The following is a 143,285-nucleotide window of genomic DNA, read 5'->3' as shown; positions in this document are numbered from 1 at the left end:
CAGGCTTGGTACCAGGCCCTGGAGACGCGGTAGAAGACAAAAGCCACAATCTCCCAGCGTAGGTTGTAGTCTAGTGGAGCAGACAGACCCCAGACTAACTGCAGTTACATGATGACACGCGTGCGTGCCTGCCGAGTCACTTCAGTCGTGTCCGATTCTTTGTGACCCCGCGGACTATAGCCCACCAGGCTCCTGGTGATTCTGGAGATTCTCCAGGCAAGAACACTGGAGTGGGTTGCCTTGCCCTCCTCCAAGGGATCTTCCCAACCCAGGGATCGAAACAGCATCTTTTATGTCTCCTGCATTGGCAGGCGGATTCTTTACCACTAGTGCCACCTGGGAAGCCCTTCCATAATGACAGATCAGGTTAAATGCTGCAAAGGAAAGGAGCGTCATACAAGAGAGAATGTTAGCAATAGGAGCCGCCTTTGTCTGTGTGTTAAAGAAATCTCTCAAGTGAGGATATTGCGACCAAGACCGTCCTGTGAGGAGCCGACCAAGAGCAAGAGTGTGTGTGGTGGGGGGAGAGGGGATGCAGGGTCCAGGAGGAGGGAGCGGCCCCAGCACAGGCCGCAAAGCCACACCTAAACGGGCACAGCTGTACAAAACGGGCCAAAACAAGGCCCCCTAAGGAGGGCCAGGCCTGAATGGCGGGAGCAAGGGGGCCTCCGGGGTAAGATGGGCCAAGCAGGCAGGAGCCTGCAGGGCACCCTCCAAAGAGCATGGATTTTATTCTAAGGACTGTGGGAGAGTCGTGAGTGAGCGGTGTCCATCCACACGCATCACGCCCTTGAGTCAGGGGCTGGGACTCAGTGAAGATGTCAGCATAGAAGTAAGAGGGTTGGGACATCCCTGGTGGTCCACTGGCTAAGACTCCATGCTCCCAATGCAGGGGGCCCAGGTTCGATCCCTGGTCCAGGAACTAGATCCCACATGTGGCAACTAAGAGTTCACACGCTGCTGCTAAAGATCCCGAACACTGCCACCAAGGTCAAAGATCCTGTGTGCCTCACCTGAGACCTGGCATGGCCAATTAAACAAATGAAAATAAAAGGACCTTTACAAAAAAGAGAGAAGAAGTAAGAGGATTGTGGAGCAGAGGAAACCAACACATCTGATCTGGTCACTCCTTTTCTTAACTCCCTTCAGCGGCCCCTCCCTCCACACTCAGAGAAAGGTGCAGACCCCTTAGCAGGGCCGGCTCAGCCTTCCCACCCTGTCCCCCTCTTCCTCCCCCGTCTCCTCCCCTCTGGCCATTCCTCTGCCGCAGGCGTCATGCTCAACGCTGTGACCTCCCCCTGGAACACCCTCCCTGCTGCAGTCTCCCGCCACCTGCCAATCCTAGCCAGGCCTCAAGACTCAGCTCCCATCTCCTTCCCCTGCGTGAAGCTCTTGCTGAGCCTGGCTCCGTCCTACCTGAAACTACACAGACTGCTCCCCCCCACCCCACCGTGGGCCTCAAGCACCATGTGCCCAGGTACCCCCGGCTGCCCTCAGCTGCCCCTGTGCCCATCTCCTGGAAGGAGTCCTCGAGAGCAGGGCTGAGCAGGTCAGAATTCCCAGGTGAGTGACCCACCCATGGTTATGGATCAGATTAGACACCAAGCTCTTGGTCCAGAGGAGCTGTCCCAACTCCTCCCGCACAATGCCGTATCAGGGTAATCAGAGCTAAATCTCGGTTAGTAGGGAGAAGAGACTGGAAACCAGAGTCTAGGAGGTTAGTCTGAGAAATCTTTCCAGCCTTTTGCTTCATAAATGGAAACCCACTCCAGTATTCTTGCCTGGAAAAATCCCATGGACAGAGAAACCTGGCAGGCTACAGTTCACGGGGTCTCGAAGAGTCAGACACAGCTGAGCTACTGAGCACATCCCTGAAAACAAGCAGAGCTGCCAGCAGCTTTAGTAAAGAAAGTTAGGCTAGAGCTCTCACTCTTGCCAGAGTTGCTCAGACTGGCACAGTCTGATCTGGAAATATAGCTTCCGCGTGTGCCAAGGTTTCTGGCAGTGCACAGAGGATACAGGCACCATTAAGCTGGATGGAGCAATCCTCCTCGAATGGCTCATGCGATGCTAGCTCTTCATACATAAAATTTTTTAAACGTTAACAACTTTTTTTTTGGACTTCCCTGGTGGTCCAGTGGTTGAGAGTCCGCCTGCCAGGACTGGCGACGCTGGTTCAATCCCCTGGTCTGGGAAGATTCCACATGCCGCGGGGCAGCTAAGCCCATGGGCCACAACTCCTGAGCCCATGAGCCCTAGAGCCCATGCTCTGCAACAAGAGAAGGCCCCAAAAGGAGAAGCCCCTGCATCGCAGCTAGAGAGTAGCCCCTGCTCACCGCAACCGGAGAAAAGTCACACTCAACTACAAAGACCCAGCACAGCCAAAAATAAGCACGTAAATACAAAAAAGCCACACTTTTTTTTTTTTTTGAGAAAATGAATACAGATCAGAAATCATAAGAAAGGGCAGGTCATGGTTTGGCAAATAGGGATCAGGGGCTCCCAGCTGGGAGGGGGGTGCCAGGGGGTAGAGGCGTGCTGAGGGCTCTGGGTCACTGAGGCAGGAGCCTGGTGAGAACAAGGACGACACTGCCCACTAGCCATCAGGTCCCGGTAATTCAGGGCAGCCTCCGGGGTGGGCTAGCGTGAAAGTCTGCCTAATCCTAGGAAAGTGAATCTGCCACAGGCAAATTTTTATCCAATTTGCCGCTGTCTCCTCCAGGGACTGCATGTGTTGCCAGGGTAAAGGCCAGGAAAAAGCCTGTCCCCCAGGAAGTGACCTTTCCGAGACTCTTGCTGTGCTTCTGTTTCAAGGAGGACATGGACATCAGTGCCAGAGAATCCCCTTGGGAGGACCTTGGGGGTGGACAGTGGGAAACAGAGACGAAAAGTCAGGCAGAGGTGGGGAGAGGTCAGGAGAAGCAAAGCAGGGGCCAGCTGAGTCTGGGAAGAAGGAAGTATCACAGGAAACGGTGAAAATTCATGAGGCCCCAGCCCACAATCGCCGGGAGGGAGCAGGAGGAGCCCATGGAAGGTCTGCCCCTGGAAGGTGGAAAGCTGGGTGGGAGAGGATTTGGAGGCCAAGGCTAACCACCCCCATGGCTGCTGGCTCCCCTCTCCCTGAGTAACAGGAGGGAAAACGGGGGTTTCTGAAGTCCAGCGTGGTTTGGGTGTCCATAAACCAGTTCCCAGAGGACCACACAGCCAAGCAAGAGCCCTAGATGGCCAGACCATCCTATCAGCATCCGCTGAGGCTAGGACCACACTTTGTACCTGAAGAGAAGGTCCCACTCTGCCCTGAGCCTGCCAGTCAAGACACCTGCCTTCAGCCCCACATTGAACGGCAGGATAAGCAGGCCTGAAGTGGGCAGAAAGAGGGTTAGAGGGCCTGCATGGAACTAGCTGGCCTAGGGGGATGTGGCGTCCTCACTTTCAGGCAGAAGGACGAACAGGAATAGAGAGAAGGGCCAGGAGGAAATAGAACAGAGAAAATAAGATGAGGCAATGGAAGCTGCTGTAACAGGCAGATCCTCACAGCTCAGTGGCCTGACCTATAAAAGTTCACGTCTCCCGAGTCACAGTCAACTGCAAGTGTCGCTCTTGGGGTGGCCTGCGGTGTGACCACGAGGGCCTGGCTCCCTCCCTCTTGTGGCTCTGCCCTCCTTTAAGCTCTCTGACTCCTCCCTGTTCAGCCAGCAGACAGGAGAGACACTGAGGAAGGTGCTCCCAACTCTGGATCTCTCTGCCGGGAAGGGGCCCTGCACGCCTTCTGCTGGTAAGAGCTGCAAGTGTGGCCCCACCAGACGCAAAGGGGGTCTGAAAACTGGGGCCACTGGCTGAGCAGATGCTCCTCAGACAAAAACTCCACACCACGGAAAGGGGGCCCTGGACAGGGCTGGATTGGGCCAACCCTGCCGCAGTCACTGGTACTGCTTGGACCAGTATTCTGGGCCAGGTGTTTTATAAAATGTGGTTTATTCTATTCTTTATAATAACCCTTGAAAAGTAAAGACTATTAAACCTGTTTTATACAAGGAGCGGGCTTCCCAGGTGGCGCTAGTGGTAAAGAACCTGCCTGCCAATGCAGGAGATATAAGAGATTCAGGTTCCATCCCTGGCTCGGTAAAATCCCCTGGAAAAGGACATGGCAACCCACTCCAGTAATATTACCTGGAGAATCCCATGGATGGAGGAGCCTGGTGGGTACAGTCCACAGGGTCACAAAGAGTCAGACACGACTGAAGTGTCTTAGCACAGCACGCACATACCAGAAGTGGAAGCTCAAGAGAGGCTGAGAGGCTTAGCCCGGGGGGGTGAGGTCTGGATTTGAACCCAGGTACTTACGTTTTAGGGCCCATGACATCTCCTCTCCCCGGCTCACCAGGCCGGTTCTCTAGAAAATGACAGAGATGGAGACAGAGAGGCAGGGTCGGGGCTGGGGTGGGTGGTGGTGAGACCCAAAGGAGAGGGACCAGGGAGGGAGGACAAGCAAGAGGGAGGGACAAACACAAGGGTTCAGCTGAGGCTCCCGCTAAGAGGGAGGAAGCAGTGAAGCCAAAGAAGAGAAAGCACTGGACAGGGATCCAGGAGGGCCAGGCTTCCCCGCTCTTCACACCTCGTCTGGTTTCCCAGGGGGACTCAAGACTGCCTGTTCCGTGGGCTTTCTCTGCCTGGCCTCAGCCTTCGGGGGAAGGGTCTGCTGTCTCCCACAGGCCTGCGTTTGAATCCTCCGTGTTCTAGCCCCAGATCCTGAATGGGTGAGCGCTCCCTGAAGACGCAGCAGGTACAGATGCTTTGTCAACAGTGACAGAAATGGTCCAGGGGTGTTTGCTAGAAAGAGCCACAGGATGGGGAGTGCCCTGGGCCTTGGGCAGCGGCACGAAGCCCGGCTGGAAGGAGAGGAGGGTGGAAACAAAGCCTCTGAAGGCAGCAGTGTCCCCTAGCCGCTCTATCAGGAGCAGCTCTTCCTGACAGGGAAGGTTACTCGTGAAATGAAAAGTGCATGGGCTGCTAAAATGCTTTACTTCCCTGATGGCATCCCGGCATTTGGCATGAGGCTCCAATGAGGGAGAGTGCATCACTTGACCCTCTGGCTCCGGCAGCTTATAGAGGGTGGCTGCCCCTCCTGCCCGGCCTTGCAGTCCCCAGAACAACCTCCATGGCCTGGCTTGTAAATTGTTATGGCCCATTGAAGAGCTTGCCCTTAAATGTCACTTCCCTGGGAATTAAGGTGAAAGGCAGAGGGACCTGCCTCTGGCACAGCCCGAGGTGGGGGCTGACGGGTGGGGGTCAGCCTTTGTGGGAAGCGCAGTTGGACACTAGGTCTGGAGTTAATTTTTTTAAATGCCCTTGTCACCCAGGGGATCGTTATGTCCAACAATTATTCCTGCTCCTGGGGCAGGAGGCAGGGACAGGCTTGGAAAGCTATCATATGAGTGGACTAAGAGCATAGACCTGCACCTCGATCTGGGGGTCCCCTCTCCACCCGCCTCCTCTATCACTCCCCCACCTTTTCCCCATCCCTCCATCTCCCCAACCTCCTGCTTCCAATTTTCTCTCTCACCCCAGGTGTCCACACACTTCCTGGGTTTCTGTTTGCCCCACTGGACCCTGAGGGCCGAATGGAGGAGGATTTTAATGAATCTGACCCAGGCCAGAGGGCCCTGGTCGGGGGCATCACTCAAGAGGGATGAACCAGCTTCCCGTTCCAGCTCCACTTTTCTACCTTTGGGGGCAAAAAGAGGTCAGCTTCCCGCGACTCCCTGGAGGCCCTTCTCTGCAAGAAGGTAGACCATGAGACTCGAGACCGTAGTTCCTCCCAACAACCACCCTTCACGCCTTGCCTCTACCCTGTGATCTCTTTTTCGTTAAGAAACAAATCTCACATTCAGAAAAGGGCATGAGACAAATGTTCCATTTAACAAATTATTTTAAAGCAAACTCAGAGCAGTCACCCCCTCATAGCCGAAGACCAGGATGCGGGCAGCATCCTCCAACCCACAGGCCCTTTCCTCCCCATCTCCGTCTTCCCCCAGGTCCCGAGCAATCGCTTCTTGCTTCTCATTATAGTGCGTGAGCTCCCTCAATAGTAGGGTATGGTTTTTCTGTTTCTGAACTGGACATAAATAGGATCATGTGTTACGGATTCGTTCATGCCTGGCTTCTCCCTGGTGACCTGATGGTGTGTGTGAGTCTCACCTGTGTGGTTGGCTCAATCAGAGTTCTTTCTCGTTGTCCGGGAGAGGTTGTCACTGCCCATGTGCCCCAACCCCACCACCCATCTCCCCAGCCCAGGTCTCCCCAGCTGTAGTCCCTTATTGCTTTGTTTTTTTTAACTTTTTATTTTGTATTAGGGTGTAGCCAATCGACAACGTTGTGATGGTTTTGGGTGAATAGTGAAGGGACTCAGCCACATACATACATGTATCCATTCTCCCTCAAAGCCCCCTCCCATCCAGGCTGCCACATAGCATTGAGCAGAGTTCCCTGTGCTATACAGTAGGACCTTGTTGGTTATCCATTTTAAATACAGCAGTGTGTACATGTCCGTCCCAAACTCCCTAACTATCCCTTCCACCGGGCAATCTAAGTTCCTTTTCTAAGTCTGTGCATCTCTTTCTGCTCACCTATCGCTCTGGGGAGAAGGCATTGACAATCCTCACAGCAGATCTAGGGTCCTCTGCAGACAGATCACACAGTGAGGAATACTAGGGTTGGACTGACCCCAGCCTCTGGGCCATTGGGGCCAAGCTGTCACATCCTGCTGGGGGTGCTGGATATTAGCAGGGAGCGTAAGGAGAGTTTGGTACCCACAGCTGCTGCTGCTGCTAAGTCACTTCAGTCATGTCCGACCCTGTGCAACCCTATAGATGGCAGCCCACCAGGCTCCCCCGTCCCTGGGATTCTCCAGGCAAGAACACTGGAGTAGGTTGCCATTTCCTTCTCCAATGCATGAAAGGAAAAGTGAAAGTGAAGTCGATCAGTCGACCCCACAGACTGCACCCTACCAGGCTCCTTCGTCCATGGGATTTTCCAGGTAAGAGTATTGGAGTGGGTTGCCATTGCCTTCTGCTGGTACCCACAGAGAGAGGTTCTAATGGCATCTCAGGCACCAGAAGCTGGGGAGAGAACTTGAAATAGCATGTGGTGCCTAATTGTTGCCTGGTAGATGTTTGCCGAGTGAGTGAATGACTACCCCCCTGGGAGCCTTCAAACCAGGCTACTAGGTGGCCAGCCCTTCTTGCCTTCCTCCCAGCTGCCGCACAATCAGTCCTTGGCACTTGCATCTCTTTCTGAGGCTCTGCAGGCCGGCAGGCCCCTCCCAGACTCCTAACCCCCCTCCTACCTTCCCTCTGGGTGAGGTTAACTACACTACACTCGTTCATTGCCTGCTCCCGGGCCCAGGACAGAACTCTGTGGATGCCACCTGTCACCTGTTACTGCCTCCCACCCCCTCCTCTTAGTTTTGATCTCCAGCCCCTATCCAACTTCACTGCTTTGCTGGCTCTGGTGAACTTTAGGGAGAGGGGAGGTACGGCAAAAATAACACATCAATTGAGTTTGCAAGGCAGTTCTTAAGGTAAAAAGCACTTCCTAATACACTAATTGAGTGTGGATGGTTATTATCATCCTGTTCTAAGTATTTTACATTTTTAACTCATTTAACCCTCAGAACCACCCCTGCAGTAGGTACTATTATTATCCCTGCATTATAGAGAAAGGAACCGAGAAGTTAAGGAGCTTGTCCAAGGTAGAGACACCAGAGAAAATACAGAATGAGCAGTTAAATTTGAATTTCAGATAAACAAGGAATGTATAAAAGTATAAATATGTCCCAAAAGTTGCATATTAAATTCAAATAGGCACCTTGTATTTGGGATTCGCTAAATCTGGTGACCCTAGTCCAAGGTCACTGAGCTGGTGGTGGGCAAGTCAGCTTCGGACCCCAGCTTGCCATGCCGTCAGCTCCAATGGGATCTGCACTATGGCCCCGATAGCTGGCAAGAGAGGCAGATGGATTTGAGACAATTTAGTAAATCAAGCCAGCAGGGCTAGGAAACAGATTCGATATGGAGGCTTAGAAAAGCCCAATTTCTGGCTCCTGTAGAGTCAGAGAGGAAGCTTCTTGTTGAGGATCTCTCCCGTAACAGGAGGCAGAGCCTCCAGAGGCCAGGGCCAGGGTTTCTGGAGGGTCCAGATCACCTGGGAAATGAATGGCCACACCCTCTAATCCTGTTCTCCACTTTGTCACCAAGGGGGATGGCCCAGCCCTGCCCGGCACAAATCCAAGCACTTCAGTCCTTCCAGCTCCCCTGCAGCCCCCGTTGTTGTTTTTCAGTCCCTAAGTTGTGTCCAACTCTTTGTGACCCCCCAGGCTCCCCTGTCCTCCATTATCTCCTGGAGTTTGCTCAGACTCATGTCCGTTGAGTTGGTGATGCCATCCAGCCATTTCATTCTCTATCGTCCCCTTCTCCTGCCCTCAGTCTTTCCCAGCATCAGAGTCTTTTCCAATGAGTCAGCTCTTTGTGACCCCCATTTCCAGCCTTAAAACCCACAAACAAACCATCTCATCCAACTACCAGGATGTCACCAGGGCCTGCCCTCTGCCTTCCATCCTGCCTCCCACTCCCCCAGGGCTAATCACCTCACTTGGAAGTGATGTAGCCCCAAGACTCCCCAACTGTAAAAATTGGAAAAATGAATGTGACAGTGTCTGAGGCTGCAGATGCAGATATATGCTGTTATTTTGCACTAAATAACGCATTTAATTACTTCTTGGTGGGGAAGCCTGTTTGGCAGATAGTGAAGGCAATGCTAATAATAGCACTTTGCACTGAGGGCCTCCAACACAGAGGAAGAACCATGAAAGGGTCCCGCTTCTGTTCCAGACAACTTGAAAGCTCCGCGAACACTCATGCCTCCTTCCTCAAGAGCAGAGGGAATTGTGGAGAAAATGCTGTGGGTTTTTGCTTTTAACTCACTGTTTTGATCCTTTCCAGCCATCAGAATGTAGGACCCCTCGAGAGACTGGGGCAGGGGCCGTTGTCTGGTGGAAAGAGAGTGTGGAGGTGGGGATGTGCCCACTCTTCTCTGTCTTTCTACCCTATCTCAAAAGGCAGGGTCGAAGGGAGCCCCCCCAAGACAGTACCTACCATGGCTAGGACAGAGTTTTGTGCCAAGAGCACAGAACAGTGAATCAGGAGAAACTGTTTTGCCAGTTTGGGCAAACTGCACTCCACATCCAGGTTCAGTCCTACTGTGAGATGTTGGGCCTCATGTTCCTCACCTATAACATGGGGCTTATGATGTCTACAGCACAGGGATGCTCTGAAGGTTAGGTCTAGGGTCCCTTCTACCATTAAAAATCTCCATGATTGGGACTTCTCTGGTGGTCCAGTGGTTACGAATCTGCCTGCCAACGCAGGGGACACAGGTTCGATTCCTGATCCGGGAAGTTTCCACATGCCATGGGACAACTAAGCCCCTGCTCCACACTTACTGAGCCAGAGAGCGGCAACTACTGAGCCCACATACCCTACAGCCTGGGCTCTGCAACAAGAGAAGTTACAGCAACGAGAAGCCAGAGCGTTGCAACTAGAGAATAGCTCCCACTCGCCACAACTAAAAAAAGCCCATGCACAGCAATGAAGACCCAATGCAGCCAAAAATAAACAAATAATAAGAAGATATTAAAAAATAAGATATTAAGAAAATCTCCATGGTTTAGGTGGCAGAATGCTCCCCTGAGCACCTGGGGCACCACTATCCGCAGACCGTGTTCCTGGTATGCCCAGCGTCTTATCTTCTCTGGGCTGTTCCATGGGCAGGCCGCAGTCGGCCCTGGCCTGTCTGCGGGGTGCTGGGCAGCTGTATCTGCGGGCCTTGCTATAGCACACAGCCAACAGGCCCAAGTGGGGTTGCCTCCCTCCCTGGCAAGGGGGTCAGCTGGAGTTTGAGATGTTGGTCCCCAGGAAGATGTCTGTCAGCCTTCTGGAGAGCGGCCCACAATCTGCTCCCTCCTGCCCAGACTGGGGCAGGGCCAGGGGCCCCAGGGCCTGTGTTTCCAGCCCAATTCTACAAGTATTTGCCTAACTGGTGGGGGAAGGGGCTGAGCAACGGGGCAAGAGGGTCCCCAGATTCAGTGCAAAACCTTACTAGGCATCCACTGGGAGAATCATCACATACACACACAATCTCTATGATTTATCCAGCCTCTACCATCCAAACATAGAACTAGAAGTTGCCTTAGAACCCATCAGGTCCATCTAAATCCCTAACCCATTTTACAGATGAGAAAACTGAGACCCAAAGAAGGGGCATTCCCGTGAGCTGTATCAGTGCTGGGAACCAAACCAAGCTGTCTGTCACCCACGCAGGGTGCTTCCTCACATGTATCCTGGCCTGCTGCTATGTGTTCTTGGGGAAGTCGCTGGACCTCTCCAGGCCCCATTTTTCCTTCCCTGTAGAAGGAAAGTGTTGGATTAGATGCCAAAATACTGAAGGGGATTGAGACTGAGGGGCCTGGACATAAATCCTGGCTGTGTGACCTGGGAGCCTCAAGTACTGTCACCTTCACCAACACTGTCCCCCCATAGGGCTTGCTGTGTGGAGACCTTATGTATTCTAAGTTGCTTTTCTTGGACAAACTCATTTGTTCCTGACATCAGTCTTGGGAAGTGAGTCCTATTGTTGTCGTCGTTCAGTCTCTAAGTCATGTTTGACTCTTTGTGATCCCAGCCTCCTCCATCCTCCACTATCTCCTGGAGTTTGCTCAAATTCATGTCCATTGAGTTGGTGATGCTAGCTAACCATCCTCTGCTGCCCCTTTCTCCTCTTGCCTTCAATCTTTCCCAGCATCAGAATCTTTTCCAATGAGTCAGCTCTTCAAATCAGTGGCCAAAATATTGGAGCTTCAGCATCAGTTCTTCCAACGAATATTCAGGGTTGATCTCTTTTCAGGTTGACTGTTTTGATCTCCTTGCTGTTCAAGGGATTCTCAAGAGTCTTCTCCAGCACCACAATTTGAAAGCATTAATTCTTCAGTGCTCAGCCTTCTTTATGGTCCAATTCTCACATCCATACGGGACTGAGGAAAAAACAATAGCTTAGACTATGCAGACCTTGTTGGCAAAGTGATGTCTCTGCTTTTTAATACGCTGCCTAGGTTTGTCATAGCTTTCCTTCCAAGAAGCAAGCATCTTTTAATTTCATGGCTGCAGTCACCGTCCGCAGTGATTTTGAAGCCTAAGAAAATAAAATCTGTCACTGTTTCCACTTTTCCCCATCTATTTGCCATGAAGTTATGGGACTGGATGCCATGATCTTAGTTTTTTAAATACTGAGTTTCAGGCCAACATTTTCACTCTCCTCTTTTACCCTCATTAAGAGGCTCTGTAATTCCTTTCCACTTTCTGCCCTTAGACTAGTATCATCTGCATATCTGAGGCTGTTGATATTTCTCGTGGCAATCTTAATTCCAGCTTGTGCTTCATCCAGCCTGGCATTTCGGATAATGTACTCTGCGTATAATTTAAATAAGGAGGGTGACAATATACAGACTTGTCATATTTCTTTCCCAATTTTGAACCAGTCAGTTGTTCCATCTCTGGTTCTAACTGTTGCTTCTTGACCCTCATACAAGCTTCTCAGGCGATAGGTAAGGTGGTGTGGTATTTTCCAGTTTGTTGTCATCCACACAGTCAAAGACTTTAGCAATGAAGCTAATAGCTTCATTTGAAGCAGAAGTAGATGCTTTTCTGGAATGCCCTTGCTTTCTCTTTGATCCAGTGAATGTTGGCAATTTGATCTCTGTCTTTTCTAAACCCAGCTTGTACATCTCAATTCATGTACTGCGGAAGCCTAGCTTGAAGGATTTTGAGCATAACCTTGCTAACATGTGAAATGAGCGCAACTGCATAGTAGTTTGAACATTCTTTGGCATTTCCCTTCTTTGGGATTGGAATGAAAACTGACCTTTTCCAGTTCTGTGGCCATTGCTGGATTTTCCAAATTTGCTAACATATTGAGTGCAACACTTTAACAGCATCATCTTTTAGGATTTTAAATAGCTCAGCTGGAATTCCATCACCTCCACTAGCTTTGTTCATAGTAATGCTTCCCAAGACTCACTTGACTTCACACTCCAGGATACCCGGCTCCAGGTGAGTGACCACACCATCAGGGTTATCTGGGTCATTAAGATCTTTTTTGTGTAGTTCTTCTGTGTATTCTTACCACTACTTAATCTCTTCTGCTTCTGTTAGGTCTTTACTGTTTCTGTCCCTTATTGTGCCCATCCTTGCATGAAATGTTCCCTTGATATCTCCAATTTTCTTGAAGAGATCTAGTCTCCCATTCTGTTGTTTTCCTCTATTTCTTTCCATTGTTCATTTTAGAAGTCCTCCTTATCTCTCCTCACTATTCTCTGGAACTCTGTATTCAATTGAGTATATCTTTCCTTTTCTCCCTTTGCCTTTCACTTTTCTTTTTTCCTCAGCTATTTGTAAAGCCTCCTTAGACAGCCACTTTGCCTTCTTGCATTTCTTTTTCTTTGAGATGGTTTTGGTCACTGCCACCTGTACAACATTACAAATCTCTGTCCGTAGTTCTTCATGCTTTCTGTCTACCAGATCTAATCCCTTGAATCTATTCATCACCTCCACTGTATAATCATAAGGGATTTGATTTAGGTCATACCTGAATGGCCTAGTGGTATTCCCTCTTTCTTAATTTAAGTCTGAATTTTGCAATAAGGGGCTCATGATCTGAGCCAGAGTCAGCTCTGGGTCTTGTTTTTACTAACTGTACAGAGCTTCTCCATCTTCAGTTAAAAAGAACATAATCAATTTGATTTTGGTATTAACCGTCTGGTGATGTCCATGTGCAAAGTTATCTCTTGGGTTGTTGGAAAAGGGTATTTAAGTGTTTTCTTGACAAAACTCTGTTAGCCTTTGACCTGTTTCATTTTGCACTCCAAGGCCAAACTTGCCTATTATTCTGAGTATCTCTTGACTTCCTACTTTTGCATTCCAATCTCCTTTGATGAAAAGGACATCTTTTTTTGGTTTTAGTTCTAGAAGATGTTGGGCTTCCCAAGTGGCACTAGTTGTAAAGAAGCCACCTGCCAACGCAAAAGAGTAAGAGACGTGGGAAGTGGGTTCGATCCCTGGGTCAGGTAGATCCTCTGGGGAAGGAAATGGCAACCCACTCCAGTATTCTTGCCTGGGGAATCTCATGGACAGAGGAGCCTGGTGGGCTACAGTCCATAGGGTTGCATGTGTCCATAGGACACGACTGAAGTGACTCAGCAGCAGCTAGAAGGTGTTGCAAGTCTTCATAGAGTCCTATTATTATCCCCAATATATAGGTGAGACAACTAAGGCCCACGGGGATCAAGGAACTTGCTCAAGGTCATGCACCTCTTAGGGATGTCACTCGGAAGGATTCTATGTCCATTGCGTATCCCAGTGGCCAGCATGTAGTAGGCCAGGCTCCACTTCCACCTCCAGTCTAGTCGTTACTTCCAGGAGTTCGTCATCACAGTCAAGACTCACAGGGGTCTGGAGACCTTGTACACACCATATGGCTATAGATTAATAAAGTGTTGTAACCAAAGATTGGAAAAGAGATTAGGGGACTCAGCTCCTGGAGCAGAACTATTAAAAAAGAAAGAAGCTCTCAGCTCTGCAGTAGAGGAGTGGGAATGGGACCCAGGCCTCCTCTTACATGCTGGGCAAACACCAGGCAAGGGAGCATCCCTAACCAGCTCAATGTGACTGTTGTCGGCCGTAAAGATGCAGCTTATTGGCACTATGGTGATGGGAGAACCGAGGAGTAACAAAAGAATCTCTTTGAAGCAGATAAGGAGGCAGGTTTATTACCCTCAGCAAAGAGGGATACTTGGGGCTGGAACACCCACCCTGATGACAGAAGACAGCCCACCTCACCAGGCCTCGGGGCTGCGACCCTCCACCAAATTTGGCCCCAGGTGGGAAGATGATTCGGATTCAGCAGGGCCTTTGCTCTTCATCCTGGTCCTTCTGGGGACATGTCTACCCCTCATCACAATCGCAGAGACCAGAATGAGCTTCCTGACCTTTGCTGTCATCCATCCTCACTTATCTAGGCAGAACTGTTCTACCTTCCTCTGTCCTTCCTTATGCAAGAGTTGACTGCCTGGGTTCAAATCCCAGTTCTCCCTCTTGCTGCTTGTGTGAGCTTGGACAAGTTACTTCACCTCTCTGGACTTCAGTGTCTTCATCTGTGAAATGGGTATAATGACAGAAATCACCTCATGGGATTGGTGTGAGGATTAAATGAGGCTTGTAAAATGTTTACTTAGCCCAGCCTGTGACACTGAGTAAGACCTCATTAAATGCTGCTATTATTATTATTATTATTAAGGCCAGTATGGCTCTTAAAAAAAAAATGTGTATTAGTCGCTCTGTCCTGTCCAACTCTTTGCGACCCCATGGACCTGTAACCCGTCAGGCTTCTATGTCCATGGAATTTTCCAGACTGGAAAGAAGAACACTGGAGTGGATAGCCATTCCCTTCTCCAGGGGATCTTCCCAACCCAGGGATCAAACTCAGGTCTCCCACATTGTAGGCAGATTCTTTACCATCTGAGCCTCCAGTTTGGCTCTTACCATATTATAATCTGATCATGAATCTGTCTCTCCAACTAGACCTTGGGCTGTTGACCTTTTACATGCTCCTAACAACCTCATAACATAGTTATTATTGTCCCCATTGTAAAGGTGATGACCCTGAAGCTCAGAGCTATTAGCCAGCCACACAGTCAGTGGACAGATCTCAAAGTGGACTTTATGGCCCTTACACTTCTCTCCCAGGGACTCAGCCTGGGTGACCTCCAGAGTCTCTCAGTTCTGCTGCCTCAGCCTGTGGCTCTGTGCTGGCCTGTTAGGCAGTTAATAATGGAAGATGCTACCCTGGACTTCAGGCAAGAAATAGTTAAAGAACAGCAGTCTCAGCTCCAGAGGGCACAGAGGCCAGAAGCCGAGTCTTCAGGCCCCTGGGGAGTGAGGTGCCAGGAAACTGAGCTGATCTGAGCTCTGAAGGGCAGCTGCCACCACTCAGACAGAAAACACCAGCCCACGGCCTTTCATAACAAGAAAGATGCTGCTTCTGAGAGCGTGTGTATACATGTATCCAGAGACATACGCAGACACACAGACACACACACACACCGAGTGATACACACACAGACACGTAGGAGCACACACCCACACTCTCACACATGCCCACTGACTCCCCTAAAGCCCTGTCAGAGGGAACCATTTAATTTGCTTTCTAAGGAGAGAGACTCAGCATTGCGATGGAGATCCCTGAGGCTCCTTGTCATGCAGGAGGACTTGGGTGATTATGGGAAGTATAACTCAAAGACTGGCACTGCAGTGAGGAGAGTCAGGGTCACTAGAGCTGTCCTCAGCAGGATTTCAGGGTGAAAGGGTGAGAGGTCAGAGAATCACAGGGTTAACAGATCTGATCTGCTGTGACTGAGATCCATCCAAACAATTTATGCGCCCAGCCTTCCCCTCTCCCTGCAGAGGCGTCAGGTTTTACTGGATATCAGATCCACCTGGAGAGTTAAACATTCAGATTCCTAGGCCACCCAACCAGAGATTTTCACCCCCACTTAGCAAGTGTGGCAACTGAGACCCAGCAAAGCTAGATAACGTGTCTAGGACCACGCAGCAGCACTGAAATGGTCCAGGATCCATGCTCTGAACCACCATGCTGAGTTCCGTCTCAGGCATCTGGAGGTTCAGGGGCGAGCATAATTTAATCCCTGCAGTGGATCCTTTGGGGGACCAAGAAGGGGAGCAAGGGGCCCAGCTGGGTGAAAAGGGTCAGGATCCCAGGCTCAGAGGCCAGAGTTCCAGGTAGGGCTCTGTTTCCCCTGGGGGCTGGAGAGCAGAGAAGAAACAGAGTCTCAGGCACAGCTGTGTGGGCTGGCTCAACTAGGCCGCAAGATACATACCTGGTGGTTAAGGACACTGGTTCTGCAGTTTGCAGAGGCTGTGTGACATTGGGCATGTGACTCAGCCTCTCTGAACCTATAGAGAAACTGGGATAACAGCGATCCCCACTACACAGGGCTGATGTGAGGACTAAATGAGCTAAGGCACACATCCCAGCCCCAGGGAGGGCCTGAGTCGGTGGCAATTTAAACTCCTACAGACTTAACCATGGGTGACTCCTCTGGCAAGGGCAGCGTACACAGCCTAGAGGCTGCCTGATCCTCTCCCCCCGGCCCAGTCTGGGCCACCTGGAAGCCCACCCTTGACTCACCTTCCTCTCCAGCAGGAGAGCAGAAAGGAAGCCGACCCTGGCCCCAGATACTGCCAATCCGGAGCTCCTTGTAGAGTTTCTTGCATCTGCCCTGGGCTGCCATCTGTGCAGGGCTGGGTGGACCTGCCAGTCTCGGAGGGCGGTTAATTTATGACCCTCCCCGCTCCTCATCTATATCAGGCCAGCGGGGCCTCAAGCCCCAAACCTCAGCCTCTCAGAGGGAGGAGGGAAAACAGAATCTGAATGAGTTCCAGCTTAAAATCAATCCTTCCCAGCAACAGACAGCCAAAGGGGCACAGAGGAGAGGCCTGCTTCCTTTTATTTTTTTTATCTTTATTTTTACACTTTTATTTTTTTCAACACCAAAAACATTTTGTATTGGGGTAGAGCCAAATAACAATGGTGTGGTGGTTTCAGGCGAACAGCGAAGGGACTCAGCCATACATACACATGCATTCATTCTCCCCCAAACCCTGCTCCCATCCAGGTCGATGCATAACACTGGGCAGAGTTCCATGTGCTACACAATAGGTCCTTGTTGGTTATCCATTTTAAATACAGCGATGTGTACATGACCTTCCCAAAGTCCCTAACTATCCCTTCCCCCCACCCCACCCCCAGCAACCCCAGCACGTTTTCTAAGTGTGTGAGTCTCTTTCTGTTTTGTAGGTTCATTTGTATCATGTTTGTTTGTTTTTTAGATTCCACATATAAAGGATGCTGTATTTCTCCTTCTCTGTCTGACTTGCTTCATTCAATATGCCACTCTCTAGGTCCATCCATGTTGCTACAAATGGAGGCCTGCTTCCTTTAACTCCATCTACCAAAGCTTTTGTCTCACATCTACCCCTCGTTAACCCACACACTTTACCAGGAGGCAGAAGGGTGAGCCAGCAAGAGCAGAGGCTGCCAGGGTCCCACCTCGAGTGCTTACAGGCTACGCAGCCTTGGACAAAGGGCTTACCCTCTCTGTGCGTCTGCTTCCTCATCTATAAACCAGAGATAATAACAGAAACCAGCTTCTAATGCTGTTGTGAGCTTTAAATAATAATAGAGACAGTGATTTCAAACAGTCCCAGGCAAATGGTAAATGTCAGTTGTCATTATGAGCTGCTGGTCCTTCTGGTGTCATTGTGGGCCCTTGAGGGGGTAGGGGGCGGGCGGTGTAGATAACAAAAATGAGGCAGAAGGACTACATGGTGGTGAAGGGGAGGGGCAGAGGGTGTCTGGAAGGAGCAGCAGCAGAAGTCTTGGGGGACGGGGAGCTTTCTGGAAGAGGAAGTCTGGGCTGAGGCTGCCCAGCTAGACCCCACCTTCGTTTGTGCTCGGTCGCTCAGTCACGTCCGACTCTCTGCGACCCCATGGACTGTCGCCTGCCAGGCTCCTCTGTCCATGGGAATTCTCCAGACAAGAATCCTGGAGTGGGTTGCCATTTCCTCCCTCAGGGGATCTTCCCCACCCAGGGATCAAACTCATGTCTCCTAAGGCTCCTGTATTGGCAGGCAGATTCTTTACCGCTGAGTCACCTGGGAATCCCGGCTCCCACATTATCCTCCTTCACTCTTCACCTTCTTCCCATTCTGCTGCCCTCCTGAGAGAGAAACAGGCACAGAGAGACGTCACCTGCTGTTGGGCGTCTTCCCCTCCTGAGGCTGGCCTCAGGCCACCACTGTTCCTTTAGGGTCTCTGCCTCCTGGATGGGTTGGCCTAGCCTTCATCAGGATGGGGTGGTCACTGCTGCTGGGGACAGTGGAGTGTTGAGTGGAAACCAGAAGTCTCTGTTCACTTCAGGAGGATCCCAGCAGGGCTCCTGATCAGAGAGCATCTGGTCCTAACCATACATGGGGGTGAGTCTCACTCCTTATGGGTATTTCCCCACTCAGACTTCCGGCTCTGAAGAAATGGTGACTCTTCTCTCCCCTCAGACTAGGGCTCCTGGGGGACAGGGCTGTGTCTCCGCTCAGACTGGGGCTCCCTGAGGACAGGGCTGTGTCTCCCCTCAGACTGGGGCTCCCTGAGGGCGAGGCTGTGTCTCCCCTCAGACTGGGGCTCCCTGAGGGTGGGGCTATGTCTCCCCTCAGACTGGGGCTCCCTGAGGCAGGACTGTGTCTCCCCTCAGACTGGGGCTCCCTGAGGGCGAGGCTGTGTCTCCCCTCAGACTGGGGCTCCCTGAGGGTGGGGCTATGTCTCCCCTCAGACTGGGGCTCCCTGAGGGCAGGGCTGTGTCTCTCCTCAGACTGGGGCTCCCTGAGGGCAGGGCTGTGTCTCCCCTCAGACTGGGGCTCCCTGAGGGCGAGGCTGTGTCTCCCCTCAGACTGGGGCTCCCTGAGGGTGGGGCTATGTCTCCCCTCAGACTGGGGCTCCCTGAGGGCAGGGCTGTGTCTCTCCTCAGACTGGGGCTCCCTGAGGGCAGGGCTGTGTCTCCCCTCAGACTGGGGCTCCCTGAGGGTGGGGATATGTCTCCCCTCAGACTGGAGCTCCCTGAGGGCAGGGCTGTGTCTCCCCTCAGACTGGGGCTCCCTGAGGGCAGGGCTGTGTCTCCCCTCTCAGTCTCCTTCCTGGGTGTCACCTCACTTCTCTCCTGGAACAAGACTTAGGCCTCGTGGCTGCTCTAGGGAGGGAGTGCTAGCTGTTTCATTTCAAAACTTCCCTTCATCCTGTCTGGGTGGGTGGACAGCAAGATAGAGAATTAAAGTCCTGGCAAGCAGTGGAAAGACCCGTTGAGATCCAGAGTCGGTGTTTGGGTGGTGGAGGCTGAAAGAGGTTCTGTCCAGGCCACAGCCTCTTTCCAGGTCTGGCCTCCAGCTCAGGCAGCAGCTTTCACAGGCCTATCTCTGGCTTCAAGAGCACGGAGGAGAGTGGATGGCTCCCCACTGCCCAGCCTTATCCCAAACCCCAGAGGGAAGCCCCAAAGCTGTGGGAGCTGTAAGGTCCATCTCTACATATGAACTACACTGATCGCTTGAAATTGAGTTTCAACTAGTGCTTATTGAATGAATAATCACCAATACGCCAGCCAGTTATTCCCCAGCCTAGAAGGTTCACATCTACCAGCTTCCATCTTTCCAAATTCTCCACATTCCCAACCAGCTCAGCTGCAAATTCTCTCAACCTGCTCTGACCCCCTGTGGCACTCAACTGTGCCCTTGGGTCTGGTCCACTAGTAGACTCACTAGTGAGTTTTCTAAAACACTAATGCCTGGGCTCCACCACCGAGGAATTCTGACTTAATTGGCTGTGGGTAGGGCAGCAGGGTATTGATTCCATTTAATTCCCCAGGTGGTGCTGACATGCTGCCGTGGTTGAGAACCAAGGGAGCAGGCTGTGGTCTCCTCCATAGAAAAGATGAGCTGGGCACTAAATCCCAGTGCCCAGCACTGGGCCTGGCACATAGCAGGTACTTCATATTGTTGTTCAGTCGCTAAGTCATGTCTGACTCTTTGCGACGCCATGGACTGCAACACACCAGGCTTTCCTGTCCTTTACCATCTCCCAGAGTTTGCTTAAACTCGTGTCCATTGAGTCGATGATGCCATCCAACCATCTCATCCTCTGTCATCCCCTTCTCCTTCTGCCCTCAATCTTTCCCAGCATCAGGGTCTTTTCCACTGAGTCGGCTCTTCACATCAGGTGGCCAAAGTATTGGAGCTTCAACTTCAGCATCAGTCCTTCCAGTGGATATTCGGGGTTGATTTCCTTTAGGATGGACTGGTTTGATCTCCTTACAGTCCAAGAGAGTCTCAAGAGTCTTCTCCAACACCACAGTTTGAAAGCGTCAATTCTTCGGTGCTCAGGGCTCAGGTGCTCCATAAATGTTTATAAATAAAAGATTTCATGACAGGTGGGCCAGTCCCCTTCCTGGAGGTGCCCAAAGGTACACAGGACTGGAGTCAGTCTTCCTCTGCAGCAGGTGAGGTGATGATTAAGAGTTTATCTCTGTTAATGGGTAGTTTGAATTCAAATTCTGCCAGCTTTTTTTGGCCTTGGGCAAGTTGAACCACAGTTTCCTCATCTGTGAATGGGACTAATCACAGCCTCTACCTCACAGAGCTGTTCTGAGGAGGATGGAGTGTGTATCTGTAAAGGCTTAATTTAGGCAGTTTGTGTTCATCTGGGTCTTGGCAGGAAACAGATGGTTTATTCAAACCACTGAGGGGAGTTTACCAAAGGGGGTGTTTGCAGAGAGGTGGGTAGAGTTGAGGAAGGCAGTAAAAAGGGAGTGTAGAGAACCCCAGAGCTAGCAACACTGGGACACTGTTAGCACCCATAGGCCTCGAGGGGCACAGAGAGGAAGCCAGAGCCCAGAGGGAGAACTATGCTATAGGAGAGGGGCTGAGACAGTGGCCACGGGTACTGAGGAGGCAGCCCCTGCACCCCGAAATACCTACCTCAACCCCACTCCCTTCCCCATCTCCTAGTGGTGCCTTGCATTGGGCAATGCCAACCAGAGTTCACTTCTCAAGGAGCCCTGTGATGCAGTCCGCAGAGGGAGGCTCCAGGGCACAGGGCAGAGGGTGGATTAGGAGGTGAAGACAGAAGATCTCCAGCCCCCTGACATTTGGCAAACGCTGATGAAATATGATTACTATTGTTACTGTTCGTGTGGCTTGTGTGGACTGTCTTGTGACTTCATACCTTGCTATTGAACAGTATTGTTGGCACCTGGCCGGTCTCCTGAGCATAGCAGACAGCCCAGGACCCCAGCTCAGCTTCTCTGCCGCCCCATCCCAGGCGCCGCAGACACACTGGAGGGAGGAAGGACGGAAGGAAGGAGTGAAAGCACAACCCCATGTTCAGCCGAAGGCTTCAGCTTGTTTGACAAGCCATCAAAATGGCTTTGCGAGAGCAAGCTTCATTAAAATGGAAGCACGGCGCTCTAGTATGCAGATGGGGCCACTTTATTACTTTTTAATTTGTTTACAGAAAGCCCATATTTGGTGTACACCATCTTTGCAAATAGTAACAAATGGGCATGTTTGCTGCCTCCAAAGCCGTGTTTCCCTGGATAAATAGACTGAAACTGTGTTTGAACACTGCACTCGGTTACTCTTAATAGAATCTGACATGCTCCTCAGATTGTGTGGGAGGCTGGAGGGAGGACCCGAAGTGTGCGGGGGGTGTGTGTTGTGTATGTGCAGTGTGTGATGTGTATGTGTCATAATCTCCCCAGACTCGCTTTCTTGGTCTACATGATAAGTGACCTGGGCCAGATGGTCTCCGCAGCCTTTGAAGCTTTCCTACGCCACAGCTTCATGATTTCTCTGCCACTCTAGAAACTACAAACCTCTCTGAACCACCAGCCTTCCAATTAATTCCCAAGAGAAGCCCTCTTCACTAAAATGAAATAAAACCTACAAATTACCAAATGCATTTCGAAAATGGGTCAAATTGAATGAAGAATACTTAATGGAGTGTAACTATTCCAGTGACAGTTCAAATGCTTATACTGTAGCCCCCCCAAGAGCAACAATATTCATAAATCCATTAGGACTCTCAAATGCTGGTTTCACTCATTCTTAGCTGTGTGACATTGGGAAAGTTACTTAACCTCTCTGTGCCTCAATTGCCTCATCCATAAAGAGAGAATAACAATACCCTCCTCAAGGGGCTGTTGGAAGGATTAGATGATTCTTGCAGCTCATTCAGAAGAGGTGTGGTACCAGCAAGAGCTTAGCCATTGTTAAGCACCCTGGTTCTTATGCATGGTCATGTGTTTCTATTAAAGAGAAAGAATTTAGGACAATCTCTGTTACATAACTTGCCCATTCAGAATCTGTCCTGACCTGAGGAAGTGACCTAGCCCCCAAGTCACTCCCCATCACATCCGCATGACTTACCTACCTACCTCACAGCACTCTTCACAACCTAAACTCCTCCTTCTAATATCTCTCTGTGTATTATCAGTCTCTCCTCATCTGGGTGTTTGGTCCACAAGGGCACAGACCTTGTCAGTCTTATTCATGGCTATCTCCCCAGCACCTAGAACATCATCGACTGGTTCTCCACAAATTCTTGTCCAATGAATGAACAACTACATCGGTAAAGCATGTAATGTTGGCCAGACATAAGGATGAACCCTGGAAACCTTAGTCAAGGTTGGGCCCAGAGGGAATGCCACATACATGCATTTCATGTTTTAACACATACATCCAACCTGTAAAGTCTCTGTTCACAAGATTGTTCATTAACTGAATTTTTATTTTAACTTAGGATAAAGCAAGATTGGGCTTCCCCAGTGGCTCGGTGATAAAGAACCCTCCTTCAAGGTAGGAGGCACAGGAGACACAGGTTTGATCCCTGGGTTGGGAAGATCCCTTGGAGGAGGGCATGGCAACACACTCCAGTATTCTTGTCTGGAGAATCCCATGGACAGAGGAGCCTGGTGGGCTACAGTTCATAGGGTCACAAAGAGACATGACTGAAGGGACCAAGCACAAAGCAAGATCGGAAAAGAACACAAAAAAGGAGCAAAACAAACAAAAAATAAAGGAGCAAAACAACATCCTGTTTCTTGGGGTGAAGTCCCCGGCCCAGCACCCTTAGGCCATCTTCTGGGCCTCCACTGCAGAGGCCTTCCAAGGGGTGACTTCTTGTCTTAGAAATGGGTTCCCAGGGAGCAGAGTCTGCCTGGAGAAAATGAGACATACTTTTGGGTACCCAGAGCTTTAGAGTTTACAAAGTCCTCTGGGTACCCCATCCCGCTTGATACCTCCTTGTGAGAAGGGAAAGCCCAGACTCCCTCCAGGCCTCATCCCCTGCCCCCCAGTTTTACAGATGCAGAAACCAGGGGTGAAGGCAGAACAGACTTGCCAGCCTTCCCCCAGCCTAGCCAGGACTCTTTTCAATAACACCTCGAGGCCTCCACAGAACGGATTATTAATTACCCTGCTGACTAAAAAACGAAAGAGGTTTGTGCATTTCAGATAAATTTTTCAACTACAAAGGGAATGAAACTAAAAGGAATAGCTCCTCTTAGTTAACCAGAATATTCTATTAACCGGGAACACCCCCCTCCCTCCCCCCCAACACTCTAGCTGGAAGCATACCTTAAAGATCCGTTCTTCTCGGGATTTTAGAAGTTGTGTTTCTAAGGGATCACTGTAGCAAAGATTCAGAACCCAGCATGGTGAGAACAAAGAGCACACCATTCCTGAGAAGTGTTTAAAGGCATTCTGCATTGCAATTATAATCCCCAATACTTATTGAATATGCCTTTATTAGGCTCCAGACACTGTTCTAGGCCCTTCAGGTCACACACTTACAATATATCGTGTTCTCCTCTTTACAGATGAGGAAACTGAAGCACAGAGTGGTTAGGAATATGCTGAAAGTCACATAGCTGGTAAGTGACAGAGCCAAGATTCATAGTCAAGTAAGTAGTCAGTGTCCTGAGCTATACTCTTCACCATTACATCTGGCTGTATCTCCAAGGGGGGGGGGGGGAAATCTTAGTAAATGTTGAAGTAAAAAGATACAACAATATTGATAGGAATCAAATTTTATTGACAAGGTTTTAAATCACAAAGATAGCAGTTAGTAGTGAAAAATCATGACTGTCCCATTGGATGTAAAATTCTCCTTTTACAGGATCAGTGTGAAGCTTCAGCAGACAGCGCTCTGGCTGGTAGGCCCAGCACAAAGAATGTTTGAGTCTCAGTGTGATCCACCGTGATTACTTCTGTATCCCAGGAATGCCACGCTCATCTTACCAATGTTCTTCTTTTATATATGAAAAAAGAGAAGCCCAGAGAGATCAGGTGACTCGTCAGAGGTCACACAGCAAATTAGCAGGCGAACCTAACCTGCTCAGTGCCATGAACATTTCCATAACATCTGCCACATGACTGAGTCCTGTTCTTTGCACCACAAGCCAGAGAGGAAGGCAGAGCCCAGATCACGGTGGGCCAGCTGGTTAGCCAGCCGAGGGCTAGAACCAGCTCCCTCCATCATTCCAGCCACAGTTGGGGTCTATTTTCTGCCTAAGTGAAGCTGCCACTGCGGGGTAGTCACTTATGGGTTTTAGCCTTTGGTTCTACTCGGGAGAGGAAAAAGGAAAGGCCAGACGCCTACTGATCCTTTTATTTGGGGGCCAATGAATCCCTTTCACTTCTCAGAAACTTCCAAATAACCCTCTACCTTCCAGTAATTCTAGGAGAATGAAAATTGACTTCCACCTGCTTCTCCTACCACCATTCAAGCTAATCGCTCAGGGAGAGGCCAGGGACCGTTTTCTTTGTGTGCCCGTGGCCTTGCCTCCCTCTCCCCACAGGCCCCGGGGACATTGATAATCCTCATCAGTGATGTCACGGGACTGGGTTGGAGGGAGCCTGCTGTCCTGCAGGGGGAACCTGAAGACGGAGGTCTCCAGATAGGTGGCTGGGAAGTGAAGGGAACAGAGGAAGGGGGCCAGGAGCCCCTCTGAGGGTCTGCGGTGGCGGCTTTCGAGTGAGGCGGCAGCGGCTTATTACAGCTAATTTCCTTCCCCTTGCTAGAACCACAAATCCACAGGGTTTTCACAGCATATTTGTGTATCTGGTGCTCTCAGCTCGCCTCCCCTCAGGGACTATAAGAGATGCCAAGGAAAGAAACATGGTCCCCCATAATTTCAAAGTCAGTTCCAGAGTTAATAATAAATTAAGAGCTGCAAGTGGGTGGAGGAGGAGCTGACCTGGAGGGCCCACTCCATGCTGGGGCCGACCGGCCCCTCCAGGAACATCTTCTAGGAATCAGGAGAAAGAGTGGAACACTGGCATCTCAGATGCTGAGGAGGTTTCTCCAAGGTCCCAGGCCCACTGACCCCAGATCTTTGTGGCACCAAAGCCAGTGGGGTCCCCATCCCCCCATGATGGCTGTATGAGGGAGGGGAGAATTGAAGAGCATTCTCTCCCCCAGTTCCTTTATCCCTCCCAGGGGACAGTGGGAGCACTTGGAGAAAGGCAGAACAGTTTTTTAGAGAGAATTAGAAAATTCTTCTCCCTGGCCAATGACTAAACCCATTCACCTCTGAGGAAGTTTCTAGATGAACAGCCACACCTGTTGTAAATCCAATAGTCCCAAATATCTGTGCAAATGTGTTATTCATTGTTGGGGTTGTAGGAAGACTATCTCCCAGACTGGAAGCTCCCTGAAGACCAGGGGCCCTGCCACCAGGCTGGAAGTGTCATCAACTCTAGTCAGAGCTAAGATTGTGAAGGGACTTGGAAGTGGCAGTGTGAGGAGGCCGGGCGGGTTTAACCCTGAGAATACAGGGTGTGGTGTGGACAAGATAGCCGCCCTGAACTATCAGAGGGGCTGTCCTGTGAATCCTGTAGAATCCACTCCTGTGTGCTATTCCCAAGAAGAAGAGCTAGAATTAAGGGGACGTGACCCAGGGGACTGGACTTTGGTTCCAAAAAAGGATGACCTTTCTAAGAGTGAATCAGCGAGAAAAAGTAAGCCTCCTACTACAAGAGGCGAAGCTTCTGAGGAGGGGCCAGGAGCACCAGGTGGCTGCTGGGCCAGGGGGCCTTTACGATTCTTTCCAAGCCCAAGAGGCAGTCAGTGACGGTGGAGGTTCTAGTCCCACCACCCCCAACCCCACAGCAGGGCTCCTCCTGATAAGCTCAGGGAGGGGCCAGAGGCAAATGAGCAGGAGGACACAGGGAAGTGAAGCGAAGTCAAGTTGCTCAGTCATGTCTGATTCTTTGCGACCCCATAGACTGTAGCCCACCAGGTTCCTCCGTCCATGGGATTTTCCAAGCAAGAATACTGGAGTGGGTTTCCATTGCCTTCTCCAGGGGATCTTCCCAACCCAGGGATCAAACCCAGGTCTCCTGCATTGCAGGTGGACACTTCACAGTCTGAGCCACCAGCAAAGCTGGAGAACCAGCTCCAACCAAAGAAGCCACTCAATAAATTAATCAGGCAATCAAATGCAACAGAGAAGGATGAACACGGTGGTGGCTGTCGTAGGCTTCCAAGACTGCCCGGCACAGACCGGCTGAACAGATAAATAAGTAGAAAAATAAGTCTTCCTTGCTAACCAGGGTAGTGTTCTGTCCTCACCTGCAGGGGGCACCGAGGCCTCGACTCACCCAGCGCTGCCCGGGACCCAATCACTCTTCACCAGGGAACCAGCGTCAGGGCAGGGAGTGACTTGCCCACAGTCACAAAGCTAGTGAGGGGCAGGGCCCCGGCAAAGCCCTAGAGCTCGAAAGCCAGTGCCCTTTCTCCTGCTTTCGGCTGCCCCCACAGCACCACCTGCTCCTGCAGTAGCTGGGATTCCTTTTAAAAATAGGTTCATCTCAGACAGGTCCCAAAGTGGACAGAGACAGTGTGTATTATACATTCTCTGCTGGCCCGGGAAGAGCAGGCAGAATGAGCTCCTGACATTTCTGGGATCTACTCCGGTAGAGTAGTACTACACTCTACTGCTACTCGTCACATTTCCTCCCACAGCCACGGTCTCTCCCAAGCAACTGTGGAGTACGGGCACCTGTCGCCCTTCACCTGCCCGAGCCCGCGGGCTTCCTCCCAGGAGCCCCTCCACACCCAGTTCCTCCAGCTGCTCCTGAAGGGCTGGTGAGCTCCTCCACTGGAAGGCAGTGGAGATTCAAAGTATATTCCCCCACCCAGGAGAATCTGCATTTTAAGTCAGGCTCTGTAAGAGGAAGAGGTTTAACCTAGTCCTTAATGGACATTAAGGACTTTCTGGATGCTGGGGAGAGATGTGGGGCATCAGAGACGCTGTCCCAGGGCTCCCTGATGGGAAAGGAAGGCCAGGGTGGAAGTGGGGGTCACCATCCAGGAGGGGAAGCAGATAACAAGGACCCCGGGCACGCTTTGCAGGGCAAGGGGCAGCTCCCCATCCTCCACCAGGTACCTGCTAAACAGGGCATGTCCTACAGGTAACAATTAACTCTCCTATATCCTAGACAGCAGGAACTAGGATGTTAACACTGATCCACAGCTGGACAGATCAACCACCAGGACACACTGCAGACTATCCTCCTTCACCCCACAGAACAGTCACCTCCAGCTCACCGACTCTGGTCCCCTCCACGGGTTCATTAACCAAACACTGGGTGCCAGAGACCGGATGCACTGACCTCTGGGGGTTCCCACGGAAGACTTCCGGCTCCATCAATCCCAAGGAGCTGGAAAGGCAGCGCAGATTCTCTGTAGGGGACTTGCACAGATACCAACCAACCGGAGCTTGTTCACAGGCTCCAGAGCAGGGCTGTGAGCAGGGCTCCCGGCTCCTGTCTCCTCCCCGCCAACAAGCACACCCCCGACCCAGGGCAATTTCCCCAGAAGAGCGCCCACGCTGCGCCCGGCCAGCCTCGGCGCCAATTGACTGGATTTCAATCAGAAATCCATCTCCCTTAAGGACCGCTTTGGATACAAGCAGAAGAAACCTGCAATCTAGATGCTGATGCCTAGCCATAATGAGGGGAGCCGGAAGGAGGCCGCCTGCCCAACCCGGTCCCTCCCCACCCCAACCGCGGCGCTCAGCGAAGATGAAAACGGCCTGGGCTGCAGCCGACTCAGCTTCCAGGGACCTAGGAAGGGGCGAAGACTGCTGTCCTTGAGTCCCCGACACTGGCGGGCACAGCCGGATCGCTGAGTCTGGCCGAGGACGGTTAATGGGGCGGCTGCAGTTAGCCAGCCTCGGGGAGCCAGCTGCGCGCTCTAGACGAGCCCTCCGCGGGGGTTCCCTGGACGCTCGGGCGAAGGGCTCTCCTAGGACGGCTAAGAGGGACCAAAGGTTTCTTTCGGAGCTCGAGAAGCTGCAGGCTCGGCACTTCTTCCCACCCACCCGCCCCCAACCTCCTCGCCAGCTGCCTCTGGTCCCTCTCCCGACCTGTATGCGGTCAGGAAAGGGTCACGCGGAGCCAGGGTGGCTGCTCCGCTCCGCTCCCCACCCCGGACCCCGCACCGGGTGGGCGGGGGCGGGGCTGCGGGGACGGGAAAGACCCCGCGGAGCGCTGGCGGCTCTGGTGCGCGGCGCGGGCAGCCTCCCTGGTAAATAATGCACGCCTCCCAGCGCCGGCTGCAGCAAGTAGTGTATCAAAGTAATATCGCGCCGCGAATTGCAGTGTAATCGCCGTAATTTAGGGCCCCGTGGGTGAGCCCGTTTCGGCAAGGCTGCGCGCCCGGACGGCCAAGGTGACTGGAGCGTCTGCTCCGGCTTTGACCTCTGGATTTCCTCCAAGCTAAGTGAGGCCATAAAAAATTCAGAACCCCAGGCTGTCTCCTAGCAAATGGGGTGTGGGCAGAGAGATTGTATTATCTATCTAGACCCAGTGAGACGGATGCACCCGCCAGGAATAAAGCGATGTCGCCGATGGCGCTTAGGAGGGCCGGCTGGGTGTCCGTGCCCTGAGCAAGGCCCGGGCAGTGTGTTGAGCGTGTCCAGACCAAAACAAGGAGATGGTTTTTCATTAGACTCGGGGTGCCCCTGCCGCGAGCCATCGGATCTGTCCCTCCCGTGGGCTGCGCAGCAACCAGACCCTCCCAGGACTGGCGGGGCCGCCGTCGGCCTCCCGGCTGCGTTAGGGAGTCGTTCCGGCATTAATATTCCTGCCCAGGTCCTACCGAGGGGCCTGCCTCCCGCCTGCCCTCCCCCAGCCCCTTCAGGGAAAGTCTTTCTGAGCTAGAGAGATGATAACAGGAAATGCATTTGCAGGCTCCCTTCTAACTTCTTGATGGGAGCCAGTTGGAAGCGCGCGGAGCTGTGCTGTCCCTCTGAGCTCAGCTCCCAGTGACCTCGAAGGTGATAATCATGAGCTTCTCTCAGGAAAGACAAAGAAATGGAAAAACTTATCGGGCCCTGCAGCTCTGTCACATTGCATTAGCCGAGAGCCTTGTGTCTGTGGCCCCAAGTCCCTGTCGGAGGGGCTGTTTTCTGTTTTCAGGAGCTCTCCACCCCCACGCTTTACTCTTGCACCCAGGAGTTCTGTCTCCTCCTCACCCCTCTCCGAATCATTTTCATCTCCCAGTGAGGAGATGTGACAGATGGCAAGCTTTCTGGAACTGACACTCTACTGATTGTCCCCAACCCCATCCCGCCCCCCTGGTTGTTTCTCTTGCCTGGGCTGTGAACTTGGGAGCCAGGATGGCCCTAGAAACCAGCGGTTCTGATTAAACAAGCCATGGGGCATTCTGACAGCAGAACGTTCTACAGCCCAGCAAGAAAGAAGGAGATTTGTGTGTGAGGAAAGATGCCCAGGATATATTGTTCAATAGAAAAAGCAAGTTGCAGAATAGCATATAGTGAAATATCTCATTTGTGTTACATTTTAAATAAAGGCTATATATACTCACAGGCTTGCCTATGCAGGGAAAATGTCTGAGAAGAAAAAGAGACTGTTAATGGCTGTCCCATGGGATAAGGAGGAGAAAAGGACTTTAACCTCTCACTTTGAAATTTTTGTTCTGTTCGATTTTTTTCAAAAATGATTGCATTACTTTCACAATTTCAATATAAATCTTTTTCAAAAAAAAAAAAAAAGAAAGAAAGAAAGAAAGAAAATAAAAATAAAAAGAGACCTTCAGTCTAGCTTCTTCATTTGAAACGGAACCCAGGGAGGGAAAGGCACTTGTCTAGGTTGCGCTATGCTCACAGCTTGGCCTCAGGCCCTATCCTACGTGGCGCTTTACCAGGCTCGTTCCCAGGCACGCAGCCTGGCCAGCCAGGCTCAACAGCCCACAAGAGAATCAGGGATCCCCTTCCCAGAGCAGGAAGGGCCCCTGAGAGGAGTGTGACCTGATTTGAGGGAGCAGTCTTTGATTCCGAAGATAGGAGTTGGAAGCAGATTTGGACAGAAGCGGATCTGGCTGGGTGGCCTGCACTTGTCCGTGACCCCACCCTCCTCCAGGCCCCACAGGCCCAGTCTTCTGATGGAGATAGCTTCTCTTGATCAGGCCTTACCAGGGGTGGGAATAGAAGGGCCTGGGGTGACCAACCATTGTGATCTGTCCGGAACTGAGACGGTTCCCAGGATTTGGCCCATGGAATTCTCCAGGCAAGAATACTGGAGTGGGTAGCCATTCCCTTCTCCAGGGGATCTTCCCAGCCCAGGGATGGAACACAGGTCTCCTGCGTTGCAGGCAGATTGTTTACTAACTGAGCCCCCAGGGAAACCCCAGATTAGGACAGTCCTCAGCAAACTGGGAAATAGTAACCCTTCATGTGCCAGTCGTGTCTATGGCAGCCCACTGACAGTTTGGCAACTCAAGGTTGAAGATTCTAGAAGGTTGTCTCCAGGCAAAGACGGCTCGTCCTTGTTCTGACTTCTCTGAAAAGTGTGAAGCTGTGAGGGTTAATTTACTTGTCGGTTATGATTTCCTCTCAGTCCAAGCACGCACAAGTGTGTGCGTGCGTGCGCACACACACACACACATACACACACACACCCCACCACGCTTCTTTACCTCTCTTAGTTTGTCTAAAGGCACATCAGCCAGGGCCCAGCAATACCCTGCTCTGTCTCTTTGAGCAACATAATCCTCAAGAAATTCTGGAGCCTTTAATTACACACGGGGCTCATCGCAATTTCTCATCTCTCCCTCCCCACCTCAGGAGACAAAAAAGAAATTTCACACCCTAGTGAGCCCAGCTCATCTTTTCCTCTTTGATGCCAGCCTGGGGTTAAAAAGCAGGGACAAGCGACACACGCCTCCTCTGGGTTCTGATTCCTTTGCTGATTTTGAGATTCCAAGCATGCATCCTAAAGATCTAATCTGATTTTGCCATGCCCGCCTTACCAGCCGATTAATGGCCCCCTGGCTTCCGCACTGCAGCACCCAGTATTCTGCAGAAGGCCAGCTTCCACCACCCCTCTCACCTGCCGCTGGCCCCACCCGAGACTCATAGCCCAGAGGAGAAAGAGCTAAGGTTAAGAAGGTGGTGGTTGGCAGAGGCCGGGGGGCGGGGCATGGGATGGGGTGGGTTCAAATTTCTGTTCTGGTAACTGTGTGACTGTGGACAAACTGCTTCTCCCCTCTGGCTTTCTCATTCATAAAATGGAAAGGGTTGACCTAAGTGGTCTCTAAGGTTCTTTAAATGCTGTATGTGCTTAGTTGTCAGTCGTATCCGACTCTTTGTGACCCCATGGACTGCAGCCCACCAGGCTCCTCTGTCCATGGGGATTCTCCAGGCAAGAGTACTGGAGTGGGTTGCCATGCCCTCTTCCTGGGGATCTTCCCAACCCAGGGATCGAATCCAGGTCTTCCGCATTGCAGGCGGATTCTTTACCATCTGAGCCACCAAGGCAGCCCAAGGTCCCTTTAGACCTAATAAGCCAGACTTCTCCAGTTTAAATCTTGGCTCCCCTTCTGGCTGGGGGAACTTGAGCAAGTTACGCAACCTTTCTGAGCCGTGGTGTTTTCATCGACTTCACTGAATTGTTGTTGTTCAGTCGCTAAGTTGTGTCTGAGTCTTTGCGACCCCCATGGACTGCAGCACACCAGGCTCCACTGGGTTGTAGTAAGCATTAAATGAGTTCATATTTGCAGAGTGCTTAAAACAGTGCCAAGCGCATGCTAAACCCCTTGTGACAGAGAGATTGGTGCCCCTGCCACATGCCCTCAACACTCACTGGTCCCATGTGTAGCGCTTGGACTTGCTCCAGCTCCAAGCACCTGTGTCTCTCTGCCTGACAGCTTTCTCCACCCACTCACCCCCTCCCAGTCTGCTTGTCCTGAGCCCCAGGCAGGCTAGAAGTACAAGCAGTTTAAGTGCCCAGAGAAACCTTTAACCAGTGATCTTAAGGCGTTTGCGTTTACATACCCCAGCGAGTTTGTCCCTCGTTGAGATAACCAAGGCTAATTCTACACAGTCTCACAGAGAGTCCAGCAGGACTGCACCCGAGACCCTGGGCGGTAACTGCTCTTCAACACACCCTTTATTGGATTTCTGCCTTCCCTGTCTCCCTTGTCCAGGGCTTCTCAAGGTCACCCACCAAATAAACAACTCTGCACTCAAATCCTGACCTCAGTTGTTACTCTGGGCTAGTGCACCTCAAAGACAGGACCTTCACTCATTGCAATAACCTTGTGAAGTGGGTGTGGTCACTCCATGTCACAGATATGGAAACTGAGGCCCATGGAGGCTCAGTGCCCTGCCCAAGATCACACAGTAGGCACGGGCCCCAACTGGGATTTGAACCCAGGTGTTCAACCCAAGTTGACTCCATTGGCTGTACATCTCCACCCGCCACGCTCCTCTCCCTCTGAGAGGCTGAATCGTGTTTCATGTGGACACCTCATTCCTTCAGAGCCAGAGCGGCAGCTCCTTCACTCCAGGAAGGGAAAAGGGGTGCAGAACCAGGCCATCTGTGAAACTGCTTCCCTGGCAGGCCTGAGAGGCCACCCAAGGACTCTTTTCCAATCACTCGGACGCCCACAGAGCCCTGGGGTGGTGCAGTCCTGGGCAGAGCGATCAGGCTCTTGGTACCACAGCCTCAGTTTAAGTGCAAACATGTGGGGACCCTTGGGGGAAAGTGGCTTCCCAAGGTGCCAGGGGTGTACTCAAACATTGCCAGTCCTGAGGGGGCACCGTCCTTCTAGGCCTCCAACCAAGCCCCCTGTCTTGGCCTCTGGAAGTGTGCACTGCCAGCAAGAGCAATGGGCCATATGCCTGAGACAGAGGGGGCCAAGCCTCACAGTCACCCCCAGCAGAGGACCTCACTTCACACTTGGGCTCATTACGGTTCCTGCTGTCCTGAGTCAGGGTTTATACTTACCAATAGCTTTTATAGGCATATGGTTCCACGTTCACGAAAGGCTTCCATCCTTCTCTGCACTCGTCTTTCTCTCCCTGGAGACAACAGCCACTGTTGCTGATTTACTGTGGATCCTTCCAGAGATGTTTTATGGATAGACAAACACACATATGTAGGCGTTAACAGCACCCTGTTCTTTTTTCTCCAAAACAATTTATCTTGGAGATTCTTTTATAGGGGTATGTAAAGAACTTTTTCATTCCTTTTTACAATTGTCTAGTATTCCATAAGCATGTATGTCCCATAACTGATTTAACCAGTCCCCACTGGATGGTTATTTTGAGTTATCCCTGATCATTTGCTAATACAAACCTTGTACCTGTGTTTAATTGCACACTTGAAAGTATATCTATTGGAAAAATAGCTAGATATAGGATTGCTGGGATGAGAGGTACATATATAAACTTGTAATTTTGAAAGATGCTGCCTAACTGACCTCCAATCACTTAACCTCCCACCACTGTGTGCCCTGCAGAGGGCTAACCATGCCAAGTGTGTACAGACATTGCTGACTTGGCCCTCATGACAGCTTGGGGAGGGTGGCATCATTATCCTTGTCTGATGAGAAAATTGAGAGATTCAGTTTTGCCCAAGATGACGCCCCCCCCCCCCCCAAAAAAAAAAAAAAAACCAAACCTTTGAGCAATATTACCTGCCAGGCTCTGGGCTAATTTGTTATCTTATTTACATTTGTTATCTTATTTAACCCTCCCAGTAACAGTATGAGGTGGTTACTCTTACAACCGCCATTCATTCAGATGAACCAAGTGTTGGAGCTCAGAGAGACGGAGAAGCTTTCCCAGTATCACACAGCCAGTAAGTGGCAGAGTCAGATTAGAAATTTCTCAGTGCGCCTCCAAAGTCTGGGCTGTAGCTGCTCCCAGGAGGCTCTTAGAGACTCCCTGTTTAGTGCCTATCACGTGACACCAACTTATCTAGGCACTGCGGTACTCAGTCGTGTCCAACTCTTTGTGACCCCATGGACTGTAGCCCACCAGGCTCCTCTGTCCATGAGATTTCCCAGGAAAGAATACAGGAGTGAGTTACCATTTCCTTCTCCAGGGGAATCTTCCTGACCCAGGGATCAAATCCACATCTCTTGCATCTCCTGCTTTGCCGCTAATGCCGCCACGTAGGAGGCGGAGGCACTGGTGCGGGCGGGACATGAACCAAGTCCCCGTGAGGTGTGAGACATATTCTTCAGTGGCCAGAGAAAAGGTCAGAGCCAGAAAGGATTGCAAAACTGTTTTTCAGGAACTTCCCTGGCAGTTCAATGGTTAAGATTCTATGCTTCCACTTCAGGGAGGCAAAGGATCCCTGCTAAGATCCCACATGCTGCGAGGTGTGAAAAATAAATTTTTAAAAAAGGCCAGGACTAGAAATTGCTCTGCTGACCCTCAGACTGGGGCTCGGCACTCTGAACGCTGCATGGTGCTGCCTCCTGCGCACAGTTAAACAAAGAGAAGCTGACCAAGCAACTTAGTGTGGCAGTGGGGAGGAGAGGTGGGCTCATTTATTAAGCACCTGCTGCATACACATAACCATAGGTTCCACAATAACCCTTTCATCTTACAGTCCCCAGCTGAAGCAGGGTGCTAGGAGTCAAGAAGCTTGAGGGTAAGTGGAAGCAGATTTGCAAGAAGCATGAAACCCAAGCAGAGGGCTTTACATGCGCTAGGGCATGAACTACAGTGAGTGAATAGGGCTGATTATAGGTTATGAACGAGGACATGACTTCTATCAAATTTGTGTTTTAGGACACAGCCTGGTGGCAATGCTTGGCACATGCTGTTCCTCTGGCTGGAATGCCTTTCCTAGGCTTGAAAGGTCTCTGTGAAGTATTCCCTGATCCCCGGGCAATTTGGCCAGGTGCATCCACACCCACTTTGCTAGGTGAGAAATGCCCCAAGGCAGTGGCTGGCTCTGGTCCAGTGCCAGGCACATAGTGGGAGCTCCACAAATGATTATGGAATGAATGAATGAATGGAGTGATGAAGGCTTGGCTGAGACAGTGGCAGCAGAAAGATAGAGGAAATGTGAAGCCAAGTTGAAGGAAGATGGACAGGGCCTCTTGAGTGGTTAGATCTAAGAATTGCTTGCACTTACATAGTATTTACTGTATAATGGGCCCCATGAAGGAGGCACTATTTTTTTATCCCCATTTGGCAGATGGGGAAACTAAGGCTCAGTGAGATTATGCAGCCAGTAAGTGCTTGAGGTCACAGCTAGCAGGTAGGAGAGTTGAGCTTTAAACTCAGTCTGGATGAGGGTGCAAGCTCTAAACCTCTCATCGATTTTATACAACTTACAAGAGTTAAAGCACTAGTACTTTGGGCACCTGATCCGAAGAGCCGACTCATTGGAAAAGACCCTGATGCTGGGAAAGATTGAAAGCAGGAGGAGAAGGGGACAACAGAGGATGAGATGCTTGGATGGCGTCACTGACTCAATGGACCTGAGTTTGAGCAAACTCCAAGAAATAGTGGAAGACAGGGAAGCCTGGAATGCTGCAGTCCATGGGGTCGCAAAGAGTCGGTCATAACTGAGCGACCGAACAGCAAGGGCTGAAAGAGGTGAGTAAAGTCGAAATCATCCATTCTGGTAAACTGGGATAATAATGCTCAGAGACCCCAGGTATTCTGACCTGTGATCAGTGGCTTTATCCCTGTCTGCTCACCTCCTTCTCATTTGTCACCTCGAACATTCCGACAGGATCCAAGCTTCCGTCCCTACAGACTGAACAGCCCGGACAGAAGGGGCAGAGTCTTCTCCTTTTCGAGACCCAGAGTGCAAAAGTGGGGCCTGGGGGGCCCGGTGGAGTGCCAGCAGGAGTCAGCGCCCCGCCCAGCGGCTCCTTGCCCGCCCCAGTGGGCTCTGGGCGGACAGCCAGTCCAGCCCCTGGCGCCATCTCTCCACTGCGCCTCCTCTCTCACCCAAGTCACACTTCACACGCTCAGGTTCCTTTGTGGTGGGTGTTTTGATTAATTTCATTCTAATTAATTCAGTAATCTCAAGCTGTTTGCAAAATCTGCACCAAACGCTGCTCCGTGATGGATCTGCAGAAGGGGCTGCAAACACACGATTCATTTCTCCGTTGGCGCTATATATATCTTATGGCTGGAAGAGGGTGGGCTGGGGAAAGAAGCAAGACCGTTCCCTGCCGGCTGGCTCTCAATGTCATTTCCCAAATGCCCTCTCTTTCCCGGGCTGGGCTTGCTGGTTATGGTTCCGATCCTGCCTCTTCTTTTTGGTGGGGCCTGGGGTGGTTTGCTTAACCTCACCGACTTCAGCACTCTCACCTCAAAACTGGAGATGAAACGCCTGCCCTGGCTACCTCATAGGCGCTCAGAATCAGCTAAAGTATGAGGAAAGGCTTGAGAAGCTGTACAGAAACCTGAAGGGCTGCTGATGTCTTTAATGGGGAGGCAGGAGAGTGTGATGGCTGAGACACAAATTGGATTTCCTTGATCGACCTCTTAATTAGCTGGGTACCTTGGAGAGATGACATCACCTTTCTGTACCTCAGTTTCCACATCTGTAAAATGGGAGGGAGTGAAAATAGCACCCTCCTCATAGGGTTCTTGTAAAGAGTAAGTGAATATGGGTTTTTAGAACAGTGCTTGGCATGGAGTCAAGCATTAAACAGAATATTATCACGGTTATCTTAGTCGTCTTTATCCCTTTAAAATCTTCCACATGCAACCCAGATGCTCAGTTACGCAAGAAGCCTTCTCTGACTAACCATAGCAAAACTTGTACCCCAGTCCCAAAGAATGCATCCTTCCCTCATTTCTCTGAATGTGCTGAAGTTTTCACCCACAGTCTCCATGTCTTCTTTGGGTGACCCACTTTTCTTCTAGCTCAATGGAACACCTCAAGTTACAGGGTTCATTTTACCCTAAGTCCATAACTCTTACCATGGTGGGATTAAAAGGGCTTGGTCCATGGCTGTTTCAGAAACCCCATCTAAGGGATTTAGAGGCAGCAAGATAATTAGAAGGAAATTGGCCTTGAAGCTGGGTTTGCTAAGTACACACAGTGATTTTAATGTAAATCTAAATAAATATAGAAAGTTTTTGAAATCGAGGCACTGTCAATTGTCTATATAAAGAATGATCCTCTTTTATATGGAGGGATATTTGGAAACGATAGAGACGAATCCTTCCCCATACACCTTTGAAATCTGTGCTAGTGTTATAAGGAGGAAAACTAACCACTAAAACAACCAACCAACAAGATAAAGGAATGAAGAGGGAGGTGATGCTTTAGAAGAGTGATCAGGTAAGGTCTCTCTGAGAAGGCATCATCTGAGCCAAGCTTGAGAAATGAGAGAAAGCCCATTGCATGGCCATCTGGGCACCAGCACTCCAGGTCAAGGTCACAGCCTTGAAAAGTCCTTGAGACAGGAATGAGCTTGGGGTACTTGGAAGAATGCGATAGTGGCTGAGAGGGATGGCAGGATAAATCCAAGAGGCAAGGCTGCAGGTCCAGACCAACAGGCCTTGTGGGCCAGGGAAAGAAGTTAGATTTTATTCTAAATGCACTGGAAGCCCCTGGAAGATTTTAAGCAAGAAAGTGACACAAACTTATTTATATATATTTTTTTGTCTGGCTGCAGCATGCAGCGTGTGAAATCTCAGTTCCCCAACCAGGGACGGACCCATGGCCCCTGCAGTGGGAGTGCAGAATCTTAACCACTGGACCACCAGGGAAGTCCCCACAACCTTATTTAGATTTTAAAAGGTCATGTTAGCTGCCTTTCTAGAATTCATCCATCCATCCTTCTATCAATTCATTGACAACATTCACTGCACACCTACTGTGTGCCAGTCTGTGCCAGGCACTGGTGGTTCGGAGTTGAGCAGGCCGTTACCCTCCCCTCGTGGAGTTCAGCTGGAGATAAAACGAACACAGATGTGCTTTAAAGGCAGGGTGGCAAGTGGCACGGTAGAGCTGCGTACAGGATTTGTCCCTAGAGGTATGGACTCGGGGTGTGGGGTTGGGAGCAGGAAAAGCTGTTTGTTAGAGCAGTGGTTCTCCAAGTTGAGTGGCATCAGAAACCACTGAGCCCTTGTTTAAAACAGATCGCTACTGACGACCCTCCCACCACTGATGCTGATGCGTTAACTCTGGGGTGGGGCCTGGGAGTGTGCACTGCTAGCTACTAGCCGGGGGTACTGGTGCTCCTGGTCTAGGGACTGCACTTTGAGAACCTACTGGATAGGAGGCTGTCAGCTCCTGTGACCAAAAAAATGCTAGTTCCCGGAATCCATTTCAGAACTGGAGGCCTGGACAGCTCCCAGCATCTCCGTTCAGTGTTTATCTTCTGGCCATGCCCGAGACAGGGAAACCCACTGAGGACAGCCATTTCCCCACCATCTCCCTCCATCCATTGCCCCCTGGATTCCACTCACAGCCCCTCTTTCCCCTCTCCCTCCTTGGGAGGCACGTCTTCAAACTTTGTCCTGAAACTGAAGGAGCAATTTCACTCTCAGTTGCCCCCATTGATTCCTCTCAGGATGCAGAAGACCTGTTACCACTCATCCCAGCTCCCAGCCAGCCAACCAACAGCCCTCATCTCCCTCCTTCTCAACTCAGTGCCCTGGGTTGGGGAATTCCAAGTCCCTCAGCCTTCATCTGCTTGTTGCAGCCTTATTCACCTCACACCCCAGTAATTCTGCCCCCTGCCTTTCTCTGTGCCCTGAATGTCCCCTTCTCTCCCTCACCAGCCCCCACCTCCCTCACCCCTTTGCCTATCCCATCTGTGCTAAATTTGGCAAGCTCTCCCATGGAAACTTAAATTGCCAGGTTCCTGGTAACCTCAGCTCTTAGTCCCTCAAATTGATAGGGCTGAGGCTTCTAACATCAATCAGAACCCCAAATTTCAAAATTTACAAAAAATTCCTCAGTTGGGGGTTTTCCCAACTATCCTTCAAGACCAGGGCTCTCCCTGGATTTTCAGCAGTCAGCTGACCCCACTCCCCACTCCCCCTACCCCTAGGAGATTGTAAACTCCCCAAGAACAAGGAGCTTGGGTTGGCCACTCAACCCTGAGATAATATACTCAGCACAGTACTCAGTAAACGCTCAGGAAATAGCCCTGTTACCATTACCATTGCCGTGTTTGTTGTTGAGTTGCATTGTTTCTTGTTTCTGTCACCTCCTCGCCTCGTGCCTTGCCCAATGCCTGGCACGCAGGGTCTCAAAGTCTTCCAGGTAAACATGTAACAGAATGCAGAGTTGTCATTCTCACCTCCCTGGTCTTAACTCCTACTGCTTCATTCATCTGTAATGGCTTCTCCCTCATTTGCCTTTTTTTTTTTTTTTCTTTTCTTTTCTCACTGCCTCTGTGTTCTAAACTGGAGCCTTTGAATGATTTTTATGCAATAACTCCCCACCCTCAACAGCCAGATTTTGGAGGCCTGAGAGATGAGTGTCAGGAGATTTTGGTGGGTAATGTGTTCCAGGCAGTAGAAAACGGCCCCCCTTACAGAGATGCAATTATACAGGTTACACTTCCTTAGCTTCAGACACAGCCACAGAACCCAGGAAACCTGACGTCAGCTCAGATGGTGCATGGGGCCACATTATATGGAATATTCTCCACTTGCTGTAAAGCTGTTGACAAATATATAAGAAACAAGATGGTTCTCGTTTTCTTCTTTTTTTTTTCACCCCTTTTAGCCAAACACTGCAGGCCCTCATGAGTCACAAAAGTTTTGAGATATTACTCAGGAATGTAGGAGGAAAACTCCATATTTTCCCTTGTCAAAGATTTGGTTTTCTTATTTATTTACTAGTGTGCCACTGGGTAAATTGAACTCTGAACAACATTAAAAGGAAATAAACATATCTCTCAGCTGCTCACGGACTTGGTGCTCGCCAGGGAGTTGGGTTATCAACAAGCCTCCCCAGCCAGGGATAAACTTGCAGCCTGGAGGTGGGGTGGGGGCCTGGGAGCATGCAAAGCGGGAGACCTTCCACTGCCCACTGCAGGCATGATGGAGCTCTTTTCCATCCATCGGCTGGCAAGACCCACAACAAACACCTGCATTCAGTGCCCACAGTAGCTCTGGGCAGACAGAGCTGATTCCCTCTTATGGCCACCTTTCTAGATCTTGTGCTTCTCACCAACCTACTACACCACACACACACACACACACACACACACACACACACACACACACACACCAGCAATGACAAACAAGAACCACAGGAGGAATGTCATCTCAGAGTCACATCTGCATGGTTGAAATCAGAGGGTGGGATGCCTGAGAGCATTCTTATGACCTGTTTACAATCATCGAGAATCGATACTTACTTTTGGGAAAGAAAAAAAAAAAATATATATATATATATATATACACACATATATATATTTGTGGTGGATGGATGGATCCCTCTCACTCTGAAAGCCATGACAGATGAGTTTTGTTCACCTCTCTATGCATTTTAAAGGTGCCTTTAAACTCACGAAATTAGAATCTGGGTTGCTGTGGCACCCATCCAGCCCTGACCTGGCCTCTGCTCTTTCTTAGCGGGGTGGGGGCAGCCAACCAGGGTAGCATTCAGAATTCTATCTCGCCTGAGTGGTGTGACGGCTTCTCTCTCTCTCTGCTCAGTTTCCGTGATGAGAAAAGCTGGGTCCTCTCCCCAGGGGTGCAAGCTAGGCTAGGTGCGTCTACAGGGGTGAAGGCAGCAGCCCCACTGTCCCATGGTCTTCCCAGGCCCCGGTCCCACCACAGCTGTGACTCAGGGCTGCTTGGGATCAGGGCAAGTGGCCCCCACAGCCTCCAGGACTAAAAAATATATTATAACACTCATTCTTCTGCTCGAGAACATGCAGTGGTTCCCATTTACCCACAACAACTAAGTAGGCAGGGACTGCCTGAAGCTTTGGGTTGAAAAGGACTCTAAGGCTGCTGTCAGATTCAGCAGAGAGAATGCAGTGATTGACTCGTGATGTCTGCTGTGAATGGAGGCAGGAGGTTGGAGGCACTCGTGCTGAAGAGCTGTCTTCCCTGGCTTACAGAATAAAGTTCAAATACCTCTGCTGCTTGTCCACGTCTCTCCATCGTCAGGCTTCTCCAGCACCATTGCTTACCCCCGTCCAATAAGCCTAGTTACGCCAGGCTTCACGGCACACCTGGCATGTGCCACCTCGGTCCAGCCTCTGTGCCTCAAGCTGGTACCCCTCCCCTCCTGCCCCTTCTCCATCTCTTGTGTGTGAGTTTAATTTTTACTACTTCTTGATGTTCAGCTCAAATCCTCCTCTCCCATTAAGCCCTCCCTCACAGGGACCACAGCCCCCTTCCCCTCCACACATATAGACCACAGCTGTTCTGCCCCACCCTCCCCCGTGTGGCCGCCACGAATGGTGATTACAAAAATTACAGGAAGATATCTGTGGCAAAGTTCAGCACAGAAAGCAGGCCACAGCTCAGCATGAGCAGGGAGAGCAGCATCGTGTAAGAATCGCTGAGAGACCACATCCAGTAGAGGCTGAGGGGACAGACTCTGAAGCCAGACTCCCTGGGTTTAGACCTCAGCTCTGTCTCTTCTCCTGTATGACCTCTACAAGTCATGTAACCTTCCCATGCCTCAGTTTCCCCATCTGTAACATAGAGATGACTAACATGAGTGCCCTTTCCAGTGAGTCAATCTTCAGAAAGCATTAAACTCCATGCTTCGTATCACTACAGATGCCACTGGGATGTAAGCTCTGAAAGGTACAGACTTTTGTGTCTTTTATTCACTGCTTTAGCCTGGCACCTAGAATAACACCCAGCACGTAGGAGGCATCAACAAGTGTGTGTGAATGAGTGAAGGGGGGATGGGGGAACAACACACGGGCCAATCAGAGGCTGCCACACATCCACCCTGATGGGAGAGGCAAACACAGTGTGACCGTCTACCCAAGTCTGTCCACATACACTGAGCGCTCAATGAGCACTGGCAGGAGCACAACACAGGGATGAAGGAGGCCAGGGCCCTATGGCAGAGGTCACTACTTACTGTCCTTCCATTCTTCCCTTCCTCCCTAGTCCTGGAACTTTTGGCTGGTCACATAGTCAAACAGAATAAAGACTACATTTCCCAGACTCCCTTGCAGCTAGACAGCCATGTGACTAAATTCTGACATATACAGTGTAAAGGGAAATGTCAAATGATGGCTTCTGGAATTCTCCTCAAGAGATAGCTGATATTCACTCTTCCTCCAGTTGACTGGAAAGTGATGTAATGGCTGGAATAGGGGTAGCCATGTTAGACTGTGAGGGGACCTTGGTCATGAGAGCCCCCCATCATAGAGCCACAGAACAGTGGAAGCCTGAGTCCCGGAGGACCATACGGAGCAGAGCTATCCTATCAGCCCTGAACTCCGAAAGCTTCTAATGCTTAGGCCAATATTTGGGAGTTTGCTATCACCTGCAGACCATCTCAGTCCTAACTGATACTGACTCCATCACTGGAAACTCAGTCAGCTGGGTGTAGCGCAGAAGGAAATAGACCTACTCTGCCAAGTGTGGCAGTAATGACTCTACAAATGATACCGTAGGAAAAGGCTCAGAGGAGGGAGACCAGGACCCAACTGGGAAGGGTATGTGTGGGAAGGGGATCCAAGAAGGCTTCCTGGAGGGAGAGACACCTACACTGAGATCCAGGGAATGGGGAGGGATTTTCAAGATGGTGGGATGTTGGGGGGTGGTTGGTGAATGTGGCGAGAAGGACTTGGACAAACCAAGGCTGGGGGGAAGGGCGTTCCTGGCTGAGGCAGGGCAAGTGCAAAGGCAGAGGCTGTGGCTGAACGACAGGGGTGATCTGGTGCAGTCTGGGCACAGCGTGCGCAGGGCTGGGGCAGGAACGGTGAAGGAAGGAAGGTGAGTTATGAACGTCTTCATCCTCGTGTGGACCAAGACTTGGAAGCCGGGCACAGATGCCGAGTGTGTACCGTGCATGCATGTGTATACAGTCGCTCAGTCGTGTCTGACTCTTTGCGATCACATGGACTGTAGCCCGCCAGGCTCCTCTGTCTATGGAACTCTCCAGGCAAGAATACTGGTGGAGTGGGCTGCCACGCCTTCCTCCAGGGCATCTTCCCGACCCAGGGATCGAAGCTGCATCTCATGACTTCTTCGTTGTCAGGCTTTACCACTAGCGCCACCCGGGTGGCTTAACCTCACAACAACGTGTGAGACAAGTACTCTCATAATCTCTTTTTGCAGATGCAGAAGCCAGGCACAGAGAGATTAAGCCTCTTGCCCCAGGTTTCACAGCAGGGAACGGTGGGGCTTGGACTGGAGGCTGGGCAGTGACTCCTCAGCCTGGGGCTCCCCTGGGCCCCTCTGCACTCTCACAGGAGCATGGCTTTGCAGAAGCTACTCTCAGCCCTTTCCATTTACCTACCCTGACCCCCTCTCCCCTATTTGGTATCGTCTGCGGGCAATATTAGTGCCTGGCTGGCTTACAGCAATACTGTTGCAGTAGGCTCTTGTCTAACACTCGGAAATGAATTGTCCAAGGAGACATAAGTGCTGACAAAGCAAGAAACTTTATTGGGAAGGAGCGCCCGGGAGGAGAGCAGGAGGGTCAGGGAGCCCAGGAGAACTGCTCTGCCACAGTTCACAGTCAGGTTTTCTGGTGATGAGGTTAGTTTCCACGTTGTCTCTGGGCAATCATTCCGATCCAGGGTCTTCCCTAGTGGTATGCCCATCACTCAGCCAAGATGGATCTCAGCAATGAAGGACTCTGGGAGGTTGGTAGGACATATGGACGGATGTCTCCTATCTCCTTTCGACCTTCCTTGAATTCTTCCAGTTGGTGGTAGTTTTGCATTCCTTAACTGATGCAGGTGGTTACTGTGGTGCCTGGACAGGGTGGGCTGTTTTGGATAATGGTTCCCCTAACAATACCAGGAGATTTTGATCTTGGTCCTGAGGTAAAGAGAATTGAAGGGGCTCCAGGGAGCAGAGAGAAAGTCCAGAGCAGCCAAAGAGAAAGGCACATCTGAAAAGGGGACCCCAGATTCATTCAGGCAGGGTCCTCCTTTCATTTTAGGGGAAAGATTTCCGTCAGGAAGCTTGTGTCTCTAATCCTGTGTCTATAATAAGGAGATAACCATCATCCACTTATTAGTGTGTTTCTCATGTTATCTTGGGGTTTTCCCGGTGGCTCACACAGTGAAGAATTTGTCAGCAGAGCAGGAGACCCAGGTTCAGTCCCTGGGTTGGAAAGATCCCCTGGAGAAGGGAATGGCAACCCACTTCAGTATTCTTGCCTGGAGAAGTCCAGGGACTGAGAAGTCTGGAGGGCTGCAGTCCATGGGGTCGCAAAGAGTTGGACACAACTGAGCAACAAAGGACCCATGCAGGTATGTTATCTTATTTTTACCCTCCCATCAATCCCATAAGGTTGACACACTTCCCATCATTTTACAGATAAGACAAGGCACAGAAATGCTAAGTAACTTGCCTGGCTTTGCTCAGCTCATAAATGACAGGGCCGAGAACTGCCCCTGGTCTGCATGACGCCCAAGCCCACACCCACAGTCGCTTGGCTCTTCCAAGTCCTCAGTCAGAGATCTTTCTCTCCGTGACAGAATTCTGTTCAGACGCAGCTGCCTCTTCCCTCAGAAGCTCCCCTCCCCCTCCCATCCTGCTCCCACAATCTGTAGTCAACATATGCCTTGAAAAGGCGACAAAGCCACAGACGTCCTCAGAGGTTTTTTAAAATGTAGTATTATTATGCAAAGGCTGAGCGAATTGTTGCTAGAAACACCTCTTGCCTTACTAAGTCTGGGCACGTTCAGAAAACCCTTCCTAAGACATGAATCTGAGCGCCTTCGGGCACCAAAGACCTTGGACTGGTTCTCCTGCATCCCCTGCCTCTGGGAAGGAGGCCTCTTAAATACTGCTCAGCTGGAGAAGGGCCTTTTCCGAGATGGAGATGTGGGCTTCCTTCCCTTCGGCCATGAGTCTGTAATAACCTGTCCACAGGCAGAGGCCACGCAGCACAACCCCAGGGGGCGCCGTCCCCATCGAGCACAGCGTGCTTCTGTCCCTGCGGTCGGCCCACCTCTTCAGCAACTGGCCTCAGCCTTCCAGCACCCCACTGCCCACGCCCTCAATCCTTCCGGGACATTGAGCTGGCCTGACGCCCGCCGGCTCCAGGCCCTGCGGCATCTTAAACCCCAAACTTGAGCCTGACTGATGGCTGGATGCTGGGCAGCCCGTGTGTCTGGAGTTCTTCCTGGGAGAAGCCCCAAATACAGCCCAGTAAATCAATAAACAAATTAATAAGCAAATACTGCTGTCTGCTGAGCCGGACTGGGACTCCTGGGCGAACAGATTTCAAATCAACAACAGACGGCCACAAGGCATGCCGGGAACTGGGGCACCATTTCTTGGTGGGATTTTCAAAGCCCCCCATGGCTCCCAGGACTAGAAGCAAGGTTGGGGGGCAGGGGCCAGCAGGGAGCAGTAGGCTGTTGTCAACGAAAACGTGTTTCTGTCCTCAGCGTCATCTTTCATCCTCACTTGCTCCAGCTCGCTCTTTCCTGCCGAGAGCAGGGCTTGGTGCACAGCTAGCAGGAGCTTTGATCTGGGTACCAGGAATGATGATGTGGGTGACAAAGGAGCCCGAATCACACAAGGCACCAAATAGGGGAGTTGGCCCTTTATCGCTGACTCGCAGCTACACGGCAGTAGCAACCCGTAGCTGCTTCTGCTCCCTCGGTGGGTCGAGGGAGGCCAGTAGGGAACTGATCTCTGTGGATGCCACCCCCATCATCCCCTCAGCTCTGGGCAGCCAGCATCCAGTCCTCCAGGCCGGGAGACCCTGGCAGAAACCTCCCTGCCAGTCCCCTCTGCCCCCCACCCACTCCGGCATGCAGAGGCCCAGGGGCCAGGGTCAGATGCAAACAGAAGTGCCTGGCCAGCTGAAAATAGACCCAACTGGACCTCAGGAGAATCTCCAGCCAGGAGGCCTGCAGCGACCTTTTCTGAAAGGGCCTCCTGAATGCCTGCGTCCTCTCTTTTGTGCTCACAAATGCCACCCAATCGCAGCAAGGCCGCTGAAGCTGAATAAAAAGAGAGAGAGTGTCTGCCTGGGGCGCTGGGCTCTGGGCTGTCTGCCAGGGCTGTCAGGCTGCCCAGACTTCAATACCAACAGAGTGAAGGGACAAGGAAACAGCTCCGGTAAAGGCTTGGAAGTCGGGGAGAGAAATGACCTCTCTTGTGAGGCAGCAGAGTTCAGTTGCCCAGGGCTTTCTGGCACGAGGCTGTCGCGAGGCCCCACGCAGCCAGGCTCCTCTGGCGGGTGGGCACAGACGGTGCCCGTAGCCAGTGGGGCCCGCCCCGAAGCCCTGCCTGTCTGGCTGCCCGAGGCTCGCACGGCTAAGGAGCCTGGGCCCACCGTTTCCTTTCTGACCATCGGGAAGGGGGTCCTGTCAACTGTCACAGCTCTTGGCAAACACACTTTAGAAAGAGGGGATGATGCCTCCCTTCCCCAAATACCCTGGGACACCTGGAGAATTCTGGTCTTGAAATGCACGTGCTGAAAAACCTCTGATGGCCCACAGAACAACATCAGGACTCACGAGCATCCCTCTGTTCCTTTACTGGTTCAAACAATCCCCGGGTGCCTCTCCGTGCCAAGCACCTCTGAGGAAGGTGTCCAGCTGGTGACAGTCAGCAGGACATACGTGGTTCCTACCCTCCCTGAGCTGGCAGTGGAAAGGGGAGCTGCTGCTGCTAAGTTGTTTCAGTCGTGTCCGACTCTGTGCGACCCCATAGACGGCAGCCCACCAGGCTCCGCCATCCCTGGGATTCTCCAGGCAAGAACACTGGATTGGGTTGCCATTTGCTTCTCCAATGCGTGAAAGTGAAAAGTAAAAGTGAAGTCACTCAGTTGTGTCCAACTCTTAGCGATCCCATGGACTGCAGCCTACCAGGCTCCTCTGTCCATGGGATTTTCCAGGCAAGAGTACTGGAGTGGGGTGCCATTGCCTTCTCCGGGAAAAGGGGAGCCTGGCTCTCAAATTCAAAAGGTGGGCTGGGGAGGCAGTGGGGAGATACTCCCTAGAGCAGTGGTCTCCTGACTCTGGGATCTAGTGCCTGATGACCTGAGGTGGAGCTGATATAGCAATCATAGAAATAAAGTACACAATAAATAATCCCCAAACCATCACACATACACACACATACCCAATTTTCCATGGGAAAACTGTCTTCCACAAAAACTGGTCCCTGGTGCTAAAAATGTTGGGGACTGCTGTTCTGGAGGGAGGGTGAGATTTCAACTGGGCCTGGAAGGCCAGCTAGGCTGGGGGCCGGAGTGCATTGCAGAGGGTGGGGAGGGGATATTGGCTGGGGGCAGAGGTTGGGAGGAGCCAGTCAGCCAGGGACAGAGAAGAGGAGGCCCGCTGACTGGAGGCTGGAGGGCGAGGCTGGGGCAGACACGCAGGCTGGGTGGCCGTGCAGAGGGCCCCGCCCCAGGCCTGACTCCGGCTTCTCAGGCCACTTGCTCTCAGGTGGCACCCCACTGCCAAGCCTCCCACAGACCACCATCAACCACCACCAGCACGTGAGAGGAAGAGAGAAGGCAGGTGGAGACAGTGAGAGAGAGAAAGAGACCCACTTCAGGGGCACAGGCCAGGCCCACTTCCTTCCTGGCCCCAGGGAATATCTGAGAGAAGCCCCCACAGCCTGGGGCCAGAGCTCAGACCCTGGGGCCACATCCTGACTCTGCCCCTTCCTGGCCGTGTGGCCTCGGGTGAATCACTTCTCCTCTTCATGCTCCTTGTGGCACTTCTTCTTTGGAAAAAGAAGGTAAAAATAGTATCAGTGTTCTGAGGGTTGTTGTGGGGATTAAAGGAGTTAATGCATATTAAGTGGCTGGAGCAGCTCCCAGTTCCCAGCAAGAGCCCTGTAAGCGTGACTCTATTATTACCCGAGAGAACAAGGTGTCGGCCTTCGCCAGAGGGAGGTGCCCTGGCCAGGCCACTTCAGCAGCGTGGGGACCCGGGGACATGAGTGAGAGGAGCAGAAAGGGAGAGAAACGGCCCTGGAACAACAGGCCACTCTAAACTCCAGAGCAAACTGGAGAAAACTGGGAGCCCGCTGGGTCCAGAGGTGTGTGTGTGTGTGTGTGTGTGTGTGCGTGTGTGTGTGTGTGTGTGTGTGTGTGTGTGTGACTGACATGCAGGCAAATGCACTCGTCTCTAAGTGTCCAGCTTGATCAGTTTTTACACATTTCCATCACCCCAGAATGTTCCTTCAGAGTCACTGATCCCCCACACAGGCTGCATCACAGCAGGGAGCCTACACTCCAAGAGGGCATGAAATAATCTTTTGGGGCTCTACTTCTATCTCTCATATCTTATTCTTTTCAATTTCCCCTCTTGTATGTACTTTATAATGTACATAACGTATTAGCTCAGTTGTGTGTGTTTAGAATTTATTAATAAATAAACTTACATTTGCTGGAGTTATGAACTTACTATTTCCTGCTTGTCCCCTCAGCCCACCTTCACCTGGTCCTGAGAATCCCTGCCCTAGGGTGTCAGGGAGGATTTGCCTAATGGGAGACTTTGCCTAATGGGAAGAGGAAAGTGCAGTCAGGGGCTTTATTCCCATGGCTCCCTCCCTGCAGAGTCACCCCAGGTGACTGTGTCCCTCCAAACCTGGGTGCTTCACTCTCTCCCCTCCGCTGTGGACCGAGGCATGGTCACAGCCTGGTACCATCCCTTGTAGCTTCTCTACACCCACAACTTTATAAAGAAGTTCTGGGGCTTTGCAGGTGGCCCTAATGGTAAAGAACCTGCCTGCCAATGCAGGAGACGTAAGAGACATAGCTTCGACCCCTGGGTTGGGAAGATTGCCTGGAGAAGGGTATGGCAACCCAGTCCAGTATTCTTGCCTGGAGAATCCCATGGACAGAGGAGCCCGGCGGACTACAGTCCATGGGGTCACAAAGAGTCAGACACGACTAAAGTGACTGAGCACACACGGAAGTAAATAAACTTGCTTGAATTACCCTAAGTTAAATAGGACATCTGCTTCCTGCTGGTACCCTGACTGATATAGAGACACATCCTCAAAAATGTTTTACCCTCAGGGGAGTGTGATCAAGATATTTGGAGATCACTGTTTGCTGCCCAGCGTGATGCCTGTTTGTGGATCGGGTCCCATCGAAGCGGTCTTCTCCAGGCTTAGAAGCAGCAGGCATTCAGGTAGTCTGCTGTGTAGGTGGAGTTGACTGGACTCCCACTCCCAGCTCACCGGGGGTCCCACCCTCTCAGAGATGATGGCCAGGGGGTGATGGCAGCGCCCTTTTGCTCAACCAGCCTGTCTCTCTCGGTTCCCGCCACTTCCTGCTGGGGATTCAGCTGTTTCTCAAGTGGCTGCTACTTGATTAGTTCAGGGTCTTGGGAGCAATGAGATGGCAGCGTCACCCCAAATGACATGAGGAGAGTTTAATAAAGAGCTTGTTTGCAAAGGTGGATAGGCAAGGCTTAGGGAAGCTGATAAGGGGTGCTGCAGTACCCAGGGCTGGCGAGTGTGGGGAGACCTGGAGAGAGCTGCAGTGGAGGGAAGGGCTGCCTGGTGGTGGGTAACCGTGGGCAGAGGGACATGGCCAGCCCATGGTGACCTTGCGGGGAGGAAGCTGGGGTAATAGATTCCCCGGCCTCACTGCCTCCATTCCTGAAGCCCAGCCCGAAGCCAGAGGGCAAAGGAGCCCTCGCAGGCATCCAGAGAGGCAGCAGTCATCCAGGCCAGGCAGCCGGGTGCTGTAAACTCACATCCCCGCAGGCAGAGCCAGGCAGGCAGCTAGCTAAGCCATGGTGTGGCTCACCCCAGGCTCCAGCCTCACCACCGCAGAAGGGAATCCAGGCAGGTGTTGGAAGGAGGGGTGCTCCAGCTCTCTGATTCCTTACAACCTCAAAGAGAGGAGGCGAGGGAGACGGGAGGCCGTAGATAAAAACACTGGTGCCTCCAGCAAAGCCGTTTAGGAAGAGCTTCCGTGAGCCTTTGTTCACCGCAAAACACACAGATCAAGTTCTCCCTTCCTCAGGTGGGGGGGGGGGGGGCGGGGGAGGGGCGGGGGGGGTCCGAGAGAGAGGGGAGGGGTTCTCTCCCTCATCCCTGGGAAAACTCAGCATCCTCAGACCCGGCTCTGCCCGTGTCTAACTGTAGCTCCAGGCAGGATCCCGTGTTTCTCTGGATCGCAGTGTCCTCCTCTGGAAAGTGGCAATAACAGCACCCGCTTCCTGGGGCTCCTGGAGAAGTGAGTGTGACAACACTTGGGGAAGCGTATGTTCCTCACCAGAAGAGACGTGGGATGGCAGGCACGTGCCATTTTATGGAATACCCAAAAGGAGTACTCATCTCTAAATGCATCTAGATGAAATGACAGAACCTTTCCCTCACCCCCAAGGGTCTACTGAACATCTTAACGGGCACACTGCCTTGCGGGCTCCTGGAGGGAAGGAGGGGGTGGGAAATCAAACACCGACATGAAACAACGGGAGAACTCTGGGCTAGCGACAGGCAGGGTTTCAAGGTAGTATAAGGAATTCTGAAAGAAATATTGTCCCTCAGTCGTGTCCGACTCTTTGTGACCCCATGGACTGTAGCCTCTCAGGTGGCCCTAATGTTAAAGAACTCGCGGAAGAGACTCGGGTTTGATCCCTGCATCAGGAAGATCCCCTGGAGGAGGAAATGGCAACCCTCTCCAGTATTCTTGCCTGGAGAATCCCATGGACAGAGGGGCCTGGTGGCTCCAGTCCATACTGTCACTCCAGTTGTGTCCAACTCTTTGCGACCCTTGCACTGTAGCCCACCAGGGTCCTCTGTCCATGGGATTCTCCAGGCAAGAATACTGGAGTGGGTTGCCATTTCCTTCCCCAGGGGATCTTCCTGACCCAGGGACTGAACCCAGGTCTCTCGCATGGCAGACATGTTCTTTACCATCTGAGCCACCAAGGAATTGTGAGCAGGGGGAAATTGGGCTGGGGGAGGCAGCGCTGGAAAGGTCAGAATTCCAGGTGAGAGGAGTCGCCTGGTCGAAGCAGGAGCCTGGAGCACCAACAACACCCAAGAGGGAGGCAGGGCACGGGTGCTCCACGTACGCTTCCTATTTTTCCATCCTGCCATCCTCAATTATGTCTCCTCATGATACGAGGTGGCTGCGGCAGTTCCAAGCCTCGCATACATTCTCAACAGCTTCCCAAGTAGAACTGAAGGGGTCAGACAGAGAAAAATGTGGGTGGATTTCCCTGGTGGTTCAGATGGTGAAGTGTCTGCTTACAATGTGGGAGGCCCGCGTTCAATCCCTGGGTTGGGAAGATCTCCTGGAGAAGGAAATGGCAACCCACTCCAGTATTCTTACCTGGAAAATCCCATGGATGGAGGAACGTGGTGGGCTGCAGTCCATGGGGTCGCAGAGAGTCAGACACGACTGAGCGACTTCACTTTCACTTTTCAGCGTAAGACAAGAGCATGACTTTCTTCTCACATAGGTCTCTTATGGAGGAAAAGAATTTCCTAGAAGTCCCTGCATATTATTTCTTATATCTCATTGCATTAATGAGGCCACATGTCTACCCCTAAGCCAATTACTAGAAGAGGGAGATGGATGGTCATCATGGATTTGCACCAATCATGATTCAGCTGGGAGCTGGGCACATTGACTCCTGGAGAAAACAGAGCTCTCCTAGCAAAGGAGAAGGAATGCTGTGGGATAGGCGATGGACAGGGTCTGCCATGTCCATCCCAGTTCCCGCTGCGCCCCTCTTGGAGCACAAAGAAAACACACCACTTCAGGCTCCTTCAACCACCTGCCTGTCCTCCCACTTTATCTATCATCCTTCCAGCTGCACCCTGGAGCCCAGCTCTCAGGACCACTACTCCACTGAACTCACCAGTATTCTTCCAAAACCTGCCACTCTGCTGATGGCTTTCCTGTTCCAGCAAATGGCAACACCATCCATCGGTCCGAGGCAGAAAGGTGGGGGGCTTCCTAGACTCTTCCCCCTTCCTGACTCTCCACGTTCCCTCTTTTCTTCATCTTGCCTGCTCTGGGTCTCCGTTGTCATGCGCGAGCTTTCTCTAGTTGTAGTATGCGGGCTTCTTATTGCAGTGGCGTCTCTTGTTGAGCACAGGCTCTAGGGTGTGTAGAGTAGTTGCGTCACAGGGGTTTAGTTGCCCAGGGGCATGTGGAATCCTCCCAGACCAGGGCTAGAATCTGTGTCCTTTGTGTTGGTAGGAGATTTCTTAATCTCTGGACTACTGGAGAAGTCCCACATTCCCTCTTTAATCACCTCCTTCCTAGGTCTTCAGGATGTCACCCCTTCCCATCGCTAGTGTGATTGCTTTGGCTCAGGCCCTGGGCCACTGCCACCCCCCTTAACCAGGTCCTGCCTCCAGTTTCATCCCCTTCCAGACCGGCGCTGGGAGTAAAGTGAGGCAAGCGAGGCACCTGGGGGGCAAGATGTTGTGAGGTAGCCCTGCTCCCTACTGTCCTCCACACCGCAACCAGCTGATGCTTCTAAAACACTTCTAAAATCTGACTGCAATGCCATTTACGCTCAGACCCGCCCAAGAACTCCTCTCTACCTTGGTAAGGAATCAGACTCCTTAGAACAGTCTTCACCCATCTTCTGTTCTCCCCTAACTCTTTTTTTTTTTTTTTTTTTTTGAGATATTTAAGACCTACACAAAAGATGCAAATCATAATAAAGTGAATACCCTTATATGGGCACCATCATTCAGCTTAAGAAACAAAATATTACCAACACAGTAGAAACCACTCAGGCACCTCTCCTCAGTCACATCCATCTCTCCAGTTACGGAGATAATCACTAGCCTGTTTTTTTTTTTTAAGTGTGGAGTCTTAATCACTGGACTGCCAGGGACGTCCCTAGCCTGCTTTTTTCTTCTTTTTAATAAATCTACTTTTAAAAATAATTCTACTTATTTATTTACTTTTGGCTGTGCTGGGTCTATCGTTGCTGCGAGGGCTTTTTCTCGAGTTGCGGTGAGCAGAAGCTACTCTCTAGTTGTGGTGCACAGGCTTCTCCCTGCAGGGGCTTCTCTTGTTGCTGAATACAGGCTCTAGGGCACTCAGACTTCAGTAGTGCGGTTCCCCAGCTCTAGAGCACAGGCTCAGTAGTTGAGGCGTGCGGGCTTAGTTGCTCTGTGGCACGTGGAATCTTCCGGGATCAGAAAAGGAGCTCATGTGTCCTTGGCAGGCAGATTCTTTACCACTGAGCCACCAGGGAAGCCCCTCAGCCTGCTTTTGATGTTTGCTATTTAAACAGCATATGTTTGAGTAGTGAAGCAATGTATAGTATTATTTTGAATATTTTGCATGTTTTAAAACTTTAGGGAAATAGTATCATATGGTTTATGTTCCTCTGCAACTTGTTTTTTTCAAACAACATTACATTTGTGAGATTTATCCATGTTGATGTGGTAGCTCTAGATCAGAGGTCTGCAGACTTTTCTGGAAGAGAGAGATAATAAATATTTTAAACTTTGTGGGCTGAACAATCTGCTGCAACTACTCAACTCTGCCACTATAATGTGAAAAAAGCCACAGACAATATGTAGATGGGCAAATGCAACTGTGTTCCTATACAAATGTAATTACAAAAGCTGTAATTTCGAAAAGAGCATCAAAAAGCAGGCTGGATTGGGTGTACTTTGCTAATCCCTGCTTCAGACCATCATTGCTGTATAATTTTTCATTGTATGACTACACTGCAATTTATTGATCTTTTTATTCTGCTGATTGATATAGGCAATTGAATTATTTTCCCAACTCTTCCGTTCACAACTACATAAAACTATACATGCACATCCTTTGCCATACAGAGTGGATGGAGAACCTATCCCTACCCCATTAACTTTGAGTTTGGCCTAATAGAATTTAACCAATAGAATGCTAGAGACATGTGATGCAAACATCGTTTTAAGTGATTTAATTTGGTCTCTTGCAGTCCTGCCATTTGTCACGAGAAGAGCTTGCTCCCAGCAAACTGTTTGCCCTTCAGCCTGAGTCCCCAGATGAGAGATACAGGGAGCAGAGGCAAACCTGGGCAGAATCGCCCCGGCAAACCTGAACTCCTGTGAGCAAGGAGCCCTCCCTGGGCTATGGCCTGCCCATGATGAAGGAAGGGGAGCCCGACGCCGCGTTTGAGGCCATTCTGGACACTGTGGATCCAAACAGGGACAGCCACGTCTCCCTGAACGAGTACCTGACCTTCATGATCAGCTGTGAGACCGAGAAGGGAAACCGAGAAGCTTCAAAGGAAAGCCTTATGTGACCCAGGGAGGAGCTGTACCAGAACCTGACTCGGGAATAAGCTGACTACTTTGTCTCCCACGTGAAGCCCTACATGGACGGCAAAGGCTGTGAACTCCCCACTGCCTTTGACTATGTCACGTGTATCCCCTCGCTCTGCGTGAACTGATCCTCTGCTCCTAGGTGAGCCTGGCCCACGCTGCTCACCGTGCCGTGGCCTTGATGCCTGTCATCTCATCTCTCTGCTCTTAAGAAAAATACTCCCAGAGAGTGATACTTTCCAACATAACCTTAACCTGCTTAGTTTGGGATAATATTTAATAGAAAATGGTGCTTGGATAAATTGGCTTCTGGTCTAGTCACCATTGCCACGTTGCTGTGGGGACCCAATTCCTGTCTTAAAACCAGCTGCCCCTTTCCAACTGCGGGAAAATCTAAGCAGCTGGCTAGTTCCCCTTTTGTTCTCCCTCTCCCAATTTTCTGTTTTCATGTAAAAGCAAACGACTTGACTCCTCCCCCACAAAAGGAAGTAAATGTTGTTGTAAGTCACTGAGAATTATTTGTTACCCAGTATGATTACAGCAGTAGCTGATTAATACAATGGACATTTAAGTTGTTTTCAAATCTTTGCTATTACAACAAAGTACATGATTATAATATGTCAACTGATGCACCTTCAACTTTTTTAGTTAATGCTGGTTTGTTTGCCATAGTTTTGTATCAACTTACACTCCACCAGCAGTGTATCAGAGTTTCCATGATTCCACATCCTTGTCAGTGCTTGGTTTTGTCAGATGTCTGCTAATCTCATGGGTGTGAAATTGTATTCCCTGTCTAACTCTTACTCATCTTTCCTTTCCTCTGAGCCTATTCCCTAACTCCCCAGTGTAAACTAAGCCCAACATTCTCAACGAATCCATAGCTCCTTCTGCTGCAAGGCATGTGGGATCTTAGTTCCTGGACCAGGGATTGGACTTGTGCCCCCTGCACTGGAAATGCAGAGTCCTAACCACTGGACCACGAGGGGAGTCTCAATCCATAGCTCCTTAAGCTTGCCTCTCTCATAGTGTTGGAGCATGGCGTTGTTATTTATCTTTTAGCCTGTCACCACACAGAGATCCTGTGTCCCCCAGCCCCAGTGTAGAGCTCAGAATATAATAGGCACTTAATAAATAATTGTTGAATGAAGGTTTGATGAGAAACTTTAATCGGTCTGGTCAGCTCCTGTCCCAGGGGAAAGCACGAGCTGAGACAACAACTCATCACGGGTACAACACACACATCAGGGTGTGTAAAAGGTCAGAGACTGATTACTTTTCATGTGGTATCTGACTTGGGCTTTGAATGCTACTTGTTTTTATGCTAAAAATGTGATCAGACCAAGGTGGATCTCAGGGGGCTAGCAGTAGCTAGAAAAGTGAGTGAAAGCTAAACCCTAAGGGTCTGGGAATGTTTTGTGAACAAATGCAATCTAAAAGAACAGGTTGCTTGCATAGTAAATAACTAGTGTTTGTTGCACACTATTTCAAGCACTCTATACATATGTGGAATCTTATGATAACCCCATGAGAGTGAATATCAGAGAAGGAAACTGAGAAAAGTGATTTGCCCAAGGTATACAGCTAATGAGTGGAGATCAGGATTGATTTGAACTCAGACAGTCTGGCCTCAGTGCCTGAACTTTTAATCACCATCCTCTCCTGCTGTTATGGAAACATTCACACACACCCCCAAGGCAATTGCTCTAGAGATCAAGGGACTTGACACCTCCCAAAAACCCCTTCTCTGAACCATGAGAACACCTTTGGATGGTATGGTTTCGTGTGGCATACCCAAAAGCCAGAGTTCTGAGAACTCCTTGGGAAGCATCTCTGCTGCCAGTCAATGTGATGGAAAAAACACAGGTCTGGGAGCCAGCAGACAGGTTTTAATCTGAGGTCAGCCACAGTCTTAGTTTACATTATTTTTTTGTTGTTGCAAGGAAAAAAAACAATAATTTCAAAATTTCCCAAATGAAGAGGGAAGATATAAAAAATGGGCAGTGCTGATAGAACACCCACGGGTTGATCCAAGAGATGGACCGTGGATATGACCATGCATTCATTCTGTCCCTTTCTCTCTGGGCTGAGAATAGCATCACATTTCAGCATCACATTTCTGGGAGGTGAAATCTGATTGGCCCAGCTTCTGTCAGGTATCTGATTGTCTTCTTTTCTGGCCCAATCAGCTGTGACAAGGAAGGTGAGATCACATAAACTTCAGAAAAGGGGGGCTGCTATGAACTAGGCAGATGGCTCTAGGTGTCTAACCAAGTTACTAACTTACTGTAGACCTTAGGGAAGCCATCTTTCTTCCTGGGGCTCAGTTTTTCTCACTTGTAAAATGAGAGATTTGATCTGCATCTTGTTCACCATAACATCTACTATGCCTGACACATAGGAGATGTTTAGCAAATGTTTGTTGAATAAATGAATGGACCCTCATGATCTCTACATTACTTTTACTTTCTGATTCTTGTAGTGTCTGTCTTGTAGAATTCTTATTTGTGAGACGTGTGGGTGCTGGGAGGAAGAAGAGGAAGAGGAGTGCAGAAGGTGACCAGCGAAGCCAACTTAAGCAGTCTTTCCTCTGGGCATCTTTCTACTGCCAATCCTCTGTCCTCAGCAAGCTGTCTTCTGGACAGAATTTGGCTTCTCTAATGGACCTTGTCCCTGGAGGGAGAGTGCCCTTTACAAGCTGCTAAACTGGCTTCCTGAGAATAGCCAGCACAGAGCTGCTTGGTAACAAAATCCAACGGAGAGAACCCTGGATTTGACTCCACTAGCTAGATTCCAGACTCTTCTACTTACTGTTTTTTTAATATTTATTTATTTATTTGGCTGTGAAGAGTCTTAGTTGCAGCATGCAAAATCTTTGTTGCATCGTGCAAAATCTTTCTCTGCGGCACACAGACTCTCTGGTTGTAGCATGTGGGCTCAATAGCTGTGGTATGGTGGCTTAGTTGCTCCACAGCATGTGGGATCTCTGTTCCCTGACCAGGAATCAAATATGTATCCCCTGCACTGCAAGCTGGATTCTTAGCCATTGGATCACCAGGGAAGTCCCCAGACGCTTCCACTTACTAGGTGCTAGGAATGGATCATTTAAGCCCTGCAAACATCAGGAGTCTTCATCAGCCAAACAGATATGAGAATATTTGTTCTGCTTCATTCATAGGAATTCTCAAGGAACAGTACATGTAAAATTGTCCAAAATACTTGAACCACATTTATGGTGTGCTAATGAGGAACGAGGGCTTCCCTGGTAGCTCAGCTGGTAAAGAATCCGCCTGCAATGCAGGAGACCTAGGTTCGATCCCTGGGTTGGGAAGATCCCCTAGAAGAGGGCACGGTAACCCACTCCAGTATTCTTGCCTGGAGAATCCCATGGATAGAGGAGCCTGGCCAGCCATAGACCATGGGGTCACAGACAGTCGGACATGACTGAGTGGCTAAGCACAGCACAATGAGGCTTGAGGCACAGCATTAGGTGCTGAAATGGATTATTTTATATAATCTTCACAAGAATTTTATGAGATACATGCTATTTATTTTACCCTCACTTTACAGATGAGGCAACTGAGACTCAGAGGTTAAGTAACTTGCCCAAGGTCATACAGTTGACAAGCAGCCAAGTCAATTGCCATGGCCTGAACCACCAAGCTTTGCTGCCTGTGTTTATGTTCCAATGATAGATGCCCGACAGTGTGCTGGTAAGTATTATCCTTACTTCCCAGGGCCCAAGCTCCCTCACAGAAGCTAAACATTGAAATTTAAACATTGAGTGTCCAGATGTATTAACATCCAGAAAAGCAGAACTTCAGGGTTCTCCCAGAAAAAGCAAACAAAAAAAACTCAGTCTACAAATTATATGAAGTAAGAAATTTCTGGGCAGTAAGTGAGAGAAACACAGCTCAAACTGGCTTACTCCAAAGGGGGGATGTGTTGGCCTCCATCCTTGCTGGCCTCCATCCTGGGAGAGGCAAGGGCGAGGCACCTGGAACCTCAGGTCCAAACATCCACAAGGCGCCGTCTCTCTCACAGTCTCTTACTAGCTGCTGCTTTATGCACTCTGCCTGCCTCCCCTCATACTCCACAGGAACTTCTTTTCACGGAAGGCAGCACAACTAGTAGCAGTTCCAGGGCCACAGCACAACAGCTCTGCAACCAAAACTGAGAGGAGGTTTCATGTCCCAGCTAGAGATTAAAAGTCTCAGTGAAGATCTCCTATTGGCCCAACCCGAGTCATGAGTTCTCCCCTCTGAACCAATCACTGTGGCCAAGAGCATATGGTTCTATGACTGGCTACCCTGCTCAGGGGGCTCCATGGCCCCCCCACATGACCAGTGGGAGTGGATTTGTTATCTAAAGGGGGAGGGGGCGGTAGAGATGGCAGGACAGATACGGACTCTGGAGGAATCTCTGAAGCCAATGGTCACCCCAATTTGTGTCCCTTCCAACTTTTCCTCTTTCTCAATCCACACCTCCTAGTAAAAAGTCACCTAGCGGGCTATTAGTTTCATATTCCCATCTGCTTCTTCAGAAGGGCTCAGGCCATCTTCTATAGGGATGGAGGGGTGGGTCTGTCCTCTTCTTCAGGCCATTTATCCATGGATGTACCTCAGATTCTTTGTCTGCAAAGGGAGGGTGACCGAGCCTGCCCAACCTTCCTTACAGAGCTGTGTGAGGACCACAGAGCTAATGGATGTGAAAATTTGCCTTAGAAAGAACAAAGTGCCATATTTACAAACACAGGATGTATTTATTGATTTATTTATTCTCCTTTGTGTTCTAAAAAAGGATTTGAGGTAGTTTACCAAAATGTACACAATACAGTGGGATAAAAATAGATGAAATGATAGAACAAAGGGAAAACAAGGATAGAAAAGGAAAATAAAGCCAAGGAGAATGCTAGTACATAAAAATCTATGCTCAAAAAATCCCTGAACAAGTTCAGATCTGAGCTTTGTTGTGAGCGAAATAGTGAGAAGTATAATCAGTTACAAAAGGTACAGTAGCCATGAGGTAAAATCCTATCAGCAAGCCAGGAAGGGCCACTTAGCTTATCTTAGTGCTAATATCTGATAGAAATTTCATCTTATCAAGAAAACATTATGGAATTCCCTGGTAGTCCAGTGGTTAAGAACCTACCTGCCAATGCAGAGGACACAGGTTAGATCCCTGGTCGGGGAAGATTCAACAACTACTGAAGCCTGCTCACCCTAGAGTCTGTGCACCACAACTAGAGGAAGGCTGCATTCAGCAACGAAGACCTGGTGTAGCCAAAAATAAATAAATTAGTTTTTAAAAATATTATGGGAAGGACCGGTCTACATATTCAACAGTATTTAGATTCCTGCCCTTTTATTTTTGAGATGTCCCCTGACATCTGCTTCAGGCTGTCATGTGGGTTGATCATCTATTTATGATTTGGGTTAATTTAGCTAACATCATTGGATACCAACTAGGTAGAAAGCAAAAACATTTTTTTCATCTATTTTGCTTTTTTTTTTCTATTTATGGGAAAATGAGGTTAGGTGCAGGAGTGGTATATGAGCTCCCCAGTGAAGTGTGGGACAAAAAAGTTCGAACATCTTGGCTTAGCTGAAACGTATAAAAATCACTAAGACATAAAACTGATCCAAGCAGGCTATAAAGACACGGCTGCCTTTGCCTCAGAACCTGGGCTATAATCTCCTGTCCTGGAACAAAATTCAAACATAAATCAGCCTCCACTGTATTTTTAACCACCTACAAAATTCTTCATTTCCTGCCTGTGATACTTCTGACAATGAAAGATTTCATTCTCTCCCACTCCAGCTCTGAGAAGGTGCCCTTAGGGCAGTGGTAGGGGTCCAGGCCGGGGCCCTATGGGTCCGGCAAGCCCACGATGGGGCTAGGATGGAAGAATAGACCTAGGGGTCTCCATGACCAATTTGCCAGGGCTGTGGCTAGCCAATATAGTGCTTTTGTGCAGGGCTGAAAAGGCACCCCCTGCACAGGAAACCCTTAGGTTCCCACCTGGAGTGCCGTCTCAACTTACCCAATCTCATTTATCCTCCAAGACCCATAGCCTCCACAAAGCCACCCCAAATATGCATGGCGTTCTTTTTTTACCCTGAGCTCCTAATGCATCAACAGTAAGTACCAGACAGCTGGCTTTTAATTATATGTTGTCTGGCATTCACTATTTCATGTTGTCAGTCTGTTTCTCTAACTAGATTGATAATATCTTGAGGGTAATGATTGCTTCTTGTTTTATATGTCCACCTTGCAGTCAACGAGGGTGCCTTATATCTGGGCACTTTACAAGTAACTAGGCCATTAAAAAAAGAATCCTAGGGTGTCTAAGTTGTCTAGTCTCCCCAGTGTGCCCATTTCACAGACAAGAGAATTGAGAGCCAAAGAAGAGGCTTGACCTGCCCAGGGTCAGGAAGTGAGAACCTGACCTGGCCAGGAATGAATCCAGTTCTCCTGTTTGCCAGTGTGGTGCTTGATTTCCATTAAAAATTTAGCTACAGAATTCCCAAATAGACAGTTCAGGACCACAGCTCACTGGAGAACAAAGACAGACAGACAGCCGGCCAACGGTAATTCATCTGCATGTGGGCAGAATTTCTGGCACAAAGCCAGGCCAAGCTGCATTAGGCTCTGCAAACAGCCCCCATGGGAATCAAAGCTGGTCTTTGAACGTACCAGGGGGTGAAAGGACCTCAGTGGGTTACCTGGGGTTCTTTCAACCTCCCCAGCATCACCGTCTGCAATGTCTGGGCACATGAAACCCACAGTTGATGATCTCAGCAGGAAGGATGAGTAGAGAGGTGAAGAGGGCATCTCCTCTCTGAATAGAGTGAACGTTAGTAGCTGCCTTTTGCAGTAAACTACACATCCTTAATAACAGGAAATAAACCTAAACTCCTAACAGCAGATGTTTAACAATAATATCAAAGTTGACAGAAACTAGTATCAAAACAATAGCAAAAAATATGAATGGCAACAACTGCTAAGCAAATTCCTATGGTGAAAAGCTGGCAGCAGGTGCCTTAGTCTTGCTATCTCTCCTGGTCACTCACAAACCACAGTTCTAACCACTTAGTATTTCTCACAGCCCTGTAAGTCTGACATGACGAGCATGTTTTATAGTCATGGGAATCAAGGCTCAGCAAGTTTAAGTGTTTGCCCCCAAATCACACCACAGCTAAGTGGCAGAGCTGGGACTGGAATCCAGGTCAGCCTCACTCCAAAATTCCCCCTTTTACTACAACCCACGTAGGCTCTCATTCCAGCTTCAATTCAAACATTTTTGTCCCATTAGCAGATACGTGGGACAAGCTCTGGTTGGAAAATCCAAGGCTCCTTGGGGAGAAGGATGACAGCTCGCCCATCAGTTCACCAGGAGTGGGGAAGAGAGACAAGGGTGTGACATGAAGCACACCCATGGCTTTTTCTTGGTGCCAAACAAACGCAGAAGGAATCACTTTTAAAAGAACACTGTGTTTTTCCTTCTCTTCTCACCTCCCCTGGGCCTGTGCCTATGGTAACTGGGAAGCAGAGAGTCTGGTTTTTCTGGGATCAGAACCAAAGCTATGAAGAGTGTTCTGACAATAAATGCTGTTGATTGACAGTTGATGGACAGTGTTCTAGAGTAAGTTTCTCCTGGGCTGGGTGTTAAGCTAACAACTGCGCTAAACAACTGCTCAACAGCCTGCTTCCTGTTCAGATAGAATTTACTACACTTTTCTGATGTGGGCCTCAGTCAGGCAGCCAAGCGAGATGGTATCTCAGGTTCCCTCCAGCTCCATCATTCAATGACTCTATCAAGACGAGAAAACAGATCTGAAAAGACTTTTCCCCCAAACACTGTCAAGGTTATTATTCACACACGGAAACACAGACTCCAACAGAGAGATAACTGTTCAGAAAATAAGAAGCTGCAATGCTGTTCTCATACTCTTTGACCCAATGATTCCACTTGTGCGAATTTATCTTAAAGAAATAATTCAGAAGGACAGACCTATGTACACAAAGATATTTGCTTTAGTATAATTTGGTGGTAATATCCAATAAAATAATACAAGAATAAGATGCGTTCACTTGGTCGCCATATACCCCACTGCAAATGTTGATTTCAAAACATGGGGAATGGGACTTCCCTGGTGGTCCAGTGGTTAAGAATCTCCCCCGCCCCCCGCCAATGCAGGGGACACAGTGGGGGGAGTCAGGGGGAGGAGCGGGTTTGATTCCTGGTCCCGGAAGATTCCACATGCCATGGGATGACTAAACCCACGTGCCACAACTACTGAAGTCTACACGCCCTGAAGCCTGTGCTCTGTAACAAGAGAAACCAATGCAATGAGAAGCCTGTGCACTATAACTAGAAAAAACCTGTGCTCAGCAATAAAGACCCAGTCTAGCCAAAAATGAATATAAATTTAAAAAAAAAATTTTTTAAGCTTTAAAAAAAGCAGGTGGGAAAATATCTATTTCAAATATCCATTAATGAGTCATGAAATAAACTTAATAGGTGTCCTGCCACTAGGTTTTTTCAGTTGAACAGACTGGATTAGAAGATATTTGAGTGCATCATAGGTGGTAAAGGTGTTTATCAGGAAACATTAGTTTTGGTTATATGGGTAACTGGGTTACCATACAAAATTGAAGCCCAGTCAAAGCATTTCAAAGGACGTGGGTCTACAGCATACTGTATGGACAGGACTGAAAGTGAAAAGTGAAAGTCGGTCTCCCGAGTCCAACTCTTTGTAATCTCAAGAACTGTAGCCTGCCAGGCTCCTCCGTCCATGAAAGTATCCAGACAAGGGTGCTGGAGTAGATTGTCAATTCCTTCTCCAGGGGGCCTTCCTGAACCGGGGTCTCCTGCATTGCAGGCAAATTCTTTACCGTTTGAGCCACCAGCGAGGTACGATAGCACTACAACGGCATAAAATATGATCCGAGACCAGGCCCGGACCAGAATACACGGAAACAAAGACAGGACCTGCACTGAGTGGTAGGATAAAGGAAGCTGCTTTTCACTTAAAAGTCTTCTGTGACGTTCGTAGGCTGTTGCTGTTACAATAAAACAAAAATAAGAACAAGACGAAAAGGAGGAATAACAACAGATCATTATCAGTTCCCAAAGGACCAAGGGGCTCAAGATGGGGGCTTCGAGGTGAGGCAGTGCTTCAGTATGGGCCTTGAAGGTCCATAATGAAGAAATGACAGAATTGAAGGGATGGGAGCTGGCTTCCTCAAACAGGGCAAAGTGGTCCCTAAAAGGCTGAAGTGCACAGATGACGATGCGGTGAAAAAATAGCGTCTCCTGTGATGTAAAGTGGCTTTGAGTAAGAAAGGAATGGGATAGCTCCACCCCTAGGCGGGCCATCGTTCCTTCCGGACCAATCCAGGTACTCTCTCCCCACCGCCCTCTACCTGAGGCCACAAAGAAAAGTTGCCCCTCACAAACATGGCTGCACCAAGCTGGCCACGCCCCTCAGCTAGATGACGACCGCCAGTAGTCCCGCCTCCCGCCACCTCGGCGGCCAATGAGGGAGAAGCACGAGACTTTGCACATGCGTGGCGCCACCAGTGGGCGTGTCCAATAATGACTCCGGGAACCCGTCGAGTAATATGACTAAAAAGAAGCGGGAGAATCTGGGCGTCGCTTTAGAGGTGAGGGGAGAAACGGGGGCTGCAGCAAGCCGTGAACTTCTCCCCGCGGCGGGTAGTGGGTCGGCCGGGCTACTGGTTGGAGGAGGGAGTTGGGGGAGGAAATGAGGGCGACGTGGGTTTGGGAGAGGGACGCGAGGGTGAGAGACGGCCCGCTGGGAGAATCGAAGGTTGCATCTGTGCTTGATTTTGAACCGAGGGGTCGTGAGAGGTGGGACGAGAAGGTGAGGGGACTCCCGGAGGGGAAGAGGCTCGCGGATAAGGGGAGCCCCAAAGAGGGCGCGGTACGGAGATTTGGAGGCCCTGAGAGGAAACGTTTAAGTGAAAGGGGGAACCCAAAAGGGGCGGGTACTCGGAAGTGAGGGGATCCCCAAGGCGTAGAAATCTGTAGATGAGGGGACCCCCGAAGGTGCGGGACCCCATACTGTTTAGTATATTACTGGTGGCCTGAGATGGGGAATTTTTCTTCTGGGGTACTGAAGCATGAAGCTTGAAAAGTACTTTGTGGGAATCTGTAGAGGATTCTGGAATGGTGATGTTCACAAAGAGCTTACAAGTAACTGCATATGGAAGGGAAAGAAAATTGATCCCTGTCGAGCAACTGCTGTTTGTTACTTTATTTGCATTCCTGGTTAACCCTCAGTACAAGGCTGTGAGATTTTTACAGATGGGGAAACTGAAGTTTCAAGTAGAGCCTGAGCAGAAATGGTTGAGGGGCCCAAAATCAAGCACAGGTAATTTGCCTTCTGTGGCATCTTGTTTCTCCCGTTTCATGGTACCCTTAGATCATCCTCCCAGTGGTTGCAGGAAAAGTACTGGGTACTTGTCTTGATGAGATGATGATGATGATGAGATGTCGCTCAGTCGTGTCCAACTCTTTGTGACCCCATGGACTGTAGCCTACCAGGATCCTCAGTCCATGGGATTTTCCAGGCAAGAATACTGGAGTGGGTTGCCATTTCCTTCTTCTTGAACTTACTCCCAATTCAGTGGTTCTCGGTCTTAAGAATGCATTAAGGATCTTGTTAAAATGGGGAGTTGAATTATCCCCTATTCCAAGTAATTCAGTAGGACTTGGGTGTGTATTTTTAACAAAGAATCTATTTTTAACAAGCTACACCTATGCTTAATGCAGGAGATTTTAGTACCACTGCTTGAGAAATATTGGCCTACTCAGTAGGGAACAAAGTTGGTGAAAATGTGAATCTTCTTGTACTGGGATGGCCAAAAATTTTGTTCAAGTTTTTCTGGGGAAAAAAAAAAAAAGTTTTTCTGTAAGATGTTGTGGAAAAACACAAACAAACTTTGGGGAGATTGGGTTCAATCCCTGAGTCGGGAAGATCCGCTGGAGAAGGAAATGATGACTCACTCCAGTATTCTTGCCTAGAAAATTCCACGGACAGAGGAGCCTGGCGGGATACAGTCTGTGGGGTTGCCAAGTGTCAGACACAACTGAGCGACTAACACACAATAAAATCAAATATAGATGCTAAAATGAGATGGCACTCTGAAATGGGAAGAGCCTAGACTTTATAGCCTGTATTAGGGCATGATAAGCTGGTGTAACAGAGAAATCCCCAAGTTCGGGGTTTTGTTTGTTTATAAAGATCAGATAGTAAAGTTTTTGACTTTATGGGCTGTATGGTCTCTGTTGCAACTACAGTTGGCCCTCATTGTTCACAGATTACGTATTTGTGCATTTGTCTACTTGCTAAAATGTGCTTGTAACCCCCAAATCAATACTTGAAATGCTTCTGTAGTAATTACCAAACTGACTCAAAGCATTGAGATTTGATTCACCTGAGGCACACATGTCCAGTTACAGTCAAACAAGGTGATAGATAGTGTGTCTTATTTTTCAATCCTTCTGTGTGCTATGAACAAGTGTCCTTTTTCTGGTCTATTTAGTGCCAAGTTTCTTGCATTTTTGTGCTTTTTGTTGGTGATTTTGCGGTTTAAAATGGCCCTCAAGTGTAGGGCTGAAGTGCTATTTAGTCTTCCAAAGTGCAAGAAGGCTGAGACACGCCTTATGGAGAAAATGTGTGTGTTAGATTAGCTTTCTCAGGCATAGTTATAGTGCTGTTGCATGTGAGTTCAGTGTTAACTAATCAACAATATATATTAAATAAGGTTTCTTTAGACACAAACATACAGGTTTTTGTATTGTTATTTTATCAGCTGATAAAAATGTTGTGACCAGAGGCTTTCTGGAACCTAACCTGGTTCAGTGTTTGCTAATTTTTTGTTGGCAACTTTATAGAACATAACTACCAAAATAATGAGACTCAGCTATACTTAAAAAAAAAAAAAAAACAACTAAGCACAAAAGCAGCCATAGGCAGTATGTAAACTAATGAGTGTTCCAATAAAACTTTATTTACAAAAACAAGTCATACATTCAATAAAACTTTTATTTACAGAAACAAATCGTGGACCCACAGGCGATTGTTTGCCAACTTCTGGTCTAGGGTACCAGGATAGTAGTGGTTCTACCATATTCCTTCCATCTTGTGGTTCTGTCCCCCGTGTTGTCACCTCATGAATGAAGCTAGGTTGCACCACATTGAAGTGTTCACAGGAAGGAGGAAGCACACTCAGTGTCTTAAGAATACTGGACCCAAGGTGCCCTCTTCCCATTGGCAAAGATTGCAGCTAAGCTGCAAGGCCCTTCATCACCTAGGAGACCATGTGCCCAACTAGGGCTCCATTGCTGTGGAAGAAGATGTAAGTGTATTTTACTGGACAGCCTGAGTCTCCTCAGCAGACTACATCTTACCTCACAGGATAGTTTTGAGGATTAAATGAGAGAGTATTTGTAAAGTAGCACATGTGACACACAGTGGATGATCAATAAACAAGGCTTTCTTATGGGTAGCCATCCTTCCATTGTAACTAAGTTTGGACTTTGTAGTTTCCTCATTGGTAACATGAAGGACTTGAACATCACCAGGGGTTGCAGACTCAGTGACTGTGCTCCACATATAAATCATAGATGTTCATAGATGTCTTTTGTTTGTCTGACGTGGGTTTTATTTATTTGTTAGAGATAATACCTTTCTTTTTTTAATATTTATTTTTCTTTGTTTTGGCTGCTTACTTGTAACAGCTGGGATCTTACTTTGGGTCTTTCTTTGGACAGATGAGTTTTTTTTTCAAGTTGTGGCATGCAAACTCTTAGTTGCAGCATGTGGAATCTAGTTCCCTGACCAAAGATGGGACCTGGGCCCCCTACATTGGGAGCATGGAGTCTTAGCCACTGGACCACCAGGGAAGTCCCTGATTCGAGTTTTAAAAGTGTTCTGAACATGGTGATGTGCCTGCTGTCCTAGTGCCTTATACCAATCAGTTTTGCCTGTTTTTTATTAACCTGTCAATGTCAATGTAAGTATTTACCCTGGTCATCTTGATGACGAGGTTACTTTTGTTTGGATATTCTAAGGTTTGAGCTCTGCAGCTGTGCGCATGAGAAAAAACTTAGCTTCTGGCTGTCTCCTCACCTTGCTCCTCCTTTGCCCCCTGCAGATCTGAGTATTGAATGTGCACTGGTGTTCAGGAGCAGCAGATATTGTCCTGTTATTAAAAGTCGTGTGCTCTGAGCCAATGAAGCGGTGATTTAATAAAAAATGTTTGTTAATCTGACGAGTGCACTAAAACCCCCACAAGTGAGTGATTTCAGCACCTGCAAACAGTCTCCACTTGCTGTAATGAAGCAATTACTGAGCAGGCAGCACTCCCCCTGAGGGCTGGCTCGGGCCAGCTGGACTGGACAGTCACCTCCCAGGACACCAAGGCATCTCTCACCCTCCCCCACTTGTGGCTCCTTTCAAAGCCTTTTTATCCAACTCGTGTGCCATCTTATGAGATGTCAGATTTGGGGAAAAACTGGCTACCGAGTTTTATTCTGAATAACAAAAGAGAATTATATTTCAGATGAGAAATCACCAGCTCTGGTACTGATTTTCAAATTGTGTGGGAGGAGGAAAAGATTGTATTTCCATCTAAACTGATAGAAGGATTCTGGCTGAGGGAAAGGTTGCATTTCAGTCTCAATGAATAGGATTTTGGCTCACGTAAAACCTGTTTGTTTTTTAATTTCTGATAGTAATGACCTGTTATTTGGTCATTGTACTTTCCCGCCACAGCTGGACCATTCACCTTGGTGTCTTTAAATGTTTCAACAGTCTTTTTTTTTTTTTCCAACAGTCTTAAGTTAACAGATGTGCAGTGTCTTGGCTGACATTTAAAGAGTTGGATCTGGTGCCCAGTACAAAAATCTATCAGTTTGGAAAACTTTTAAGCTACAAGTTACAGAAAACTGACCTCAGTGACCTAAAAAAGCAAGAATACACTTTTTTTTCTCCCATCACAAGAAATTTGGAGCTAGGTAGTTACTGACTTTGGTTCAAAAGGTCAGCTATGTCAGGGCTGCTGTTTCTGCATTTTCTTAGCTGTTTCCTCTATTCACAAGATAGCTGCCACAGCTCCAATCATCATATTCAACTTTAAGTCAGGGAAAAAAAGAAAGGAACTATAACGCTCTTTGTCCTTTTTATCAGTGAAGCTTAAGCTCTCTTGGGAGTCTCCCAGCTGACTTCCGGATCATCTCATTGCTTAGAACTGGAACATGACCACTGTGGCTGCATAGAGGCTGGAAAAGTATCTTTGAGCTTTTCTAACTTCTATGGTGGCATGCAAAGGAGGAGGGGCTGGGCATCAATGTTGTGTTGACCAACTAACAGTAACTGCTAGAGGGAATAAAAGTGAGTGGTGGTCATTTAAAATTCACTGGAATTCTTATCAGAAAAAGAGGCCAGGATCAGTGATGGTGAAAGACAGGTGGTAGGATGAGAGCAAAAATTGACCAAGGCAGGATGAGCACCAGGAGGAGAGAAGCCTGGACACTTGTGTGTGTGTAGTGTCAGCCGCTGCTGTGAACTCCCTGAGGGTAGTGAGAGACAGCAGCACTAAGTGTGGATGAAGACGGTCTCGGTTCTGGAACAGGCTGGGTACAAGGCTGATGGGAACCTACCAACTTCCTAAGACAAAGGTTAGAAGCAGCCTAGTGGGCCATCAATAAGTATTTACTGAATCGGCCTTGAGAGACTAGAGGAGGCATTGAACTCTCCCCTCTGACTTCTGGGCCCAGTTGACTGGTTCATCGGTCAGAGGTCAGGAGGCCACAGCGGAGCGGGCAGCTGGACACCGCCTTGCTGGCTGCCACCCAGCCAGGGGCTAGGAGAAAGGCTTGAGGCCTGTGGACACAGTTCAAGGGCAACTGACCGTTAAATAAACGTCACCGGCTGCCAGGCACAAGCGACAGGTCGCCATTGGGCAGGTGATTTCTCTTGGGCAGACTGTGTCTGGCTCCACTCCACTTGACGGGGGTCGGGAGACTAAAACCTCATTACCTAACGCGGCTGGATGTCAGCGTGTGTGGAGTGGCTGTTTGCCAGCATCTTAATTAATGAATTCATAAGGCGCGGGGTGGATGCCAATTCTTAAAAAGGGCTCTGAGCCTTTCAGCGATGAAGAAGCTTTTGCTAATTTATCAAAAACTACATATTGGGGGAAAGAAGAGAAAACAAGGCTCAGACGGTGTTCTGGCCCAGGACAACCGAAGGCTTCAGGCACAGACTGACATGGCTCTGCTTGTGAGCTGCTCAAAGGCCAGGGGGTCCCAGAAGGCTTTAGAGTGCGCGAGGGCTTCAGCTGGGCCCCCAAGTTCCTGACCTGGGGCAGGGAGTGACTCTGCAGAGAAATGACAAGCCCCTTAGCTCTCTGCTTTTCTTGAAAATTGTTCATTGATTAAAAACTGGGTGGGTTTGCTGTCATCTGCCCAGCCTAGAAGAGAAACTTCTGATGATTTGGGAGCGGTGTTGGAGGTTTTTGTTTTCTACCCTCAGAAAACAAAAGAGCCTCCTCCACAGAAAAACATCCCTTAGGGGCCATCAGGGTAATCTGTCCTCTGGGATTTGAGGCTGGTCACCTGGAAAATTAGGGCCCGTGACCCTCGTGTGAGTTGGCCGTGTGGCCTCAAGGCCCCAGATGGGAAGCTGGAGACCATCTGGGCTGGCCGGCTGGCTTCTCTCCCCATCATAATACACGTCCTGGGGCTTCCCTGACGTGTGAGAATGAGTGGATTTCCAGAAATCTGGTTTCTGGATTACTGGGGCTGGAGATGAAACAGGTGACCCCACTCTTCGGGCTGTGGGTTATTAACAAGTAAGAAGAAAAGCTGTGGGGAAAGGAGGTTTTCAGGCCCAACTCGCCCACCTTTTTCCTTCTCAGACGCATGTTTGTTCTGTGCGCTTGTCAGGGTGCTTTGGCAGCATAGGTCATTTGGGGGAGGGTGCCTTGGCTGTCTGAAGCTCAGAGTTGGAAGGTAATAATTGCCTTCAGTGTGAGGACACGCTGGGCTCCCATCTCACTGTCTCCAGGCAAACAGATTTCAGTCAGGTTCTTCCCTCACAGCGAGTATCTGTTATGTGGACAGAAACCAAGCAAAGCCCTTGTACAAGATTATTCAGAGCAGAGAATCTGTTAAAGCCAGATCAACAAGCTTAGATGGGCTTCAACTGGGATGTGTAATGATTTTGTTCCACAGAACCCTTCTTTGTCATGATTGTTTTCATGAGGGATTTTGGTGAAAGAGCTTAAAGTGGTGGAAGGAGCATGAGCTCTGAAGCAGAAAAACACCGATTCAGACCCCAATTCTGCCACTTCCCAGCGCTATGACCTAGATCAGTTTGCATAAATGTGCAGGAGTTTGCTCCTCTGTAAAAAGGGGAAAGTCCCTTTCTTGCAGCGTCGATGCAGACTTTGGGGAGTATGCGGGAAGCTGCCCACAGACTGGCCCAGGGTGTAAGTGGAGGTTTCACCTGAGACCTGAAAGTGGCTCCAGGCTGGTGGCTCACAGCGCCGACTCCCACCACCCACTCCCTCGGGTGCCAGCTGTGTGACCCTGGACAGGTTACTTCAGCCCCGTGGCCCAGGTTTCCTCATCTGCAGGATGTGGATACTGACACTTCTCCTCACCGTCCAGGGTTATTGTGAGCGTCCTGTGAGGGAGCCGTATGAGGCGTTTAGAGCAGTGCCTGCCCCCGAAGTGTTGGCTGCTCCAGGATTACTGTGGACTCTGGGCTTCCAGGGGCTGCTCTGACTGGCGTGCTGCCATCCAGACACATGTAAGTTCAGGATTTGAATTGGGCTCAGGTACCTTGACACCATGCTCGTTATTAAGTCTTGGTGCAGGGAGGATCTGGCCAGGCTGGTGCAGGATATGCCCCATGACTGCTGTTTGACCCCCTAACTCATTCCTGACCCCTTGTCATTCATAGCCCAGAAGCTCCTAAGAGCAAGGCCAGCAAGACCGGAAACGACTTCCTAAACTGGAAAGCACAGTGGCTTGCCTGGCAGCGCCAAGCCCCAAAGGTGCCTCTGCCCTTTTCCAGCAAAAGTCTGCCCTTTTCCAGAAGAACGTCTGGCCCTGGACAGTGGCTCCTTAGGAAGTGGGCGGGGGCCACCTCCTGAGCTGTCAGGATGCTTCTGGGAGCACCACTCAGCACCGTCAATAGGAGAATCTTCAGTGAGCAACAGCCTACAGCTCGTGCTTGTTGGCAGTCCTGGAACTGGCCGCCTGCGGGCTTGGCCTGACCAGGGTGCTGGGTGCTTATCCTTCCCTGCCCCCAAAGGGGCCGCTTCAGGACCAGGAGGCACCACACTCCTGAAAAGATGCCCCCTGGGGATCCTGGGAGAATTTTACAGTTTCTCTTAACACAGTGGTTTTATGGCATATAGGACCCCAGGGAGACTTTCCTAAAGCTGTGAGAATAGGGTGTTATTCCCCAAGTCAGGCGGCAGAGGTGGTTTTGCTTAATACTGAACTGCCTTTAGGGTGCCCAGAGCTGCTTCTGACAGAGGGGCCCTGGCCCAGACACCGGCCAGCAGGGCTGGGGCCAACTTGGCTGGGGCTGGGCCCTCTTCTGACCTTAGCGTCAGTCTGCCTTCAGAACTCCGTGATCTGCTGCAGGAAACACCACCGCCTCTGGGGAGAATCCTTGGTCTTACAGTTCTCACTGAGCCTGCTCCTCTGCCCACTCTCCAAGCCACTGCCCAGCCTCCAATTCCCCAGCCCGAGTTTGGGTAAGAAGGCAGCAGTTCCTGTTCTGACTGTGGAGGAATCCCTCATGGGCCTTTCTGGTTCAAGTATTGAGTTGGCCAGAAAGTTCGTTCAGATCTTTTCATAAGATGTTACAGAAAAACCTGAGCAAACTTTTTGGCCAACACAATATAGACTTTCTGGCTCCTGTCTCCATGACCTTCTCTGGGGCCCTCAGCTCCCCCCTGCTGGAGAGATGCTTCCTCCTTTTCTCCCCCTCCTTCTCCCCCACCACTGCTCAGACTGGCAGTCTCCATGGGCCAGTTTTAGCCACTGCTGGTCTTGGGGTCAAGAGCAGACTTTACTGTCAGGACACTCTGCCTGTTCACCACCTGTTTCCCGGCCCCCGAGCTGCTTGCACACAGGTTTACACAACACCCAGCGGGTGCTGGGCGCTGTGTGACGTGCCAGAAGGCAGATAGTGGTGTGGAGCTCACACCGCTGCCTCACTGATTCCTGGGACCCCTGTGCGGCCACGCCTCGCCTACTGACTTAGACACGCTGTTCTCTTCCCCTGTGTTAAAACGGACACTTGACCTTCTGAGTGTAAATGTAATGCGTGGACATTTCTCTTGTCCGTGTTACTGTCCTCCAGGGGCATCCACTCTCTGCCCCCACACAGCCTGAGTGAGTGCCTGCCTCAGTGCCCACCGTAGCCGTTACTGTACCTGTGAGTCTCAACCAGCAGTGCTGCCGCAGACCGCTCCAGGGAAGTCCCAGAACTGAACCAGCGGGGCAGCCAGGCTCCTCCTGCCGAATGCCTACTCTCTAGCCTGTTGGGCAGGAGTCCCAGGAGTTGGTCGGATCTCTGATGGAGCCTCTTTCTACCTGAAGTCTTGGGCTTTGCATTCCTGCTTCCAGATTGGCTGAGCACCCGGCCCCAGAGAGCCATGGCTTCAGTGATTGAACCTGGGTGCTAGCTGCCAGCCCCCACCTGCTATTCCGCACCTTCTCAGATGCCCGCCGGGACTCAGACCACACTTGAGTCTGTTCTGCCCCTAGCCGCTGCTCTTGGCCTCTTGACCTCGCTTCCACCAGGCCCAACCTTTACAACATGGCACGGGCTCCAGACGACCACAGATTCATCCCAGGGCAGGGTCATAAAGTCCCCAGCGTGCCGCGTCCCAAGCCAGCTGGGGAGGCTGTTCTGATGTCTGACCCTCCGTGGATAGGACGGCCGTACCTGAGCTGGGGGGCTCCCCTCCCGCTGCTGCCAGCCAGTGACCAACGGGGAGTTCGCTCCATTGCACCCCCATTTCTCACTTCTCTTACTCTTGCCATAAATTAACTCAATTTTCTTTTTATTTCCTAAAGATCTAGTTGAAAACCATCCTCTAATAATAACAGACACTTGTTAACCCTTCACTGTGTGTGAGAGGCACTGTTCTAATATTAATACCTCGCATGTATTGCTTTGTATCATCTTCACAACTCTTGGAAATAGGAAACATTATTACCTTTGTTTTACACATGAGTAAACTGAGGCACCGAATTAAGGAAGTCACCTAGACATACAGCAAGTGACTGGTGAGCCTAGTCGCCAGATTACAGCCCATACTCCCTATTACCACACTTCTCAGGAACTACAGCTTCAGTCCTCTGGGCACTTGGGCTTCCAACTGCTTGACTGCTTCCAACTCTGACCCTTATGCTTCCAGAATCTTCTTGACATTTGTCTCCTTATTCTGGTCCTAACCCATGTTATCTCTCCTGGTCCTGGCTATCTTGTCCTCTGTTGCCTTCAGCCTGGTGGCAGAGAGGAAGGAGGCTGATCAAAGACTATAGGTTTGTTTGAGGGAATCTGCAAAGTGAGTTACCTGTGTGCTTGTCATTGCTGACTGAAAAGCCAGAACAAGAGGCTGGTTTTCGGTTTGCGTCCTGGGTGCTCGCCCCTGTTTCCAGTTCTGTCTTGCGGGACTAGGCCTGTTCAGTGGCCATCACCCCCTGACTCCAGTCACAACTTAAAAGGTGCATCTTGACCCTTCCTCCCAGCCTTATCGGCAGCCAGTAGGTCACCAGACTATTTATTTATTTATGCCTGTACGGGGTCTTCATTGCAGTGAGTGAGGGCTACTCTTTGTCTCGATGTGCCGGCTTCTCATTGCGGTGGCTTAGTTGCCCCATGGCACGTGGAATCTTCCCAGACCAGGGATCGAACGTATGTCCCTGCATTGGCAGGCAGATTCTTAATCACTGGACCACCAGGGAAGTCCCTAGGTCACTAGAACTTTTGCACCCATTGTTATGGCTGCTTGAGAACTGGCTTCTGCTTCAGCAAGTGCTGCAGGGTGTTGGACTGCGGGGGCGGGGGGCACCTTCTGAGGATGGGTCTGTGGCCCTGAGGCTGAAGAGCCTCCCGACAGTCCCAGACTGCCCTCACTCTGCCCACAGCAGGTAGCTGGGTTTAAAAGAGAATTTGATGTTTAGAAGGAATCAGAGAGAGCTGCAGCGGGACATAAATATTCATGGAGGGAGGTTAGAACTTGAGTCCCTAAAACCTTGATTTGTGTTAGTCTGTTTATGCTCATTAAAAAGTGGTAAGTGAAAGTGGGGTATTCATGGAACTGCAGATAAATTGGACTCGTTCAGATAAAGGCCTCCAGCTGCCAGCTCCACAGGCCCTGCCTAGAGCGTGACAGCAGACTGGTGTGCCCACTTGTGGTTTGCCAACCTCAATTTAAAGATTTTGCTTAGCATGATGAGTTCCTGGCCCCTGGTAGCCTTGTAGAGGTGTTTAGGGATGGAAAGCCCCGAAATTCCTCCGCAGAATGACATGCAAACCAGGGTCTGGCCAAAGGGTGGCAGGGAGAAATCTGACCTAGCAGTAATACTTGCGTGGGGTGGTCCACAAAGTATATCATCTACGTGCATGTACCACTGCTTTTCCTAGCTTCTTTCCACTTCTGTGGGCACGAGGGGAGGGTTTCTGACTCCGGGTGCTACACGAGGCCCAGCCCCACTCATTCCTCCAAGGCTACAAACACAGGGACTGCAGCAGGCCAGGCCTTGTAGTAGCCACAGAGAGGAGACAGATGGCCACCACACCTTCTAGGACAGGAGCTACACAGTCAGCCTTCCTTAGAGGCCAGGCATCACACACTTAAGTGGAGTGGGTTGATCTAGGCTAGACGTGACCCTGGGATGCAGATTTACATCATCTACCCAAGGGGCTCCCGGAGTTTGGCAAGATGAGATTTGGACGCCCACAGCTGGATGACATAATATGCACTCGGCTTCATGAGAAAAGGATTGGCTAATCTGCCATTCAGGGAAGAAGGCAGTACCTCTCCAGCCAAGGGCCGCAGAAAAGGCCTCATGGAGGAGAGAGTGCATCAAGAATTAAGCTTTGTGTGGGACCCAGCATAGAATTTGGTGCCCTGATTTTGGTTTCTGCACCAGGAAATGGAAACCAGAATTCTTAGGGCCCAAGGGGCGGCTGTGTGTGTTGGGGGTGCTGCTGTGACGGGCGGGCCTCACGGTGGCCTGTCACCTGTCCCTCCTGGCTCCGTCTCTGCTAACCTTCACATCAGGCTGTTTCCATTTCCTGAGCCTGGCTCCCCGGCGCTGGTTTCCCTACAGTGCAGGTTCAGGACGCCCTTTGGCCTCCCCAGGCACAGGCCCCATCTCCTGCTTAGGGCTGTTCTCAGGACAGCCCTCCCTTTGGTACCCACTAGCAGGAAATGACACAATTAACCAAGCAATTAACTCAAAGCTCTGCAGAGGCTCCCTCCCACAGAGCCCTGCTTGCAGAGCTGGAGTTGGCGGCAGCTGGGGCTGCAGGGAAGCGGGTAGGTGGTGTGTCATTTGGGCTGAGCGCTGGGACAAGGGAAGAGGCTGACCCAGAAGGACTGGGGTAGGTGTGGGCCAGGAGGAGGGGCTGAAGGTCCAGAGTCTTCAAGGGCAACTCGACACTGTCCCCAGAACACCAGGGATGCCAGCATTGGTCTGCGCAATCATTGATTTCCGTCTGTACAGGGGCCACTCCAGAAAGGACTGGAGCAGAGAACTGGCTGAGACCTTTAAGGAGAGGGGTGTTCTACCCTGACTTCTCAGTAAAGTCCTTCCATTTGGGGGACCCATTCTCCCATTTGTGAAATCGAAGTGGTATTTGCTATCCCTCCCAGGGTTGTGGTAACAGTGAGTGAGGTCATACGGAAAATCAAGCATAAGCTGAACCCAGGGCACTGTTCAGTCAGCTGCCGTGAGGGACACAGGGCCCTCTGCACTCCCACCCACTGCAGTCTAGGCTCCACCAGCAGGGCAGAGGCGCAAGAAGCAGCAGGCCCAGACCCAAAGAGGTGGCCGATAAGACACCTGGAGACAGATGGAGACAGGTGGACTTTCAAAGCCCAATGTGTGACACCAGGACCCTGGACGATCCAGTCTAGTATTTCATAAAACATTTCCCCATAATTCAGATTATTTCCCCAAGAACACATCTCTGAAACTATAATCAAAATAAATGGGAGAACTAGCACCTTTGGCATGTAGCCTTTCAGGAGCTTAACTATTTTACCACACAGTACAGTTATCTTGATGCTGGTCAACGCTTTTGCACAAAAACCAAGTCAGAAAGAAACTTTTGATCTGTACTTTCAGTAATTTTTATTGAATCTCATGGGAAAATGTGTATTATTACAAGTGGGGTTACTTAAATTGAAGTGTACCAATGTGAACAAATGCCTCTGCTTTTTGGCCCCTAGATGTCTAATCACGCGTGGAGTGCTTTGGAAAGGCAGAGACTTCCCATATCCCATATCGCCTCATTGATTCTAGGCTCCGCCTGTGTAGCAGAACCTGCCGCATTCAGGGCTCTGGTTGCTCCTGCTGTGGGGCCCAACTGGGGCCTGTGCTGGGGACACAGCTAACTGAGGGGCTGCTCCTGTCTGCCCCATCCCACGCGTGGCCCAGTGGGTCAGGGCCGCTCGGAGACCCTGAGCAACGCTCACAGGTGTTTCCAGCCGGGCTCAGGCTGTACCGCGTGGAGGTAGAGAACAGCAAAGCGTAGGTTTGGGGTGTGGATGCTGTTCTAAGACTCCTGGAGACGCCTTCCTCTTCATCCCAGAATCCCAGCTGTCTTGAAAACTGGAAGACTGTGCTACCCATCACTACCTGCTGGGTGTGCTGTGTCTTTCAGATCGATGGGCTGGAGAAGAAGCTGTCACAATGTCGGAGAGACCTGGAGGTCGTGAACTCCAAGCTGTGTGGGGCGGAGCTGAGCTCAGAGGCCAGGTGATGCTCCTTCCCAAGTCCTCCACCCCTTCGTATCTGTCCTGGTCCTGACCCTCAGCTTCCATCCCTCCCCTCCCCTGCTCCAGAGGCCTGGGCCCTTGTTCCTCTTGTCCACCCTGCCCTGGCGCGCCCACTGCCCCTTAGGTGGGAAAAAGGCTCTCACTATTTTGACTTCCCCCTCCACCCCCTCACCGCTCACAGGAGGTCTCTGGAGAAGGAGAAAAGCAGCCTGATGAACAAAGCCTCCAACTATGGTAAGAAAGCTCCTTCCCACTGCCAGCCCCACCCTCCAGTCCAGGACCAGGAACGGGCAGACAGTCTGGGGAGCCCACAAAGCGATGGGGGTCAAGGGTGCACTTCAGGAGGGGGCCAGCCCTCAGGAGGCCGCAGGGCCCCGCTGAAGGCCCAGCAGCCTAGGAGGGGAGCAGGGCTGCTCCTCTGTTCCAAGGGAGACGGCGAGGCCAGAGGGTCCATTCTGTCCTCCCCCGTGGGAGGGAGGGGGCGGCTGTAGCCAGGCTGAGATCCCTCCCACTCCCCCGACTTGGGGGGCCTGTTCTGGCCTCTCCTTGCGGACCTCCGTTCCCTCCCAGGAAAACCTTGCGATGGGGGCGATGGTGGTAGGGTCTTTGGGGTCCAGGATGGACAATGAACCTCCCACGTGGGTGCCGTGCAGGGCTGCTGTGGGTGGAGCGATGCTGCCACCTTCTGGGTGCCGGGCGCCGCGCCAGGGGGAGCCCACACCCGGCTCAGCTGGAGGGTGGCTGCTGCCCCCCAGCACCCCGCTGCCACCCTGCCCTGCAGCCTGGGAGGTAAAGAGTCTGCAGAGGCTCCTCAGGCTCTGGTCTGTTCACCCCGGGGGGCCAGACCTGGCCCGGGATCAGCCCTAGAATAGTCTATACTCAGGGAACCTCCCGGAGGAATTTGAGTCACTGTGAGCACAGTGCGGTCACATACCCCTGCCTGGGGCCTGTCTGGCCTGCCCAAGGCTGGTTTGCACATATCCCCACTCCCTCACACAGGGAGAAATGAGACCTCAGTTTCCCCCTCAAAGCTGGTGGTTTTCACACAAAACTGTAGCATTTGTCACTCAGTTTAGCCCTCAGAGTACCAACCACCTGTGTGTCATGAATGGACACAGTGTGGCTGTGGAATAGCTGGGCTGGCGTCCTCCAGCGGCAGCCTGACTACCCCGTGAGCACAGACGCTAGTTCCTGCTTAGCTGGGCATCCAGCAGAGGGCAGACTGGGGCGTGGCTTGTGAGGCTCTGCCTTGTACCTACTCCCCACGGAGGGCCCAGCTGCCCTGTCTCTGCTTGACCAGATAGGACGCCCGGAGGGAGGCGCACCATGGGGCCACCCAGGGACGAGCCGGAGGACCCTCCTGGGGAGGCCGCGCCACCACCTCGCTGGGCTTTCGGGTGTAGCCCTTTTGGTGACTCTCCCACACATGCTGTCTTCGGCTACATTTGGAGAGAAACAGCTGAGCAGCATTGGGGGTTGGGGCTTTTTTGGGCCCAGCACCTATAGCCAGAAGGTGGTGAGGATCTGGGCAGATGGAGGCAGAAAGATGTCCACCACCCTTTTTCCTCCCAGAGAAGGAGCTGAAGCTGCTTCGGCGGGAGAACCGCAAGAACACGCTGCTGTCTGTCGCCATCTTCCTCCTCCTGACCGTCGTCTATGCCTACTGGGCCGCGTGAGGCTGCGGTTTCTCCCGTCAGCCCTGGCTTCCCCTCAGCTCCGTGATCACGGCCAAGTAGGGCCTTTGAGCCTCAAGAGGACCAAGGTACAAGGGCTGTTTCTCCCTGACCCAGACATTGGAGCAGGGCTTCCCATCAGCCTGGCCCCTCTCGCCTCCCATTCCCGCTGTGGGGCTTGGGGCTCCAGAAGGACTTCGTGCTGGCTTAGCCCAGGGGAAAGGCAATAAAGAACCTGTGTGCCGAGGAAATGTCATGACCCGATGGCAGTGGGGTGGCATTCAGGATTCCAGGGAGGTGAGGGGCTGTGAAGGTAAGCCCCCAGCCCAGGTGGGGAATTAGGCGGTGACAAAGCGCCTGCTCAGGCGGAACCACGGTGGGTGCGACGTCGAGAGCTTGGGCTGCTCTGCCTCCTATCAGTGCCGGCCTGTGATCACAGCAGAAAAAGTGTAGCCTGTGCGCTGAAGGGCAACCTGGGACTCGTGCTTGTGTGGTGGTCCCACGAGGGCAGAGTTAATCCATGATCTTCAAGAGGCAGCAGGCCTGGTGAGGCACGGCAGAGCCAGTGGGCATCCGGGGCCACGGTCACAACCAGACAGGCTCACAGTGAGTGGCCAGGAAACCTGGCGGGATTTGCAGGAGGGGCAAACGCAGGCCACCCCGCCCCTGCTCACAGCCTCTCTTCCAGCAGAGGCACGGGAGGCTGGAGCAAGGCCGAGGAGGGCAAGCAGCAGGATGCAGGGGCTTGGGAGCCGAGATCACACCAATTCAGTCAGAAAAGCAGGGAAAGGCATTGTCCTGGGCGCTCAGGCCGTGGAACGGGAAGGAAGGACCCAGGCGGTGTATAGGCGGAAGGCTCTAGGGGAAGACCTGCCGGGTGACAGGACCGGTGGAGAAACGCGCGCCTAGAGCAGAGGGGGCGAGGCACCTGTGGCCTCCAGCGCAGACGCGGAGCCATGGCTCCCTCCCCATCCGTGGCACTAATTGGTCTGACGCCTCTGTTGTTTTAGTCACACGGACCGATCCTGGTTTGTCACGGGCGCCGCTGGGAGTAGCTGAGTGACTGGTGTGAGGGGGCGGGGCCTCATTCTCCAGTCCCTGCTTCTCACAGGGGCCACAGCATTTCTGACTCTTCCTTGGGCCCCTCTTTGGCAGCAAGCAGCAGCCGTGGGAGCCCTGAGCTCAGACACGACGCTGATTAAACCAACCCTCTCTTCCCCCCTCTTCACTGAGGAGAGCTTCCTCCCCTTCACCTCCAGCCCCAGCTGTTTCATCCAAGCCAGCCCCCAGACCACAAAGCACAGAGGACACACAGCAGCAGCCCCAGAACAGAACCACACAGGCGTTAAAAATACGTTTGTCTTTAATGATCCAAGGTTCTGCAAGACACACTGATACCCAGAATTGGGTGGAAATACAGCATCTCAGCGGTGCTGCTGACAACCTGGGGGGAGGGGCTAGATGCTGGCTGGAGACCCCTGAGGTGGAGTCAGTTCCAACCTCACGGGAAGCCTCAGTGCCCTCTATCTCCATGGAAACCAGTCTAGTACTGGGATGAGGCCCTAGGGAGCCCCTGTGAGCATCTCCGAGAGGTATTTCCCATTAAAAATAACCACAGGTTCCCTCCCCCACCCAAAGCTACTGCCCAGCTTCCCCCTCCGCCCGCCAAGATAGAGGACATGGAGTGACCACATAAGGACAAACAAAAGCAACTGTGCCTCCTGCTGGGGAAGAAAACAAAGAGGGGGGGGGGTGGCAAGGTGTCTGGGGCAACCAGGAGTGCCATGATCGCCAGAGGACTGGGTGCCACCAACCCTGGAGGACCCTGTTACGGGGGACCACCACTGCTGGCCACAGAAAACGCAGGTCTTCAAGGCTGCTTCCTCCCCTTCTAGAGCTGCCCAAGGTTTACACTGAGAGGGGTGGGGCACAGAAAGGCTCTACAACCCCAGGAAGCAGTCATACCCACCCCCGGACATGCCACCTGCATCCTATGTAGTATTGGACGGAGTCCATGTGCTTCCCTTCCCGGCCTGCAGGATGGTCAGAGGTGTGAGCTGGGAAGAACTCCAGGGAAGGCCAGGGCAGGGCAGGGGAGGAGGCAATCTTCTCCAACTTGGCATCAAAACAGAACAAGTTCAAAGAAACAAAGCTTTGATTTATATAGCAGCTGCTCCGGCCAGCCACAACAGTGGGCCTCCTCCCTCTCAGGGCTTGCCCAGTAAAAAGCTGGGCAAGGCAGGGGCACGGGTGCCCTCGGGCAATGCACAGAACTCAGAAAAGTGAGTGTGCGCTATAGGCGAGAACGGCAGAGCCCTGCTGCCCCCGACACATCCCCCACTGGCCCCAGGTGCCCTGGGCCCTGACCTTGACCTGCTGCAGGAGCTGACGAAGTCCTGTCTTGCCAGGGCAGACAGTTCCCAGGCAGCACTCCAGGGAGGAAAGTTCAGAGTGTCCCACAGAAGGAACATGTGTCCTCTAAAGGCTCCAACTGAGCTCTTCAGAGGAGCTGGAGGGGCACCGCCCTCAAGGCCGGGCTCAGAAGGACAGGGCGTTGGGCAGGGTGGGCGCACCCCAGGCCCTCAGGCGCTGTGCGTCTGGATGAAGGAAAGGACATCCTCCTTGGACAGCTTGTCTGGGTCCTGGGGCTTCTGGGATTCGTGCACACGGATGCCATCCCCCCACTCCCAGAAGAGCCGGCCATAGTAGCAGATGCTGGGGGGAGAGGGGAGGTCAGAGGCCACACCCCGGGGAACAGGACCAAGAGACCCCCCTGCCAAACCAGCACCTGTGATGGGAACGATTCCCTCTCGCAGCCAAAACATACCCAGGAAGCCCCACTCCTTCCTGCCTTCCAGAACCCGCTTTTCCCAACAACACATAGCTTCTGCTGCTAACAGCATCCTACTGGATCCTCTCATTACTGATATTCCTGGCTTATCTGTCTCTGCTGCTCTAACAGAACAGTATTAGTGTGGTGACACTAATTACAGGCACATTAGGGCTACTGCTGCTGTTGAAACCTATGACCAAGAGTCTGGCAAACAGACACAGGGTCTGAGAGCAAGGCTGTGGGCCTGGCCACGTGCCCACACCCAGGACGCCCACCCAACCTTCACAGCCAGTTCTGACATCACCGCCCTCTCCCTGAGCTCACCGCCCAGTCCCAGACACACCCTGCAGAGACCACCATCCCCCCCATGGGGGAGGCCCCTGCCTGGGCCACAGTGGGTCTCAGGGCACAGGTGTGCCCCAGGAGCTGGCATCCAGGTAGGAGTTCCTGGGGCTGCTGAGGGGGCAGGGCTGGAGGAGGCCTACTTACTGAAATGGAGCAATGGCATCTGCAGGGAGGTCAAAGGTAGAGTTCTTGGTTTTCTTGTTGTGGAAGAACTTCCTCTTGAAGCTTTTACTGAATCCCATTGTCCATGGCTCTGATGGGAGGAAGGGGAAAGAGGCTCAGAAAGGACACACAAGACCCTTGGGGGATGGGTCAGGCCCTCCTCCCTGGTTCCTCCATGCCTCTTCCCCAAACAGCAGCAGAAAACAGCCTGGGAGGACACAGCCCTCATCATCAGCCCAAAGGGGCTCCAGGAGGACGCCTAAGATGACTACTTCTCAGCAACCCCACCTCCCACCAGGGTACCATCTCTGGGACCCTGGCAGAGAGAACAGGATTCTGTTAGCCAGAGGGAAGAGGATTCAGCAGGAGATACAAATGGCCAGGTTTGTCTTTCTGGATCTGCCACTGCCCGTGGGGAAGGCCCTTCTCCTGCCATGAGGACACCACATGTACATATACAAGCTGGGCTTCACTCTCCAGCCCAACCCCCGGGACCACCAAAGACACAAGAGCTCAGGGAAGACAGTCCCCCTCAACATACACCTGGCTCTGCCCACCTCAGTAGGAAGCCCTGAGCGCCAGCCCAGGTGGGGTGTGGGCCGGTTGCCCTGGCTGAGGGAGGGGTCAGGGAGAGGGGCGCATCACCCACCGTTCACCGTCCTGACGATGTAGAGGCCAGTGGGCACGAAGTGCCGGTCGTCACGCCCAGTGTAGCTGAGCTTCGGCGTGCCGCTGGAGCCCTTGATGATCTTCATCTCTAACCTTGATTTTCCCAAGCAGGTGTGCACACAGGAAGTGTGTGTGAGACAGACAGTCCTGACGTTAATCTCTGACTAATATCAGAACCAGCCAACCCAATACTTGAATCTCGGCTCAACATAAGAGAGACTGAGGCAGAGACTTGAGTTGCTCCAGGTCACACGGTGGGGTGCTGGGTTTAGAACTCAGCGTCTGAACTCCCAGCTGAGCCGTGGAAGCAGGGGAATGGCACACACCTCTGCTGCGTTGCTGTTTGCGGGGTGTCAGGGTGACACCAGCTGGGGTGAGATCTGAAACCCCAAGTGCTGCTGGGCCTTCAGTTCACCAGCCATGGTCTCAGCATGGCCACTGAAGAGTTAATTCGGGAGCAGTGAGACCAGGTCTGGCTCCAGTGGCCAGTGGGCACACCCAGGATGAGCCCCCCAGATGTGAGCACCCCGCACAACAGCTGAGAACACGAGGAAGCACTTAGACCCCTCCAAGCCCCTGGCTCAACCCCTCTCGGCACTAGGGGCTTGGATTTATAGTGTTTCAGGCAGCTTGCGCTCTGCCTCTCGTCTGGACACTCGTAACTGTTACAGCATCAATGAGCCTGTATTTCTGCCTGACTTGCGCCCGCCCTGCTCCCCTCCTGACGGTGCTGAATCAGCTCAGCCGGGGACCTCTGGCTGCCATGCAGACAAAGGAGGTGGGGGTTAGAGGGGCCATGGGGGCCACTCGGCACTGCGCCCCCAACCCATCTTACAGAAAGGCAGAGGAGGAGTCCTGGACGCTGCCACGCGCCCCACCCCAACTCCTTTCAAACTCACCTGACAAAAATCTTCTCCATCTCCTCCAGCCGATATACCTCCTTCACCCTGTGGGGAGAGGCGCAGAGATGACAGGGCTTCCCAGGGCACCTGTCTGGGCAGCAGGGGGAGGCAGGAGGCTGCGCCTACAGGCCCCGCACCACCCAGGCCACCACGAACAAGGACCCAGCCTGGCACTGCGCCCACAGACAAGCCCTAGGGTTCACAGCTGAGCCTGGCCCAGGGCACCTGGGGAGCAGAGCCCCGGCTGGGGAGGACTGAGGAGGATGGGAGGGAGGGAGACGAAGGGCTGGCGGCGACGTCCCATCAGTGTTCCAGCCCCACGTGGCCATCACTAGAGGCCAGGACACTAAGGACCAGGCCCTTGTCCAGGTCTGTCTACATGAATTTTAGGCTTTCGGTAATAGTTACTTCCAAATCGTCCTAACAGGCCTATTTCCACCTCGGGTGAGGAGACCCCCTACCCAGCCCCCCAGCCCTGGATGCCGCTGAGCATGCCTTTGAGCCACTACTGGGTAAGGTGCCCAGAGAATGAGCAACCAGACCCCACACAACAGAGGCAGGGTCCCTGAAGCAGCTTCTCGGGACCTGGCAGACAGGACATTTTAAAGCACGAGAAGAAATAACTTTTTTAAGACTTTCAGAAGACTTCTATAAAGTGCATTCTTACTACTGGATTTAATTCTAAGTAAATTTGTATTAAAAAGAATAGTGAAAATTATTTTTTCAGTTTCTAGACACATGAAGCCCCAAAGATCATAACATCAGACCTTGGCCCAGACTGGAAAAGTCTCTTCTCCGTCTGTCTGCTGACTGTTCTTATCCTCCTCGCCTCCCATGGGGCCTGGGCCTTTCATATCACCTCACATGGCAGCAAACCATGGCCTTCTTTCCATGCACCAAGGAGCCCATTACCTCAAACCACCCTTCTCTTTATCACGTTCAAGAACTCCCATTCCCTCAGCACCCTTTTCTTACCCGAAAAAAATGAAAAGGCCAGGATTGATATGCTAATGATACCCAAGCACGAATGTGTGGCTCACAGGTGTGTTAGCGCCCTCAGAAGCACGTGCATCTGAAATGAGGACACCTGAACCCCGAGGAATGAATCTCTCCAGTGGAGGTTGGCCTGCTGTGACAGGTGGGACGGGGAGGTACTCGGGGGCAAGCAGGCACCTCTCCAGGACCCCCAAGCACATCACTCATCAGGGCGGTCTGACCTCTAATGCTGGCCAGTCCTCCACTGAGCCCTCTCCCACCTCAGAGGACGGGGGCAGGCACTAGCCAGAAAGAAGCAACGGGGAAGGAGGATGAGGGGGAGAAGTGATACGCTCACCTGATGGGATTCATGTCGGGCCGACTGGGCTTAGAAACAGCTTTCACAAATTTCTCAGCAAGCTGAATCCTACAATCCAATGGAGTCTCTCAGAGGCAAGTAAGGGTACCTCTACCAGGACCCCTGCCCCCAGAGCATCTTCATGGCACCGGTGGGAGGGCACTCCTGAATCTGCAGCAAAGCTGCTCTAAGAGGTGGCACCCGTGTCCCCCTGAAGGCCCCCTCCTGCCCTTCTCCACCAACGTCATCAGGGAGGCCCGGTCCCCTTCTCTGGATTCTGACCTCTAATTTTACTACATCTTGGTTGGTTTTCCTCAAGTGTAACTTTGGCTGTGCTCAGCCACCTCCAGCAGAACTTCAAGTATCATCTTTATTGTAAACGTCTGCTCCTTCACCCCAAACCACTGATCCCACACTCAGATGAGCCAGCTCAGGAGAGATGTCAGTGGCACGGTGGCGTAAGGGTGTTCTGTAACTCCCTTTAAACAACTGATTAAGCATCTGTGCACAAACGGAAGTGGGAGTTGTGGGACCCCGGTGAACTGACACGTGGGGCCACCCAGCACAGAACACATTCTTTGGGAAGAAGACCCGCCCTCTCCCCGTAAGGCCACCCTCTTGCTCAGCCTTAAAGCAAACATCACTCCTGATCTAAACGGTGGCAAGGTGGAGCCCTGGTGAATGAAAGTGCCAAAACCAACTTCTCACCGTGCCCTAGGAACCAGCTAGTGGGTAGAAGAGGGAAACTAAGGGTGTTCTTAAGCAGACAAGACCTGAGTGAGGAGCCAAGCCACAGAGGCCGCTGCCATAGCGCTGCCCTGGCCCACCTCCCCCTCTGTCCCCCAGGGCCCCGGTCAGACCGTTGGTTAAAGTGCTGCTCCCGCACGTCACTGCCATTCAGCACGAGGACATCAAGGATGTGGATCGCACTTATCTTCCGCTGGGCCTTCCCCTAGAAGGACAAGGACACTGCCCACCCCGCCAGGCACTGGCCTGGGGCCCACTCCACCCAACGTGGCCTGCTGGCCTCCGTTCAAAGAGCTGGGGGAAGGGAGGTGCTCTGAACACATTTCCCTCACCTCCCTCCCAGTTGATGCTCAGCACCAGACTGGCCCAGGCTTCTGAGCAGACAAGAGATCTGAGGTGCTGGACCAGCCCCCTTAAATCTCAGACCCAGTGAGACTGCCATGGTGCTCTGGCAGAAGCTGGCTTCCCGCTCTGGCCCACTGCTCCCACTGACTGTTCTGAAAGTTATGTGTATGGTGGTAATACCCAAAGCTCAGGGGAAATAACAAGTTGCTTCTTTCCCAAGGGATCCTTGGTCAGTAACAATCAATATCTAAAAACTACACAGCAGGTTGACTAGGGCCTTTGCTACCCAGAGATGATCAAGATTTCCTGCACAGAAGGAGACTGTGAGCCTTCCCACCCGAACATAGTGTGGCTTAAAGCAACTACTGGAGGAGGAGGAATAATTACAAAGCCTTTGTTGGGCCCTGGGCCCTGTCAACAACCACATACACTGGAACCCAGTTAACTTGGGGTGTGGGGGGGGCGGGGGTGGTGAAGGGCCAAGCCCAGCTGTGCCTCAGTTCCCTAGATGGCAGAGCCACAACACGTGAGCAGAACCACCTCTGACCTCCCCTTTCAGCTCATGGACAATCTCCACGGAGAGCAGAGTATCCCGGGGTAGCTCTGTCTTCAGGTCTAGCTTGACCCAGCGGTCTGACTGGCGGCCATCCCACGTGTAGATCTGAGACTTCTACGGGCAGAGAGAGGAGGTTAGGTCAGGCAGAAGAGGACTGAGCGGTCAGAGGCTCAGTTCTCAAAAAGGCTTTCAGTTGGTGGCTCCAGGGTGATGGGGCTGGAAATGCCAGAGGAAGAGGTCTGGAGAAAGGAGCTGGTGACACTTCATACGCGAGCAGGACAGTGTTGTCCTCCGCTGCCTCGGCGGAAGAGGAATGCTCTGACTTGGTCCCACCGGAGAGAGGGGAACGGGCTCAGGCACCATTCAGGAGGCCTGAGTCCATGATCAGTGGCCCTCAGGAAATATCCAGCTTGGTCTATGTGTGAAGAGGGTTTAGTGAAGGATCCAGAGAGCAGAGTGGAGACAGTGAAGAAAGAGAAAGAGAAAATGTGAGAGGACACAGAAAGGAAGTGAGGAAGACAGAGAACTATACAGGAAGACCAGTCAGAGTGGAAGGAGAGAGCAGTGAGGACTCTGCCCAGTTCAGACACAAAACTGCTCTCCCTCACCTCGTGTTAGACTCCAAGGCACCAGAGTAAGGATAGGTGGTGTCTCTGCCAGACAGGGGTGATGGGGGTGGGGGCGGTGCTGCAAAGAAACGGCTGCCAGGACCCGAGCCGGCCAAGCCTGCTGACCACCCTGCTACCCAGGAGGCGCCACGTGACCAGGAAGGAGGCAGTGCTCCCTTCAGCAACGCACCAAAGTGAACAAGCAAATACATGAGTAAGTGAAAGAATGAATGACACATGGGTAACTCAGAGGAAGAAAGGAAGGGAAGTTTCAAGAAATACCTTCCCTGGATCAAAGCGCCAGCTCCTCAGTGCCAAACAAACACGCGCCAAGTGTGGCAGGCGGCTGTCCAGATTCCCACAGTCAGACAGCACGGTTCCACCACCCAAGCCGGGAAGGGAACCAGCTGCAGGCTTACCCCCAGGCCGATGAGGAACTTCTGCTCGCTGCCAGACACCATGCAGCGGTAGTCGAGCACTGGGCGGATCTTCTCCAGGGTCTTGGCAGTAAGCAGCGTGGGCTTATAGCTGAAGATGTCAATCTCAGTGCCCTGCAGTCCCGGGTCAGAGAAAACACGGCTGGGTTGGGGAAGGCACAGGCGCTCAGTACGGGTGCCTGGGGGCTTGGGGGCAGAGGGTTAGGGCAGGCTGGGGGGCGGGGGGCGGGTGGGGACCGGAAGCACTTGCTCTCTGAAACATGCCCCCTGTTCTACCTAAGCAGGAACAAACTGGGATCTAATTCCATCTGCTTGGAGTGTTCCTTTAGGACCTATTACAAGAGGCTGGAAAAGGAAAGAACACCGAGTCCCTGAGTACAGATCGATTTACCAGAGCTATAAGGAAATGTCACCAGAATATAAAAGCCTCCCCTTCAATAAAACTGAAAGCAAGGACTTGCAAGCAGTTGATTTGAAAGCAGTTAAGTGATCTCTCCACCTGTTTCAGAAAAATTTACACATGCTGTTTTTTTGAGGCCATCTTGAACCTCATTCTCCAGTCCCTGACCTGCACAACAGCTCAAGATTTGGGCCAGATTTAAATGAAGCCCAGGGAAAAGCCAGAATTCAGGTGGTAGGAAAACACAGGGCAGAAGAATTCTGGAGACCACTCACCAGAAACAGACCAGGGAGCCTAGGTCTGGGCCGCTCCACTGTGGAGCTCTCCTGCCACCCCCTCCTGACCCTCTGACCAGCTCCCGGCCTAAGATCACCTCACACTTCGTGTCTCCCCTGCAGCACAGGGCACCCTAAACTTGCCAGGGAGTAAGAGCCAGCACCATGCTTGGGGCAGCGGGAATGCTGATCACAACACATCTCAGGCCAAGAATCTTCAGGCGGCCTGGTGGGCTCTGTGGGAACTCAACACCCTCACCAAAAGTCCCCACCTGAGACCAGAAGGAGGTCTCAGCCCACCCCTGAAGTCCATGTGGTACTTGCACAAGCCCCCGGAGGCCAGGCACCTGGGGGGTCTCAGTGATATCACCTCTTACCAGGCCTCTCTAACTCTTTATTTTTACCAGACACCAAGCTTACCTGGATGAGCTCGAAGAACTTAGATTTTGGATCTGTGGAAGAAGGAGCAACTCGAGCCTGGTCCGGGATCTGAAACAAGACAGCAAAGAACTTTGGTTTTCAAGTGCATTTTTGATCAAAGTTGTGTGTGGGCCTACACATAGGCTCAGACTGGGCAAGAAGAAATGGCACCCAAGGAAGCCGGAAAGCGGGGGCTGGGGTGGCCAATTCAGTCACTGCTCCCTTTCAGGCCTTGTGGTAACACTCCTTCAAAGCCATTAACCTTTCTCTGGGGCTCTCTGTGGTCAATACTGCTACCCAGGGCCACCAGCAGGAAACTGAGGCCCATTCACCCACCACCCTTGCCCTTTCTGACCAGTCTGCGGGGCTAAACTAGGAGTGAAAGAGCCAAGGAGGTGACTCCCAGCAGTGCTGAGACGTCCAACTCCTGAGTGCTGTGGGCTGACCTGGCTGGGGGTCAGTCCCAGCCTTCTCGAGAGCTTCCTGCCCTGGAGCGAAACTGGGTCGGGGGGACACTCACCCCCCAGAGCTGGAGGCACTCTTTCCGGATCTCTGCCTGCCGAGGCTCGATCAGTGTCCTGGGAAAATGAAGCCAGTAAATGACTGAAACCTCTGTATAGGAGGAGTGTGCCTCCTGCACACCCATCAGAACCCCAAGGAGAGGACGTCGTGTGAATGAACGTGTGCATGCCCACATGAGGCTAAGCCGTCATTACCCAAGGTGCTTATAACACTCACACGGCTCTGCCTCCGGGAGGTGAGGGCACAGGGGCACAGAAACCGAGATGATCTCCTTGCTCAACCACAAAGGGAAGGGAGGAGCCACCCTCCTGGCCACCCTGGATGGCAGGGTCCCCAAACACCCTTCTCCCAATTACCCATCAGAACACACCGGTTCCTTCCCTGACAGAGGCCACAGGAAATCCATCCAGTGGACATCACCATGCCCGAGAAAGCTGAGTTAGCTTCTGCTCACCCCCTACCAGAGGTGTTCCTTGACCAGTCTTCCCTCTCCTCACCTGATCACTCTTTATGTCCCCTGAACATTAGATATTCTACACATGCCCCTCTACATTCTCTGATGCACTGGTAACAACTTTTCCTGTATCCTTTGCCTGGGTTACTCTTATCTGTCCAAAGACAGATAAGCCTCTGAGGCTGACATTCATGCCATGTGCTTCTTTGGCATGCTTCACAGAATACGGTAAAGCATGAGATAAAAAAGTAGGTATTTTTAAATGTTTGTAGAAATGAAGTAAAGAGCTCGGGTTGGGGGTGGGGGGTGGGGAACAAAACATAAAGATCTTCCCTTGAAATAGGTAGATTCTGGAAAGGGCAACACTCACGTATCTTGCACAAAGGCACGGATTTTGGCCAGAGCTTTGATCTGCAGACTGCAGTGGCTGGAATTTAAAAAAAAAAAGAATTTTATCTCAGAAGAATTACCAAAAAAGACAGCCTACAGTCATGAGGATAGAGAAGTTTAGCCAGAGCAGTGGCTATCTATGTTTGGGGACAGGGTTAAAGTCAAAAAAGAACCCCTTCAACCACAACCTTAAGGAACAGTTACAAGGACCTGATGAAGGCTTAGGGTGAAGCAGAACTGAGTCAAACCCTCCAGACACTCAGATCCCAAGCCCAGCCAAAAGGAAGGTTCTGATCTCATCCTTAAAAATTTGAGGACTTCCCTGTGGTACAGTGGATAAGAATCCGCCGGCCAACGCAGGGGACATGGGTTTGATCCCCAGTCCAGGGATATCCCACATGCCACAGAGCAGCTAAGCCTTTGCGCCACAACCTCCAAACCCAAGCTCGAGACCCTGTGAGTCGCAACTACTGAAACCCGTGTGCCTAGAGCCCGTGCTCTGCAACAAGAGAAGCCACCGCAATGAGAAGCCCGAGCACCTCAACAAAGAGTAGCCCCCTCTCACCACAGCTAGAGAAGGCATGCTAGCAGCAACAAAGACCCAGAGCAACCAATAAATTATTTAAAAAAAAAAACAAAAAAAACAAAAAACTGAAAGCCATAGTGAAATGATTTTTTTTTTTGGCTGCATTGTGCAGCTTGCAGTATCTCAGCTCCCCAAGCAGGGATCCCCAAACCTGCAACTTTTCAATTAAAGTCCTAACCACAGGACCACCAGGAATTCCCTGAACTGATTCTAAATGAAGCAACAACACAGTCCAGACCTCGTTCAAGCACACATTAAACTGACTACCTGCGCTAAGAGCCACCCTTACTACCTTAGCCTCCACGACTCTTAAAGACAAATTTTTTCATTTAAAAAGTGAGACGTGATAAAGCTCTAAGAAAATGTGACCCACTGACAAGAGGGAAAACAGTCCAACAGAACAAGACCAAGAGATGATCCAAATGCTAAAATTATCAGACAAGACCTTTAAAATAACTGAAAAGTATGTTAAAGGATCTAGTGGAAAAGGTATAGTATACTTAAAAAGATGGAAAATACTGGCAGATGTAACTATATTTTTCAAAAGCAAAAATTCTAGAAATGAAAAATATATTAGAGATAAATGGTATATTAGCGAATATGGTATAATAGTGAATTTATAGAAGTATAGTTGATTTACAATGTTAGTTGCAGGTATACAACATAATCAAATTTTTATATATTATACTCTATTTAAAATTATTATAAAATACTGGCTATATATCCCTGCAGCTTATATATTTTACACATAATAGTTTGTACCTCTTAATCCCCTATCTTGCCCCTCCCCTCCTGCCTCTCCCCACTGGTAACCAGTAGTTTGTTCTCTAAATCTATCAGTCCATTTCTGTTTTATTATTCACTTTTTTGGATTCCACATATAAATGATAACTTATCTGTCTGACTGATTTCACTAAGATCCACTGCTCTAGGTCCATCCATATTGTTGCAAATATCAGAATTTCATTCTTTTTTTAAATGACTAATATTTCAGTGTGTGTGTGTACCATCAACAGTGTCCTAGGGTTTCCTTTTTTCCACTTCCTCATCAACATTTGTTATCTGTAGACTTTTTGACGATGGTCATTCTGACAGGTGCAAGGTGATCACATTTAATTTGCACTTCTCTGATTATTAGTGATGTTGAGCATTTCTTCATATACCTGTTGACCATCTACATGTCTTCCTTGGAAAAATGTCTATTCAAATCTTCTGCCCATTTTTTAATTGGGTTGTTTTTTATTGATGTTGAGTTATATGAATTATTTATATATTTTGCATATTAACTCTTTATCAGTCTTACCATTTGCAAATATGTCCTTCCATTCAGTAGGTTGTCTTTTCATTTTGGTGGTTTCCTTTGCTGTGCAAAAGTTTTTAACTTTAATTAGGTCTCATTTCTCTATTTTTGCTTTCTTTGCCTTAGGGCCTGATCCCTCCACCTCTAAAATTTCTACTCTTTATGTCAGAGTGTTCTGCCCTTGTTTTCTTCTAGATTTATGGTTTCTGGTCTTACATGTAGGTCTTTAATACATTTTGAGTTTATTTTTGTATATGGTATGAGAAAATGCTTTAATTTCATTCTTTTACATGTAGCTCACCAGTTTTCCCAGCATCACTTACAGTCAGAGACACAAAAACACAGAGACTGTTTTTTCTCCAATGTATATTCTTACCTCCTGTGTCACAGATTAATTGACAAAATATAAACGGAAAACCCTGAAAGCAGTCAGAGGGAAAAGGACACGGACACACTGAGGGAGTTATCCCTGTGACTAGTTTATCACTGTCACTAGTTTGCTAGTTTTTAATCATGAGTAGATGTCTAATTTTGTTGAATATTCTTTCTGTATCTATCAAAATTATTATTTTTCCTCTTTATTCCTTTAATACAGTGAAGTACAAAAAATGGTTTTCAAAAGGTATACGAATCTTGCATTTTTAGATAAACTCCAGTTGGTCATGAGCATTACTCTTATACATTGCTGAATTTGATTTACTAATTTTTAAAAAATCTTACTTATTTTAAATTTTCGGCTGTGCTGGGTCTGTGCGGCTGTGCAGGCTTCTCCCTAGCTCCAGAGAGCAGGGGACTGCCCTCCGGTGGCGGCTCCCGGGCTACAGAGCACCGGCTCCGTCGGCGTGGCGCACCTGCTTAGTGGCTCCATGGCTTGTGGGATCTTCCCGGATCAGGGATCAAACCCATGTCTCCTCCATTGGCAGGCAGATTCTTTACCACTGAGCCACCAAGGGAAGATTTTTATGTATAGGCTCATGAAGGGGATTAATCTATAAATGTGTAGTTTTTTGAAGTTTTGGTGAGACGGTTGGATGGCATCATCAACTCAATGGACATGAGTTTGAGCAAACTCTGGGAGATAGTGAAGGACAGGAAAGCCTGGCGTGCTGCAGTCCATGGTGTCGCAAAGAGTCCGACACGACTGAGTGACTGAACAACGACAACAAATATGTATATTTAAATGCTATAAATTTCCCTTTATTAATCCTTTTTTAATTCCTTTAAGTATATATATAAAGGAACATATATATTTATCTATTCATCTGTCAATGGACATTAAAAGACATTCAAATTGGAAAGGAAAGCAAAAAATTATTTATTTGCAGAAGATATGGTTATATATGTAAAAAATCTTAAGGAATATACCAAATTACTAGAACTAATAAGTAAATGAAGCATTCACACAAAATATGTAGTCAATATACAAAAATCAATTGTATTTCCATATACTAGTAATGAACAATTAGAAAGTGAAAATTTTAAAATACCATTTACATACCCATAAAATTCTTAGAAATAAATTTAACAAAAGATGTGTAACATCTCTATACTGAAAACCATAAAACTGCTGAGAGACATTAAAGAACCTAAATAAAACTTCTAGATGAAACTTCTGACTGATATTCTAGTCAGAATATTTTCATTACTTTAGAACAGTGAAAGTTTTTTAGAGAGACAACAAGAATCACCAAAAAAAAAAAAATTGATAAACTGGATTTCAGCATCAAAATTTAAAACTTCTTGGCAATCAAACTGAAAAGGAAGAAGTAAAGTTATCTCAGTTTGCAGATCACATGATCTTTTATGCAAAAAATTCTAAAGATTCCACAAAAAACTGCTTTAATAATCAGTCACAAATTCTATATAATAACAACAAACAATCTGAAAATGAAGTTAACTACTCCATCTACAATAGCATCAAAAAGAATAAAGTGCTGAGGAATAAATTAAATCAAGAAGTGAAAGACTTGTACACTGAAAGCTGTGTAACAGCTTGAAAAAATGAAAAGAGATAAAAATAAATGGAAGGGCATGCTGTGTTCATGGATTGGAACACTTAATATTGTTAACATGATGACACTACCCAAAGCAATCTACAGATTCAATGCAAACTCTACCAAAACTCCAATGGCAGTTTTTACAGAAATAGAAAGACTCATCCTAAAAATCATATGGAAACTCAGGGGACCCCAAATAGCCAAAACAATATTGCAAATGAGGAACAAAGCTGGGGGCCTCATATATCCTGAGTTTAAAAAAACTTACTACAACACTACAGTAAAAAGTATGGTACTGGCATCAAGACCAATGGAACAGAATAGAGAGCTCAGAAATAAACCCTCACATGTATGATCAAATGATTTTCAACGAGAGTGCCAAGATCATTCCATGGGAAATGCATATAGATAGGCTTCAACAAATAATATTGAGAAAACTCAATATCCACATGCAAAAGAATAAAGTTAGACACGTACTTCACATTACCTACAAAAATCAATTCAAAATGGATCAAAGACCTAAACATAAGAAATAAAACTATAAAACTTTTCTTTCTCTCAAAACAAAACACAAAGAAAAACTTCATGACACTGGATTTAGCAATGGATTTCTTGAATGACACCAGAAGCACAGGCAATAAAAGAAAAAATAGATAAACTGGACTATATCAAAATATAAAACTTCTGTGCAAAGGGCATAATCAATACAGTAAAAAACAAAAACAAAACCCCACAGAATACAAGAAAATATTTTCAAATCATACATCTGATTAAGGATTAATACCCAGAATGTATTAAGAATTCCTATAACTAAACAACAAAAATCAAGCAAATCAATTTAACAATGGGCAAAGGGAGGTTTGTCCAAGATGGCACAGTAAGACCCTGGGCTCCCCTCTCACACGGGACACCAAACTACAGCACAGGAACCTGGAATGTCAGGTCCATGAGTCAAGGCAAACTGGAAGGGGTCAAACTGGAGATGGCAAGAGTGTATGTCGACATTTTAGCAATCAGTGAACTAAAATGGACTGGAATGGGTGAATTTAACTCAGATGACCATTATATCTACTACTGTGGGCAAGAATCCTTTAGAAGAAATGGAGTAGCCATCATAGTCAACAAGAGTCCGAAATGCAGTACTTGGATGCAATCTCAAAAATGACAGGATGATCTCTGTTCGTTTCCAAGGCAAACCATTCAATATCAAAATCCAAGTCTATGCCCCAACCAGTAATGCTAAAGAAGCTGAAGTTGAACGGTTCTATGAAGACCTACAAGACCTTCTAGAACTAACACCCAAAACAGACGTCCTTTTCATAATAGGGGACTGGAATGCAAAAGTAGGAAGTCAAGAAACACCTGGAGTAACAGGCAAATTTGGCCTTGGGAGTACAGAATGAAGCAGGGCAAAGGCTCATAGAGTTTTGCCAAGAGAACGCACTGATCACAGCAAACACCCTCTTCCAACAACACAAGAGAAGACTCTACACATGGACATCACCAGATGGCCAACACTGAAATCAGAATGATTATATTCTTTGCAGCCAAAGATGGAGAAGCTCTATACAGTCAGCAAAAACAAGACTGGGAGCTGACTGTGGCTCAGGTCATGAACTCCTTATTGCCAAATTCAGACTTAAATTGAAGAAAGTAGACCATTCAGGTATGACCTAAATCAAATCCCTAACAATTATACAGCGGAAGTGAGAAATAGATTTAAGGGACTAGATCTGATAGAGTGCTTGATGAACTATGGATCGAGGTTCGTGACACTGTACAGGAGACAGGGAGCAAGACCATCCCCAAGAAAAAGAAACGCAAAAAAGCAAAATGGCTGTCTGAGGAGCTGTGAAAAGAAGAGAAGCGAAAAGCAAAGGAGAAAAGGAAAGATATACCCATTTGAATGCAGAGTTCCAAAGAATAGCCAGGAGAGATAAGAAAGCCTTCCTCAGTGATCAGTGCAAAGAAATAGAGGAAAACAACAGAATGGGAAAGACTAGTTCAAGAAAATTAGAGACACCAAGGGAACATTTCATGCAATGGTGGGCACAATAAAGGACAGAAATGGTATGGACCTAACAGAAGCAGAAGACATTAAGAAGAGGTGACAAGAATACACAGAAGAACTGTACAAAGAAGATCGTCATGACCCAGATAATCACAATGGTGTGATCACTCACCAAGAGCCAGACATCCTGGAATATGAAGTCAAGTGGGCCTTAGGAAGCATCACTACCAACAAAGCTAGTGGAGGTGACAGAATTCCAGTTAAGCTATTTTAAATCCTAAAAGATGATGCTGTGAAAGTGCTGCACTCAATATGCCAGCAAATTTGGAAAACTCAGCAGTGGCCACAGGACCGGAAAAGGTCAGTTATCATTCCAATCCCAAAGAAAGGCAATGCCAAAGAACGCTCAAACTATGAGCAAACTATGAGTGCACGATTGCACTCGTCTCACACGCTAGCAAAGTAATGCTCAAAATTCTCCAAGCCAGGTTTCAGCAATATGTGAACCATTAACTTCCAGATGTTCAAGCTGGTTTTAAAAAAGTCAGAGGAACCAGAGATCAAATTGCCAATATTCGTTGGATCATCAAAAGAGCAACAGAGTTCCAGAAAAACATCTATTTCTGCTTTCTTGATTATGCCAAAGCCCTTGACTGTGTGGATCATAATAAACTGGAAAATTCTGAAAAAGATGGGAATACCAGACCACCTGACCTGCCTCTTGAGAAACCTGTATGCAACAGTTAGAACTGGACATGGAACAACAGACTGGTTCCAAATAGAAAAAGGAGTACGTCAAGGCCGTATATTGTCACCCTGCTTATTTAACTTAGATGCAGAGTACATCATGATAAATGTTGGGCTGGATGAAGCACAAGCTGGAATCAAGATTGCCAGGAGAAATATCAATAACCTCAGATATACAGATGACACCACTCTTATGGCAGAAAGTGAAGAACTAAAGAGCCTCTTGATGAAAGTGAAAGAGGAGAGTGAAAAAGTTGGCTTAAAGCTCAACATTCAGAAAACAAAGATCATGGCATCTGGTCCCATTACTTCATGGCAAATAGATGGAGAAACAGCGGAAACAGTGGCAGACTTATGTTTTTGGGCTCCAAAATCACTGCAGATGGTGACTGCAGCCATGAAATTAAAAGATGCTTATTCCTTGGAAGAAAAGTTATGACCAACCTAGATAGCATATTAAAAAGCAGAGACATTACTTTGCCAACAAAGGTCCATCTAGTCAAGGCTATGGTTTTTGCAGTAGTCATGTATGGATGTGAGAGTTGGACTATAAAGAAAGCTGAGCGCCGAATAATTGATGCTTTTGAACTGTGGTGTTGGAGAAGACTCTTGAGAGTCCCTTGGATAGCAAGGAGATCCAACCAGTCCATCCTAAAGGAGATCAGTCCTGAATATTCACTGGAAGGACTGATGCTGAGTCTGAAACTCCAATACTGTGGCCACCTGATGGGAACAGCTGACTCACTGGAAAAGATCCTGATGCTGGGAAAGATTGAAGGCAGGAAGAGAAGGGGACAACAGAGGATGAGATGGTTGAATGGCATCACCAACTCAATAGGCATGAGTTTGAGTAAACTCCATGAGCTGGTGATGGACAGAGAGGCCTGGTGTGCTGCAGTCCATGGGGTCACAAAGAGTCGGACACGACTGAGCAACTGAACTAAACAGCCCATCTATCTATGAGAACCATGTGAAAACTAGCAGAAAAGATTTCCCAGATATAAAAAAGAAATTACAATAAGATGGGTAGGAGGGGCAGAGATGAGGTATACACAACACCCACAACCCTGGGTGGGTAACTCACAAATGGAAAGAGAACCACAAATGCAGGGGTTCTCCCCAAGGACTGAGGCATCCAAGCCCTGGATGAGACTCCCCGGCCCAGGGACTTTGCACCAGGAAAACAAGCCCGGTAATGTCTGGCTTTGAAGGTCAGCAGGGCTTACTTACAAGAGAGCTGGAGGGCTGTAGGAAACAGACTCTTAAGGGGCACTTGCAAATTCTCACATACTCCCAAGTCCCAGTACTCAGATGGTAATTTGAAAGGAGTCTGGGTGAGACCCACCTGCTGATCTTTAAATTAGAGAGCCTCCCTGAGAGACAGGAGGCCACTGGGACTCCTCCTGGGGACATATGGTTGAAGAACTAAGATCCCATATGCCATGAGGTGAAGCTAAAAAAAAAAGCAAAATTAATAAACTGAAATGTTACATTTCTATACATTAAAAACAAACTATCAGAAAGAGAAATTAAGAAAACAATACCATTTACAATTGCATCAAAAAGATAAAATACCTACAAATAAATCAAACTTAAGAGGTAAACCAAGAGGTAAAAGACCCGTACTCATAAAACTATAAGACACTGATTCATTCAAGAAACTGAAGATAACAAAAACAAATGGAAAGATACACTGGAAGATACCAGAAGAATATTGTTAAAATGACCATACTACCTAAGGCAATCTACAGTCAATGCAAACCCTATCAAAATACCAATGGCATTTTTTACAGAACTAGAATAATTCTAAAATCTGTGTGAAACCATAAAAGACCCCAAATAGCCAAAATCATCTTCAGAAGAAGAACAAAGCTGGAAGTGTCATGCTCCCTAATTTCAAACTAGGAAATATGGGCAATTAAGCTATGACCAAGAGGCAAGAATATACACTGGGGAAAAGACAGCCTCTTCAATAAATGGTGTTGGGAAAACTGGAGAGCTACATGTGAAAGAATCAAACTGGCCTACTTTCTCACTCCTTATACAAAAATAAACCCAAAATGGATTTAAGACTTAAAAATAAGTAATACTTGAAACCATAAAACTTCCAGAAGAAAACCCAGGTAGTATGCTCTTTGATACCAAGCTCAGCAATTTTGGGGGACACATTTCCTCAGAGAAGGGAAACAAAAACAAAACTAAACAGATGGTACTACATCAAAAGCTAAAAAGCTTTTGCACAGCAAAGGAGACTACCAACAAAACAAAAAGGCAACGGACTGAATGGGAGGGAGACAGTTGCAAACAATATATCTGATAAGGGGTTACAATACAAAACATAAAAAGAACTCATACAACTCAACAGAAAAAAAAACAAACACCCAGATAAATGAAGAAGATGTGGTGTGTGTGTACGCACACACACAGACAATGGAATATCAGTCATAAAAAAGAATGCAATAGGGCTTCCCAGTGGCTCAGTAGTAAAGAATCTGCCTACCAATGCAGGAGATACGGATTCAATCCCTGGTCCACGAAGAACCCAAATTCTGCGGAGCAACAAAGCCCATGCGCCCAGCTCCTAAACCTGTGCTCTGGAGCCTGTGCAACTACGGAACCCTGCACGCCCGAGCCCTGCGCTCTGCAACAAGAGTAGCCACCGCAATAAGGAGCCCACACACCGCAGTGAAGAGTAGCCCCCCTCACCGCAATAAGAAGAGCCCACACAACAACAAAGATCTAGCACAGCCAAAAATAAATAAATTTTTTAAATTATTAAAAAGAAAAAAAACACATGGAAGGGAGAGGCTTCCCACACCAAGTGATTCTCTATAGACAACTTTAGAAAAGAATGAAATAATATTATTTGCAACAACATGAATGGGGCTAGAGATCATTATACTAAGTGAAGTAAGTCGGACAAAGACAAATATCACACAATATTACTTTGATGTGGAAACTAAAAAAATGATGCACAGGTACTTATTTACAAAATAGATTAATAGAAATTGACTAGCAGTCATTGAAAACAAACATGGCTACCCAAGGGGGAAGAGGCAGAAAGTGGTAAATTAGGAATTCGGGATTACCAAATACAAACTACTACATATAAAACAGATAAGCAATAAGGCCCTACTGTATAGCACAGGAAAGTATATTCAATACCTTGTAATAATGGAAAAGAATCTGAAAAATAATATATGCTGCTGCTAAGTCACATCAGTCATGTCCAACTGTGCGACCCCACAGACGGCAGCCCACCAGGCTCCCGTCCCTGGGGTTCTCCGAGCAAGAATGCTGGAGTGGGCTGCCATTTCCTTCTCCACATAAAACCGAATCACTTTGCTGTACACTAGAAACTAACACAGCATTGTAAATCAACTATATTGCAATTTAAAAAACACTGGATTAAACTATAATTTAAAAAACTGATTAAAGAATAGGCAGAGGATTTAAATATTTTTCTGTGGAAGACATACAGATGGTCAACAAACACGTGAAAAGATGTTCAACATCACTCATCTAATCAGGAAAATGCAAATCAAAACCACAGCATCACCGCCCCCTGTCAGAATAGCTATTATCAAAAAGACAACAAGTAACTGTTGGCAAGGACATGGAGAAAAAGGAACTCTCACGCAGTGTTGGTAGGGATGTAAACTGGTACAGCTACCATGGAAAACAGTATGAAGATTCCTCAAAAAATTAAAGACAGAACTACCATGTGCTGTGTTGTACTTAGTTGCTCAGTCGTGTCTGACTTTGCGACCCCATGGACTGCAGCCCACCAGGCTCCTCTGTCCATGGGATTCTCCAGGCAAGAATCCTCAAGTGGGTTGCCATGCCCTCCTCCAGGGGATCTTCCTAATCCAGGGCTTGAATCCAGGTCTCCCGCATTGCAGGTGGATTCTTTACAGTTTGAGCCATGAGGGAAGCCCAAGAAAACTGGAGTGGATAACCAGCCTATCCCTTCTCCAGGGGATCTTCCCCATCCAGGAATCAAACCAGGGTCTCCCGCACTGCAGGCGGATTCTTTACCAGCTGAGCAGTATACCAGGGAAGCCAGAATTACCATATGATCTACCAATTCCATTTCTGGCTATTTTTCTGACAAAAATAAGATATATGCACCCCAATGTTCACTTCAGTATTATTTACAATAGCCAATATATGGAAGCAATCTAAGTGTCCATCAATAGATAAATAAAGATGCAGTATATATACACAAAGGAATATTACTGAGCTATAAAAAAGAATGAAATCTTGTCATTTGCAACAATGTGAATGGACCTAGACAGTATTATGCTAAGTAAAACAAGTCCGAGAAAGATAAATACTATACAACTTCACTTATATGTGGAATCTAAAAATGAAACAAATGAACAAATATTAACAGAAGAAACAGATTCTTGGATATAGAGAACAAACTGGTGGTTGCCAGAGGGGAGGGGGATGGGGAATATGAGTGAAATCACAGAGGGAGATTAAGAGGTAAGAACCTCAAGTTATAAAATAAGTAAGTCACCAGGATGTAATGTACAGTACAGGGAATATAGTTAATAATATCTTAATAACTTTTTATATTGACGGATGGTAATCAGACTTTGGTGAACATTTTCTAATGTATAAAAATATCAAATTGGACTTTCTGGTAGTTCAGTGGTTAAGAATCCAACTGCCAATGCAGGGCACAGGGGTTCAATCCCCGGTCCGGAAAGATTCCACATGCCTTGGGACAACTAAGCTTGTGGGCCACAGCTGCTGCCTGAGAGTCCTAGAGCCTGTGCTCCACAACTAGAGGCCTGAGCACCCCAATTAGCCTCTGCTCGCTACAATTAGAGAAAAGCCCATGTGTAGCAATGAAGACCCAGCACAGCCAAAAATGAATAAATAATTTTAAAAAATCAAATCATTATGCTGTATACCAAAAGCTAATATGATACTGTAAGTCAATTATACTTCAATAAAAAATAAAATTTTTAAAATAAAAGAAAAATGGGCAAAGGACTTGAATATATTTCTTCAAAGAAGATATACAAATTGTCAATTTGCATATGAAAACATACTCAACATTATTAGTCATCAGGGAAATGCAAACTAAAACTACAATGAGAGCCAGTTCAGACCCACTAGAATGGCTATTATGGGAAAAATAAAATAAAAAAATAACAAGTGTTGGTGAAGATGTGGAGAAACTGGAACCCTGGTGCATTGCTGGTCAGAAAGTAAAGTGGTGCAGCAACCCCACTTCCAGATGTATACCCAGGTAAAGTGAAAGGAGGGACACAGTCACTTTTCACACCCACATTCACAGCAGTGTTATTCTCAATAGCTAAAACGTGAGGAAAATCCAAACGTCCATCAACAGCTGAATGGATAAACAATATGTAGTATGCACACATAATGGATTATTACCTAGCCTTAAAAAAGGAATGAAATCCTGACACATACTACAACATGATGAATCTTAAAAGCATTATGCTAAGTGAAACAGCCATAGGCAAAAGAACAAATACTGTATGAATGCATTTATATGAGGTACATGCAATAAGCAAATTCACAGACAGAAAATAACAGAGGGTACCAATGGCTGGGGATAAGGGAAATAGGAGTTGTTATCTCACAGGTACAGAGTTTCTGCTTTGGATGATTAAAAAGCTCTGGAAATGCATTGTGGTGATGGTTGCAAAACAGTGTGAATATATTTAATGTCACTAAATTTCACATTTTAAGAAGAGTTAAAATGATGAACTTTGTTATGTGTGTTTTACAATTTAAAAATGGACTCAAAAAATTTTAACTTCTGCTTATCAAAAGACATCATTAAGACAATGAATAGGCAAACCACATATTGGGGAAAAACATTCCCAATACATCACACACAAATCAATTTACCAGGCTGCTTAAACACTCTGCAACTGGGAGCTTTGAGAAGACCAGTTCTGCCATGCATCCACGCACACCCGTATGAAACTGCAGCATGGCTCAACAAAAAGTCCAGAATAGTGACAAAGCCTTGGCTTTGCTGATTTCCGGTCCCAGGCCTGCTTCCTCATCTACAACATGCTGAAACTTGGTGCCGATTCTTACATCAAGATGAGACAGCTTATGTAGCAGTACCACAGAATGGAAAGTTAAAATGCTGAGAGATGATGGATAAAGACTTCCTCTCCTTCTATGTTTCCCTAGGGCCACCTATACATTCAACCTTCTCTGGGAGACGTGGGATTCCACTCTTAGAAATGACCTTTCCAGTACATGTTTGGCCCCCTAAGCAAGCACTTCTATTGATTCATTGCTACTATACAACTCTCCAGATTTCCTCAGAAAACTGTCCGATGAGGTTTGCCCACTTAGAAAACTGAGCCAACTGTCACAACTTTAAATGATCACCATTAACAAGGAGGGGAAACAACTGATGAAGGTTAAAACAAAAACAAAACCAGCATTCAGATGGCCTAGTTGAGAAACTCATGGTCTGGCAAAAGTTTTGATTCCAGAAACTTCCAAAAGCATGTTATATACTTGTTTTCCAGCCATCTCTTGCTTCCATCTAAGGGACTTCATGGGACAGCAAACTATGATGGCCTTCTACAAATGGAAGCAATTAAAGGGAGATTATTCCTTCCTCCAAGGACACAAAACAAGTCTGCCCTCTAGCTTCACTGTCATACTCAGGCTCCCACGGGCAGGACGATGCCAGCCAGGCTCCCATCAGCCACCCTGTGACAGGGCATGGGAGCAGGATCAAAGTCCTCAAGGTGCCCAAAGACCTAGGGAGCCCTGGAGCAAGCAGACTGATCTCAGCTACCAATTCTTCAAAACGGACAAAGTGATACCAAGAGCCAGTCATTCAGTCCTTCATTCTCTTCATCCCTAGGGCTTTCCTGATACCCTAGGGATGCCAGCAAACAACAACAACAAAAAGAAACGAAGGAAAAAACACATTGGTCTGCTTACCCCTCGTTGGACCGTATCATGTAGTCAGTAAATTCATGGTCCCCCTTGATCACCTCCAAGGGGACCACAAGGTTGACGTCAGAATCAGTGTTCCGCAGCTGGTTGAGTTTAATGTTGACTGAGAAGAGGTAATCCCGCACTTCATCTATGCCCACCTTCAGGCCCTTGCACACCACATACCTGAGAGGAGAGACCCTGTCACTCCACTGAGCAACAGCTTCCCCGGCGTAATTCCTCCTCCCCAAACCCCCTGCTGAGTCACAAAACCCCTGTCTACGTACCAAGAAAAGAGTGCTGCAAAGTTCACCTCAAATCCTTCCTTTTTAGGTTGGGCTGTGTTTCTACTCTCTATGGCAGTGGTTTCCAATTACCCTGTGCCAGGCTGGCTGAATCACCATCAGCTGGGGAAGTCTGTTAAGTTAAGGGCAATCAGACTCTCCAGGGATGGGGCCCAGAAATCTGTGTTTTTAAGAAGCCACCTAGCAATTCGGATTGGCTGAATCTTCTCTCACAAGATGCACTGGCACTGTGTCCCACCTGGCATGCAAACAGTGACTCTGGCTGGTGGCCCATTTGTCCTTCAGGTAACCCTTCCTTGGTCTCCTTCACCCTCCTGGGCCAAGCCAAGGATCGCCCACAGAAGTGTGGTGAACAAGGTTGATGGAGGAGGGAGAAGCTGAATGGTACATCAGAGAACCAAGAAAATCCAAATCCTCTTGGCTCTAATCACTTTTTTTAAATCAGGGTTTTTTAATGTAGCTTGAGTGCTCATGCCAGAGATGTACCAGGTTTTCTTGTTCTGACATTTAGCCAACTAGTCTGATTCAAAGGGAGAGGAAAGCCTCACCTCTCTGAGTTGGCAGGACGGCTGGTAATCGGCTTAAAGAGACATACTCGTTCAAAGCAGCAGTAGAGCAGGTAGATGAGCCCCACGCTGAACGGTGTGAAGAGATCGAAGGTTTTACAGATGAAGTGGCCTCCTAGGTTAAGAGGAAACACCAACGATAGTCAGCAGCTTCCACTCCAGGAAGTGGGTTGGATCATCTCAGGGACTATGACAAAGTCAGGGCCCAGATACCTGGGCCCATTAAAAGTCACAGGCCACAGAAGGGAAAGAGTTGTAGAGGGGACTTTGGGGATTCCATAGCACTTTCCCCCCTAAATTCCTCATTCCGCCTCGTGTCATCTCATACAAGCAGACCACTATTTAAATTTCAAGCCAACCCCAATACATGTTCTTGTACAATAGGGCCTCTGGTGGGTCCTGGATAGGGAGACGGCAGAGAAATGTCACCTGTCCGGACAACAGACAGCGCCATGAGGAACTGACAGAGCAGCAGCTGTTTGCTGAGGATCTCCTGCAGGTTCTCCTGTCCCTCCACTGAGAAGCCCTGAAACGAGAGCACAAGGATCAGAGTGGAAAAGAGAAGTGATGAGGACTGAAGAGAGTGCTCCTACCTCATCTTCCCTGAGATTTCTTCAGGTGTTTCCATTGATCTCCAGATTCTCTGGTGTGGTCACATGGCTCACCGTGGTGAAGACCGCACCTGGGACCCGGGCCTGCCTACTGAGCCAGTGCTGTTTTCCTGCTCTATCGCTCCTGGGGATGGAACCAAATCTGCTCCTCCAAGGAGATGGTTCAGAAAATTTTAAAACTCATGCTGGAATCCAAGGGAAGGATACGGCAGAACAGAGGCAAAATATGCTAGTCACAAGCCAACTACAAGACAGGAAACTGAATGCCCTGGTGAGTCTAGTGAGACCCAGGGAGCACGTGTGGTAAATGGGCTCCCTCAGTCCTGGGCTTACCACTGAACAGGCCCCAGTCTGATGACAGGAGAAAGTCTACCTAACTCTGACCATCACAAGAATCTTTCTTTCTCTTCTGACCACAGATTTACTCACAAACCACCCCCATCCTGTCCCAGGACCATGGAGCCTCTTCCTCCAGCTGGCTGCCTCTCTGGGCAGGCTGTGTGTATGAAGAATGTATGTTGCTGTTCTTGGAGTGGTCTCCCTCCCTGTGAGATCCCAGCAAGGAGCAGAGAGCCAAGCTCACAGGGGAGTGAGACGCCAAGGGCTGTGACGGGAAAAGAGGCAAGTTGTTGTTTAATGGACACAGCGTTTCAATTTTGCAAAATGGAAAAAGTTTTGGAGATCGGTTTCATGAAAGCATGATTATATTTAACATAACTGAACTGTAAACTTAAAAATGGCTGCAACAGTAAATTTTATGTTATGTGATTTTTATCACAATAATTAAGAGAAGCAAAGAGGCTGGCCTCCATTTAACTGGCCCCAGCCTGGTCTCCAGAAGTAAAAATGTTCAGTAATGTCTTCCAGATTTACAGATGCTTCTTAAAATGCACGGCTATTTATAGGGAGAGGGGAAACACACACACACCAAAAAACCCCACGTGGGTCACCAGTCCATGTTGCCTAAGTCAGAAGGACAATCCTTGAGTCTGCCACTTGAGTTGATGCCCTGCATGGCTGCCTCCCAAGCATATCAGACTCCGACAGGCTCAGCGGAAGCGGCCCCTCCCTCCACTCAAGCCTATCTGTTGTCCCCTGCTAGACACCAACCTTTGGGGACTGAGGGCACGCTCAGATCCTACGCTGACATTCTAAACATTTCTTCACCTCTCCACACAGCTACTGCTTGAGAGGCTGCCCAAGGGGCTCCAGAAGCTTTCTGCAACTCTGGCCATTGACCCTGGAGCAACTGCCACGTTGTCTGACCCTTCTCTACACTAAGTTGTAGTTCACAACTTTTCTGGTAGTCCAGCAAAAGACTACCGGCAGCATCAGATTACCAGGGGAGAAAGCTGGGGGGGGCTCGCCTCTATGCCTCAGACAACTGCCCAAGAAATGGGTAACTTAAATATCTTCTTCAGCCCAGCCACTGACAGAGCCTCTTGTGGAGTCTTAATATGGAGTCGTAATTAATATGAAGCTGCTGCATTTGGTTACGTGGTTGCCTATCAGCTGCTCCCAAGGCTTAGGAGTGGCCGTGTACAGGCAGCCTCTGCCAACTGCAGCACCTGGGTGACAAACAATGAAAATGTCCTTCCCGTCGGCTCTGCTGAGTTCATCTTAGTCACGGTGCCCCCTCACCAGGCCTCTACCCTCACCTGAGGCCCGTTGAGGAAGTGAGCTGGGAAGATCCACCTGCCCCAAGCAAAGATGCCCACAACAGCACAGCCTTGACAAAGTTACAAACTGAAAAGATATACAAAAAGAATAAAAACATACATTATCACCCCACGAAGAGCAGGTCACCTACCCCATCAGCCATCAGAAAGTGGACACCCTTGTGATCGGTGTTATCCAGGACGAAATTCCGAAAAGCATTGATGTTCTCCGGGCGAGTGATGTCTCCGTCTCCATCAATCCCACCCTCACCTGACAGAGAGGACACAAGGTTCACATTTAGCTCGTCTGCCCTGTGCATCCCTGGCACCAGGACACAATCTCGCCAGGGCTGTGAACACAGGTACCAGGCAGACCTCAAGGCCCAGGAGAAGACCCTCTGTGAGGAGCACCTCACTGAAGGGCCCGCCATACAAGGCTGCCCTGCAGTTATGGACCAGGAGGCAGAAACAGGGCCCTGCTACAGTAGAGGAGCGTTCAGGAGGCGTCAACCAGCCGTGAGCCATCAACTGACACAGAAGGTCTTCATGTTCAAGATCAAACGTGTGTTTAAAGCACCTACATTTAGGAAGCAATATCAATTTCTTAATAAGTTCTGTTAACAAAGGACTTGGGCTTTCCTGCCAAACCACAAAAAGCAAGACAGAGTGGAGGGAACTGCTAGGGGGTTGCTGAGCATCTGGCATACAGGGCTGGGGGTGAGTGTGGATTTGTTATTTGTTAATAACACTGCCAGTTCTCAGCCAGAGATCAAATGGTTTTATTATCTCCTGTCACAGCAAGAGAAGGAAGGAGAAATTAATATGGATCTGCTGAGAGTTTGCCTACTAGAGGGTTTAACCTGGATTCCACAGGCCTGGGGAAAAAGGGATAGTCAAGAGGAAACCGAGACCTTCATGACATGGGCTGGGAACCCCGTGCTGAGAGACCTGGGACAGAAAACACAGCACGTGGATAGTAACTCCTCCTGATAAGACCTGTCCCTCTCAGTCCCTGGTGGCCTCCTCCATGTCCCTACCGTAGTAGGGTTCGAAGAGCTCACTGGAGGCGGAGTAGAAGTCTTCCAGCTTAAAGTCATTAGGACCCTTCAAAGTCATTCCAAAGCCCTTCGCGTGCCACTTCTTCCTCCATAGCACATACTCCGAGAAGCCACCCGGGCCTGCACAGACGTCAGCAAAGTACAGAAGCTCAGCTTCCCGGTCCTTCACCAGTGGCTTCTGCAAAGGTAAGTGGAAGTCAGGGGAGAAAGAGGAAAAAAAAAATGGCTCAGTGGGGAGCAGGAAAGAGAAAGGAGGGGAGTAAAATAAGCCTTTCAGCAAGCACAGTGCAGAGCTCCTGCTAGAGCCACAACTGCCAGCAGACCAGGCGGGAAGCCGGCAGGAAACCTCTGAGACCACTGCCTTCAGAGTCACCCATCCCCACCTCAAAACACCCCTGATGCCTTTCACACCACCACGCCCGGCTCAGACTCCTAATAAAACATCCTAATGGGCACCCAAGTGTGCATGTTTTATTTCTCAGCATCTTTTCCCCACCGCATCCTGCTTTACAAGAGTCCCAACGAGCGGAGTAGATGTTCTAGCCCCCCACATGACAGACAGGGAAAGAGAGACGCCAAGACACAAACTGACCTGTTCACAGTCTGCAGCACCGCTTAGTCAGCATCCCGTCAGCCTGACCAGGAGACGCAGGCTTCCTGTCCAACTAGAGTCTGAGGGGCTCTCACATCACCTCCTCCTAGCCCAGGGCCTCACCTTCCAAATCACAGCCTCTGCGCCCCTTTGTCCCCTCCTCCTAGACGCTCCCTTATTGTTTCCCCTCCAATTAAGTTTTTATCATGGAATAACTTGAGACGTACAGATAAGTTGCGAGGACAAAGTTCACACATATCCTTCACTCAGTTTTAGTAACATCTTACATGGTCAGTTGTAAAAATGAAGAAACTGACATGCACGGGTACATCACTATGAACTAAACCCCAGACTTGATTCAGATCTCACCAGACCCCTTGTTCTGTTCCATGACTCCACCCAAGACAGCACAGTGCACTGTGCGTCCTCCTTTTTTGCACACCGCCCCCTCCTGCCCCTGCCCCTCTGCTGACCAGGGCCTGCTCGGGGCAGAGCTGGAAGCTGACAAGATTGAGAGAACAGGAGACACTGATCTAGGCAGCCATCAGAGCATCCACTCACCTAAAGAATAACTGCATTACACTATCATCATTTGTATTTGATGATTAGTTTTGGCCACTTAAGTGGCTTTAAATTCTTAATATAAAGTGCTGGGCGCTTCCTGGTGGCCTCGTGGTTAGGATACTGGGCTTTCACTGCTGTGGCCCAGGTTCCATCCCTGGTCGGGGAACTGAGATCTCACAAGCCACACAGTTTGGCCAAATTAATTAAATTTAATATATGCTGAATGCAGATCTAGACTGTGTTTACACTTTTCTACACACCTGGGCCCTCGAGGGTGAATTCTACTTGTCTCAAACCTCCACGGCAGAGATGTGCCATCTGCACTGGCGACAAGAGGCTGAGCTCCAGAGGGGTGACTGCAGGGACCCTGATGACCATCCAGCAGGAAGGGCTAAGACCGCTCAGCCTTCTCTCCCTCAAAGTCTGGCACGGCTGGGTGCTTGTCCAGAGTGCTCTAACTGCCAGATAAAGATCAGAAGGCTTCAGGGGAAACAGTTATAGGAAAGAAATGGAAATACTAATGCTCACAGTCCAGTCACTTTCGAGGTGACAAGGGTTTTGCCTCTGATGATGGTTAGCTAGCTTGATCACAACAGTGGAAAAAGTCTCTGGAGAAAGGGACTGTAGCTAAAAATACACTTCATCACCCTGTGGCAAGCCCACTCAGTGTGCTGGGACATATCAGTTCCTTCTCCCCTTCCTCTGCTCCACCACCCTAACATTCTTTGTTCCTGAGCCATCAATTATTCATATCTTCTTATTGTATTCATTTGCACACTAACAAAGAGCTAATAGCATACGCCAAGAATATTATGCAGCACTTCCCAGGCTGCAAAGCGGTAGTGAGGCAGGCGTCACAAGTTTAAGGCCTGCACACACTGGAAAGAGTAAAAACACTGTTCCTCACCACAGGCCATGCCCTAGCCCCAGGCGCCAGCTTCACCAGGTGAGAGGCTGGCCCAAAGAAGACTGTGAGAAGAAAGGAGAATGAATCAATGAAAGCATCTCACCTCCAAAAAGACAGCATAAATATGATCTGTTCTGTAATTTCAAGATGTGTCACCCTCGCAGGCCACGGCCAGAGGTCCTTTCACACAAAGGATGGCTGGGGTTCTTACCTCTGCCACTTACTGACTGTGCAGTCAAAGGCAAGAACATGATTTATGTCTTTAAGCTTAAGCTTCCTCAACGACAAACTGGAACTAATGTAGGTTATTTCTCAAGGCTATTGTAGGATTAAACAAAGTACCTTATGTCGAAGACCCTTAAAAACTGTACAATAAAAAAAAAAAAACTGTACAATACTGAACAAACGTTAAGATGACACGAAGTTCAACTAGATCAGCCAGCTCCCTGAGAGTCAGACCCTTGTCCCTCCCCTCCTTTTCTCTCTGCAGAGTCTGGGGCAGTGCTCCACAGGCAGCGGGGACTTTGTAAGTGCTGTCCAATTTCTTCTAAGACAGCGCTGAAACTTCAAGATCTACATTCAGCTTTTGTATCCTGTTATGCTTCACAGCTAATGCTTTCTTACTACAACGATAACCGCAGGCACACAAGTCCCCCATGTAACGTTTTGGTTTATATATAATACGCTTCCATATACCCGAAGAATCTAAATGCCTTTCTCTTCCTGGCCCCTTCCAATTCTTGTTTATGATCTTTTTATTTCCCTAACCTCTTTTCTCCTTTTACCACAACCTGTAGAAGCAGAAACACGCTGAAAAACCTCAAAGACCCTCCCTCCAGCTTCCCATCTCCAACCTCCTCACACTTTCCTAGGCTTCACGTTGTCCGCACTCTTACTCTAATTTCCCTGATCCAAGAGCCACTGAGACTCTAGCAAACCTGGGCGTGTGCCTGGGACTGCTCTAAACACAACAAGCCTGCTGGGCTTGGCTGTCACTCCAGTCCTTGGGGGGAAACAGGGGTGAACAGACAGAAGCAAACACTAGGAGCTGAAGAGAAATCACTTTTATAGTGGAGTGTAGAAGAACTTCTCTGGAAGGGCAATTCTCCACAGCCACTATCAATCAGTGCCAGTCAGGAAGCTGCCTGAAGCATTGTCAACACAGCCACCTTTTCCTACGTAACATCTCCACCCTCTGCCTGAATGGTACAACCCTGGTGCCTACTTCATTTTCCTGACAGCAAAAGACAATAACCAGATCCCAGCTGCTGGGGGCGTTTACATTCAAAAGCCCAAAATGACGCTGTGATTTCCCATCAACCTGACAGAGTTCCTCTGCCAGGCAGGGGTTTAAGGGAAATCATTCGGAGCTCAGAAAATTAAATCAACATTATATCAATGTAATTTTCTCAAGATGCTAATTCCAAGAGCCGTTGTGTACAGCTTGCTGGTACTATAAGGTGGGAGGGAGAAATAACTAAAGGCTGGAGGGGTCCACCTGCCATTCTGCCACAAGGAAGAAACAACCAGGCAGGGGAGGCTGAAGCAATAAAGAACTTGGAAAACAAATTCCTTTAAGCAGTGGACAATCGGGGGCCTAGCAGAAGGAGGCTGAGTGAGGCAGAAACTGGACTGGGAACAGCTGGCTCCTGGCCCTTTCACTGTCAGAGAACTAACAGGGTGAAAATGCTCTGAAACTCTGAAGGGGAAGCTAGAATGAAATTTCTTTTTTTCTTTCTCTATCATACGGAGGGTCTGTGTTCAGAAAAATTAGAGTAGCAAAGTAGAAAATTATTCCGATCCACCACTTGTAATTAGGATCCCACACGAAGCTTGTTCAGAGAAGCAGAAAGGGAAAGTGGCCACATTTGAAGTCACAGATTTTAGAGCTGGAACAAACCTTAAGAGTGTCTTGGTCCTACCCTGGTCCTCTGGCAGGTTAGAGGGCTAACTTCAGAGATGAGGTAGCTGAGACCCAAAGAAGGTATGAACCTGAGTGACACCACCTGTGACTAAGTGCTGCACTTCCTACCTGCCCCTTGACCATGAACACAGACCTTCAAACATGATACTGATTATACAGACCAGTGAAAGAACCCAGATGCCCACATTTCATTCAACACTCGGACATTTCCCAGAGTACTGCCCTCTCATACCAGAAACAGCAGCTACCAAATCAGATGATGTCACAAGATTCAATTTGGAACATTAACTCACTGTAAGGACTGTACACAGTCATCCCTCAGTATTGACAGAGGATTGGTTTCAGGACCCCCAGCAGACACCAGAATTCACAGATGCTTGAGTTTTTATATGAAGTGGCGGTGTACAGCCGGCCCTCTGCATCCGCAGAGTCACAGACACAGAGGGCTGACTGCACTCAAACTCCACCCCACCCTGGAAGAGGGCAGGCTAAAGCTCCCTGGTGGCAACTGGCCTCTACACGTCGACGAGCTTGGAGAGGCTTTACACACACCCAACCCTTACCCTTATCTGCTCTCAAGTCCCCAGAATGTCCAGAACCTAAGCACCATGGGGAAAGGGATCACATCTATGTATTCCTGGTGCCTAGCACTGTGCCTGGCACAATGTAGGGGCTGGATAAATACATGTTTAATCAGTGCAGCAGAGAGGCCATGCCCTCACCTCCCTGCTCCCTTGGCCTATGGAGGTCACACCTGCTGATCTGGTCAGGAATGTCCCTCCTCCACTGCTACAAGCCCTGGGCACCTCCACCTGGAGTGAAGAGCAGGATCTGCAGAGTAGGGAGCTGGGGCTCCGGGCCTGAAGCCCTAGAGATAACTGCTTTCTAGGGCAATCCTGGGACCACAGGAAGCACTGTGGAACCCTAGCTTAAGAGCTCAAAGCAAAATATATCTCATCACAAAATGCATCTCCATCACCCAGCAGGAACACTCTCCTAGCATTGCACAAATGACAATTTCTGAGCCACTGAAGCTGAAGCCTATTTAGCACTATGAATTCAGAAGCAAAATCTTATTCTCACCCCATAAGAGTCCCTTGGATTTGTAAACATGCGATCGAACACAAAATCCATGTTAGCCATCTTCATTGCTGCCCTGCAACAAAGCAAGACAGAAAAGCACACCTCAGTTACAGACAGATGGGAGGGTGGAGGCTCAAAAGGAAACATCGACCACTGCACATTGGTTGGGGCGGGGGGGGGGGGGGGGGGTGTGGAATGCCAGCAAACCTGTTGAGGAAGAAGACTCCTCGGATCATCTCGTAGGGATTGGCCCGGGTCCGAGCTCGCCGCATCTCCTCCCCATCCAGGACATCAAACACACTCTGCCCGGAGAGAATCAGAACCACAAGGTGAGCATCACCCTCGGGGATGGAGCTTGATGAGCTGGATTCACAGCCCTCTGAAGAGCTAGGCCTCTGCTGCATCCCAACTCTGAAATGATCAGACATGTGACCCCAGATAGGTGGCTCGATCACTCTGCCTCTCAACTACCTCACTTGTAAAATGGTACAAAATAAAAGGGAAGCAAGCATGTGCCTGCCACGTGGTAAGTGGTATTAATCCTACTGGCACTGCTAACCCTCACTGCAAGCCTGCTTCTCCACTCCAGCAGCAACTTGGCAGGGACTAGAGTTTTGTTATGAAGGGTGTACCCAGAAAGAAGACAGGCAAACCAAAATGAGGCTTTTCTGAGGGCACCTACCTCACAGCAGGGAACCCTTCTCTTTCCTCTAATTCTCTCTGGAAAAAGAAAGCCTCACTTTACCTGAGGATATTTCCAACACTCTACCTGCCAGAAAAATAAGCTCTGTGAGGCTTGTCTCAGGCCTTGCTTCTTCTCCAACTCATTTTCTCCTCAGTTTCCCTGGCTCACCCTGCCCCAGGCAATGCACCTCCTGACCAAAGTCAGGTCAGGTCAGAAGACATCAAGGGGAGAGTAACACCAACTGTCTCTTTTAACTCTCACAACAACACTGAGTATTTTTTTCTTCCCAATTTAAAGATAAGGAAACTCGGAGAAGCTGAAGCAAGTGGTCCAAAGTCACTCAGCAAAGAAAGAAAAAAAAAGCTGCAAAACTAGGATTTGAATTCAGCTCTGATACTGAAGAATGATTAAATCTTTCACTATGCCAGCCCCCCTTCAGGATTACGATGAACCCACCCACTGAAATTAAGTGGTTCCCTTCCTGGCTACTGACCACAGGGACAGAACAACACTGCGGGGCAGGGGAGTCACCAGGAAAAAAGACGTCTCACAGAAACACGCCAGACTGACATCTCCTCTCCAGGAAAAAAATCTTAGCTAAATTTCAGCTTCCCCACAACCAACTCAAAAGAACAAGAAAAGCCCAGCACAACACCTCATACAAAATCTTCAGCGCCAGCTCTAGCCACAAGGCCTTACCTTACACTTCAACACGCTGCGAAGCAGGCCTTCCCCACAAAACTCTGTTTCATCTTCAATAATCATCTTTCTCTGCAGGGAGAAGAAAACAACCTATAATGACCACATGTGACCGCATCTGGGGGGGGTGGGGAAACCAGGGTTCTGAGTGAGCAGAGCAGTCCCTGCCAGAGAACGTCAACCCCTGAGGGATGGGGAATGGAAAAGCCTAAATCCCTCCGGCTCGGCTCCAGACAGCCGCAAGAAGGAGCAGCCCCCTGGGGCTCCCCCGAAAGCACCATAGGGATACAAGACTCGTGAACACTGAGGCTGAGAAAAGCAAACAGGGAGGAGACACCCAAGCTGTCTGTCCCTACAGCGTGGGGGCAGAAGGATGGGGGGCATTTGGGGAACACCCCAAATGACAGAGGCTGTCCTTCAACCAGGAAGCCTCTTGCTCCGTGATGAGTATGAAGGCAGGACCTCAGGCACTGACTTGGCAGCGTCACAGAAAACAAGGGTGTGGGAGCCTCATGGGGATGCTGAGTTCAGCGTCACGTATGAGTGAGGCTGCCTCTAAATCAGTGGTGCTCAAACTCGGTATTCTCAGGTTTTACACTCTGTAAGATCACTGAGGATCCCAAACAGCTTTTGCTTCTGTGGGAGATAGATGTGTATATTTGCATGTGTGTGTGTGTTTATATACCTTAATATAAGTTAAAACCGAGATGTAAATATTTACTAGTTCAGTTTAAACGAATGTTATATTAATATAAATAAATGTGTATGAAAACTATATTCCAAAAAAAAAGATTGAGAAGAGTGGCACTGTGTTCCATTTTTGCAAAGCTCTCAGCATCCGGCTTACTACAAGACAGTGAGACTCTCCTGTCCACATGTGCACTCAACATGTGATATCACATGTCATAGCTTCTGGAAGACTTCACAGGACACTTGTAAGAGAATGAGAATGAAAAAGGCAAATAACTTGTCAGAATCATGAAAATAACTGCCTTGTAGACCCTCTGAAAGGGTCATGGAGATTCCTGGAAGTCCCTACACTTTGAGAACTGCTCTCTGGAACATGCTGATCTGGTAAAACTATATACTTAACTCTTACAATTTTACAGAAAGAGAATAAACAAATTCCTTTAGTAACAACTCCCTCATTCTTTTCTGAGGACAGAGGTAGTCCTTTTTATCTACCTGGAACAGTGCCCAGCAGTGACCAGAATATATACAGGTGTATAATGAGCTTCTCTAAAAAGCATCCAAGAGGAAGACAGAAGTTATGCATTTTGTGCGGCCTTGCAAGGTAAATGACTAGGAGGAAAAAAGCCCTGTGTGCCACATCTCCCAGGGGTATATTCATGAAGCTCCTGACACCCTCTTGATGCAGCTTTATTCCTGCCAGAAAGCTCAGATTCACACTTTTCTTAAACTGTAAGTATACAGATACACACACCTGATTTGAGGAGGAGAAATGTCAGAAGTGTCAAGAATTCAGAGTACATTTTCCTGAACGCCTACCTTCCCCACAACCATCCAATCGCTCATTTCCTGAGTGTCAGGAATTTCAGTGGTACATTCTGGGAACCATGACACCTGCTCGCAGGCACTGGGCTACAAACAAAAGAGAGGCAAGTAAGTCAGGTAAGGCAGACCCTCAGGGCCATGCCCCAACTCACCAGGGCTTTCCCCAAAACGATAGAGGGGCTCAGAGTGAGAAGTGTCCAGGACGCTGAGGCCAATGGGAGTGTCAGATCTAAGAACTGAGCCAGGATTCTGAAGTTCAACTTCTAAAGGCCAGGGCCAATTCTGGTTTGAATTCTAAGAAACTTCTCCAACTTTCAAAGTTTCTTTCATTTGTTCCAATATTATTTGATGAACACCTACTGCGGACTAAGTGCTCAGTACACAGAGGTAAAAAAACATGATCCTTAATGCAGGTGGCCTATAGTCAGAGCAGTGGAGACACAGAGAAGAACACAAGTCTACAAGGTAATTACATCAGGAAGACAGTGCAACGAGCCTCACTTCCTGATGCCTTTTATTGCAAGACACAGTAGAAACTGGCTTCTCTAGTGCTGCTTCCTCTGAATTTTTCAGTTACTTTCCTTACCAAGCTAAAACTGTGGTTTTCATCCTGGCCACACTTAGTATTATCTGCAGACCTTTTAAAAAGTACTGATGCCTGGGCGCCCCCCTCAGAGTATATGATTCTGCTGGTCTCAGGTGGGGACTGGGTCTAAGGACATTTTTAGAGGTTGCCAGGTGATTCTAACGTGCATCCAGAACTAAGTTCACAGGGCTGAAGAGACAACGATTATAAAACCTAAATCGAAAAAAAAAAAAAAAAAACCTAAATCGGTGGCTAACCTGCATTGGCAGCTCAACATTTTCCCTCCAAGCAAGTGTGGAGAAGAGATTCACCATTGCGAATTGAAGCAATGAGATTAAAGGTAATATTACATGCTCTGAAAAGCATAAAATGGTATCTCAATGCAAGGTCTTGAGGGCAAGCCAACTACCATCAACAGAGAAAAAGTTTAAAAGAAAAATTACTGAAAACTTTTGTCAATGAATCTAGCAATGAATCATGGCTTCTCTTGTTGGTCAAAGCCGGTCCGTTTAGGTATAAAAGTTGTGAATTATAACCTCTACAAAGAAGCTCATACACAGTATGGATGCTCCTTTGGAGAGGAATAGCAGATTCAACCTCCCCATGGAAGTCTGACCATTACGGCTACCACAAAGTGCACTCTGTCTGAAGCTCCACACCTTGCACTCCATATTCCTGGACAGCAGTGCCACTGAGCATTCTCCATGCAGTGCCTCCAGGAACCGGACGTTCACCTCAGGCCACCCAGACTCAACTGCCTTAAAGAAGTGGCACTTCCCTGGTGATCCAGTGGTTAAGACACTGTGCTTCCACTGTAGGGGGCACAGGTTTGATTCCTAGTTGGGAAACTAAGATCCCACATGAGCTGGCATGGTCAAAAATAAGCAAACTGATTTAAATTTTAAAACAAAAACAAACAAAAAGAAGTGGCCACCAACAAATAGTTGAGGCAAACTCTTAACCAAAAGAATATCTTTAAGAAGAAAAAGTGAATTATGGTAAATGGTGATTAGGTCAGCCTTGCCTCAAAAAAAAATTATTCATGGAATTCCCTGGGGGTCTAGTGGTTAAGACTTGGTGCTTTCATTGGCATGGCCAGGGTTTAATCCCCAGTCAGGGAACTACGATCTCACAAGCCATGTAACAAGGCCAAAAAAAAAACCCTTTTTTTCAATAGCCTGTCTCTATTAAAAACAGATTTTATGAGCAAATTTCAGATTCCAAGTTTAGCAAAGTTAGTTCTAATTCTGCCCTATTGGGAGGGTAGGGACTTTTCACCCACTCTAGATAAATGAGGACATGGAAAGTACCAAGGAGTTCGGAGGCAGAAACCTACATCTAGCCCCAGTGATCAGTATTTGCCTATTTTGCATTGTCGCATCTCCTTACAACTACAAGGCGATACAGCAGGACCACTCTCAGAATCCATCAACTCCTGGTTTGTTAGCATCTTACTCTGACACTTTATTTGGCTTTTATCATGCACAGGTTCACAGAACTTCTTTGCTGAACTGGAACAACAGGGAGACAAAATATCCATTTTCCAGAGTTCAGAGCAACATCTGAAGCTCAACTTAAGCAACTATATGGAAGGCTAGACATTTGTGCTTCATTTTCTCTAGTTTCAACTCTATAATGGTAATATTTTATCATTGTTTTTAGATACTTTTATTATACTCACTTCAAATCCTCTGTGGAATAAAGTAGGGCATAAGTAAATCAATAAAAATAAACTTTCCAAAAAAAAAAATTTCCAACATTATCTGTACCATCAGAGGGAATCTCTTTAGATATTCAGGATTAAAACAAACTCACACCCAAGGAGATAAGCAGAATAAACCCACAAGAGAAAAGCTATTTGGCATAAACAAACACCTATTTAATATCAGGATATCATAAACTTGAGGAGGTGCAAGGACCATGGAGGGTCATCCAGTTACTCACACAATGGGAGAGTGGTCCTCATTTGGCTCACATGAATCCTTTCAGCAGAGGGAGCTCACTACCTCCTTGCATGTTCATCACTGGTGAAAAGCTGTATCTATTTATTCAAGTTCTTTGTGGAGACACTCTGCCTTTCTGTATCTTCTACCCACTAGTCTTAGACCCAGTCTTATATGAAGCAACAGGAAACAAATCCATAGCCCACTGTATCTCCCCTAGGCTCCTCTTTTCCATTTTGGACACCCCCATATCGTCCATGTAAGAAACTAGTTCCAATCCCCACTAACCACCCTGATCATACTGCCTCTGGGGACTTCTAGTTTGTTAATATGGTTTCATAAAGACATCAATGGCCTTCCCGTCTCCTCTCCACACGAGGTACCTCTGGCTCATCTCGCCAGTTCACATTCAGCTCTTGGTCAAAGCCTTGCAGTGTCAGACCCAAGCCTCGTCGACCTTTCTGATTAGAGGCCTCAACGATGTCCTTCCGACCCTGGCTGTATTTACCCAATCCTTCACCTTCCTTGAAGCCCATCTTGGCCTGAAAAAGAGACGTAAATGGTGCATTTATATAAGCAAACAGAAGTGGAGCACTTACATAAATAGACATTTATTCAGTCCTTCTACTGTGTCAGACACTGTATTAAATTGTGAGAAATATAAATGAGTAAGGCCTAAAGTTTTCCTTCTAGCCTAATAACTGCAGTTTGATTGTGAGCCCTGTGGCTGTCTATTCTGGGGGTGAAAGTCTAGGGCAACCACAAGTTGGATAAATGAGAAGGGACCTCATAGCTGTAATTAAAGGCACCAGGAGTACATAATGAATCTCACTGGACATTTGCACAACTACCCTTCCAGCTAATTTATCTGATTAAGTGAGAAGTAGATCTACAGCAGAGCTGATAAAGAGAACATAATTTAAAATGGAACTGCTTCCAGCGGCAACTTCTAAACCTTACCCTTAACCAGTCAAATGGCCTTACTAGGGAAGGACAATGAGGGCTTGAAGGAGCCCACTTAATCAAGAGATTAACTGAAAAATCACTTCATGTAAAACTGAGGTATGGAAGGTACTGGAAGACAGGACAGAAACATCTGTTTAAATGTCACAACTAACTAAAAAGCTTACACTAAACTCTAGAGTCCTGGGCCCAGTTACATATCCCTAAAACCAGAGACCCCAAACCCACATACCCTTGTCTAATAAAAGAACTCCAACCCTAAAGCCCTGTTCCTCTAGAGGCCTGTATTCCCTGTGGAAGGGGCACTGCGGGCTCAGCAGCTGGATGAAATTCCTACAGTAGCCACAAACCTTTCCCCAGGTCAGAGTCTGAGTCACCAACCTTCCCATCTCCCACTTCCCCGAAGCTTTTGGCCCCCAAATCAGAATCCTGACTATGACTTCAGAAGTAGCAGTTCTCATTCTTAAATGACTCCAACAGAAAACGGAGACGTCAACTGTAATATTCGTGAAGCTAGACAGAAGACAAACTTGGATTTCCCTGACCTTTGCACATATACTGAAGTCTGATAAGACAAGTAAGCAAGTCTTTTCTTCCACCTTCCTCCTGTGGTATATCAACAGGGTACTGAAGGTGGAAAGGAAAACTGGGCCCTCTTTTGGAAGTTAACATAGTAGACAGCTCTACTCCCATTTATTTTAGGAATCTGGGAGTGAGCAGGATTTTAGTCATTTTTTTTTTAAGATCACTCACTAGAGCAAAAATCTCAGCATGAAGCCTCCTTATCCACCAACACACATCCACGTGCTCACATATGCTCATAAGAACTCACTACTAAGGAGACCAAAGGCTGCCCCAGCTCTGGACAGGAGAAGCAGGCCTGAACAGCCGCTTCCCATGGATGATTCAAATGTGATACGTGTATCAAGAAGGGGTTACGCGCTCTCTGCTGAACTACGGCAGCTGGTAAGCAGAGGGAAAACTTACACCCTCGCTTTGCTGCTTCTCCTGCCAACACGGCTTCCCTCCTCTCCTTCTGCTGGTAGAGCTTTAGAAACCCAACCCAAGCGCTGACATACCATGAGCTTCTGGGACACACTGTTATACATGGAGTAGCGAGAGGAAGTTCCCTCCACAAGAGAGTCTGCTTTGAATGCATCGTCGAAAGAGTCCGAGCTGCGTTGCTTCCCCTCAGTCTCGCTGTCAGACCCACTTAGGCTTGTAGCAGATGCTGGAAAAGAAAAAAAGAAAATGTTTTGGTGTGTTTATGGCACAATATAGCCTCTAAAAAAGTTTCATTTATACAACTAGTGTTCGGTACATGCATTGCACACACAAAGTTCATTAAGTGACCCAGGTCAAATGTATTCTCTACCTCTTACAAACTGTGTAATCTTGGGCAAGGCCACTGAAGTTTCCTAAGGGTATCTGACACACAATGGGAGTTCAAAATATCAGTCTTCCTTTCCCATCTCTTACAAAACTGGGATGACAATACCTTCCTCATAGAAATGTTTGAAGATTAAGTGAAAAAATGTTATTTGGGAGCACATTGTCAAATAAAAAATTTATTAACGATATGATTATTATTTCTGCTATTTATTAGTTGAACATCAGTTTCCAAACACTGATACCTGTTTTCATTTTCAACAATTCTATCATGGGGACTATCTATCATAGTTTGCGATTGTCTACCTCCTAGCTTCCTGTTTTCATGGTCCTTCAAACTTTTGCCGGGGGGGGGGGGGGGGGGGTGGCTACAGCACAGCCCCAGAGAAGAGCTGGCTCACAGAGTGAAAGTGGGGGAAGAGAAGGGAAGAAGTGAAGGGGGAGGTGGGGATAGGAAAGAAAGAGGAGGAAGAGAGGGAAGACAGGGAAGACGGGGGTTCAAGCAGCCGCACTGAGGCAGGGAAAAGAGGAGCCGCAACTGAAGGCTCCAGCAGGGAGCTGCCGGCCTGGGTGAGTCCAGCCAGTAGCGTCATTTGTCAGCAATTTTGTTGCCCAAAGACTCCAAATAAGACCCACCTTAGCAGCTACTAGAAGTGGTGGGTTACCTGTCTCCTGGCCAAAGGTGGGAAAAGCCACAGTCTAGATAATCACTATAACTGCATCTTTCCTTCTCTTTGATAGATATGTGAACCTCTTAGAAGATTTTAAGGAATTCCCTGGCAATCTAGTAGTCAGGACTCAGTGCTTTCATTGCCAGGTTCGATCCCTGGTCAGGGAACTAAGATCCAGCAAGCTGCATGGCATGGCCAAAAAACAGAAAAAGATATCTCAACCCAATATAGTTTTATTCAGGTAGTTTCTTAGGCAAACCCACCCAAATTTGGAAATAAATTCTATCTCAAAGATCAGTTAAACAGGGGACTACTTTGGTGGTCCAGTGGTTAAGACTCCATGCTTCCACTGCAGGGCGCAGGGGTTCAACTCCTGATCAGGGAATGAAGATCCTCCATGGTGCACAAAGTGAACAAAGAAAAAAAAATCTGGTAAACAATTTCTGCATATTCCCACTGAAAATGGTATAAACTGCAAGCCAGGAGGAATGCAGAACATGAAATGACAGTGGTAGTGTTCAATCTGATCCCAAGGTTAAAGAAGCTGTACCATGCTCAAAAGTATACAAATCTCATTAATAGGCAACTGTGCTTATTTAAGAATAAAATTCTGGGGACTTCTTTGGTGGAACAGTAGATAAGACTCCCTCTGTCAATGCAGGGGTCACAGGTTCAATTTCTGATCTGGGAGAATTCCACATGGTGCCGGAAAACTAAGCCCCTTCCTCCCAGAGCCAGTGCTCTGCAGCAAGGGAAGCCACTGCAGGGAAAAGCCCTCGCACTGCAAGGAAGAGCAGCTCCTACTCGTCACAACTAGAGAAAGCCTGCATGCAGCAACAACGATCCAGTGCAGCCCACAATAAAAATTTTTTTAAAAAATAAAATTTTTTAACTTCTTCAATTTATGAATATTATTCTTGCAAACATCTCGTAGTTATTAGGATATAAATGCTTGCTATTTAGATCTAAATACTTAAACCTGTTAGGTATTTCTTTTGGTATTTTAAGGGCATAGTGAAAAAAGTTAAAGCAACACTAAGAGTGTTAAGAACCAAGAAAACTTGGGAACCTCCACTCTATGTATTGAAATGATGAGACCACCAAGACACGTTGTCAACTGGATAACAGAAGACTGAGACCATATTCATGAGCATGGCATCCTAACTTTCATGTTCTCAAAAAGGACAGTAAGAATAAAATAGAATAAAATTTTTATTTCTTGTAATTACAAAAAGAGCTTTTGGAAGGCAAGATATACAAGAACAATAAAAATGATTAGCCACACATGTGGGGTTGAGGCACAGTGAAAGAATACCAAAATGATTACTTGGAACAAGTGGAAAAAGTGAAGCCTGACTTCTATTTTTATATTACTAGAGTTTATAGTGGCTATCTTTTTATATTTTTTTATTTATGAACCATGTCACTGTATTAGCTATCAAAATTTTAAATAAATGTTAAGAAAAAAAAAAAAAAACCCTAACTTAGCAACATAGCACAATTCTTTTAAGAAAGAAAGGAGGTCCTTGAGAAGAGATGTTGACTCAAAGTTTGGCTGCTTGTGGGAAGTATTTGAGGAAAGGCACAAAAGACAGCCATTTAAAAAAATTCTCTATATACCCAAAATGGGCTTTATACAGGTATTCATAACTTGAGAATTACATTCTAATTCTAAAGCCTGTCTGCACTGATCCATCCATCTCCCTGTGAAAACATGGAGTCGCAAAGGGTTGACATTCAGAAAACCGCGCAGTCTTCCCTAGCACCCAGGCCTGACTTTCCCTTCCACGGAGCTCCAGTAGCACCAGTATTCACACCGTCGGCACAGCATTCATCACTCTGCCTGAGAGCTAGTTACCACATGCCACCCCACTGGACACAGTCACTCCTAGGAAGCAAGGACTGTGCCACAATTAACCTTCTGTCTCTAACACCTGAACTGAGGCTTTGCATTAAAACCAATGAACTAGATACTCACTATAGTGAATTTAAAGAACTGGCACCCAGTTCTCATCTTTGCTAAGCATCTACTGAGTGTACAAGCCCTTAGCACATTCCTTCTTACAATGCCTCAAACATGTGGTATAAGACATCCAGCCCTCAGAAATACAGGGAAGGATACCTGCCATTATATATTAGGTTGGGGCAAAAATGATTGTGGTATTGGATTGTGAATTTTAAAACTGTTATTAACCAGGCTCAGACACATCTTTATTCATCAAAATAAGAACCATTACAACCAACACATTTTTGCCAAAGAGAAGTTGGTTTATTCCTGTAGCATAAAAATCCATGCTTTGGGGTTCAACAAACTCTTGCAAAGCATTTTCTGCCTCCCACTGGTTGTGGAAGCGTTTTCCCTGCAAAAAGTCATTGACATGCTTAAAGAAGGGGTATGGTGGATGAGGCAAAACTCAGTAGCTCAATTTGTTCAACTTTTGAATCACTGGTTGTGTGACATATGGTCAGGTGTCGTGGTGAAGCATCGGGCCCCTTCTGTTGACCAATACTAATTGCAAGCATTGCAGTTTTCAGTGCATCTCATCGATTTGCTGAGCATACTTCTCAGATGTAATGGTTTCACTGGGATTCAGAAAGCTGTAGTGGATCAGATGGGCAGCAGACCACCAAACAGTGACTATGAGATTTTTTCTGGTACAAGTTTGGCTTTGGGAAGTGCTTTAGAGCTTCTCAGTCCAACCACTGAGTTGGTTATTGCTGTCACATAAAATCCATTTTTTGTCACACATCACAATCTGATCAAGAAATGTTCATTGCTGTTGCATAGAATAAGAGAAGACGACACTTCAAAATGACAATTTTTTTGATTTGCAGTCAGCTCATGAGGCACTCACTCACTGAGTTTTTGTACTTTTCCAATTTGCTTCAAATACCAAATGAAGACAGAATGGCAGATGCTAGGTTCTTTGACGACCTGTGTAGCTGTAAGAGGGTCAGCCTTGATGACCGTTCTCAGGTGGTCGTTACCAACTTTCAATGGCCAGCCACTATGATCCTCATCTTCAGGGCTCTTGTCTCCTTTGCACAACTTCTTGAACCACCACTGCACTGTACATTCACTAGCAGTTTCTAGGCCAAATGTGTTGATGATGTTGCGCATTGTCTCCACTGCTTTATGACTTCAGACTCAAGAAAATAGCTCAAATTTGCTTTTTGTCTAACATCATTTCCATAGTCCAAAAAGTAAAGATAAACAGCAAGTAAAAAGACATTAGCAAAAAAAAAAAAAAAAAAGCGAGAAATGTGCATTAAAATGATGTATAATATCACATTTGTTAAGAATGTACTCCAGTATCAAATGGCAAATTTCAACAATACAAAAACTGCAATTACGTTTGCACCAATCTAGTATTTGTTCAAATACAGAGTGTACAACGTCAAAAGTGAACCATAAAGTTGTGTCAGCACTGGTTCATCAAATGTAACAAATAGCACTCCTGAGAGAGATGTTGGTAATGGAGGAGGCTGTACACACAGGGGCGGGGGTGTAGGAGGTCCTTTCTACTTTCAATTTTGTTGTGAAACAACCTGCTCTAAAAAAAAAATAAAATGAAGTCTTAAAAAAGTTTTTTAAGGTTCAACAGAAAATTTAAGCATGAAGATGGAATACCTATATCCTAACAGAGAACTGTGTTCCCCTTGAACTACTCTTTAGCACCCTGTACCCCAGAAGGCCAAAAAAGGACACCTTATACTGTTTAATAGATCAGACAACAACTCTGGTTCAGGACCTGTTTTTATAAACGGCCCATGTTGTATACAATGGAGTACTTTCCAAAAGTATCAATCCTACTCCCAGAGAGCTTAAAAATCCAACAGCTAAGATAAACATGCATTTTTAAGTATATATAACATTCTGCAAAAGAAAAGCAGGTGAGCATGTGTGAAAAAATTAGAATAAACTTAAAACCAAAAGTCTGGATTCTGAGGAGGAATGTTGGCTGAGAAAATCCCTGAATGAGAGGCACCAGATCGGCCTTCGTCCTCTTAAGGTAACTCTCCAATTCCCTCAACAAGGAGCCGACATGCTTACATGGGCCAATGCAGCACACATCACAGAGTGCTACTCAGAAGGAAAGACCCAGAACGTTAACAATGAGTAACCATGGAAACTGAGAGGTATGGTGATATTTATTTTCTGTCTTGCCTTTTCTGCATTTTCTGTGTAAGAAATAAGAATATATTATTAGTTTCAAAATTAGGGTTAAAGAAAAAAAACGATAAGGAAATAAAGTCTCATTCAGTAAGCCTTGTGCAGAATTTGTTTCCAGAGTAATCTTCAGAGGGCAGCAGATATGAGGGGAAAGACCTGAGCAGCTCAAGACTAAGCCTGGGCCGCTCATCGCCCATGTAGAGGAGAGATGTGCGCCCAGCAGAGCTCCCACATGCTGAAGCGCTGAGCTTCCCAAGGGCAGCGTCTTTCTCCTCAGCTGCTTCCCTGCCTCTAATCTGTACAGCTCAGGAGGGGCAGCTCTCTGCGCACAGCCCTCAAGTTTCTCAGGGAAGCCCAGGGATCCTGGGACCGGCTAGCCTAGAAGCTACAATGTTACATCAGTTGCTATTTCTTTCACCAGCCATCTGGAGACACACACATCTATCTATATAAAGGTGAGGAAAGCCTGGTATCCTTCTCACAAGACAATGTGCCCTTGGTCCAGCTCTAAGGAGCTGCCAGGCTGTTAGGTTTGCTTAAGGATCCATCAGTGGGCACCCATCAACAGTATGATTACCATTCCCGGGCATGCAGGGCTCCTGCCACCCTCAGATCCCAAAGAGAGAGAGATCTTTTGTTTTGTCTTCATAACATTTTTGGGCCAAAATGACAGGGAGAACCAAATTTGGGTGCAGGGCTCACTGGGCAAATCCGTGGTGGCTCGGGTGCAATATTCCTGGACTCTAGCACAAAGATCTTTCCACACCATTCCTCTTTCCAAGGTGTCACCTAGAGTACAGCTGTCCCGCCCAGGGTCTGAGAATGAGGTTGAGGGGAGCTAAAATATCCGACTAGGCTTTTCTTTGTGAGATGGAGAAGTGTGCTAGATTAGCAGATAAGCCTTATTTCTCTATTTCATGTGCTATTTAAAGCCTGTTCTTAGCCTGACACCATTGAAGCCAAGTGCCCTGGAACAGTCTTGATGTCCACAAACTGCCACGGCCACTACTCATTTTCACCCCTGGGTCTCTGGGGCCACTCTTTTCAGATGAAAAGAAGACACCTGTCTCGGCTGCAGCAGGAGCTAAAGAGGAAGTTTAGCCACCCAAGACTGATAAGAATTTGGCAAATATTGATCAGACAATCTTATAATGAGGATATAAATTAACAGGAGTAATAAGGTCAGTCTATTAAAATCATGAGTTTCATTAAGAACTTGCCAAAGCTGGGTGGCATTCCCATTTACTCCCCAGGAGCTTCCCTTCTAAAACCTACCCAAGAGCCCAAGACATTCTTCCGCATTTCACTTATGATTTCTTCTCTACCTGATAGAAATCATTACTCTTAAATCATTTTAAAGACAAGAGGTTTATTTTAGAGAAGAATCAGAGGTTTCCCAGCTACTGACAGAATTTTTCATAATATAACAGCAGGTCAAACATGTCAGGATTAAAAATGACAGGGACAACACACAAGGAGGGACAGCTCCAACACTAATGGTCAAGATGAGCAGCACACGGATGCAGAAGAATAAATTACGTACTTCAATAAACATTACATCCTGCCTAACAACTGCTGTGGAATACACTCACTCCTGTTTAAAGACTCAATTTCTCCTTCATGCCAGACAAATGGTAACTCGTTAGAGCAATTTAAACAGATACCGATAAAGGAAGTTTTTGATTAAGGTCATGAATCTGGGCTGACAGGAAAACGATGGTGTTTCAGGGGAAATAGCCTATTTAGGGAAGAATTAAACCTGGTGGAGGGGAAGGCACTTTCGGCTGAAGGGGCCCAGCAACTTCCAGAACAACACACTATGGGAAGGCTGGGAGCCCACACAAGATGAGCAGCTGAAGAGAAAAGGAAATTGTCTTGGGGTCTAGACCAACTTATCCAGGATAAGAACAAAATGACTGCCATCTGCCCCTCTTTGCTTAATTTCCAAGTTTATTTAGGCTTGAAAATGCCTTCAAACTCCTCTCAAAATACTCAACACACGATGACCCAGTAGTCATGACAACAACATCCCTTTTCTTCTTTAGTCTGGTCAGACGTCAGTCTCAGACTGGCAATGCAGCTACCCTGTCAATAATGCAAAATAAACAAACTGATTAAACTAAATAGACCTATTAATGAGTCACCACATTGATCTAGCAAAAGAAGCACAAACAAGGCCCAGGCAGACAGAAACAGCAACTACTGATTTTTTGTTTTTTCTATCTGAACTCCCTAAAGAGCATTTTTCAATCATCTATTCAACAGTATGTCCAGGTAGAAGCAGTTGTAGAGGAAACACACCTGCTTTAATGCAGTGTCTTGAACAGGAAAGCCACAGAGAGCTCTCAGGGGATATGCAGTTTCTGGGGAGACAGAAAACTACCAGAGCACACTGTCCAGGGGATGTCTGAGAGAAATCAACACAGAAGGAGATGATATTAATGGAAAGTACTCAATGAAATGATCCTCTGCAGACTGGAGCAGGGGTGGGCACAATCAAAGAGGTGAAGCATTTTAAGGGTTTTAGAAAAGATACCACTGTTGCTTTCCATCAGTTCTATTCAGTAAATAGTTCAGTTCAGCTGCTCAGTCGTGTCCGACTCTGCGACCCCACAGACTGCAGCACGCCAGACCTCCCTGTCCATCACCAACTCCTGGAGTTTACTCAAACTCATGTCCATTGAGTCGGTGATGCCATGCAACCATCTCATCCTCTGTCATTCCCATGTACTGAGCCATTTATTCCATGCCAGGCATGTGGCGGCAAGGGGAGGGGCATAGACAGCAGTCTTGCTGATGAAGACACCAGACACTCATCCTCAGAGTTTTCTGTGGAACTGCCCCTCCCTAAGATAAGCTCACCGCGGAAGTTAACAATGTTTGCCTCTGCCTCATTTTTCTGCAAATCAAAGGGACCAAATGACCTATTGCCAGACATATACAACATACTGGCCACCTCTAGATTTCCATTCTGTATACACAACAGAAACAGTCAAACCTGACTGAGTCATATGGTGCTACTTCTGAAAAGGTTAAAGCCATTTGGCATAATTAAGGGGAGTCTGTGGGAGAATGGAAGGGAGGGGGGATAATCGCAATTCACAGTCACATTTTTAAAAGCTTGAAATTTAAATTAGACTGTTTCCCTTGAAAGAGTGTTAAGAAAAAAAAAAAAAAAAGAGTGTTAAGTATACACCTTCATCTCCTGGGAGTCCTTCTCTTGAGAGCAAATGTCCCCTGAGATCCACTTAGAACCAGATGCCTCCACCACCTAAGTATTCCCCTAGGCACACATTCCCTTTCCCCCATGCAGGCCATTTCTCCTGCTCAAGACTGAAGATTCTACCTTCAAGTTGCTCAGATCCCAGGTGATAAGCAAAATCCCCTTCCTTAACAGTTGCCAGAACCGATTCGCCCAATATATTTTTGCCTTCCCAAATTAGCAACCTCAATGACATAAACCCTTTCCCACCCACCCTAAAATCTGTGACAACTTTAAAGGCGCACCTATCCCCACACAGAAGGTTATAAGAAGAGTCTCTTATCTAGCAGGGATCAAGGCCGCACCAAATGCTTCATTAGCTGTCTGCAAGGTCTGTCAAGTTCCTCCCTTCTGGACCAGCTACTCAGTACACCTGATGAGTAACTGCCCTTCAATTAGCCAGCCTCTTGAGAATAAACTGTATTTTCTATCACCCTCAAGGGGATGCTTCACACTATTTCAGTCACCAATCTGTTACCAAATTTCATTCCAATTTACCATTGATCCAGCAAAGGATACAAAATGCAAGACTGCTGGGGGTACTGGGTGTCCAAAACATCATATCCACTCAGCACTGGGAACATGGCATTTGGAAAGAGGGTCTCTGCAGATATAATCGAATTAAGATGAGGTCATACTGGATTCGGGTGGGCCCTTATCCAATGACTACTATCCTCCTAAGAAGAGGGAAATTTGAACACAGACACACACAGAGGCAAAGACTGGAGTTATGCTGCTGCAAGAACACCAGGAATTGCCAGCAACTAGCAGAAACAAGGAGACGGCAATGGCACCCCACTCCAGTACTCTTGCCTGGAGAATCCCATGGACGGAGGAGCCTGGTAGGCTACAGTCCATGGGGTCGCAAAGAGTCGGACACGACTGAGCAACTTCACTTTCACTTTTCACTTTCATGCACTGGAGACGGAAATGGCAACCCACTCCAGTATTCTTGCCTGGAGAATCCCAGGGACGGGAGCCTGGTGGGCTGCCGTCTATGGGGTCACACAGAGTTGGACACGACTGACGTGACTTAGCAGCAGCAGCAGCAGAAACAAAAAAGAGGCAAGGCAGGATTCTTTCTTACAGCCCTGGGAGGGAGCGAGGCCCTGCTGTAACCTTCATTTTAGACTTCCAGCCTCCAGAAGTCTGGAGAATATATTTCTGTTGTTTTAAGCTACCCAGTTCACAGTACTGTTAGGAGTTAATACAGCTGGAACGCAAGGAAAATGCAAACACGGCTACTGCTAATTGTTTGGTATTTCAGGCAAGCTCCGAGACAGAAAGCTTCACAGAAAGCACCTGCGGAAACTGAACATCTGCAACCCTGGAAAACAAGCAAAGTAAAATGGTCGTTTCAACCAGATCAGTGAAATCCTTAAAGCTTAATGCAAACAGTGAACACAGGGATGCTCCATTCCTTCGGGTGTTTCTGACCATAACTGCCAAGGGAACTAAGAAAACAGAATTCAAAAACCTGAGGGAAGTTAAGCCAGATCACCACAGCAAAGAGCCCAGCCCTGTGAAAGAGCCCCAGGATCATTAACAGCTGAGAGCAAGGGGCACTCAAGGCTCACCACTACATCCACCTGGCTGAAGGCAGCAAGAGTGCCACTCACTGAAGGACCACAACAGAACTAAGGCACACCTGTAGAAAGTCCAGTATTTTAGTTATAACACATTCCCAACTCCCAACAGGAGAATGGCAAAAGAGAAAGTCTACAGCCGATAAGCTCAGTAGAATTTGCCGAATTTTCCTCACGGGGCAGTGGACTGTATTCTGCCCAACTGAGGCATCAGGGATTCAAGCAGCCAGATGGTCAGTGATCTCTGACCACAGAAGCAAGCTTACCTTTTGCTGCATGATTGACAGAGGAGGGAGGCTCATCATCAGATGTGGAGCTGAGGTTCAGGGCAAGCTCAGCAACTCTTTTCTTCTGTTTCTTGAGAGGGGCAGTGCATTCTGAATCATTTCTCCTCTTCATTGTTACTGCAACCATAAATCCAGATAGTCAGCTGCCCTGGTCAGAGCCACTAGGATCACAGCAGGGAATTCCAGAGAGTAAACCATTAATGGGATGAAAGCTGGCAACTCCAAACAGCTGCCAGTGCCAGTGCTTGAACAGCTTCTTCCTCAGAATGATATCCAGGAAGGCTAGCCAAGCTCTGGTTTTCAATAAGAGCTGTCAGTTTTACTGGAAAATGTGGTGCTCACAGACCCAGAGGTCTCTGGGCCACTGGTGTCAAATACTAAAAAGTCATGGATCAACTCCACAAGCCACAAGGGAAAAAAAGGCCTTAAGGACTTGCTATTCTATAGTTCTGATGCAACAAGGGACACGTGTGACAATAAGTACACTGGAAATTAATCATGAAACCTAATGAATATCAACAACTATTTTCAAGGTGAAAAGACCATCCCAGAAAGACTGCTCCATCGCATTATTTCACCAGGAAAATTAAGAGATTATACAATATGATACAAATACTGGTTTCTGGTTTACTTCAGGATGTTTGAAAACATGGGAGAATTGGGAAAGTTTTTGAATGGAGTAAGGAATGGAAGCAGTGGTTGACTTGACTGAAAAAACGGAAGAGTGGGAAAGTCAGCGGGACCAGACTTATTATATCATAGTACTCAGGTACAAAACCAGCAATTTTAAGAACAGGCACCCGCCTCCACAAAAAAAGAATGGAAGGAGGCGAGGTACCGTGTGACCATCATCCATGCCCATGGGTAAGTATGAGAAGCAAACAGGAGGGGGAAAATGAGATGGAATGAAGTAATAATGAGATTCCTGAAATCATTCCTCAAGGAATGATTAAATTGAAAAACAAGAGTAGGTGAAAACAGAGTGGTTTATACATAACTGTTGGCTATAAGAGGACTCAGAAAAGAGAAAGCACTCAAAAATAAGAGCAAACAGGTGGGTGCTCAGCTGGCCTGCAACTCCTTGGGGAAGGGGAGCTGCCGGGGCACAAGGGCAGGTGAACAGCACGGGTCAGGACAGCAACAGAGTGCTGAAATCCAAAGGTATCACTGATCTCTCGTGATTCAAACATGAATCACGTTTCACTTCTCTCCAGCTCAAGGATGAGCCAGCCAACCCAACACACAATCTCCTCCTTTCTAAGGAGGCAGCCTCTTAACTAGGCACAGGCAGGAGCTATCCTGAGGAAGAAGAACAGGAGATGCTGAACAAACAAAGCAAAACCAAGCTGAGCTACATTTAACTTTAAGGCAGGGTCTTAAAAAGCTCCCCCGCCCCGCAACCACCACCACCATCACCTCCACGGCCCATAACCTAAGCTAAGGGCCCTCTGATTCCTAGCACCTCTGGGGGAGACTGAAGCACAGGAAACTCAAGAACTGTGTTGAGATGGATGCAAGAAAAGGAGTGGAAACTGTGCAAAAGGCAGGAGACACTGGTGCTCCGCCCCTACACATCCTGGATTTGGACCTTCCAAACCACCTTATCCAACCCTCTTTCCTTTGCCACTGCAAGGAACTGAGGCCCGAGAGGGGAAGGCCGCGCAGACAACCGACCTACCCACCACAGCTCAAGTGACCTACACATCCATAAAAATGCAGGGAACTCCTAAGAGGAAGGCAGAAGGCCGGCTTCGACTCGCTGCTCTCCCAGGGAAGGGGTTCAGATCCCCTTTCCATCTCCCCAGGCCTGGGTTTCGCACCGCCACCCCTTATCACGAGAGGGAAGAAATGAGCTCGCGGCCCCCCCGGCCAGCCTTCTCATTTGTAGACAACGTGAGTGTGTGAAGAATATGTGCGCAGAGACGTGTCAGCAGCGGCTGGTGGACTGGAGACAGGGCGCGGGGGAAGAGACGGGGGTATAAGGGAGGACGGGAGAGAGAAGAGGCGACGAGGATCACGACCGCCAGCGCGGGGGCCAAGGCGGCGGCGGCGGACGTGAGGATGCTGAGCCCCGCGCGCCCGCCCGCTCGCCGCCCCCCCACCCGGGGCCGCGCGTCGGCACTCACGCTGAGGGAAGAGGGCGACCTGCCAAGGAGCGGAGAGGGGGGGGCGGTTAGGCCGCCGATGCCGCCGCCGCCAGGCCTGGCCCAGCCACTGCCAGAGCCGCCGCCTCCTCCCTCAGTTTCGCTTCCCCACTAGCCCGCCCCGGTCCGCTCGCCGCCTTGTCGCGCTCGGGTCCCGCCCTGCGGGCCGCGCAGCCTGATGACGTCAGGACAGCCTGATTCCCTCCACCCCTCGCGGGCCCTGGCCCCGGGGAAGACCTGCTCGGCTTCGGGCCCGCCCCACCCCCACCCTGCCCCGGGGCGGTCCAGGGCGCCTGCGCAGAAGACCCGACGCGGAAGGACCATAAAAGCGAGAGTAACCTGGTATCTAGTCTTCTGGCTCTAGAGGACCAGAAACAAACGTGAAAAACAGAAAAAGCCAAGTGGCATTGCATCAACTCCTCTCTCAATCTCATCATTGTCTTAATTTTACAGATTAAGAACAAGTTTAGAGAGGTAATGGGTAAAATGGTTTGAAGGCACACGCACCCAACCTTGTTCACTGCTGTTATCTCCAACGTAGAGAAACAGTGCAACCTCTATAGATATTGAAGTAAGGTCCAGAGGAAAAGGAGAGCTGCCTATGGCCTCTTACCGTACGGACACAGATGGCTTCCCATGCCAAGCTTCTCTTCTGATCTTCAGACCAGTGGGGCCAGAAGTTTGCTGAGCATCCTCGGTGTCACCTTGTTACCGGAATCCAAGCTTCCTCTGCTCGCCCCGGGACAGGCCAATGACCGGAGATCAGGGCTTGAGGCAAGGAATGCAACTTCATTTGGAGAGCTGATTAACTGAGAAGCTGGCAGACTATTATCTCAAAATAACTATCTTGCCAGGTTTTTTTTTTAATAGATCAGCGATGAGGGGAGGTGAGGAAACCAAATAAAAAGGCCATTGATCTTGCAAAGATCTCCTAGAATAGCAAGCCTCAGACAGGGGATGTGTTAATTTCTTACCTCTTGCCATCTACAGGTGGACAGGACTCTGAACAAAGGCGCTTTAACAGTCAGCCAGAGGAGCAGGATTCTCTGAGGCAGGACTTACAAATGATTATAATAACAAAAGTAATGAAAAGCAAGTCTAAGAAGCACCTCCAATATGGAGTCAGAGTGGGCTTTTCCCTGCAACAACTTCACACCCATAAATTCAAGTCTGACCTTATGTTCTCCCATAGGCCTGCTCTTTTTCCAGTGAATGGCACTGAGGTAGGAGATGGATGGGCCCCTGGACTGGAAAGCTGGTGTTTTTCAACTGGAGTAAAATTGAAGCTTTGCTTTCTCCAGACACTCCAAGGACAGAGCTGAGCTGTGCTGAAATAAAGAGATAAAATCACCACTCCTGAGATCAAGGAAAACTTCCCTGTCTGCACATGTGCAGGAAGGCTCCCTTAGGGGTCAAAAAAAGAGGGGGCACAACCCCATAGTAAGTGTGGACAAACCCCTACAGGTTTCTGTGGTGGAATCCATCTTAGCAAAAAGTTGTGCATGCATGTTGGGCAGGGTTCTAGAACAGGTCAGGTGTGGGAAAAGAATTGAGATAACTGACCAAAGATTTAAAAAAAAAAAAAAAAAAAAAGCAGGAAAGGACTTCCCTGGTGGTCCAGTGGCTAAGACTCCATATTCCCAATGCAAGAGGCCTGAGTTCCATTCCTGGTCAGGGAACTAGGTCCCACAAGCTGCAACTAAAAATCCTGCATGATGCAATGAAGACCAAAGATCTGCATGCCACAACTAAGACCTGGTGCACCCAAATAAAAATGAAATTAAATATTTTTTAAAAGGTTTATTTTTGCAAATGAAGTTAAACCTTCAACAGTTTTTTGAATCAAGGCAAGAACAATACTTTTTCAAGGAATATTAGAATTCTTCCAGTATGTTTGAGCTAAAACTTCAACTGTAGTTTTTTGTTCAAAGATGAATGAATTCATATTTGGATAGATCAACATCTTAACATCTTTGATTCAGTTTATTTAAGAAAGAAATGGACTGCATATCTGTGGTTCAACTTAGAAGCCATAAGGTAGAAATAACTTTTGAAAGACTTCTAAAGTGTTCCAGAAATTTGCAGATTTCTCTTTTCAAAAAAATTTGACAGAATTTTATATTACAACTCTGTCTTAGAAAAGCATATCTTCCAGTTTCTTCCTTATTAATCACTTAACTGAAATGTTTTTTAAATTTTTAAGAAGCATTTATAACATTGACCTCATAACATTGAATTGAAAGGTTTAACTCATTCACATGATCAAAAGTATATGTCAGGTAAGCCATACATGAAAAACAAAACTCTTATAATGTCCCAAGAGTGGATTTTCTTTTTCTTCTTTGTTTTTAAATTTTCTGTTCAAGTAAAAATTCTGCCCTTAGTTTGAAAATGTGCTTGAAGGCATATCTTTATGAAAACCAGCAAACTTCCATGTGGTACAGAAGGAATTTATATTTTGCTCTCATATCTTCACAAAACAAATTTTAAATGCATTTGACTCAAAGATCTGCCTCTGATAAAGTTGATGGCATTTGTGGCTATTGACAAAATCTCTTTTTCAGGGCTGTTAGAAGAATCTTTTTGCCAGTGCTTGTCTAAGTAGAAAGACAATGAGTGCTGTGAAGAAGTTTCCTTTCTTATGAAAGTAGTAAAATGAGATGCTTTACCAAGCATCTCAGGGGCTCCATCTGTGCAGAATACAAAGTTTTCTTCCCAACAGGTTTATTTGGTAAACAATATGTTTACTCTTTTCAAAATGTTCATAGCCTTCCTTTAGTTTCCAAAAGTACTCACAAGATAAGAATTCTTCCTTGATGGCATCAGAATGAGTACAGGATGCAAATAGAGGAAGCTGGTGACATTGAGAGCCACATCTTATTTAGATGCCCTTTTAGGCTGGGAAAATGTAAGATGCTCTTTCAGTTTTGCTTACATTACACTTCAGTCCACATTCATTTTTACACATGCACACACAATTTGTGTTCTAACACATTGGATAATTCAAGTAAAACAATATAATACAAGGCTGTCATCATCAATTGCCTTTCTTTGACATTTCATTTTAAACTGGCTTTGTGAAAAATAGCTGGCTTGAAACTCAACAATAAAAAACTAAGATCATGGCATCTGGTCCCATCACTTCATGGCAAATATAAGGAAAAAAGTGGAAGCAGTGGCAGATTTTATTTTCTTGGGCTCCAAAATCACTGCTGATGGTGCCTGCAGCCATGAAATTAAAAGACGCTTGCTCCTTGAAAGGAAAGGTATGCCAAACCTAGACAGCATATTAAAAAGCAGAGACACCACTTTGCTGAAAAAGTCCCTATAGTCAAAGCTATGGTTTTTCCAGTAGTCATGTACAGATGTGAGACTTGGACCATAAGGAAGGTTCAGCTCAGAACTGATGCTTTCAAACTGTGGTGCTAGAGATGTGACAGTCCGTTGAACTGCAAGGAAATCAAACCAGTCAATCCTAAAGGAAATCAACCCTGACTATTCATTGGGAGGACTGATACTGAAACTAAAGTTCCAATACGTTGGCCACTGATGCGGAGAGCCAACTGACTGGAAAAGACCCCGATGCTGAGAAAGACTGAAGGCAAAAGGAGAAGAGGGTTACAGAGGATGAGATGGTTGGATGGCATCACTGATTCAATGGACATGAACTTGGGCAAACTCCGGGAGATAGTGAGGGACAGGGAAGCCTGGCATGCAGCAGTCCATGGGGTCGCACAGTTGGATAGAACTTAGCAACTGAACAATTGAAAAACAATAATATAAGCACATTGTTTTTATGAACCATTTGAAGTAAATTGTAGGCATGATACCTCTTGATCCCTAAATACTTAAGTGTTTATGTCACAAGAATAAGGATAGTCTCTTCCTTAACCATAGTATAATTATCAAAATCAGGAAGTTAACACTGATATGATATTTTAATCTCCAGATCTTATTTATATTTCACCAATTGTCCCATAATGTACTTTGTAGTAAATAATTTTTTTGGATGAATGAATAAAGAAAAAGTGGTATTTTAGGGAACACACATCGTTTCTAGGGGGAAGGGATAGTTAGGGAGTTTGGGATGGACATGTACACACTGTTACATTTAAAATGGATAACCAACATGAAACTTTATATAGAGCATGAAACTTTGTTCAAAGTTATGTAGCAGCCTGGATGGGAGGGGAGTCTGGGGAGGAATGGATACATGTATGTGTATGGCTGAGTCCCTTTGCTGTCCACCTGAAACTGTCACAACATTGTTAATCGGCTGTACTCCAAATCAAAAGTTAAAAAAAAAAGATTGAAAATGTGGTATTTACTTACATAGTGGGATAAAGAAATCCTGTCATTTGCAGCAACATAGGTATAACCAGAGGGCATCATGCTAAGTGAAATAAGCCAGATAGAGAAAGAGAAATACTATATGGTATTATTTATATCAGGCATCTGGGTGTTGGGTCAATCTCATAGAAACAGAGTAGAAAAGTGATTGCCAGGGGCTTGGAGGTGTGGGGTGGGGGATATAAGGAAAGGTTGGTAAAAGTGTACACAAACTGCCATTTTTAAGATGAATAAGGCCTGGGGATCTAATGTATAACATGGTGACTATAGCTGATAATATTATATTGTATAATTGAGATCTGCCAAAAGAGTAAAACTTAAATTTTCTCACCAAAAAAAAAAAGGGGGGGGGGTAAATATATGAGGGGATAGATGTGTTAACTTCATGGGGAGGGCGATTCATTCACAATGTACACATAAATCATCACATTGCACACTTTAAATAGCTGAAATTTAATTTGTCAATGATATCTCAATAAGTTGGAAATTTATTTTTGGTCCAGGGACCTATCCAGTATCATACATCAAATTATGTCATGTCTCTTTAGTTCTCTTTAATCTGGAACAGTTTCTAAAAGTTTCTAGATTATAACCTTGACATTTTAAAAAAGCTGTTTCGTGAAATGCCCCCAAATTAGAATCTAATGTTTCCTCATGATTAAATTGGAATCATGTACTGTTGGCAAGGATAGTATAGAAATGATATTGCATTCCTCTTATGGCAGGAGAGGGGCATGATGTCTATCTGTACCATTACTAGTGACAGTAATGTTGATCACCTGTTCAGCTGTTTAAGGAGGTGTCTAAGTTTCTCTACCATGACCTTACTATTTCTTCATTTTCCATTAACAAGTATTTTCAAACTATCTGCATGTTCTGTTCCTCATCAAACCTTTACCAACAAGTTTTAGCTTTTGAGGATGACTCCTGCCCAAATCAATTTTCAGTGTGTAATCTACTAAATGGTAGCCTTCTAACTCCATGATTCTTTCTGACTTTAATGGTCAGCATTCTATTGTAAGAAGTGTTTCTTCTCCCTAATGTATGCATGTATATATGTATGTGGTTATAATAGCATTAGATCATTATACATTACTATTGTTATTTATTTTAATGCTCCAAGTGCCATTTTTGAAAGAATTTTTGTATGGTCTTAAAATAAATTGCTGGCAGCTGCAACCAGGAGGGACGCCGCTGGTGCTTGCCAGGGGTTTCTGCGATCGGCCCGCATGGAGAAGGTCGGGGACCCTCTTGGAGCGTCCGTCATGAGGAGAAGTGAGGTGCTGGCAGAGGAGTCCATACTATGTCTCCAGAAAGCCCTGAATCACCTTCGGGAAATATGGGAATTGATTGGCATTCCAGAGGACCAGCGGTTACAAAGAACTGAGGTTGTAAAGAAGCACATCAAGGACCTCCTGGATATGATGATTGCTGAAGAGGAAAGCCTGAAGGAAAGACTTATAAAAAGCATAGCCGTCTGTCAAAAAGAACTGAACACTCTGCAGCGAGTTAAATGTTGAGCCTTTTCATGAAGAAGGAGAGACAACCATCTTGCAACTAGAAAAGGATTTGCGTACTCAGGTAGAACTGAGGAGAAAACAGAAAAAGGAGAGAAAACAAGAACTGAAAATTCTTCAAGAACAAGATCAAGAACTGTGTGAAATTCTTTGCATGCCCTATTATGAAATCGACAGCACCTCAGTTCCCAGCTTAGAAGAGCTGAACCAGTTTAGACAACATGTGGCAACTTTGAGGGAAACAAAGGCATCTAGGCGTGAGGAGTTTGTTAACATAAAGAGACAAATCATACTGTGTATGGAGGAATTAGAGCACACTCCGGACACAAGCTTTGAAAGAGACGTGGTGTGTGAAGATGAAGAAGCCTTCTGTTTATCTCTGGAAAATATTGCAACACTACAGATAGTTGCTCTGGCAGCTGGAAGTGCGAGAAGCACAACATGAAGCAGTGTGTGAGGGGCTGCGTGCTCAGATACGAGAGCTCTGGGATAGGTTGCAAATACCTGCAGAAGAAAGAGAAGCTGTGGCCACGGTTATGACTGGGTCGAAGGCCAAGGTCCGGAAAGCGCTGCAGTTAGAAGTGGATCGGTTGGAAGAACTGAAAATGCAAAACATGAAGAAGGTGATCGAGGCAATCCGAGTGGAGGTGGCGCAGCACTGGGACAAGTGTTTCTACAGCCAGGAGCAGAGGCGGGCGTTCGCCGCCTACTACTCCGAGGACTACACAGAAAATCTGCTCCAGCTCCATGATGCCGAGATCGTGCGGTTAAGAAACTACTATGAGGTTCACAAAGAATTCTTTGAAGGTGTCCAGAAGTGGGAAGAAAGCTGGAGGCTTTTCTTAGAGTTTGAGAGAAAAGCTTCAGATCCAAGTCGATTTACAAATCGTGGAGGAAATCTTCTAAAAGAGGAAAAGCAGAGAGCCAAGCTCCAAAAAACACTCCCTAAGTTGGAAGAGGAGTTGAAAGCAAGAATTGAAATGTGGGAACAGGAGCATTCAAAGGCATTTGTGGTGAATGGGCAGAAATTCATGGAGTACGTAACAGAACAGTGGGAGATGCACCGGCTGGAGAAGGAGAGGGCCAAGCAGGAACAACAACTAAAGAACAAGCAGACAGAGACAGAGATGCTCTATGGCAGTGCTCCGTGAACACCCAACAAGCGGCGAGGACTGGCACCCAGCACTCCAGGCAAAGTGCGCAAGCTGAACACTACCACCATGTCCAATGCTACGGCCAACAGCAGCATTTGGCCTGTCTTTTCGGGGACAGTCTACCGCTCCCCTGTGTCTCGACTTCCACCTTCTGGCAGCAAGCCAGTCATCACTTCCACCTGTTCGGGGAAAAAAATGTCCCGTGCCGTCAAGCATGGAGCCAACAAGGAGAACCTGGAACTCAATGGCAGCATCCTCAGCGGGATGTTCACTTAATGCTACAGCTTCAGTAGCTTTGCTCTCACCTAAAGGCCTGTCCCCACCACACAGGACAGCCTTCCTACTGATGAAGATGTCTGTGTGTCAGAAGTTGGGATGGCCTGACTCACTGCCAAAGAGGTGACAGGGAGGCTGGGAGCACCTTTGTTCAACTGTGTACAGTTTTGTCACGTGGGGTGATGCTGTGGTCAGCGGGGGGTGGGGGTGGTGTGTGTGTGTATGAACACACGTGCTTGTCTGAACTCTACTCTCTGGGTCCAGCTCCCCCATCCCGGCACCCTGGTGCCTGAGTCCCTCCACCCTCTGCACTTGGTAGCCAAGTAGGGAGGCTGTTTGGTTGGCTGGGCCATTCCTGTTCCTGTCGTGGAGACCTGGAACTTTGCACATGTCAGTACTGGGGAGTTGTTCCTGCCGTCATGTCCACGATGAGGCTCCTTCTTTACCTACCCTATCGATCACTACTGTGCTCCCCAAAGCACTATTATTTATTCCCCCTCTGCCTGCACCCCTACTACTGTCAGCACAGTAAATGGTTCTTGGAAGCTTACAGGTGTGGATTCGGTCTGTTAGTCATGTGTATACATGTACTGATTTTAAAATATATTAAATTAAAATGTATACTTATATTTCAAAAATATGTTAAGTAAAATTGTATTCAAGAAATATGCATAGTAAGTTGTAGAAGATGGCAAGTTTTACACTTTATCTGGTTTCACCACCGTTAATGACTTTTAATCCTCAGACACAGATTATAGCAGTAGTAGCTCAAAAATTGAGAGATTGGTTTAAGATGGCAGAGTAGAAGGACATGTACCCACCTCTTCTCATGAGAGCACTGAAATCACAACTAACTGCTGAACAACCATCAACCCGAAGACACTGCTGCTGCTCCTGCTAAGTCGCTTCAGTCGTGTCCGACTCTGTGCGACCCCATAGACGGCAGCCCACCAGGCTCCCCTGTCCCTGGGATTCTCCAGGCAAGAACACTGGAGTGGGTTGCCATTTCCTTCTCCAATGTGTGAAAGTGAAAACTGAAAGTGAAGTCGCTCAGTCGTGTCCGACTCTTCCCGACCCTGTGGACTGCAGCCTACCAGGCTCCTCTGTCCATGGGATTTTCCAGGCAAGAGTACTGGAGTGGGGTGCCATTGCCTTCTCCCCAGGAAGACACTGGAACCCACCAAAAGAGATACCGCACTTCCAAAAACAAAGGAGAAACCACAGTGAGATGGTAGGAGGAGTAGGAATCCCCAGAGAATGTGACTTTGGAGGCCAGTGGGATTTGACTACAAGACTTCCACAGGACTGGGGGAAACAGACACTCCGCTCTTGGAGGGCACACACAAACTCTTGTGCACACCAGGGCCCAGAGGGAAGGAGCAGTGACCCCACAGGAGACTGAACCGGACCTACTTGCTAGTGTCAGAGGGTTTTGTTACCAAAAGCTTGGTCTCTCTATCACTGGTCCTGAATCAAATCCCAGAGACAGAGTTGTAGATGAAGTAGAAAAGGATAACTTTAGTGATTTGCCTTTAAGGGAGGCTTCTGCTATGTCTCAACCCCAGAGGATATGATGAAGAGTTTTATAACAGTGGTTCAGAGGTGGGGTCTCTGACAAGATTAGGGTGTGAGCAGGGTTTATAGTGGATTAATCTCAGGTGGCCATTTCCTAATCTTGATAAGCTTCTCTGGTCCCTTTAAGAGAGTCCCTTGGACTGCAAGGAGATCAAACCAGTCAATCCTAAAGGAAATCAACCCTGAATATTCATTGGAAGGACTGATGCTGAAGCTGAAGCTCCAATACTTCAGCCACCTGATGTGAAGAGCCAACTCATTGGAAAAGATCCTGATGCTAGGAAAGACTGAAGGCAGGAGGAGAAGGGGATGACAGAGGATGAGATGGTTGGATGGCATCACCAAATCAATGGACATGAGTTTGAGCAAGCTCCTGGAGATGGTGAAGAACAGGGGAGCCTGGTGTGCTACAGTCCATGGGGTAGCAAAAGTTGGACATGGCTGAGTGAACAACAACAATTCTTGTTGAGGAGCACAGGCTCTAGGGCATGAGGGCTTTAGTAGTTGTGAAACTATAATTGTTGCACACTGTGTTGAATGCTTTTCTGTCCCTTCCTAGAAATATTGGTTCTTATTTTTTATATCATTCACAGTTTACTCACAAAGTTTTTAACATATATATCACATAGCAATACAGTGTTATAATCTTGTGGTTTTTAGGATAGTTAAGAAAAGAAGGAAAAATGCAGTCTTTCATATTAACCCATGTATATACAATTTCTGGAGCTCCTCATTTTCAGCTATGGATTTGGGTCATTTTCTGATGTCATTTCCTTTCAGTCTAAATTATTTCCTTTAGTCTATCTTATAAGGGAGCATAGCAATGTTTCCTGTTTTTACCTAGTATTGTCTTTATTTTGGTTTCATTTTTGAAGGACAGTTTTGCTGGATATAGAATTCTTCATTCAGCATGCTGAATACATCAACCCACTGTCTTCTCCCTTGTTTTGGATGAGATTCAGCCAACAGTTGTATTAATTAATGCTCTCTATACGTGGAGTCATTTTCCTCTTGCTACTTTCAGATTTTCTCTTTGTCTTTGAACACTAGACTAGGATGTGTCTAGGAGTGGATCTCT

The 143,285-nt window shown here is 48.3% G+C and overlaps 3 protein-coding genes across 3 annotated transcripts; 2 read left to right on the top strand and 1 right to left on the bottom strand.

Annotated features, from left to right (window-relative positions):
- Positions 1–63,995: 63,995 nt before the first annotated feature.
- Positions 63,996–79,421, top strand: CCDC167 (coiled-coil domain containing 167). The gene is made up of 4 exons (XM_061146609.1): positions 63,996–64,090; positions 77,383–77,477; positions 77,679–77,731; positions 79,070–79,421. The coding sequence occupies exons 1-4, from the start codon at positions 64,049–64,051 to the stop codon at positions 79,171–79,173; spliced, it is 294 nt and encodes a 97-aa protein (XP_061002592.1). The 5' UTR covers positions 63,996–64,048; the 3' UTR covers positions 79,174–79,421.
- Positions 79,422–80,515: 1,094 nt separating this feature from the next.
- Positions 80,516–133,493, bottom strand: CMTR1 (cap methyltransferase 1). The gene is made up of 24 exons (XM_061146608.1): positions 133,318–133,493; positions 131,171–131,308; positions 120,902–121,053; positions 119,243–119,401; positions 116,325–116,417; positions 114,816–114,887; positions 113,639–113,733; positions 113,432–113,504; positions 108,341–108,539; positions 107,456–107,574; positions 105,464–105,560; positions 105,017–105,149; positions 104,170–104,349; positions 90,549–90,605; positions 89,723–89,780; positions 89,203–89,271; positions 88,090–88,221; positions 87,054–87,176; positions 86,275–86,366; positions 85,415–85,483; positions 84,079–84,126; positions 83,160–83,272; positions 82,493–82,601; positions 80,516–81,885 (listed from the first exon to the last, which is right to left on the bottom strand). The coding sequence occupies exons 2-24, from the start codon at positions 131,301–131,303 to the stop codon at positions 81,753–81,755; spliced, it is 2,508 nt and encodes an 835-aa protein (XP_061002591.1). The 5' UTR covers positions 131,304–131,308; positions 133,318–133,493; the 3' UTR covers positions 80,516–81,752.
- Positions 133,494–138,937: 5,444 nt separating this feature from the next.
- On the top strand, positions 138,938–140,786 carry LOC133059466 (protein regulator of cytokinesis 1-like). Its single transcript, XM_061146607.1, is given in 3 exon segments — positions 138,938–139,183; positions 139,185–139,608; positions 139,610–140,786. Coding segments are annotated over 3 exon segments (1,680 nt in total). The 5' UTR covers positions 138,938–138,950; the 3' UTR covers positions 140,633–140,786.
- Positions 140,787–143,285: the final 2,499 nt, after the last annotated feature.

Source organism: Dama dama, chromosome 7 (assembly GCF_033118175.1).
Source record: "Dama dama isolate Ldn47 chromosome 7, ASM3311817v1, whole genome shotgun sequence".
Taxonomy (NCBI): Eukaryota; Metazoa; Chordata; class Mammalia; order Artiodactyla; family Cervidae; genus Dama; species Dama dama.
This window is presented reverse-complemented; position numbering and strand designations above follow the sequence as displayed.

Excerpts from the sequence above, each read along its gene's own strand:
- CMTR1 (XM_061146608.1), bottom strand. The coding sequence starts at position 131,303 with ATGAAGAGGAGAAATGATTCAGAATGCACTGCCCCTCTCAAGAAACAG. Across the intron at positions 121,054-131,170 it reads TGTCAATCATGCAGCAAAAG|CATCTGCTACAAGCCTAAGT; the intron begins GTAAGCTTGCTT and ends TTTCTTTTCCAG. Across the intron at positions 116,418-119,242 it reads ACTGGCGAGATGAGCCAGAG|CCCAGTGCCTGCGAGCAGGT; the intron begins GTACCTCGTGTG and ends TTTTGTTTGTAG.
- CCDC167 (XM_061146609.1), top strand. The coding sequence starts at position 64,049 with ATGACTAAAAAGAAGCGGGAGAATCTGGGCGTCGCTTTAGAG. Across the intron at positions 64,091-77,382 it reads ATCTGGGCGTCGCTTTAGAG|ATCGATGGGCTGGAGAAGAA; the intron begins GTGAGGGGAGAA and ends TGTGTCTTTCAG. Across the intron at positions 77,732-79,069 it reads GAACAAAGCCTCCAACTATG|AGAAGGAGCTGAAGCTGCTT; the intron begins GTAAGAAAGCTC and ends TTTTCCTCCCAG.